At 49.0% G+C, this 142,887-nt stretch overlaps 2 protein-coding genes and 1 pseudogene across 4 annotated transcripts; 2 read left to right on the top strand and 1 right to left on the bottom strand.

Annotated features, from left to right (window-relative positions):
- The first annotated feature begins 30,669 nt into the window (after positions 1-30,669).
- On the top strand, positions 30,670-51,222 carry LOC137675652 (Fanconi anemia group G protein-like; annotated as a pseudogene).
- Positions 51,223-68,071: 16,849 nt separating this feature from the next.
- Positions 68,072-91,424, top strand: LOC137675733 (transitional endoplasmic reticulum ATPase). Its single transcript, XM_068421924.1, has 17 exons — positions 68,072-68,264; positions 73,818-73,929; positions 74,317-74,489; positions 76,676-76,818; positions 77,818-77,948; positions 79,705-79,836; positions 80,245-80,347; positions 82,731-82,864; positions 83,133-83,268; positions 84,297-84,409; positions 85,048-85,212; positions 85,323-85,445; positions 86,535-86,747; positions 88,077-88,385; positions 89,883-90,038; positions 90,404-90,558; positions 90,974-91,424. The coding sequence occupies exons 1-17, from the start codon at positions 68,248-68,250 to the stop codon at positions 91,077-91,079; spliced, it is 2,421 nt and encodes an 806-aa protein (XP_068278025.1). The 5' UTR covers positions 68,072-68,247; the 3' UTR covers positions 91,080-91,424.
- A 3,624-nt stretch (positions 91,425-95,048) lies between these two features.
- LOC137675737 (dnaJ homolog subfamily B member 5-like) lies at positions 95,049-105,099 on the bottom strand. 3 transcript variants are annotated; one of them, XM_068421932.1, is made up of 4 exons: positions 104,877-105,099; positions 104,528-104,772; positions 101,582-102,180; positions 95,049-97,059 (listed from the first exon to the last, which is right to left on the bottom strand). In XM_068421932.1, exons 2-4 carry the CDS (start codon positions 104,736-104,738, stop codon positions 96,826-96,828), a joined length of 1,044 nt encoding a protein of 347 aa, XP_068278033.1. In that variant the 5' UTR covers positions 104,739-104,772; positions 104,877-105,099; the 3' UTR covers positions 95,049-96,825. The 3 variants fall into 3 exon arrangements, 2 of the variants coding, with proteins under 2 accessions (XP_068278033.1, XP_068278034.1); XR_011049982.1 differs by adding an exon at positions 97,575-98,372 and having other exon boundaries at positions 96,976-97,059; positions 104,528-105,099; XM_068421933.1 differs by lacking the exons at positions 104,528-104,772; positions 104,877-105,099 and adding an exon at positions 102,441-102,581.
- Between the last annotated feature and the right edge of the window lie 37,788 nt (positions 105,100-142,887).

Genomic DNA, 142,887 nt, shown 5'->3' with positions numbered 1-142,887 from the left:
GAGTGGAACCAGAACATAAAGATCAGCGTACTGATGGAAAAGAACGGACTTTTGTGGACTCCTGACAATGGACTTTTGTGGACTCTTGACGAAGGAAGAAAGAGGAATTGAAATAGTTAGTGGACTATTAACAGAAGCTTGTGAAAAGTTTATGATGTAATTGATTATTAGTTTCTATATAAACCGATAGTGAATTTGAGTCAGGTACCATTCACTGCGGTGGTGGTCCAACTCTGAGTTGTTTAATAAAACCAGCAAACCTAGAGACCCGGACTCTGCCAATTTTCTTTAACACCAGCCTAGTACTGATAATCGGGGTGCCAGGAGAAGCTGTGCTTCAGTACCGATTACCTCTGAAGCAGCTTTAGCTCCTTCATGTGCTGTCAGTATCTCTTTTTCAGTTGGAGTGTAGTTGGCCTCTGAGCCCTTGTATCCTCAACTCCAAAATCCTAGGGGTCAACCTTGAGCTTCCTCTGGTGCTTTCTGCCAGAGGCTCCAGGTAGGACCATTGTCCCCAGCTGCGGTGTAGAGCACATTTTTAACATCTTGTCCTGTCTGGAGTGGCCCAAGGGCTACTGCGTGCACAATCTCTTGTTTAATCTGTTCAAAGGCCTATTGTTGTTCAGGGTCCCACTGAAAATCATTTTTCTTTGGGGTCACTTGATAAAGAGGGCGTACAATCTGGCTGTAATCTGGAATATGCATTCTCCAGAAACCCACAACGCCTAAGAAGGCTTGTGTTTCCTTTTTGTTAGTTGGTGGGGATATAGCTGTTATTTTGTTGATCACCTCTATTGGGATCTGGTAACGCCCATCTTGCCACTTAATTCCCAAAAACTGTACCTCTCGTGCAGGTTCCTTGACCTTGCCTCTCTTTATGGCAAAACTGGCTTTCAGAAGAGTTTGGATTATTTTCTCCCATTTCTCAAAGACTGCTGCTTCTGTGTCACCCTATGTAATATCATCAATGTATTGCAGGTGTTCCAGAGCTATACCCCTCTCCAGTGCAGTCTGAATCAGTTCATGGCAAATAGTAGGGCTGTGTTTCCACCCCTGGGGCAGTTGATTCCAGGTGTACTGGATGCCCCTCCAAGTAAAAGCAAACTGTGGCCTGCACTTTGGTGCCAAGGGAATAGAGAAAAACGCATTAGCGATGTCTATGGTGGTGTACCACTTGGCTGCCTTTGACTCCACTTCATAGTGAAGTTCTAGCATGTTTGGCATGGCAGCGCTTGGTGGTGACATAACTTCATTTAGGCCACAGTAGTCTACAGTTAGTCTCCATTCTCCATTAGACTTTCACTCTGGCCATATAGGACTATTAAAGGGTGAGTGAGTCTTGCTGATCACTCCTTGATTTTCTAGCTATCAAATCAGTGTGTGAATGGGGATCAGGGAGTCTCAGTTGGTGCAATACTGTCGTCAGTGCACCGTTGTGTTAGCAATTGTCACCTGCTGTTCCTCTACTTTCAGCAGCCCCACAACAGAAGGGTCCTCAGAGAGGCCAGGCAAGGTAGACAGCTGTTTAATGTCCTCAGTCTCTACAGCAGCTATACCAAAGGCCCATATATACCCTTTTGGGTCCTTAAAATACCCTCTCCAGAGTTAGTCCATGCCAAGGACGCACGGAGCATCTGGACCAGTCACAATGGGGTGCTTTTCCCACTCAGTACCAGTTAGGCTCACTTCAGCCTCCAGTACAGATAACTCTTGAGATCCCCCTGTCACTCCCGAAATACTGATGGATTCTGTTCCTGTATGATTATGGCATTAGGGTGCACTGTGCACCAGTGTCTACCAGGGCTTTATACCCTTGGGGTTTTGACGTGCCAGGCCAGTGAATCCACACAGTCCAGTAAACTCGGTTATCCCTCTCCTCCACCTGGCTGGAGGCAGGGCCCCTCTAATCCTGTTTACTCGTGCCTGGTAGGGAGAGATTAGAATCCCATCTACGCTGACTGGAGATCTGCCCACTAGAAACTGAAGCAGCCACCTTCCTGGAAAAACCCCTTTGTGTATTTGTTTTACCTCGCAAGTCACGTACTTGTGCCTGTAGGGCAGCAGTAGGTTTTCCATCCCATCTGCTCATGTCCTCTCCATAGTCACATAGGGCACGCCACAGGTCACCTCGTGGTGTGTTCCGTCTCTCTTGGCTGGTCTCATGGGAGGGCGTCTTCTCTTGATGGCTTCGATGTGAGTCCATGCAGGTGGTGAGTAGCATCTATTCTCCATCTCAGACAGTCTGTCAAAGAGTCTATCAAATAAATTCTCAGATTGCTTAGTCAGTTTTTCCACAGCCGAGATGCAGGCCTGTAGGAGAGGGGAGAGACTGTCTTCATACTGTTGTATTTGGTTAGCCACATCACCCACAGTTGGTATCTCTCCATCTCCTCCCCAGACCAACACTGACAATATGTGGGCCTATGTTGACGGGGCAGTCTGCACCAACTTTCGCAACATAGGTCTGTTGCATGACATTTCATCAGGGTCTACAATTGTTTGTGGGTCACTATAGATCATCTCCTGCACAGCCAGTTCTCTCAGGTACTTGATACCTTTTTCCATATCACAGAATCACAGAATCACAGAACGTTAGGGATTGGAAGGGACCTCGAAAGATCATCTAGTCCAATCCCCCTGCCGGAGCAGGATTGCCTAGACCATATCACACAGGAACGCGTCCAGGCGGGTTTTGAATGTCTCCAGAGAAGGAGACTCCACAACCTCTCTGGGCAGCCTGTTCCAGTGTTCAGTCACCCTCACCGTAAAGAAGTTTTTCCTCATATTTAAGTGGAACCTCCTGTGTTCCAGCTTGCACCCATTGCCCCTTGTCCTGTCAAGGGATGTCACTGAGAAGAGCCTGGCTCCATCCTCATGACACTTGCCCTTTACATATTTAAAAACATTAATGAGGTCACCCCTCAGTCTCCTCTTCTCTAAGCTAAAGAGACCCAGCTCCCTCAGCCTCTCCTCATAAGGGAGATGTTCCACTCCCTTAATCATCTTCATGGCTCTGCACTGGACTCTCTCTAGCAGTTCCCTGTCCTTCTTGAACTGAGGGGCCCAGAACTGGACACAATATTCCAGATGCGGCCTCACCAGGGCAGAGTAGAGGGGGAGGAGAACCTCTCTCGACCTGCTGACCACACCCCTTCTAATACACCCCAGGATGCCATTGGCCTTCTTGGCCACAAGGGCACACTGCTGGCTCATGGTCATCCTGCTGTCCACTAGGACCCCCAGGTCCCTTTCCCCTACGCTGCTCTCCAACAGGTCTGTCCCCAACTTGTACTGGTACATGGGCTTGTTCTTGCCCAGATGCAGGACTCTACACTTGCCCTTGTTATATTTCATTAAATTTCTCCCCGCCCAACTCTCCAGCCTGTCTATGTCCCTCTGAATGGCTGCGCAGCCTTCCCGTGTGTCAGCCATTCCTCCCAGTTTAGTGTCATCAGCGAACTTGCTGACAGTGCACTCTATTCCCTCATCCAAGTCATTAATGAATATATTGAATAGTACTGGTCCCAGTACTGACCCTTGAGGGACTCTGCTAGACACAGGCCTCCAACGGGACTCTGTCCCATTGACCACCACTCTCTGGCTTCTTTCCTTCAGCCAGTTCACAATCCACCTCACTACCCGATCATCCAGACCACACTTCCTCAGTTTAGCTGCGAGGATGCTGTGGGAGACCGTGTCAAACGCTTTACTGAAATCAAGCTAGACCACATCCACAGCTTTACCATCATCTATCCACTGGGTTACGTCCTCATAAAAGGCTATCAAGTTGGTTAAGCATGACTTCCCCTTGGTGAAGCCATGCTGAGTGCCCCTAATGATCCCCCTATCCTTGATGTGCCCAGAGACAGCACCAAGGACAAGTTGTTCCATCACCTTTCCGGGGATGGAGGTGAGGCTGACCATTCTATAGTTACCCGGGTCCTCCTTCTTGCCCTTTTTGAAGACTGGAGTGACATTCGCTTTCCTCCAGTCCTCAGGCACCTCTCCCGTTGCCCACGACTTAGCAAAGATGATGGAGAGTGGCCTAGCAATGACTTCCGCCAGCTCCCTCAGCACCCGCGGGTGCATCCCATCAGGGCCCATGGATTTATGGACGTCCAGATTGTTTAATTGGTCCCTGACCCAGCCCTCATCTACCAAGACAGATTCCTCCTCTATCCTGACTTCTTCTGGGGCCTCAGGGGTCCGGGGCTCCTCAGGACAGCCTCCAGCAGTATAGACAGAGGCAAAGAAGGCATTCAGTAACTCCGCCTTCTTTTTATCCTCTGTCTCCAGGGCCCCCACCTCATTCATCAGTGGGCCTACATTGCCTCTAGTGTTGGCTTTACCTGCAATGTATTTGAAGAAGCCCTTTCTGTTGTCCTTGACCTCTCTTGCAAGGTTTAATTTCAAGGAGGCCTTAGCTTTCCTAGTTGCCTCCCTACATCCTCTGACAACAGACTTATATTCCTCCCAAGTGGCCAGCCCCTCCTTCCATGATCTGTACACCCTCTTCTTCCACTTGAGTTTGCCCAGCAGTTCCCTGTTTAACCATGCAGGTCTCCTGGTACCCTTCCTTGACTTCCTACCTGCTGGGATGCTCTGATCTTGAGCTCGGAAGAAGCAGTCCTTGAATGCTAACCAACTATCTTGGGCCCCCTTACCTTCTAGTACCCTGTCCCATGGGATTTCCCCTAGCAATTGCTTGAAAAGGCCAAAGTTGGCCCTCCTGAAGTCCAGGGTTGTGATTCTGCTAGCTATTCTGTTCCTGCCACATGAGATCCTGAACTCTACCATTTCATGGTCGCTACAACCAAGGCTGCCCTCAACCTTCACCGCTTCAACCAGACCCTCCTTGTTAGTGAGGATAAGATCCAGCAGCGCTCCTCTCCTAGTTGGCTCATCCACCATTTGCATCAGAAAGTTATCATCAATGCACTGGAGGAACCTCCTGGACTGAGGATGGCTGGCTGAGTAGGCCTCCCAGCAAATATCAGGGTAGTTGAAATCCCCCATGACAACCAGGCCCTGTAATTGAGAGACTGCTCTCAGCTGCCTGTAGAAGGCCTCATCACCCTCCTCATCCTGATCTGGTGGCCTGTAATAGACACCCACAACAGTATCACCCCTGCCAGCCTGCCCCTTAATTCGCACCCACAAACTCTCAACTCGCTCCTGATCCACCCCTGGACAGAACTCAATACATTCTAGCTGCTCACTCACATAAAGAGCAACTCCACCACCTCTCCTTACTGGCCTGTCTTTCCTGAACAGGACATAGCCATCCAAGACCACATTCCAGTCATGCGAGGTGTCCCACCAAGTCTCAGTAATTGCCACTAAATCACAGCCCCCCGACCGAACACGGATTTCTAACTCCTCCTGCTTATTCCCCATGCTGCGTGCATTGGTGTACAGGCATTTCAGGGAGCAAGCTGAGCACACTGATTTCACCCCAGGGGGATGGGAGGCCTCCTGGTCTACCTCAACACTAGAGCGTTGCCCCAGTGGTGCAAGCCCAGCTACTACCCCATCCCCCTTCGAATCTAGTTTAAAGCTCTCCGAATGAGCCCTGCTAATTCCTGTCCCAGAACCCTTTTGCCCCTACGACATAAACCTTTCCCATGTATTACCGTCACGCCTGGTGTTTTATAAAACCAGCCATTATCAAAGAACCCAAAGCCCTGCCTGTAGCACCAGTCTCGTAGCCAGGCATTAATAGAGAGAATCCTACTATTCCATCCCACGTCATCACCTGAAAGTGGAAGGAGGGAGGAGAAAACAACTTGTGCCCCAGACTCTTTCACCAACCGTCCTAGGGCCTTGTAGTCTTTCTTCATCCCCCTCAGACAACGGGATGCAGCTTCTTCCCCACCTGTCTGGAAGATCAGCAGGGGGTAGTAGTCTGTGGCCTTCACCAGGTTGGGGAGTTGCCTGGTGATATCCCTGATTCGGGCTCCAGGCAGGCTGCAGACCTCCCTGTGATGGGGGTCAGCTCTGCATATTGGGCCCTCAGATCCCTTTAGGAAGGAGTCTCCAACCACTAAAACTCTTCTCTTCTTCCTTGTGGAGGAGGTAGCTATACGCCTGTCAGGTTTTTCTGACTGTGGTGGGACCACTGATATAGGTTGCCTCTCCACCACATCCCCATTGGACCGGCTGTATTCCACTAGGGCTTCATATCTATTTCTCAGAGGCACCTGTGGAGGCAAGGTAGGCAAGGAGGGCACTCGCCTTTTGCCACGGCCATAGACTTGCCTCCACTCACTCCTCTAGGTTATTGTTTTCCACCTGAGAGGGGCAGAGTACAGGGGTCCCTCGACCCTGGGAGCTCTCCGGCAGGTGCTCCCATTTTTATTGCAGGGAAGGCAGAGCCTGGCTCCACCAGTCTATCTCCATTTCAGCCGCCCGAATGCTCCTAAGCCTTTCTACTTCAGCTTGAAGCCTTTCAACCTGGCTTTGCAGCTGTGCCGCTCGGTCGAGCACATCATCTACCTGCTCACAGCGCACACAGCCCCCTGTCACCACAGAGATGCTGTAGCATTCCCTGCAGCCTGTGACCTGCACCATTGCCTCCTTCCGTGGAAGCTCTGTCTGGGTTCCCACATCCACATAGTGCTCCATTTACTTGGGCAGCACACAATATCATCTGTGGAAGACCCTCAGCCTGCAAAGAGCTGTGCTTTACTTGGGGAGCATAAGATTTGCTTGGGAACACTGCACTGAGAATAGTTTTTGCTTGCTTCTGAGATAAAGGAGCCGAGACCAGTTCACAGGGCTCTTTGAGGCATGTAACAAGTAAACATGTGTTGAAGGTCAGTTCTGAACACAGAGCTGAAAACAGGAATGGTTGTTGATGTTTTGAGCCCAGGACACTGTGGGCTCTTCCCAGGATGAGTGATGAGTGCTTAGCGTGTGAATGTTGATGTTATCTTGAACTGCCTAGTCTGGCTCCTGCATTGTAGCAGTTAAATAGAGTAGTAGCATAACAATAAAAAGCCTTAGGCCTTTCGGCTTCAGGCCTTTGCATCCTCGATCTCAGAGTCTGTGCCTTCCTTGCCGCCCGCCGCAATCATCCCTAAAGGGATATCTGGTCTTTACGGCTGACAGAAGTCGCCTCCGGAGGCTGTGTTTGCCTTTTTCCCAAGCGCCTTATCAATGCCCCCTTCTTTGGCCAGGGGTCCCAACTGCTTGTCTTCTTTACCTTCTTTACCCTCCAAATCCAAGCTATTGGCCCCATTATCCCAGCATCGGAGCAACCAGGTGATAAGCGGCTCACCTTCATGGCGGCTAAAATCTTTTCTCATATTCTGTAACTCCTTCAGGGATAGGGAGTGGACGGTTACCTCTTGTAGAGGGGTTTTTGGAGGAGAATGGTCATGTAATGAGCCAGAAGTATGAGAGCATGGAGTGAGGGCCTAGCTGCGTGACAAGAGTCATGTAGTTAGTGTCAACAAGCCGACCTTGTAGAGAAGAGATGAGGAAAAACAGCAGCTGAGCAAACAAGAATTGAGGGAGTAGCCAGTGGGAGCCGAACACAGAGGAGAAGAAACAAGAACTGATGGAGCCAATTAAGAAAGGACCAGTGGCAGAGCAGTGACCAATCAACACATCAAAGAAGAGTGTGTTTAGTAATATTAACCAGTAGCAATGCACATGCTTACAGCCAGGGAAAGTACAAAATGTATAAAAGGGACAGGTTATGCTTAATAAAGCCTCTTCACTTTGATTCACATTGGATTGTGTGGAGGCGTGTTTCTTCTCCTCAACCTCTGCTTCTGACTCTTTGTCCTGCGATGGCCCTGATTGATAAGGACCCTCTCTCTCACCTCCATCCTTGCTTTCCTCCGCTACATGAATGGATTTTCTTTTGTGCTTTCTTCTGGTTACAGGGGCCACTGATACTGACACGGGTTGAGTAGGGGTGGCCATGGCTGCTGTCGCCGAGGTTGGCGTAGCTGTGGTGCCCGTTGCTGGAGTTGGAGTAGCGGCAGTGCCCGTTGTTGGAGTTCGTGTGGCTGTGGTACATGTTGGCGAGGCAGCACACATTGTAGGAGTTGAGGTGGCTTCACAACACGTACACCTGCACCTGCACCAATTTTTAATTTTACACCACACCTGAAAAACATTTAGGAAAGCCAATAATAGGAGCATGCTACTCTGATGGTCCCAAGAAAATCCAAAATTCCCAAAATCTGGCACAGTCAGCTTGGCAGAAAAAGGAAAAGTATGATTTCCCAAGGTAAAATTGGAAGTGTATTGACTAACAATGGTCGACAGGAGGCGCCTGAAGTGCTCCGCTAAAGCTGCTGCTATCAATTCACATTCCACTCGAATTCTCTATGGAACAGTGATGCTGCCCGTCATTGTTCCATAGAGATAAGCATTGGGGGTGATAATTGCCCACTTTATCATGGAGTAGATCGACACTAAACCCCATAACAAAGCAATACCTTTCACCCAGCCCCCAGAACTGACAAACCCCACGTAAAGGCTACTAAACAACGCATATGGCAGGTAGAGCAATATTAAGACACTTAACTCAGAACAAAGCTCTACGAAAACATGATAAAAAACCGTGCCCAACAACAAAGACATCTGCACGTTGCAAGCTGTTTTAGTTTCCAACCCCTCCAGGCTCAAAGGAAGAAATCTGATATTCCCTCGACTGAGCTGTCCAGGTCTCCACCCACCGGAGCCGAAATGCAAACTTCAGGCAACCGGTCAGAGCCGGGCTCAAGCCCCACATTGGGCACCAATCAATCTGTTGCTGTTTAAGGCTGGGCGGGCTGTTAAGCAGATGACAGACGCTCTCTATTAACCCTTTGGATTACACGGCAACAAGCACGTGTAGTCAACTTCAGAAAGTACCGTCACTTAAAAGAAACTTAACTGAAAAGTCTGTCCTAGTCCAAACCAGGACAAGCATGTTGTTAAGGGCATTTTCCAAATGCCTCTTAAACACTGACAGGCATGGGGCATCAACCACCTCTCTAGGAAGCCTGTTCCAGCGTCTGACCATCCTCTCAGTAAAGAAATGCTTCCTCATGTCAAGTCTGATCCTCCCCGATGCAGCTTTGAACCATTCCCATGTGTCCTATCACTGCATCCCAGGGAAAAGAGATCAGCACTTCCCTTTCCACTTCCTCTCCTCAGGAAGCTGTAAAGAGCAATGAAGTCATCCCTCAGCCTCCTTTTCTCCGAACTAGACAAGCCCAAAGTCCTTAGCCGCTCCTCATAGGACATGCCTTCCGTCCCTTTCACCAGCTTTGTAACCCTCCTCTGGACGCATTCAAGGACCTTAACATCCTTCTTAAATTGTGGGGCCCAGAACTGCACACAATACTCAAGGTGAGGCCGCACCAACGCTAAATACAGCGGGATAATCACCTCTTTTGACCGGCTGGTTACATTGTGTTTGATGCACCCCAGAATGCAGTTTGCCCTCTTGGCTGCCAGGGCACATTGCTGACTCATGTTGAGCCTGCTGTGGACCAGCACCCCCAGATCCCTTTCTGCAGGGCTGCTCTCCAGCCACTCCTCTCCCAATTTATACTTGTGCCTGGTGTTACTCCATCCCAGGTGCAGAATCTGGCGTTTGGACTTGTTAAATTTCATCCCATTAATCATTGCCCAATGCTCCAATTTATCCAGATCCCTCTGCGAGGCCTCTTGTCCCTCGAGACAGTCAACAGCACCTCCCAGTTTGGTATCATCAGCAGATGTGTGTTCAACTTCTGCCTCCAGATCATTGATAAAAATATTGAACAGAACTGGCCCTAGAATTGAGCCCTGAGGAGCACCGCTGGTGACCGGTCACCAGCCAGATGTAGCCCCATTCACTACAACCCTTTGAGACCTGCCCTTCAGCCAGTTCTTCACCTAGTGCACCATGAACCTGCTCATCTCGCAGTTGGACAACTTGTCCAGAAGGATGCTGTGAGGGACAGTATCAAAAACCTTACTAAAATCCAGAAAAACTACATCCACCGCCTTCCCTTCATCCACTAGACAGGTGACCTTGTCATAGAAGGATATTAAGTTAGTTAAACAGGACTTTCCCTTTGTGAACCCATGTTGACTGTGCCTGATGATTGTATTGTCCTTTAAATGCCTTTCAATAACACCCAGTATGATCTTCTCCATAATTTTTCCAGGTACTGAGGTTAGGCTAACAGGTCTGTAGTTTACTGGGTCTTCCCTCACGCTCTTCTTGTAAACTGGAATAACATTGGCTAGCTTCCAGTCAGCAGGGACCTCCCCAGACTCCCAAGACCTTTGGTAGATGATCGAGAGGGTTCCTGCTGTAACATCTGCTAGCTCCTTCAGTACTCTGGGGTGAATCCCATCAGGCCACATGGACTTATGAACATTCAGCTGATACAGCTGGTCCCTTACAAATTCAGTGTCCATAAATGGAAAGTCACTGTTCCCACACTCTTAGTCCTCTGACTCAGAGAACCGGGCAGCCCAAGGTCTATCAGTATTATTAAAGACTGAGGAAAAAAAAAGCATTGAATGCCTCCGCTTTTTCTTCATCCCTATTAGTCAGATGACCATCCTCAACAAGTATCAGTCCAATGCTTTCTTTAGACCTCCTCTTGCTATTAACATACTTAAAAAAGCCTTTCTTCTTGTCTGACACAACACTGGCCAGTTTCAACTCTAATTGAGCTTTGGCCTTCCTGTCTTCTCCCTGCCCCTGGGGTGCACAGGGGCGGTTCCCTATAGCGTGCTCCTTGTAGCGTGCACCACGGGGAGGGGAACGACTGTGGCAATTAATTAATTAATTAAAGCAACGTCTCGCTTGAGCTGGGAGTGCTCAGGGTCTCCCCCACACACACTCCGAGGGAGGCAGGGGAGCCGGGCAGCACCCGGCCGCCGGAGGGCGCTGCCGCTCCCCGTGCCACAGCGCGTGGCGCTTCCGGGGAGATGGGCGGCGGGGCCGAGGGGGCGAGAGGAGCGGGGGGAGGGGGGGGGTGTCGGGACGGGGGTGCTGAGGGGGCACAAGGAGCGAGGGGTGTGAGGAGAGGGCGGGGGGAGCGCTGAGGGGCCACGAGGGTTGAGGGGCTATGAGGGAAGCTGAGGTGCTGAGGGGCAGGGGGGAAGTCAGGGTGCCAGGCGGTGTCTGTGGGGTACGAGGGATGCTGAGGGTACAAGGAGGGCTCAAGTGTAAGGTAGCGGCCCAGGAGCCAGGAATCAGGGTGCTACATGGTGGCTGGGGGTGCATGAGAGAGGCTGGGGTGCCAGAGAGCGGCTGGGCAGCGCTGGGAAGTAGGAGGGGGATCGGGGTGCAGCATGGTGGGGTGTACAAGGAGGTGCTGTGTGTAGGGTGGTTACCAGGGTACAGGGTGGTAATGGGTAAAGTCAAGTCACAGGGTAGTGGCTGGGGGGGACTGGGGAGTATCAGGGGACAGGTGTGTGTGAGGGGTGTTGGGGTGCAGGGCAATGGCCAGGGATGGGTACTGGGGGGGGGGGGCGAGTACTTGGCCCAGGTGGAGCCATAGGGGCCTGAGCTTACCTGTCCTTCCCCCTTGGATGCAGCAGTGGCCAGTGCTGCTCTTCCTAGCCTGGGTCTGCTTTCTCTTTTTTGCTGGTATCAGGCTCTTCATGAGTGGCTTTCTGCTCACCTGGATTGAGCTTGCCAATAGCAGTTCCTGCTTAGACCCACTCATGCCGCCACTGTGGGAGAGGCAGAGCCTCCCGCTGGGCTCCTGTTGGGCACACCAGTGCTTTTCCAAGGCCGTGCTTGTTATCATTGATGCCCTCCATTTTGAGTTTGCCTGGTTTAACCCAGCCAAGGTCAGCCCACTGCCCTATGAGAACAACCTGAGTTTCCTGCACCACCTCGCAATCTCCTAGCCCCGCCATGCCCACCTCTACCACTTCTGAGCTGATCCCCCCACTGCCACTATGCAGCGCATCACATTTTTGCCTTCTCTTTTCTGTGTATGAAAACAAACCAGTGTTGTGTTTAAAGTCAGAGTCCAGGACTCATGGTTTCTGCTCAGCCTCTGTCTTGTCAGCAGCCATCTACTGCCTTGTGTTTTACAGTGGGGTTGCGGGGCCTTTGGTGAGGGTTTGTCTGCTTTGTGCTGCACCTTCCTAAGTACTGCGGTAGTACGAATGGGTACCTGTCTGCTTTTTGGCCTATTCAACCAGGTCTTTCTGCTGGGGTGATGTGTCAGAGGTCAACGATAAGTAATAAGGTTGTGCTGGTGGATTTAATGCGGGGGGCACTTGTAGGCTTAGAAACAGGGCTGGCCGCTCCCTGTATTCAAACTCATTTACAACCAGATGGTGATTTTAATTTTAGGTCACTTTTGAGTGTGGGTTGGAGAGGAGCCAGTGCTCCAGACCATGACCTGGATCTGCCCAGACTCTTTACACTAGTGTGGGTAATGGCATGACTCGGGTGGGCTCCCTGCTCTCATTAATTCTTTTCTTGCTGCCTCAGGAAGGAGAGTGGTCTTCATGGGTGGTGACACTTGGGAAGGACTCTTCCCGAATGTGCTGGTTTTGGCTGGGATAGAGTTAATTTTCTTCACAGTAGCTGGTAAGGGGCTATGTTTTGGATTTGTGCTGAAAACAGTGTTGATTGATAACCCAGGGATGTTTTCATTATTACTGAGCAGTGCTTACACAGAGTCAAGGCCTTTTCTGCTTTTTTCAGGGGAGGTTCAGGTTGGACATTAGGAAGAATTTCTTCTCAGAAGGGGTCATTAGACATTGGAACGGGCTGCCCAGGGAGGTGGTGGAGTCACCATCTCTGGATGTGTTTAAGAAAAGACTGGACATGGCACTCAGTGCCATGGTCTAGTTGACATGGTGGTGTCAGGGCAATGGTTGGACTCGATGGTCCCAGAGGTCTCTTCCAACCTGATTGATTCTGTGATTCTGTGATTCTCACACCACCCCACCAGTGAGTAGGCTGGGGGTGCACAAGCAGTTGGGAGGGGACACAGCCAGGACAGCTGACCCCAACTGACCAAAGGGATATTCCATACCATATGACATCATGCTCAGCAATAAAACTAGGGGGGGGGGGTTGGCAGGGAGGCCACTGCTCGGGGACTGGCTGGGCATCGGTCATTTGGTGGTGAGCAATTGTTTTCATTTGCATCACTTGTCTTTCTTGGGTTTTATTTCTCTCTCTTTGTTATTTTCCTTTTCATTACAATTTTTTTATTATTATTATTATTTTATTTTATTTCAATTAGTAAACTGTTTTTATCTCAACCCACGAGTTTTCTCACTTTTACCCTTCCGATTCTCTTCCCTCATCCCACTGCGGGGGGGGGAGTGAGTGAACGGCTGTGTGGTGCTTAGTCGCCGGCTGGGGTTAAACGATGACACCGAAGAAGTTTTTCCACTTGTATTTCTTCCCTTCTTTTAACATGAAGCATCTTCACACTGTGGACGATGGGATCCTGCAGTATCTCTATCCAACTGGTAAGCAGCTCTTTCCCCAGGGCCTGGATAAGCCTTCACATGATGCGGAGGTCCTACTGCAAGTTTGAGGTAGGGCTGAAGAGATTTTTCTGTTATGGAGTGGCACTGGGCAGTCACACACTGCTGCCCGGGGATTACAGTGCTCTAGCTGGATTTCCACAGATAAGCCAGCTTTCGGGGCCTGTGAATTGCTTCTGTAAATACCTTTCCTTAATTTGGGAGAGAGTGCAGCTTGATGGGACGAGGCTACAGGTTAGATTTCTACATCTGTCCTAGAAATACACTGCCAGGATGAAGCAGGAGGAGCAGCTCTTTCTTCACACTTAACTTTAACTGTGTGACTGCCTGGGCAGATGGTAGGAGGGGAAGAAATGGCAGTTTCCAGAGGCAACCAGAAAGCTCTGGCAGGAGGATCCTGGAGCAGAACCCATGCCCGAATCCCAGACTAGTGTGTGACAAGGCTGCTCTTGTGCTGCAGTGTACAGCAATGAATGGGACGTGCTGATTGCTCACTTCCTTGGCGTGGACCACTGTGGGCACAAACACAGACCTGATCATCCCAAAATGGCTAAGCTCACCCAGATGAATCAGATACTCAGGTGATTGGGGGGGGGGGGGGGGGGTGTGCCAGCTGGCCTCTTCCTTCAGCCAGGCTGGTGGGGTCTTCCCAAGGCATTTACAGATGCAGAGGGCAACAAGGAACACTTACAGTGCCTGTTACCATGGAGAACAGCTTTGGCCAGCAGCAGCTGAAACTCCATCTATGGGGCAGTCTCAGTTGCATAGACATGTTCATGGGGGAATGGTAGAGAACAGGGTTTGGTTTCAGAGGTAAGGCTGTCTTCAGGTGCCTTGGTTCTCAACCAAACTGTCAGGTGATGGTGGAGCTAGAGTACAGCTGAGCCTCACTCTCACAATCTTTAAAATGGAGATTGTCACACTGAAGTTTGGCTAAAGTTTGAGAATCACTTAGATTCATAGAATCATAGAATCATTTAGGTTGGAAAAGACCTTTAAGATCATCAAGTCCAACCGTTAACCTAGCACTTGTTAAGGGAGAAGCCTCTGCCTGAGCATTCACACACCATTCAAGGAGTCCCACACACACCACCCGAGACTTTAACTGCTAGGACCGGGGTCCCTTCGCAGCGGGTGACTCCAGTGAGCCAATGGGTGCCCCTTTCGACTCCTTGCTCACACACACACTCTCAGGCACTTCCTCTTCCTTCAGGCTTGACCCTAGGTTTCCCATAGCAGTCTCAGGCATCGAATCTTATATATATAAAAAAATAATTTATTCAGATGGTACAGCTGATACCAGACGGTTTAGTAAAAGTAAGCCTCAAAGTAGGCCCTAAAAGGCCTACTCTGTGTAACCTTTAGACTGATAACACTTAGAGTTATAGTCATCACTGATTCTTGCTTGCGCTTAGTCTTAGAGAATCCAAGGTCTCTGTTAAATTCCTCACTAATTACAAAGAAGGGCCAGAGATAAACAAGGCTGTGAACAACATCTTTGTAGTGTCTTAACTGACTTGATTCACAGCTCTGGCGCCAGGAGTAGAGATAAATCCTGTAAGAACCAGAACAGTATCTTCTCCTTGGAGCCACCTGCATGTGTCAACAAAAAGGCCTTTACCATGCTTGCGCAGAAGCAGAGTTATACAGCGGACAGCATAACTAGGGGGAATTACGACCACTAGAGACCACCAGAGCTCACACAAGGCCCCTTCCCCAATTTAGTAAGCATGCGCAAAGACAATTACATAATATATTAGCATATGCATAAGGTTTCTTGGAATAGGTGGGCTTTACTCAGAATTGTATGAATATTCATTTTTCTATAATGTATATAATGAGTGTGCTTTTGTCCCTGGGTGTGCATGCTAGGAGGAGAGATTCCCCCATGCACCCAGTGTTGCAATAAACCAATGTCGGCTTTCTAAACTATCATTTGGGTTAGAGAGTTTTCTTGGTTACTATTTTCCGGTAACACAGCTGGGAAAAAAAAAAAAACAGCTTAAGCTGAGTGCCTCCAGAGAGGGACTCAGAACAAAGAAATACCTGGGCAATTATACCCCTACAATCTATGCACCCACCCCTCACACGCTCTTCACGTACCTTTTTAGTCCAATGGTGATTTCTGGTCTGGGGTCTTCTAACACCTTATTGGATTCTTTCTCTGTCTCCAGGCAAGCTGTTAACTGTTCTTATCTTATTGAGTTGCAGCTTTGTTATGACCTGGTCGCAACTGGTTCGTGGATCCCTTGGAGTAAATTAAGGTGAAATGACACCAAATAATTGGTATGGGACTAAGAACAATTTATTAATACAGGGAAAGTGGCATGGTCATAAGTGTCTTAGGTTTCTTAAGCAACGGAGAAAAGAGAGAAAGGGAAAAGAGAAAGAGGAATAGAGGATATGAGAGAGAGAAAGAGATATCACCACCCTCGGATCCAGTGATGTAAGTTGCTTGTAGAGTCAGTCCTCCAGTGGCAGGCGTGCACCAGCATCCCAAGCGCAGGAAGTTCTAAATACTTTAGTTCATTTGCATGTGAGGTAGAAGAGGGTGGTGACATTCTTCTTGTCTCCTCCCTCCGCTTGCTTCTCATGCTAATTGGGATGCCTGCACATTTGTAGTCTTGGATGGTTCCCGAAATAAGTCGGTGGTCCCCCAGGGGTCTCTGGTGGTCGTGATCCCCTATAGTCATTGTGTCTGCTGTATGACCTCGCTTCTGCGAAACTGTGGTTGATGCCTTTGTTGTTGCAAAGATGTTGCGCATGTAAGTTGGCCCCAAGGAAAAGATACCATTCTGCCTCCACAGGACTTATCTCTTCCTCCGGCCAGAGTTGTAAAACAAGTCGTTTACGGCATAACAAAGGCCACATACTCTGTCTGTCACAAGCTTCTGCTGATGGTTGTAGCCTCCTTATCTTCTGTTTTGTGCTTCTTGTGCACCTGCTCACTGGCAGAGCATGGGAAACTGAAAAGTCCTAGACTTAGGATAAACACTACTTAGCAACAACTAAAACATCACTGTGTTATCAACATTATTCTCATACTAAATCCAAAACACAGCACTGTACCAGCTACTAGGAAGAAAATTAATTCTGTCCCAGCCAAAAGCATATCTAGGTAAAAGTCCACAGCTTTTGGCCTAAGGCTTCAGCAAATTTAGCTACTAATGCTGAGCAAGGCTATTAATACTAACAAGTCTTAACACACTGCCAAGTCCACCACTAAACCATGTCCCTAAGCGCCACATCTACACGTCTTTTAAATACCTCCAGGGATGGTGACTCCACCACTTCCCTGGGCAGCCTGTTCCAACCCTTTCGGTGAAGAAATTTTTCTTGATATCCAACCTGAACCTCCCCTGGCACAACTTGAGGCCATTTCCTCTCATCCTATCATTTGTTACTTGGGAGAAGAGAACAACACCCACCTCGCTACAACCTCCTTTCAGGTAGTTGTAGAGAGCGATAAGGACTCCCCTTAGCCTCCTTTTCTCCAGACTAAATAACCCCAGTTCCCTCAGCTGCTCCTCATAGGACTTGTTCTCCAGACCCTTCACCAGCTTTGTTGCCCTTCTTTGGACTCGCTCCAGCACCTCAATGTCTTTCTTGTAGTGAAGGGCCCAAAACTGAACACAGTATTCAAGGTGCAGCCTCACCAGTGCTGAGTACAGGGGGACGATCACTTCCCTAGCCCTGCTGGCCACACTATTTCTGATACAAGCCAGGATGCCGTTGGCCTTCTTGGCCACCTGGGCACACTGCTGGCTCATATTCAGCCAGCTACCGACCAATATCCCCAGATCCTTTTCCGCCAGGCAGCTTTCCAGCCACTCTTCCCCAAACTGTAGCGTTGCACGGGATTGTTGTGACCCAAGTGCAGGACCTGACACTTAGCCTTGTCTCCCTGCCTCCCTGGGGCCGGGAGGGATACACGAGCCACCAGCAACGAGTGTCTGCCAACAGCAGTCAAGGATTATTCCCAGCTCCCTGCCTCAGCACTGAACAAAAGCACCAGAGTCAGCCGTTCCCTGCTCATTGCGATAGTGTTTTTCAGCAGTTGAGGTTAGAGCTCTTGCTGGGCATTTGTTGGCAGCGGGAGGAGTCTGCTGCAGGAGGCCAAGAAGCAAGAGTCCTGAAGTGCTCCTCAGGAGAAACACTAACCGGGGGTCTTGCTGCTACTTTCCTGGTCGGCTTCAGTGGCCAGCAAGGTGTCACCTTGCCTGTGCAGAGACAGTGACTTACAGGAAGGGACCTGCTGAGGAGGGGAGGGGAGGGGACAGGAGGGAGGGAAGGAGGAGAGGGAAGGTCCTGCAGCCACTTCTCTTTGCATGCTCAGTTTTCACACTGGAATCAAAGTGCACATGATTATGCATGCAGATGGTTCCTGGGGTCTCAGTGGCAGCTGCTCTGCTGTAAAGTCAGTTGATTGCTCTGTAGTGAGGCCCCTCCTGCCCTACTCTCGCTCCCATTTTCCTGGTCTTCCTCAGCCCTGCAAAGGGCAGGGAGGAGCAGGCTGGGCTGCCTTGTAAGCAGGCTTAGCTTGTTGGGGGGGTGTTAGCAGGGAGAACTATATCCATGACCGAGAAACTCTCTACTCATGGTCTCAGCCTGTTGGTGTCCCTGTGGGCTGGGCTGTAGCAGCCATATCTCCCAATCACTTCCTGAGAGTGTGCTGCCAGATGCCGGCTGTTGATTGGGAATGGTCGAGTTGCAGCACGATGTAGTGACAGAGCATTGACTCATCCCCATATTGGGTCTGGTCAGGAGGAAAGGGGAGTCTGGAGTAGCTGTCCCAATTGCAAGAGTGGATTTGGTGTGAGCTCTGGTGCCTGGGAACAGCTGCCTGAAAGCCCTGAGTGGGCGACAACTCTTCTTGGAGGTGGCTTAACCCACTGGTATCTGTGTATGTGCTGGAGGTTATGTCACCTTGAAGGGACCCCAGGCACTGCAGCTGATGGCATCTGTGATCCCATATTTGGTGCTTATCTCCCTCTTGACCTTGAGGCGACATGGACAGTGGGATTGAGTGCGCCCTCAGCAAGTTTGCCAACAACACCAAGCTGTGTGGTGCAGTCGACACGCTGGAGGGAAGGGATGCCATCCAGAGGGACCTTGACAGGCTTGAGAGCTGGGCCTGTGCAAACCGCATGAAATTCAACAAGGCCAAGTGCAAGGTCCTGCATGTGGACTGGGGCAATCCCAAGCACAAATACAGGCTGGGCGGAGAATGGATTGAGAGCAGCCCTGAGGAGAAGGACTTGGGGGTGATGGTTGATGAGAAGCTCAACATGAGCCGGCAATGTGTGCTTGCAGACCAGAAGGCCAACCATATCCTGGGCTGCATCAAAAGCAGCATGGCCAGCAGGTCGAGGGAGGTGATTCTGCCCCTCTACTCCGCTCTCGTGAGACCCCACCTGGAGTACTGCGTCCATCTCTGGGGCCCCCAACATAAGAATGACATGGAGCTGTTGGAATGAGTCCAGAGGAGGGCCATGAAGATGATCAGAGGGCTGGAGCACCTCTCCTATGAAGACAGGCTGAGAGAGTTGGGGCTGTTTAGCCTGGAGAAGAGAAGGCTCCAGGGAGACCTTATAGCAGCCTTCTAGTACCTGAAGGGGGCCTACAGGAAAGCAGGAGAGGGGCTTTTTACAAGGGCAAGTAGTGGCAGGACGAGGGGGAATGGTTTTAAACTGAAAGAGGGTAGATTTCAATTAGATATTAGGAAGAAATTCTTTCCTGTGAGGGTGGTGAGACACTGGAACAGGTTGCCCAGAGAAGTTGTGGATGTCCCCTCCCTGGCAGTGTTCAAGGCCAGGTTGGATGAGGCTTTGAGCAACCTGGTCTAGTGGAAAGGTGTCCCTGGCTGTGGCAGGGGGTTGGAACTAGATGATCTTTAAGGTCCCTTCCAACCCAAATCATTCTATGATTCTATGATTCTATGATTGACCTTGGTTTTCTGCATGGGACTTTGTGCTATAAGTGAGCTACCCCAAACCCACCCTTGACTGCTTGCAGTCAGGAGATGTCATATTTCTTTCTTTATGGGCAGAGGTAGAGGACAGTGACCATGGTGCCTGACCACATCCCAGCTGCATTACCCCTTCAGTTTTGATGGGAGCTGGGATTCCTTACTGCCCTGAACCACTGTGTGGCATTACTTGGTGCTATGAAACCTTTCGTCGCTTTCCCCTCTGGAAGGAGCTGAGGACTGCTTACCTGGGATTCCTGCTTTGATTTTTGTTCTGGTCCCATTTGGTTTTTAACTCATGCACCATGACTGCCCCTGTTTGAGTTCCTCACTGCAGACTACTAGCGTAACTCCAGGCTCTTCCTCTCCTCTGCCCTGGAGAGTCCCAGGGAAAGTGTTTCGTTACCTCGCTGATCATTTCAGTTCTTACTGTTATGCCCAAGTGCCCAGTAGCTGTGGAAAATGCCTCTTGAGGGCAGGTTTAGTTTTGTATTTTGCCCCTGCAGGAGGGTAATGCTTGCTCAGATGTTAGGGTGCAATTCCAGGGAGGATTGAACTGCTCTAATTTAGGGTTTCCATTGCGTGGCCACCTCCTGACCTGCCGGCTGTGCTCTCCCACCTCAGCCTTGCATATCCCGTGCCCTGTGGGCATGTCCTGCTTAATTTCACCTAACACTACCAGGGACTGGTTTGTAGCTGGCATGACTCCCTGGGCTGCCTCACTGCCTGGTTGCATGCACACCAGTGCTGGTGCAAGGCAAGTGGTAGCAGCATGCAGCAGGGAGCTGTGGGGGGCAGGAATGCGTCAGCCCACAATTTAGATGGGGTCCCTTGGGCCTGGTCTGGGCCTTCCCAAAGCCTGCCCTGCAGTGCCGGTGATGACATGACCGACATCAGGGGAGCTCGATCTTGGGTTTGTATATATTTGTATATATTTAATTATTTCCATTATTATTATTATTATACTCTTTTTCATTGTTATAGTTTATTAAAACTGTTTTAATTTTCCAACCCATAAGTCTCCCTTTTCTCTTTTCCTTCCCCTTCTCGGGGGTGAGGAGGGTTAATAGAGAGCGTCTGCCATCAGTTTAATAGCTGGCCCAGCTTTAAACCGCGACAGATTTATTGGCGCCCAAAGTGGGGCTCGAGAGAAGCTCCGGCAGGTTGCTCTGATAAGTCGAATCCCAGCTCTGACAGGAATGAATGAAAAAAGCACCCCATTGTGACTGTCCCAGATGCTCCGTGCATCCTTGTCATGGACTACCTCTGGAGAGGGTTTTTTAAGGACCCAAAAGGGTATAGATGGGCATTTGGTATAGCAGCTGTAGAGACTGAGGACATTAAACAGCTGTCTACCTTGCCTGGCCTCTCAGAGGATCCTTCTGTTGTGGGGTTGCTGAAGGTTGAAGAAAAATAGGAGCCAATTCCTACTACCACGGTGCACCGACGACAATATCGCAGCAATCGAGACTCCCTGATCCTCATTCACACGCTGATTAGACAACTAGAAAATCAAGGAGTGATTAGCAAGAGTCACTTACCCTTTAATAGTCCTATTTGGCCAGAGTCGGGCCACTGAGGAACATCAAAACAACCAACAAGTGGACCAGGCTGCTAAAGTATTCCAAATAGATTTGGACTGGGAACATAAAGGTGAACTATTTTTAGCTCGGTGGGCTCATGACACTTCAGGTCATCAAGGGAGAGACACAACATACAGATGGGCTCGTGACCGAGGGGTGGACTTAACCATGGACTCTATTGCACAGGTTATCCATGATTGTGAAACATGCGCCGCAATTAAGCAAGCCAAACGGTTAAAACCTTTGTGATATGGGGGGCGGTGGTTGAAATATAACTATGGGGAGGCCTGGCAGATTGACTATATCACACTCCCTCAAACCCGCCGAGGCAAACACTATGTGCTTACCATGGTGGAGGCAACCACCGTATGGCTGGAAACATACTCTGTGCCCCATGCGACTGCCCGGAATACTATTCTCGGCCTTGAAAAGCAGATCTTGTGGTGACATGGCACGCCAGAGAGAATTGAGTTGGACAATGGGACTCATTTCAAAAAACAGTCTCATAGACAACTGGGCCAAAGAGCATGGCATCGAGTGGGTATATCATATCCCCTATGTCCTGGTTTCATTGGGATTTGGTTTTACTCCCAATGTAAATAGATCGCCTGGGAGAACCATAGACTTTTGATCTCAGAGTCTCGGAGGGTTGAAGTTTTCACAGATATGACTGTTTTTGGTACAAGCATTCATTATGTTGGTGTCAGTAGCAGGGTCACTGGGTGGAATTCTCTGGGGTTTGGTTTTACAGTTGCTTTTGTGGTGGCTAATCAAATGTGTGGTTTTGCCACTGTTTGTTACTGCTTTTGTGCAGTTTATCACTTCTGGGGATGGACTTAAAGGTATCACTGCTATGTGGTTTGGCATTGGTTTATGGTATAAATTCTTTTGGAACTGTGCCCATTTCTGATTTCTATGGAATGGGAATGGGTGACATGTATGTTCTTTTTCCCTCGAAGCTGATCTCAACGGCTTTTGAGAATTTTGAATACCTGAGGGATGTTTTGACCACCATGCTCATATTGTCAGGCCTTTTGAATGTCTTTCAGTTCTTGCTCTCCTTTAAACATTGGTATAAGGGTGGATACAGCACAGCTGCTGCAACCACTGTAAAAGACACCACAGTTACCCCGGTCCCCACACTTGGAATCGCAGATACTCAGACCCTGCCAGTCCCTACAGCAGGCATCCTGGCTACCCCAGGCTATTCATATCTCTGCATTGGGAATTGCGATTACTCAACTCCAGGCAGCACTTGCTGCGATGACCCAGACCTTGGCAACAAGGGCTGCAGCTAATCAGCCACCAGCGATGGGTAATGCAGCTGACCTAGGGATTCAACCAGTGCCGGTATCAGTCGCCCCTGTACAGAAGACGAAAACCACAAAAAGAGCAGGTCGTGATGGCCTACCAGGGACATCACAGGAGGATGAGCCAGAGGTAACCACTTGATCCCTATCCCTGAGTGAGCTGAGAGATATGTGTAAAGATTACAGCCGTCATGAAGGCGAGCAACTTATTACTTGGCTGCTCTGCTGCTGGGATAACAGAGCCAGTGGTCTCAAGTTAGATGGTAAAGAAGCCAAGCAGCTGGGATCAGTGGCTAGAGAAGTGGGTATTGATAGGGGACTTGCCACCGTTGCAGAGCCCCTCACTCTCTGGCGGTGAATCCTGCGAAGCGTAAAGAACGGGCATCCCTTCAGGGATGATGTCATATACCACCCAGGCAAGTGGACAACCATTGAGAGAGGTGTAAAGAATCTCGGGGAAATAGCCGTGTGGGAGCTGATTTTTGCTGACCTGGATGACCTGCAGACACCAGTAGATCCAGATGCATTCAAAGTTACCGGACCCATGTGGCGCAAGTGGGTACAGACTGTGCCACCGTCGTATGGCAACTCATTAGCATTATTTAGCTGGGCAGATGCCGATGCACCAACAGTGGCTGACATAGATAATCAGATGTGGCAATATGCAGACAATCTCTTTTCCTCCCCATGGGGTAGCAACTCAGCTGTGGAAAAACCGTCTGATAAATCCACAGAAGTGCTTGGTAAGGTGTTGCAAAAATTGTCCCAGATGGAGGACAAACCCTGCTCCCCACCTGCACCGAAGAATGTCTCAGCCATCAGGAGACAGTGTTCCCCTTTCAAGACCTACTCGAGAGAGATGGTACACATGATGAGGTGCCGTGTGGTTTTTCCTGCATGACCATGGAGAAGACATGAGAAAATGGAATGGACAACCTACCTCGACTTTACAGACACTCGTACATAAGTTACAAGGTGAACCAATTAGGAGTGGGGCTTCTTCCAGGAGATTTGTTGCTCCAGTTTCCAATGGGAAGGTCTCCAGACAGCGTAGATGGGCTTCAGATCCCTATTTACCAGATGTGAATAATGGGGAATCTACGTGAGCTGCTCGAACCGAGATGTTGATGACGGACACTATGCTCAGGATTAGAGGGGCCCTGCCTCCAGCCAGGTGGAGGAGAGGGACAACCATGTTTTTTGGACTGTGTGGATTCAATGGCCTGGCACATCAGAACCACAGCAGTATAAGGCTCTAGTGGACACTGGTGCACAATGTACCATAATACCATCAAACTATAAAGGTACAGAATCGATTTCTGTCTCTGCTGTGACAGGGGGCTCCCAAGAGCTGACTGTATTGGAAGCTGAAGTGAGTCTGACTGGGACTGAGTGGCAGATGCCCCCTATTGTGACTGGCCCAGATGCCCCATGCATTCTTGGTATAGATTACCTGAGAAGAGGGTATTTCAAGGACCTGAGGAGGTACTGGTGGGTGTTTGGTGTAGCTGCTGTGGAGACAAAAGAAATTAGACAGCTGTCTACCCTGCCTGGTCTATCAGAGGACCCTTCTATGGTGGGGCTGCTGAGGGTCGAGGAGCAAAAGGTGCCCATTGCCATTACAACGGTCCACCGACGGCAATATTGTACTAACAGAGACTCACTGATCCCCATCCACAAGCTGATCCATCAACTGGAGAGCCAAGGAGTGATCACCAAAACGTACTCCCCCTTCAACAGTCCCATATGGCCAGTGCAAAAGTCCAGTGGGGAATGGAGACTAACTGTGGACTATCGTGGCCTGAATGAAGTCACACCACCACTGAGTGCTGCTGTACCAGACATATTAGAACTCCATTATGAACTGGAGTCCAAGGCAGCCAAGTGGTATGCCATGACTGACATCGCAAATGCGTTTTTCTCCATTCCTTTGGCAGTGGAGTGTAGGCAACAGTTTGCCTTCACCTGGAGGGGCATCCAATACACCTGGAATCGACTGCCCCAGGGGTGGAAATATAGCCCCACCATTTGCCATGGACTGGTCCAGACTGCACTGGAGAAGGGTGGAACTCTGGAACACCTGCAGTACATTGATGACATCATTGTATGGGGTGATACAGCAGAAGTTGTTTTTGAAAAAGGGGAAAAAGTCATTTGAATCCTTCTAGAAGCTGGTTTTGCCATCAAATGCGGAAAGGTCAAGGGACCTGCAAAAGAGATCCAGTTTTTGGGAATCAAGTGGCAAGATGGCTGTTGTCAGATCCCAATGGACGAGATTAACAAAATAACAGCCATGTCTTTGCCAACTAACAAAAAGGAGACACAAGCTTTCCTAGGCGTAGTAGGCTTCTGGAGGATGCACGTTCCCCATTACAGTCAGATTGTGAGCCCTCTGTACAAAGTAACTCAGAAGAAGAATGACTTTAAATGGGGCCCTGAGCAACAACAGGCTTTTGAGCAAATTAAACAAGACAAAGTCCATGCAGTGGCCCTTGGACCAGTCCGGATGGGTCCAGAAGTAAAGAACATCCTCTATACTGCAGCTGGGGAGAACAGCCCTACCTGTAGCCTCTGGCAAAAGGCACCAGGGGAGACTCGAGGTCGACCCCTAGGGTTTTGGAGCTGGGGATACAGAGGATCAGAGGACTGTTATACTCCAACAGAAAAAGAGATACTAGAAGCCTATGAAGGAGTTCAAGGTGCCTCAGAAGTAATTGGTACTGAGGCACAGCTCCTCCTGGCACCCATATTGCCAGTGTTGAACTGGATGTTTAAAGGACAGACCCCCTCTACACATCAAGCAACTGATGCTACATGGAGTAAGTGGGTTGCATTGATTACTCAGCGGGCCCGAATAGGGAACCTTAATCGCCCAGGAATTCTGGAAGTAATCATGGACTGGCTGGAAAGCAAAGATTTTGGAATGTTGCCAGAGGAGGAGTTCATGCGTGCTGAAGAGGCCCCATCATAGAATAAACTATCAGAGAATAAGAAGCATCATGCCTTGTTCACTGATTGGTCTTGTTGTATTGTAGGCAAGCAGCGAAGGTGCTGAGCGAGAAAAATGGCCAGTACTCTACCTGTATACTGACTCGTGGATGGTAGCAAATGCCCTGTGGGGATGGCTGAAGCACTGGAAGAAAAACAACTGGCAACACAGAGGCAAACCCATCTATGCAGCTGAATTGTGGCAGGATATTGCTACCCGATTGTTGGGGGATATTGTTGCAGCTAACGGAAAGAATCAAGAGCTGAAGTCAACAAGCTCTCCAAGCAAGGCCACAGGCCTATCTCCTGTGTGCTTCTCACAGAGCCTCTGCATACTTGACAGTAAACATCACTGTGAACAGTGCTGGACTTGGCACCTGCAGGATCATGTTACAGCACGGGGGATGGTGAAAGGACTGACCAATGGGAGGTTGCAGGGGGGAGCGTGGACAAAAAGACTTAACGTATCATAAGCGGGTTGCTACGGCATGATTGCTATTAAGTACCAATCATAATAAAGTAGGCGCATGATAAGGAAATAGAATTGCTATATTAATCCGGGTGTATCGGCTAATAAACGGCATTTGCTTGATCATATTGGTTGTGTAGCAGGGTCCTGTAACTTCCGCGTCAACAAGTGGCGCCCGAACAGGGACCCTCAGATCGGTGTTGAGAAGATCAACGAGACCGATGGAACTGAAGGGTATGGAAAAGCCGACCGACGGTGAGTCCCCAGGGCAAAATTTTAACTAAGAGTGTGGAATCTCGCCTTGGCCAGGCGAGTGGTCGGGGAGGAATGGGAAATACGCTGTCTAAAGAAGAAGAGGCAGTCGTGAAACTCCTCCAACATATTCTCTCTACGAGAGGCGTGAAATATGACCTGGCTACCTTGAAGGCTCTTTTGCTATGGGCAAAAGAAAGAGAACTGATCCCCTCAGTTAGTGCGAAGCTGTGGGATGAAATTACGTTGGGTTCCAAGGATGCAGGCAAAATCCCCACTGTGCGGGGACTAGTTACTGAAACCTTAAAGAGTATGAAAGCTGAGTGTTTGGCTGCTTCGTCAGCTTTTGCAGCCCTAACGCCCGAGAAACAAACTGAATCAAAATCAAGAGAGGCCACCTCGGCAACTGCTCTTCTTTTCTCGGGGCCCTCTGCTCCCTCCGCCCCGACAAAAGTGGTACCTGGGGGACGGGCGCTGCCATTGGGAGAAACAGTCGAGTGTTCCCCTCAGCCTACAGCATCCCCATTACCTCCACAAAAAGAAGAAGAGGAAGACTTCCCACCACCACCACCAGAAATAGAGAAGGTGCCGTCCCACTCGGCGTCGCCGACACCATGACCGTTCCCACCTCTGCCCCCGTCGACTCCCCCAACACCCTGCACCAAGGCTAGTGTGAATGGCTTGGGAGACTTACAGCTACAAGAGCTCCTGAATAAACTGGAAGTGCTCGAGGCAAAGATTGAGGCTCCGAGACCACTGGACACCGGACCACGAAATCTTTTTTTTTTTCCGGACTCCTTGCAGTCGGACCAACATCTGCGACCGCCTCTGACTGTGGTACCGGGGTCGGGGATGGGAGGGGGGTCGGTTGGGTTTGGTTCGCCTTCAGATCCAAAGCTACAGTGGTGGGGGGTGATACGGTGATATGTGGGAAGCTTTAGATTGGAAAATGATAAAAGAAGCGAAAATGGCAATAACACAATACGGTTTAAAATCACCATATACTCAGTCAATCTTACAGCACATTTTTTCCGCTCATTTGCTAACTCCTTACGATACAAAAATGTTGGTTACTGCACTGTTACCCCCCCACTCCGCGCCGCCAGAGCTTCCCCCCCCCAGCCCTCCGCGCCGCCAGACCCCCCCACCCACCGCCCAGGAAACAGCAGCGGAACATTGATCCTTCTACTGTCCCGTTACCCGAATCTGAGACTGAGCCACCCTTAATAGACCTTTCTGAAGAGATGGAAGCGGGACATAATTGCTGCAGAGCCCGAGGGTCGGGAAAGTCAGGCGGTAGCGTGGAGGAGTTATTCATGTTGCAGCCAGTCCAGGTTGATGTGCCTGGCTCGGACCCGGCCAGGTTCTGGAGAAAATTAAGAGAGCACGCACTTGCGGACGGTGATTTCAGGGCTGCGGCTGCTATGGGTGGCGGGGTATTGGCTTGCTCAGTATATCGAGGGGATGGAAGCAGCCCACCCAAATGGGAGCCATTTAATTGGGGAGTGATTTGCCTTAGACAAACAAATACAAAACGGGACTGCTAAAGAAGTGTTGTTGTTACAGTTAGCGAAGGACAACGCAAACGAGCACTGCAGGAAAGTTATTGCAGGGATGGCAAATCGTAACCCCACCTTAACCAAATTAATGGATGCTTGTGGGAAAGTAGGAACCACTACATTTCAGATGGAGCATTTAGCAAAAACTTTTGCGGCGGCAGTTAAGGTAGTTCATCGTTGTTATACATGCGGGCAAGAAGGTCACTTTAAGAAAAACTGCCTTAAGAAGTCGAAGCTGAGTGGGAGAGGTAACTCTGTTTTGATGTGTCATTGCTGTGGGAAGCTGGGGCATCTTGTGAAGCAGTGCAGGTCTAAGTATAATGCTCAAGGTCAGCTGATAACAACCAGCTGCAGAGTGCAGGGAAACTGGAGAAAGAACGCGGGGAGGAACTGCGTGCTGACACAAATGAATCTTCCCAACCATTTCCAGGCCTAAGCAGTCAACTCACAGCCCGAACCGCAGGGAGCGCCAGCCTGGATGTTACCACAGCAACCGCAATCACAATAGAGAATAGCAGAGTGTAAAAAAAAAAAAAAAAAAAAAAGGTGCTGGGTATGAATGCAATTGTAAAAACTGCACAACTGGCATCTCCAGTGCGCAGATATACTACTGTGAGACAGGGACCAAAAGAGCCGTTTTTACCTTTTGTCGAGAGATTACAAGAGGCGGTTGAGAAACAAGTTTTTGACGCGGATTTGCGAGAGACATTGACAACGCAGCTAGCTAGGGATAATGCTAATGCTGATTGACAAAAGATCATTGAAGCTTTACTCGGAGAACCAGATTTGAATGCTATGATAAAGGCACGTGCAAAAGTGGGTACTGTGGAACATAAGGCTCAAGTTATGGCTGCGGCCGTACTTGGGGCTTACGTCGTCACAATTGCAGCCTCTATTCCAATTGTTAGCAGGGGACACAAATTTAACAGCACCACGACAGACTACTGCAGAGGTACAGCAACTGATTACAGAAGTAGAAAGCAGGCTACATTCCAAATTTGTACATCGTATTGATTTGAATCAAGAAATACAAATTATCACTTTGTTTGATAGGCAAATTCCGTATGCAATAATTGGTCAATGGAATCCAGAATGGTCAGATCCGTTACGCATACTGGAATGGTTGTTTCTACCTTTAAGAACAAAGAAAACTGTCCCCATGATTGCAGAGCTATTGGCACAGATTATCATCAAAGGACGGATGCGCTGTCGGGAGCTTGTGGCCAGAGATCCCTGCATCACTAACCGTTCCTATTGCAGCTCAATACTTTGAGTGGTGTATGGCCAATAGCTTTGCTTTGCAAACAGCCATGGAGAATTTCTCGGGACAGGTTGTTTACCACTTGCCCTCCCATCCTGTTGTAAAATTGAGTGCGGAACTTCCAATTGCCACGAGAGTGTTGTGCGCAGACACTCCTGTGGAGGGAATTAACATTTTTATGAATGGATATGTGAAAACAGGCAAGGCGGGCCTTGTCTGGTATTCTGATGGCAAGTGGGAATCTATGGTAGTACAACAAGAGGGTTCACCTCAGGTGGTAGAATTACGAGCTGTATTAGAAGTATTTCAGAATTTTCCCATTCCCTTTAATTTGGTTACTGATTCAGCATATGTAGCTGGCATTATAAAGCAATTGGATAGATCTGTTATAGAGCATACACGTAATCAGTGTGGTTTTGAATTGCTGCGAGCTCTGTGGCAAGAAATTCAAATCCGAACTGCATTGTTTTATGTTTTACATGTAAGAAGTCATACTAATTTGCCTGGGTTTATTGCAGAAGGCAATACTCAAGTGGACTCTTTGGTTCCTGACCCCACAAATTCTACTGCAATGACTGTACAGGTGCCGGACATTAAACAGCAGGCACGTATGTCACATGAGTTTTTTCATCAAGGATATCGGGCATTACGACGACAATTTCATTTGTCACACAGTGATGCTCGGAATATTGTGGCTATGTGTCCTGATTGTCAGCAACTGCCGCAACCTACTCATATACAAGGAACCAATCCTCGAGGACTGCAGGCCTTGGACATTTGGCAAACAGATGTAACTCACATTGCTGAATTTGGCAGGTTAAAATATGTTCCTGTAACAATTGACACTTTTTCTTCTTTGATTATAGCTACAGCACAAACAGGTGAAACTGATGGTCACGTTATTCGACACTGGCGAAAAGCTTTTGCAACTGCAGGCATCCCTAAACAGATAAAAACTGATAATGGGCCTGCCTATCATTCTGCTAAGGTGCACGCTTTCTTACAGGTTTGGGGTGTTACTCACGTTACTGGCATCCCTCATTCTCCCACGGGACAAACAATCATCGAGCGAACACATCAGACTCTGAAACACATGCTTTTAAAACAAAAAGGGGGAATGAGTGGTGAGACACCTGAAGCTAGACTGGATAAAGCAGTATATGTACTGAACTTTCTCCAAATTCGAACTGATAAAACTGATCCTCCTGTTGTAATGCATTTTGGATCAATGAAAGGACGATCGCAGGTGGAACCTGGTGTAAAAGTTCTCATTCAAGACCTGCAAACAGGGCAATGGATGGGACCACATGATTTGTTAACCTGGGGACGGGGTTATGCTTGTGTTTCCACAGATGTAGGACCTCGTTGGATGCCAGCCAGGTGTGTGCGTCCCGCCGTGGGAAAGGAAAAAGAAGTAACTCAGAATCAGGAGACAGTCACTTGAAGATGGGAGGGTTGTATATAGCTGTTTTTCTATATACTCTCATAGTAAGCCTTACAGCATGGCTACCATCTCAACCGAAAACCAATGTCTGGGTTACATTAAAAATTTTTGCAGCTTCTTTACTAGTGCCTGGAGCAGCTGCTGCTAGAGCATTAAGTACCTTGAATAAGTTGGGATGCTGGCTTTCAAAACAGACCAATGCTACTTCTGCGGCCTTAAGTAATTTGCTGTTAGATGTAGACTCAGTTAGACACGCTACACTGCAAAATAGGACTGCTATTGATTTTCTTTCTATTAGCACATGGGCACGGGTAATATTTTTGATATTGTTGTTTGGATGTTGTTTGTTGCGGTGTGTCTCGGACATGATAGAATCAGCAGTGAAAAAGGTATGGATGGTTCAAGAACTTATGGGATCTGCTGATCCTATGATGCCTGAGGAAATGGTGGGAATGAAGGAAATATGGATGCATCCATGATCTCTTTAAAACAAAAAGGGGGAATTGTTGGGGGATATTGTTGCAGCTAACGGAAAGAATCAAGAGCTGAAGTCAACAAGCTCTCCAAGCAAGGCCACAGGCCTATCTCCTGTGTGCTTCCCACGGAGCCTCTGCATACTTGACAGTAAACATCACTGTGAACAGTGCTGGACTTGGCACCTGCAGGATCATGTTACAGCACAGGGGGATGGTGAAAGGACTGACCAATGGGAGGTTACAGGGGGGAGCGTGGACAAAAAGACTTAACGTATCATAAGCGGGTTGCTACGGCGTGATTGCTATTAAGCACCAATCATAATAAAGTAGGCGCATGATAAGGAAATAGAATTGCTATATTAATCCGGGTGTATCGGCTAATAAACGGCATTTGCTTGATCATATTGGTTGTGTAGCAGGGTCCTGTAACTTCCGCGTCAACACCCGATTAGAGAAGCTGGTTGTGAAGGTACATCACGTAGATGCCCATGTACCCAAGAGTCAGGACAGTGAAGAACATCAAAACAACCAGCAGTTGGATCAAACTGCTAAGACTGAAGTGTCCCAAGTAGACCTGGACTGGCAGCATAAAGGTGAATTATTCTTAGTTTGGTGGGCCCATAATACATTGGGCCATCAAGGCAGAGATGCCACATACAGATTGGCCTGTGACCGAGGGGTGGATTTGACCATGGACACTATCGCACAGGTCATCCATGAATGTGAAACTTGTGCTGCAATTAAACAAGCCAAAAGACTAAAACCGCTGTGGTATGGAGAATGATGGCTAAAATATAAGTATGGAGAGGCCTGGCAGATTGATTACATCTCGCTTCCAGGAACTCACCAAGGCAAGCGCTATGTGCTCACAATGGTGGAAGCAAGTACCAGCTGGTTAGAAACATGAGAAACATGCCTCATGCCACCGCCTGTAACACTATTATGGGCCTTGAAAAGCAGATTTTGTGGCAACATGGTACTCCAAAAGAACAGAGTCAGACAAGGGGACTCATTTCCAAAATAGCCTCACAGACACCTGGGCTAAAGAGCATGGTATTGAATGGATATATCACATCCCCTACCATGCACCAGCCGCCGGGAAAGTGGAACGATGTAATGGACTGTTGAAGATGACACTGAAAGCAATGGGTGATGGGACTTTCAAAAATTGGGATGAACACTTAGCAAAGGCCACCTGGTTAGTTAATACTAGGGGATCTGTCAGTTGGGCTGGTCCTGCTCAATCCGAGCTGTTGCGCACTGTAGAGGGGGATAAAGTCCCTGTGGTTCATGCAAGGAATATGTTGGGGAAACCAGTTTGGATTACTCCTGCCTCGAGCAAAGGCAAACCCATTTGTGGAATTGCTTTTGCTCAAGGACCTGGGTGCACCTGGTTAATGATGCAGGAGGATGGGGAAGTTAAATGTGTATCCCAAGAAGATTTGATTCTGTGCGAAAATAGCCAATAACTTGACTTGTATGATGCTAAGTGTCATTTATTATAGTAAGAATCACCCCAGACCTTGAACATGGGCTGCAGCAGATACATGCACTGCAAGATCAAGATGCAATACACCATCCTGCTGCACCCAAATTCAACAGTCCATGACACTGTATTGAGGCCTGGCCCTGAGCTGCTAACTGAGTGAATCTCACACCAATGTTTTTTCCTGCCCTGAGAAATACTGTGAGAAATGGAACCCACGGATTTGGACTGAATTGATTCAATGGACCTCTTGGAAAGATGGCCCATGGACTGGATAGAATATCTGTGTGCATATGTGGATGTGTATGTATGTTGAGGGATGGGGAAAACAGTAGTGACTTGATGTAAATGATATAGAATAATGGGTGGAATCCTGTCCTGGTTTCATTGGGATCTGGTTTCAGTTTGTGGCCAGCCATGGTGGTCAAGGCCCCTAGCAGTTAAATCCAGGGCAGCTGACCCAGGCTGGCCTACAGGTGTATTCTATATCATTAACATCAAATTCCCTATAAAAGGGAGGGCTTCCTAATGGGACAGACAGAGTTTGTATGCCTTAAACAACTTGTTTGGCAACTCTGGCTGGAGGAGGGTATGCATACTACAGAGGCCTGCAAGTCTAGCAAGAGATAAGGGTCCTGGGAACAGAACAATACCCCTGCTGTGCCTTAATTGTTGTGATTTACAACTCTGGCTGGAGGAAGAGATAAGTCCTGCTGAGGCGGGATGGTATCTTTTCCTTGGGACCAGCCTACATGTGCAACAACTTTGCAAGGCCTCAGCCACGCTTGTGCAGAAGCGGGGTCATACAGCGGACACCACAACTAGGGGATCACGACCACCAGACACCCCTTGGGGGACCACCGACTCATTTCAAGAACAATCTAAGACTATGAAGCACAGGTGTCCCAATTAGCATGGGAAGCAAGCAGAGGGGGGGAGACAAGAGGGATGTTACCACCCTCTCCTATCTCGCATGCAAATGACCTAAAGTATTGAGACCTTCTCACTTGGGATGCTGGTGCTTGCTCCTGCCCACCACCTGAGGACCGATCCTGCAAGCAATTTCCCGGAGGAGCAACTCTGCAAGCAACTTACCAACTCTACAGACAACTTACATCACTGGATCCAAGGGTGGTGATCTCTCTTTTCCTCTCTCTCATAGTCTCTATCCTCTTTCTCTTTTCCTTTTCCCTTTTCTCTCTTTTCTCAATGCCTTTAGAAACCCAAGACACTTACAGGGAAAGTTACATGGTTGTATTAATAAATTGTTCTTAATTTCATACCAGTTATTTGGTGTCGTTTCACCTTAATTTACTCCAAGGGATTTATGAACTAGTTGCGACCAGGTCGTAACACCTAGGAAGAGGTAAGGTTCTTTTTGCTTTCTTTTGTTTTCTGCTTTTTTTTTTTTTGACTGATTTGGAAGTGCTCTATAGATAAGTATAATTTTGTGTGTTTTGTGTTGTTTTTGGTTTATTTATTTTATTAAATCTGTTTAACTTCAAACCCACGATTCTCCCTCCTTTTCTGTATTTCCTTTCTTGGTTGGGGAAGGGACATTGGGTGATAGAAAAACTGTTTATTGTTTAGCCCTGGGTGCGGGTAAATGGAGATGCCCTATCATGCACCAGCCTCTGGGAAAATTGAACGGTACAATGGGCTGTTAAAAACTACCCTGGAAGCAATGGGGGGTGGATCCTCTAAAAATTGGGTTAAGCATTTGGCATAAGCCACCTGTTTAGTTAACACCAGGGGATCTATCAGTTGAGCTGGCCCTGCTCAGTCAGACCTTTTACATACAGTAGAAGGGGATAAGGTCCCTGTGATGAATGAAAGGAATTTATTGGGGAAAACTGTCTGGGTTCTTCCTGCTTCAGGCAAAGGCAAACCCATTTGTGGCATTGCTTTCACTCAAGGGCCTGGACGTACCTGGTGGGTGATGCTGCAGGATGGTGAAGTCTGATGTGTCCCTGAAAGTGATCTGATTCTGGGTGAGAATACTTAATTCTGAACTGTATGATGTTAATTGCTACATGATACTAACAGTGTTCAATAAGTGTCTTTCAGGTTGAGGCAGTGGTGATGAGACCAGAGCTAGCTTTGTCAAGTGGCATCCAGTAACCTCCTCGAGACTGACATCTTTAACGTGCAACCCATGGGCATGAGCCACAACACTATCCCTCTTCTCCTGCTAGTCTTGTAGCTTGATTCACTCCATAGCTGGCACTTGAAGGCTTTTCTGGGCAAGTCAGGTGTTTTGCACCCAGGCCCTGTGTGGGGTGAGTTGTTTGGGTGGGCATGAGCCAGCTTGTGTCCTCTGCCTTGAAGGGAGAGTGTCTGAATTACTTATTGGTGCCAGGAGCTCTGTTTAGCCTGTTGGCTGAGGGGGGCTTGTATTTTGCTTTCTTGCTGTCACTGGGAGTGTCCAAGTAGTCACAGTGTGTGCCCTATCTATATCTGTGCAGATATAAATACCCGTGGGTTTGCTAAAGGAGGCAGAGCTTGCATAAATACCATGCTTGCCATAAAACCCACCCTGCAAAATGTTGCTGTGGTGTTTGTAGAACTGAACCCATCAGTGCTTTCCAGTTAGCATGAGTAATCTTCTCCCTGGTGTCCCAGCATAGCCTAATGGCCCTGAGTGCGTTAATGGGTCCCAGATATCTCCTGCCTGCTAGGGCTCTGGACCTTAAGGTGCCAAATAGATGACTTGGGCAGGCTGGAAGGGAGCTGCAAGTGGACTTTTGCAGCCTCTGTAGGGAGTAAGCTGTGAGCAGTGGGACATAGAAGAACCTTCATGCTGATTGGGAGGGCCAGGTTGCGTGAAGGCTACTGAGGGGTCCCACCTTTCCGAATGCCCTCTGACAGCACTTGGATCTGCCTTGCCACTCCCCAGTGCAGCGAACACTGTCAAAGGGTTTGGTGGGACCTCTGTTTCTCTGTGTCCTGGGATTGGTGTTTCATGCTTCCCTTCAGCATTCCCTGCTCTCTTTCCTCTGTGTATTCACAGGACCTGGGGAGAGCTTGCTGCAGCAGTGGGGAGAATGAACTCCTCTCCCTGCTCAAGGCATGGTGAGTGCCTGCCAAGGGGGCCTCCATGCCCTTGTACAGAGCACCAAGGGCTTGAAGGAGATCCTGTGCATTGCAGCAGTCTTCCTGCAAAGTTTCCATGGAGGAGGAACTCATCTTGGCATGGCCTCCTACTGGTCTCCCCTCCCAGGGCCCCTTCTCCCTGCCCTGATCCTGATTGCTTTTCCCAAGCAAACCAGCCCTTGGGGTTCTCTGGGCTCTTCCTTTGGAAGAGGGCCTGGGGCTGACCCTCTGGGTCTCAACTTTTCTGTTCAGTATTCAAAGAGCTTCTCTGCTTTTTCCCCAGCTAAGCCTTTCTCTCCACTGTCACAGGGTTCCTCTGCCTGTCTGTGGCTTTAGGTAGGTATCTGGGCCCTGCAGTGATCTTCTGTAAAGTGGAAGGCTGGCAGGGGACTTATGAGGATTTTCCTTTCTTCTGTCTGTCTTCTGGCACCTGCCTTGTTGCAAGCATGTTGTTCCTGCTGGATTATGGTGCTGCGGGAGCCACGCAAAGCTGTTGTGCAGTCTTGTAGCCTGGTATTGCAGCAGATGATTGATCTCATCTGACTGCTACATTCTGTCCTGCTCATGGTTTTCCCTCACTCACTGTCTTGACAACCCCTGCAGCTCCAGGGGCAGCCAGTGCTGCCTTGCTGTGCTCAGGCTGATGCAGGGCCTTCCTGTGAGGAGGGAGATCAGGAGCTCCTGCCTACAGGCCTCTTGAAAGCCTCTAGGGTGGCAATAGTGCTTCCAGTGGGGAGGTGGCAAATGTGAACGTGATGTGGGCGTGTGAGGGTGTCCTTGGAAGGAAGCTTGAAATGAGGATTGAAAGAAAAGCAAATACCATTTACGATAAATATTCATGAATTAATATTCCAAAGCATCCTGCTGGGTAATGGCCCATATGTGCTGAAAAAAAGTCTTTCTGAGATTGTGTGTGTGCTTCCCCATCTGCACTGCCTTCACTGTGCATGAATGTGCAGGTGGATGTGCCCGGCACCTACCTCTGCACTTGTTCTGGGCGAAGGCAGGCATCTTGGTATCTGGGCTTGGAAGCTGCTATTATTTCTGCTAGAAGTTTCTATCAAGTGGCTTGTTCTCTTGCAACATCATCAAACCAAAGATGGCAGTTTGGCACCATCCTGCTGTGCATTGCTGGGTGCGGAAGGGATCAGGCAGGTCCCTATGGCACTGGGAAGAAAAGGGCACATATGCTTGTTTGGGGACCAGGTGGGATGGGAAGGGGAGCTGCAGAGCTGAGATGTTGAGTCTGTCCTAGGGCTGCAGGAGCTGGAGGCTGGGCATCTCCCCACTGCCCTCTCCCTCCTCCAGGAGGCCATGGGAGGATTCTGTTCCAAGAGAGTCCTGGCCCAGATCTACACCTGCCTTGGCCGCTGTGCTCAGTGAATGGTAATGGCTGGGCCTCTCCTCTGTGAGAGGGGAAATGCAGCCTAGGGTGGAATGGGGAGGCTCAGGCTGATGTCCATGCTGCCTCTGCATGGTCCTAGGCTGCTGCAGGAAGGTGAGGCCTTGAGCAGAAGTTGCCCTTGTGGCCCCAACCTCCTTGGGCAAGGAGGCTGCAAAATCCAGGCAGGGGTTTTGTCTGAGCGCAAAGGGTTGCTGCAGAGAGAGAAGCTCAAAAACCAGCCTGAGGAGGGCTGCCTTTGGCTAAAGTGCTGCCCTTGCTTAGTGGGGATCATTGGGGAAGCAAAGCAGGGATCTGGATCCCACCAAACAATAAAGATGTCAGCAAGATGTCCTTGCAATATGCACCTCTTCCCATCTATCCTGGGCAAGCCTCAGACAGCCCTTCAGCACCTGAAATGGGCCCTTCAGGTAGACTTCCAGTGCCTTCCTGCCCTGTCCCACGCAGCAGCAATGTATCATGAGCTGGGGGAGACTGATGCGGAGCTGCAGGCCCTGGCTCTGCTCTACAAGTTTTGTCTGCTTTCTGTAGTTCCGGGCTGATTTTTGCCCAGCAGAGCCTGCACAGAGCTTCAAGCAGGCCTCTGCCTTCTGGGGGCCTGTTTTACCCTGGAGGGGTCACAGAATCACAGAATGTTAGGGATTGGAAGGGACCTCGAAAGATCATCTAGTCCAATCCCCCTGCCAGAGCAGGATTACCTAGATCATATCACACAGGAACGCCTCCAGGTGGGTTTTGAATGTCTCTAGAGAAGACGACTCCACAACCTCTCTGGGCAGCCTGTTCCAGTGTTCAGTTACCCTCACTGGAAAGAAGTTTTTTCTCATATTTATGTGGAACCTCCTGTGTTCCAGCTTGCACCCATTGCCCCTTGTCCTGTCAAGGGATGTCACTGAGAAGAGCCTGGCTCCATCCTCATGACACTTGCCCTTTACATATTTATAAACATTAATGAGGTCACCCCTCAGTCTCCTCTTCTCCAAGCTAAAGAGACCCAGCTCCCTCAGCCTCTCCTCATAAGGGAGATGTTCCACCCCCTTAATCATCTTCGTGGCTCTGCGCTGGACTCTCTCTAGCAGTTCCCTGTCCTTCTTGAACTGAGGGGCCCAGAACTGGACACAATATTCCAGATGCGGCCTCACCAGGGCAGAGTAGAGGGGGAGGAGAACCTCTCTTGACCTGCTAACCACACCCCTTCTAATACACCCCAGGATGCCATTGGCCTTCTTGGCCACAAGGGCACATTGCTGGCTCATGGTCATCCTGCTGTCCACTAGGACCCCCAGGTCCCTTTCCCCTATGCTGCTCTCCAACAGGTCTGTCCCCAACTTGTACTCATACATGGGGTTGTTCTTGCCCAGATGCAGGACTCTACACTTGCCCTTGTTATATTTCATTAAATTTCTCCCCGCCCAACTCTCCAGCCTGTCCAGGTCCCTCTGAATGGCTGCGCAGCCTTCCGGTGTGTCAGCCACTCCTCCCAGTTTTGTGTCATCAGCGAACTTGCTGACAGCGCACTCTATTCCCTCATCCAAGTCATTAATGAATATATTGAATAGTACTGGTCCCAGTACCGACCCTTGAGGGACTCCGCTAGACACAGGCCTCCAACTGGACTCTGTCCCATTGACCACCATGTAGGTAGATTAGGGTACGGCGACCGGAAAATCTCGGGCTGTAACGGAAGGTAGGCGTGGCGAAAGGAGCAGGATGTGTCATTATCGTGCGAGTTCGTATGGGACAAGACGACTATATAAGGCTGTTGCGCAGTTAAATAAACGCCATTTGCAGCATCCTCATATTGGTGTCTGTGCTCTCTTGGCCCGGAGGCTGGGGATGCCTCCGTGTCACCTTTGCCGAACGGGTTGTTGTTGAGAACCTTGGGCAACAAGTGGTGACCCCGACGTGATACTCGAAGGTGGCGGACCGCAGGCGGTCGACGGATCCGGATCATGGACGCAATAATTAAGGTTGTACAAACGTGTGCTCGCGAATGGGGTGTTTCTGTGAAAACGGCAGCAGTAAAAAACTGCATCGAGCGGCTCCTGAAAGAAGGGGCGATTAGCTGCCCTGGGGATGTTCTATTCCCCGAGGGCTGGGGACAATGTACTTCCGCCTTAGCGGAATACGCTATGCAATCAAAAAATTCAAAAGATTTGAAAGTGTGGGGGGATATCACCCGGCTCCTGCGGAGAGCCCGGGAAGAACGGGACACGTGGCAAGCGGCGCGGGAGGACTGGGCGACATGGGATGCGGCTCGGACGTGTTTACATGGGGTCTACCCTGACCAAGACAGAAGTGGCAGTGGTGAAACTCCTCCAACATATACTCTCTGAGAGAGGAATTAAATATGACGAAGCTGCGTTAAAGCAGTTACTGTTTTGGGCAAAAGATAAAGGACATTTTACAACCTTTAATGATGTCTTTGAAGTGCCTTTATGGGAGAAGATTGGTGACTCTCTCTGGAATGCGGTGTCAAGTGGTGATAAGGAAGCCTTTAAATTGTCTGCTACATGGAGGCTGGGTAGCGAAGCGTTAAAAGGAATAAAAGCAGAGAGAGAAGTCACACATACAGCTTTTATGGCTTTAGGACCACAGGCGCCTACTACCCCCTCACTGTTTGCGGGACCAACACCTCCCATGGCCCCGGTGGCTGTACCGGTGGCAGCTCCTTTATCACCGTGGGTACGGACGGCTCCGAAAAAAGCTGAGGAGCGGGGAGTGAGAAAAATAGATACAGATCCATCAGAACCGGTAGTGCGCCCTAAAACACGAACTCGATTTGAACTAATTGATTCAGACGCTGAACAGGAGACTTGGCAGAAACCCCCTCTGAAACCCCCTCCCTCTCATTGATCTCTCTACGGATGAGGCTGAGCAGGAGGACAAGAAGGAGGGTAAACATGCTTTGTACCCACCTTTACCGGATTCGCCGTTTCCTGAGTCTGTTGAACAAAGTTTACATTCCGGTGCTAAACGACCACCCTTAAAGTCTCCAGTTACGGAGTCAGCAGTACCAGAGTCACAAGGACTTAAAGGACCGTTACCATCACGAAATGGACACGAACTTGACATGACAGAGCTTGGTAGACGACTGGAAGAATTAAAGACGGAATTGCAGCAGCATCGTTCAGCCAACGCCTCGGGACACGTGACTATGTCTCCCCAAAACCCCCCCTCTGTGTTCGAGACAAGTATTAGGGCCACCTCAACCTCCTTTACAACTCCCTACTCCACCTTTAGATCAGGGCGGGGGGGAGGTCTGCGTCCATCTGGTAATGTGGGAGGTGAGGGAGAGAATCAGCGTCCACCCGCGTATACGGGGAAAGGGGGGGGAAGAGTAAAATGGAAAGGGGTCATTCGAGATGTGTTATTAGGAGTTATAATTCCACAAGCATATCCGGTGATTGTGGGTGCGGGTCCTGAGGGAAGAAATATTTGGCAACCGTTACATTGGAAAATTGTAAAAGAAGCATTGTTACTACAGTTAGCGAGGGACAACACAGATGAGGACTGCAGAAAAGTTGTTGCAGGGATGGCAAATCGTAACCCCACCTTAACTGAACTAATGGATGCTTGTGAGAAAGTAGGAACCACCACATTTCAGATGGAGCATTTAGCAAAAACTTTTGCGGCGGCAATTAAGGTAGTTCATTGTTGTTATACATGCGAACAGGAAGGTCACTTTAAGAAAAACTGCCTTAAGAAGTTGAAGCTGAGTGGGAGAGATAACTCTGTTTTGATGTGTCATTGCTGTGGGAAGCTAGGGCATTTTGTGAAGCTGTGCAGGTCTCAGTATAATGCTCAAGGTCAGCTGATAACAACCAGCTGCAGAATACAGGGAAACTGGAGAAAGAACGCGGGGGGGGAATCGTAAATCGTATGCTGACACAACCAGTTCCAGGCCTATGCAGTTAACTCGCAGCCCAAACCGCAGGGAGCGCAGGACTGGTGTTTCCACACGGGGTTAACCTGTGCGGCTGCCAAGCCTTGGACCTGTGGCAAACAGGGATAATGCTAATGCTGATTGTCAAAAGATCATTGAAGCTTTACCTGGAAAAACAGATTTGAATGCTATGATAAAGGCATGTGCAAAAGTGGGTACTGTGGAACATAAGGCTCAAGTTATGGCTGCGGCCGTACTTGGGGCTTACGTCGTCACAATTGCAGTCTCTATTCCAATTGTTAGCAGGGGACACAACTTTAATAGCACCACGACACACTACTTCAGAGATACAGCAACTGATTACAGAAATAGAAAGCAGGCTACATTCCAAATTTGTACATTGTATTGATTTGAATCAGGAAATACAAATTATCACTTTGTTTGATAGGCAAATTCCGTATGCAATAATTGGTCAATGGAATTCAGAATGATCAGATTCGGTACAGAGCTATTGGCACAGATTATTCATCAAAGGACGGATGCGATGTCGGGAGCTTGTGGCCAGAGACCCCTGCATCACTAACCGTTCCTATTTTGCAGCTCAATATTTTGAGTGGTGTATGGCTAATAGCTTTGCTTTGCAAACAGCTATGGAGAATTTCTCGGGACAGGTTGTTTACCACTTGCCCTCCCATCCTGTTATAAAATTGAGTGTGGAACTTCCAATTGCCACAGGAGTGTGGTGCGCAGACACTCCTGTGGATGGAACTACCATTTTTACGGATGGATCTGGGAAGAGAGGCAAGGTGGGCCTTGTCTGGTATTCTGATGGCAAGTGGGAATCTATGGTAGTACAACAAAAGGGTTCACCTCAGGTGGTAGAATTACGAGCTGTATTGAAAATATTTCAGAATTTTCCCATTCCCTTTAATTTGGTTACTGATTCAGCATATGTAGCTGGCATTGTAAAACAATTGGATAGATCTGTTATAGACAATACATGTAACCAGTGTGTTTTTGAATTGCTGCGAGCTCTGTGGCAAGAAATTCAAATCTGAACTGCATTGTTTTATGTTTTACATGTAAGAAATCATACTAATTTGCCTGGGTTTATTGCAGAAGGCAATGCTCGACCAGACTAGACATTACCGGACTAGACATTACCGGGCTAGACTCAGATGCTATCTATTTACCTATCAGAAAGGAATATCTACAGTGGTTAACAAATCAGTCAGCTCTTTTTCAAATGGCCTTACAGGACTTTACTGGACAATTGTTAACACATTTGCCAAAAGATAAAAAGCTACAGTTTATTTGCAAACAGGATTGGGAAGAAAAACCTATCAGATCAGAGATACCTATGACTGGACTAACTGTTTTTACTGATGCAGGAAAGCGATCACATTCAGCAGTTATTACCTGGCAAGAGGATGGACAATAGAAACATTGTAAATTCTCAGGAATTTACTGAGGACTCATTGCAGACACTTGAATTTTTTGCGATATATCAGGTTTTTGTAAAATGGACCAATAAGAAATATGCGACTTTACACTATTTTGCTACAGTTGCATCAAGCAATAAACCTCAGAGAGATACCTTATTTTGTCACCCACATTCGTAGTCATCAATTTGATCAAGATTTGAGCATTGGAAATAATAAAGCAGACACACTTGTATCCTATACGCAAATATCACCAAATTTATTTGAACAAATACACCTATCCCATCAATTCTTTCATCAATCAGCGAAAATGTTAGCGAAACAATTTCACCTCACCATGGCACAAGCACGTGAATTAGTTAGTGTTTGTCCTAGTTGTCAGAAAATTGGCATGGGAATTGGAATAGGGGTAAATCCTCGAGAGTTGAGTGCGTTGCAACTGTGGCAAATGGACGTTACTCACATTGCAGAATTTGGAAGGCTCAAATATGTTCATGTATCTGTTGATACGTTTTCACATGTAATATGGGCAACAGCACAAACTGGGGAAACAGGTCGTCATGTCAAATGACATTTACTTGCTTGCTTTACAAGTCTTGGGGTTCCACAACAACTTAAGACTGATAATGGACCAGCATACTGTTCATAAATTTTTCGTCAATTTTGTCAACTATGGGGTATTACACATGTCACCGGGATTCCTCATTCGCCTACGGGTCAGGCGATTGTGGAACGTGCTCATAGTACATTGAAACAGCTTCTGCAAAAACAAAAAGGGGGAGAGGAAACTGAACCTTCTGAGAGACTTGCAAAAGCTGTTTATGTACTTAACCATTTAACTTTAGCAGGAGATAAGGAGCGACCCCCGATTGTAATACATTGGGAGGCAGTTCGACAGGGAGCAAGCTATGTGCAAAACAAAGGCAAAGTGTGGTATAGGGAACCAGGTACTAACGAGTGGTTGGGACCAGGGGAACTATTACTAATGGGTCGAGGTTATGTTTCTGTCTCTACAGGCGCAGGAGTACGGTGGATTGTTTCTAAAAGGATGGTTAGCCACATTATTAGAGGGAATAGTTTATATAGTTGTGATTATAATTATCATAGGGATCTGCGTGGGTTGTGTTGAGGCAATCATTGAGAATAGTATATGGAAGTAGTGAGATAATAAATCTAACTACTTCCAAAGGGGGAAATTGATACCGGATGGTTTAGCAACGGTTTAGCAAGAGTAGGCCTCAGAGTAGGCTCTAAAAGGCCTGATCTGTGTTACCTTTAAACAGAATCAGCTTTCCTGTCAGTAGTTTTCCTTTCAGCTAGAATAACAGAGAATAACAGTATGTTCTGAAGTAAACTGCATGTTTTGTAGATAGAGTCTGCTTATGGGAATGTTTATAATAGGCATTATCCTACTTGTGTTACCCTGTTTGTTTGCATGTTTGCAGAAAACTGTGCAACGAATGGTCAATACAACCTTTGTGGCTCAACAACAGAGAGCAGGACTTATGGGTAACCAAGGCTGGGATTCTCTGACTGGGCTCTGCGAGACACAGGGAACCAGGTTTAAGAATACCTGTGGGGGAAGCCGAAACAGCACCAGCCTCAACCTTCAGACGTGAGGAGTCATGACAGTACAGAGAGTCTGGTAAAGCGGCGGGGTGCCAAGAAAGATGAGGAACGGCGGCCGTTGCTGAGTGAAACAAAAGCTTTAAACAATGCGCTTATGATTAGCTTGCTTTTGCTTTGCATCTCAGGAGTTGCAGGGGAATCTTACTGGAGAACCTGGGCTCGGGATGTTGTATCCGCCAGCTACGCTTACGCTTTGATGCAAGGCTCCAGAATCAGCGATACGCTTTACTTTGCATGACTTGAAGCATGGGGAGGGGGAAATGTAGGTAGATTAGGGTACGGCGACCGGAAAATCTCGGGCTGTAACGGAAGGTAGGCGTGGCGAAAGGAGCAGGATGTGTCATTATCGTGCGAGTTCGTACGGGACAAGACAACTATATAAGGCTGTTGCGCAGTTAAATAAACGCCATTTGCAGCATCCTCATATTGGTGTCTGTGCTCTCTTGGCCTGGAGGCTGGGGATGCCTCCGTGTCACCTTCGCCGAACGGGTTGTTGTTGAGAACCTTGGGCAACACCACCACTCTCTGGCTTCTTTCCTTCAGCCAGTTCACAATCCACCTCACTACCCGATCATCCAGACCACACTTCCTCAGTTTAGCTGCGAGGATGCTGTGGGAGACCGTGTCAAACGCTTTTCTGAAATCAAGATAGACCACATCCACAGCTTTACCATCATCTATCCACCGGGTTATGTCCTCATAAAAGGCTATCAAGTTGGTTAAGCATGACTTCCCCTTGGTGAAGCCATGTTGACTGCCCCTAATGATCCCCCTATCCTTGATGTGCCTAGAGACAGCACCAAGGACAAGTTGTTCCATTAAGGGTCCTCAAAGTAGACTACAGCGATTCAGATGTGACGCTGCCTTCAGCAGCGGGCAGGAAGGAGCCCAGCTAGATCCAGAATTCCTGCTCAGCACCTGGCTGTTGGATGTGGCAAGACCTTTGGGTCCCAGTTCATGTTCTTGGTGGCTTGGGAGAAGAGGTTACACTTGTGTCAGAGAGTATCAGTCTCTTAAAGTATCTAGTAAAGAGGCCTTTAAAAGGCAGATTGTGGCTGTGAGGGGGTGTGCATTAGCCATAGCAACCTTGGCCTGCCTGGGAGGAGCAGGTTGCAGCAGTAGACATTGAGCTAGCTCTTCAGCTTTTCAAAATCCCTAAGATACAAACACAGCTGTGGAGAGTAATCTCTCTCATAGTGAATGGCCCAAGATCTGGTCTAACTAGGTCTGCAGCTGTGATGGGAGATGCTGTTCCAGGCAGCTCAGAGCATCTTGAACTGAAAACCTGAGGCACCATGTGCTCTGGGTGATCTTGCATATCTCCTGATGCTGTGTGGTGAGCAGAAGTCTGCCTGTCCCTCTGTGATCTTGGTTGCTCTTCCTCTTCCTGGAAGTGGCTGTGCTGTACCGAGTGAGAACAGCATAGCTGTGCTTCTGAAGTGTGTTGCTTTTGCTCATCTGGGTGTGTCTCCAGATACCAGAAATGGCAAGTGATTGCAGCTGCTTGGAACTTGACCAGAGTTGTGTTGACCATATTGTCTGTTCCTGTTTCACAGGTTCTGGGGGAAAAAACCCTCCAGCAGCTGCTTCCTCTAGTCCATATTTCCTAATCCAAACAGAGCTCCTTGTCCACACACCAATACTAGCTTCTCTCCTTTGCCGTTGCCACCCCTCTGAAGTGAAGTACCTGCTGTCACAGTGGTATCTTCAGGATAGGAGTAACAGTGCCTCTGGTCTGCTTGCAACATCCTGCTTGTTTGGGATCTGTGGTTTTCTCTGTGCTCCTGGAAATCTCCTGGTTCAGTACTGCTGTTGTAGGTCTGCTCAAGTCATGGGTATTGCAACCAGAGTGAGTGTGGTGCAAGCTGGTGATTCAGGTTCCACCTGGCTGCTGGTACTTCTTGGGGTCCACCTGCTTCTTCCACCACATGTCCCGTCCCTGTTGCAGGGTGGCTGGTGCAGTGGAACATTACCTGAATTTTCTGGCTCTGCTTCAGGAGAGGCTGCAGCAGCAGGTAGGTATCTTGATGAAGAGCTCCCTTGGTGACTTGGTAGATGAGGTTTGGATCTCCATCTCAAGGCCTGAGCCCAGACTTCACCTCTGGCTCCAGGTTTCAGTGTCTAGTTTGAGATGTGAAGGAAACGAGGTGGGGGCTGGCACCTCTGACCTGTGGCATGTCTACCTTCAGATTCATACCAGAGACTGCTTGCCACTACTGTCTGGAGAAACAGCTTCCCTTTCCCTGTGGGGAGCAGCTGTCAGCCTGGTTTTGGATGTCCTTCAAGAGTAGGGATTTGCCTTCTTGACTCTACTGAGCTGTTAGTGCTTCACAGCTTCTGCCTCTTCTGACAGGCTCCCGTGTCTATGGGAATGGGTCTGAGCTTTGCTGGGAAGCATCTCTGGGTTCCCAGTAAGCACACGGTCATTCTGCTTGGCTGGGTGCTCTGCAGTTCTGCATCTGAGCACTGCCATTGCTCTTGCTCCCCAGGTGCCCCTAGATGGTGGCTCAGCTTTGCCCAGGATCCCCGAGGTGTTCCTGGAAGCAGCATCTGCCTTGGAGCAGGCCGGGAGACATCAGGATGCCATAACCATGTGTGAGGAGGTCATCAGCCAGACAACTGACCTGATCCCACGGATGTTACAAGTAGAGGAGAGGCTGGAGCAGCCAGAGTGCCCATTGCCAGAGGCAGGGCTGGCAGGTGGACTCCTGTCCCAGAAGAAGGAGAGTCTGTGCTGCCTTGCATGTAGAGCAGCTGGATACCTGCAGCTGGATACCTGCACCAGGGCTGGGCATGGGCCAAGCTGGACAAGAGCAAGGAGGCCATAGAGCAATTCAGCTGGTGATGAAGCCTTCCTGGGAGAAGGGGCCTCCCCAGCAGGCAGCAATGGCTGGTGTGGACCAGAGCAGGGCACAGTGCTACAGCTGGCCTGACAACTTGCAGCTGACTTACCAGCCCAGGGGTGGTACCAAAGCTCCTCTGTCCTCCCACCTGCAGGTTTCTTGGCAATCTCTTGCAAGTCCAGCTTTATGGGTTTGGCATTGAACCGACAGGTAGGACACTGAGCAGCTGGGACCTGTGCAGGGCCTGGCTGCGTCAGGAGGCACTGAACCTGGTGAGTCTTAAATTCCTGCTTCAAAACTTTAAATTCTGGTAAAATAGTGCACTAAAGGAGGATTGCATGGCCTGATCAGCATAAGACAAAACTGGGAGAATTGCATGGCCTGATCAGCATAAGACGTAAAATTTTAGAATGAGAAATAAACCTGGCATAGAGATGGGTTGCCCTTAGCTGAGGTTTTAGAAAACTGGAAGAAAATAGATAGTATTAAAGGTCTATCTAAAAAAAAAAAAAAAAATCCCCTGTGAAGGATCCTTCAAGTTAAAGAAATTGGCTATGCTCCAGAAAATTTTGGAGGATGAAAAACCTCAGCAATTGGATTATTGGTATGTATGGGATAATTGACCACCCATATGACCACCATAAAGAGGATGGTCGAAAAGGAGTAAGAAAACCTCGAGGAGGAACTTTAGCTGCAGCAGTTGTGAGTAATTTAACTAAGGCGCCTGCAGAGCCAGTCTCTGCACCACCCTATACTCCTCCCTCTATATTGCTTGTTGATTCCCCACCAATTGCCTCTGCTGTCCTCACTGCTTCTGCTGGGCTTTAACCTATGGTTTCTAATGTTATCCCTAATCCTCTTGCAATGCAGCCAGGAGGTGGGGGGTGGGTGTGAAATGTTCCTCCCCCACCTCTAGTGTGGACAAGATACTATTTGTCTATGTACTGCTTTAGCAGAAAAAGGTCACTGTGCATCTTTTTCTAAGCTTCAGCTGTGTCAGCAGGAAGTAAAATATTTAGGATTCATATTAAAAGAAGGACAAAGATTAGTAGACCCAGAATGGGTCCAGGCTATTGTAGAGATACCCCGACCAGTAACAAAGAAAACAATTGCAAGGATTTTTAGGCACAGTAGGATACTGCAGACCCTGGATACTGGGGCTAGAGGAGTTAAGTACCCATTGACAGAAGCTACCAAGGCAGAGGAAGTGGAACCTATACGTTGGGGTCCAGAAAAAGAAAAGGCTTTCCAAGCTATAAAAGGAGCTTTAGCGTCTGCTCTGGCATGGGGATCATCGGGTTTACTCCAAGCCCTTTGAACTATTTGTGCGTGAGAACAAAGGAGCAGCCAGCAGAGTCCTTACTCAAAAGCTAGGTCCACATCGCCACCCTGAGGCTTATTACTCAACTCATCTGGATCCTGTAGTGGCAGGGAATAATTTCTGTGTTAAAGTGATAGCAGCAACAGTGACTATTATAGAAAGAAGCAGACCATTAGTCCTGGGTCACCCAACAACTGCATATGTCCCACATGAAGTAGAACTGATTCTTAAGCAACATGCTACACAAGCATTGTCCACACAAAGAGCGCATTGCTATGAATTAACAATTTTAAATGCAGATAATATTACTTTAAAAAGATGTAACATTTTGAATCCAGCAACTTTACTGCCTGTTCCCTCTGATGGTGAGCTGCATCATGATTGTGCTCAGGTAGTGTTTCACTCCAGCTGCCTATGGGAAGATCTGTGGGATCAGCCTCTAGACAACTCTGATCTAACCCTTTTCACTGATGGATCTTCATACTATGTGAATGGAAAATGACACACGGGCTACGCAGTGGTGAGAAACTTAGAGGTACTTGAAATAGAACCTCTACAACCGTCGGTGAGTGCCCAAGGGGCTGAATTAACTGCATTAGCAAGAGCAGCCTGGTGGGGGACATAACCAGTAGGTAACTATTTATACTGATTCTAAATATGCTTTTGGAGTGTGTCATGCAATGGCTGTGCTATGGAAAGAACAAGGGGCTGGTGGGCCAGCGAAATTGAAAGAAATAATGAATTGGCAGATAAAGCAGCTAAAGCTGCTGCCTGCCAACCTATATATGTGTACCACCGTAACAACTCCCTCTGCTGATGATTGGCCAGATATCAATAATCCAGCCCAAATATATGCAGAAGTTACTCAGGAAGCATGGACTCAATGGGAAAGTTGGGAGGCTGTGAAAGATGAAACTGCAATTTGGACTATTGTGGGGGAAAACCCATTTTACCAAGAAAATATTTAATGACTTTGGCTAGGTGGTTTCATGATAAAACATGTGGAGGGAAGACAGCAGTTGTTAACCAGATTGAGAAAATGTGGGCAGCCCCTGGAATACATATGGCAGTAAAAAGGATTGTGAGTTCTTGTCCCACCTGTTGGAAGTTTTCTGATGCAAAACCCAAACAGGAGGTTGGAGGACTACCATGGGCATACTTCCCATTCCAAAGACTGCAAATTGATTATGTTGACATACCTCCCATGAGTGGACTTAAGCACCTGCTGGTAATCATGGATTAACTCTCAGGATGGGTAGAAGCTTTTCCCACCAGGAAAGCTGATACTGCAGGAGTGGTCAAAGCACTCTTGTGGGAAATCATTCCCAGATACAGAATACCTGAAACCATAGAATCTGATAGGGGTTCTCATTTTTCAGCAGGAATACTAAACAATACCTATAAAAGTTCAGGAATACAGCGACAGCTACATGTTCCATATCATCCACAGTCCTCAGGACAGGTGGAAAGAATGAATAGGACTCTTAAAAATAAAATTTCTCGAACTTGTAGTCAGGTAGATTTGAAATGATCTGAAGTTTTAGGAATAGTACTATGGGATATTAGAAATACCCCTCACCAACCTCTAGGGTTGTTACCAGCAAAAATAGTGTTTGGCAGGCACTTAGCTGTACTTGGGACCTTTCTCCCTGCTAGGACCAGCCTCTTAGATGGAGATGAATGAGTTACCAAATTTGTATATGGGATACAAAAACATCTACAAGAAAATAGAGCATAAGCCGGATGGTTTCAACCAGTACCAGCCAGAATGCAAGTACATGATATCTGGTCTGGAGATGCAGTAATGATGAAAGTCCACTCTCACAAAACAAAGTTGGACCCTAAATGGGAGGGTCTGTATACTGTGTTATTAACATCTTACTTTGCTGTAAAGGTTGCAGAAAAAAATAACTGGATTCACCACTCATGTTAAATGACTGCCCAAAGAACATCAGTTAGGTGGACCACCGTCGACCCTGTGAGACTCCGTCAGTCCTACTTTGGAGATTGAAACTGGGACTGTTTGAGCTTACAAAGGCTGAAAGAATCCCAGAAACATGTCGGTTTTGTTTTCTTTCTAGAGCCACCTGGACCAGGGAGTCACCTGCTGCTTGGCCAAATGGACCATCAGAGACTGTAAACCAAGGACAGTGTCCTATTTAGTATATTCACCAAGCAAGGGGGTATGTCTTGCTAAATTCTCTGCCTGACACTTGTGTGGGTGAAGGGAACTAACTAAAAGACACCAAAACTGGAGGTGTTGAATTGGGCATCACTCAAAAGCTAAACTCAGCTGCCCCCAGCCCCTCTGACCTGCTGGAAAGCAAGGGGGTTTAGCATCTGCCAAATTATATAAACATTTATCTCCACCTGACATTTACGTCAGCGAGGTGGACTAACTTGGGTTCTGCATTTTTGCCTGACATTCATGTCGGTGAAGCGAATTATCAAAAATCATGTCCTTAAGCAACCTGTTGCAAAAGTTTAAGTGTAAACCCTCTGAGCAGGGGTTAGAATGGGCAAAGTTGAACTGGAAAAGTGAAGATGGTGTTGCCCAAATAATAAAATAACTCTGTAAGGAGGAAGAGCTAAAAAAAGGGAAAAGGAAAGATGTTTTTTGTGATATGTGCTGTTCTGGGTGCTTGCTTGACCTGTGCTCAGGGAAAACAGAAACAAACCTCTATCACAAATTTTGATTTGGTCTATACAATATTGACTGAGGACCTTGGGCAGGAAAAACAAATGCAAGGATTATCAGCAGGAAGCAGACACTCAGAGGAGATATGTAATAGGGCTAGAAGCCACAAACAAATCATAGATAAGGACACTGACACTGAGGGATGAACCCGGACCCCATGGGCCATACTGTCTGCCCCTGCCAAGACTCCAGGGGCAGAGACAAACCTTATTGATTTAAGGGGACCAGAGTCAAAAAACATGATGGCCCAGGGAGGACAATGAGCCGACCTGCTGCAGGGGTATTACAGACCTCATGGCTCTCTCGATCATCACACACACCCCCACCCACCCCTCAGTCAGGGGGCTTTGCGATTGGACTGTTAAGAATATCTATCCCACTTCCTCCCTCGAAAATAACTCAATAATCCTCTCCCAACCACTGCACTTAAAGGTATAGATGGGGTGGTTAAACACACCATCCCCTATATGGGAATCCCGAAAATGAAAGCATTGTTTGCTTCCACCCCCCAGTATAAACCCTGAACCTACTATTACACCCAGTGGATTTTCCCCTCCTTCTAACCATTAGCCGGTGCAAATCTCACCTCACTGAGCGAAGTTCTCTTTTTTTTCCCCTCAGCAGGTGATGAATGATGACTAACTGTACCTGGAGTGAAGGACTTGCTTGGATAAAACTGGATTGTTCACAGAGTATTATCATATGTTATAATTTCAAACTAATGACATTGTGTTTACTTGTTTGATATTTCTTTCACCTCTCCCTTTATTCTGGTGTGTGTGGGGGTGGTGTATTTTGGGAGTTGTACTTGGGGTTAAGGTTTGCACAGCATCACCCACAAAGGGAACCCCACAAGGGTGGTATTGGGCAAACTGCAGCCTTTGGAGCTGTTCTCTGCTTTGTTAATTGTTTTGTTCTATTTTTTTTTTTTTTTTTTTTTTTTTTTTACTCTAAGAAACTACATTTAAAAAATGTATCTTGGGAATTTCGATCATAGGGGAAAAATGAATGTTGTGGGTATGATCCTTGTGATAACATGTTTGTATCCATTATGGCAAATCTGTTGACAGACCCATGGACCCCCATTCCTCTTAAATAATACTAAACAAAAAAAGAGAAGGGGAAATACTAAAAATTCCCCAGGAAAATTTAGCATTTCAAATGATCAAAGGATTTTTATATACCCTTTGGAGCATTTGATGTAGACTTAACAATAGCCTATGAGTCTATATCCCATATTAATGGAACCCATCTCCTGTGGCAAATCAGAGGGTGGAATCCCTGGGGCTGCCACAAGATTTGCATGGAAAACCCGATATGATTGTTATTGTAAATAATTCAGGTCATGTGACATGCTCTCGACACACAATTGTGCAGTTGTATGAATTGAAAATCAGTACGGCCACACCTACCTCTATCTCAACCATCTGAAGTATTTAATTGATGGCTGGAAAATGAATGGGGAAATCCCCTTCAACACCCTTACACTGTACATACCAACCTATCCTGCTGTTTTGAATTTCCATATATCCCAGGATCTGACTGCCCTTGGCCTGGGCAATCATATATATATAAAAAAAATATAATGTCCCTGTACAATGTATATGGTCCCTATATGCATGAAACAGTATAAAGCATCAACAGAGCCACCATCTGTGTGAACCTTTAAATGTCAGAGTTGGTATCAAAAGGAAACCCGTCTCCCTTGTGGAAGTGTTCACAAGTTATAAATTGTACTAATTTTAAGAACTATACAATTCCTACACCATCCAAGTTACAGGACTTAAAGTTGTGCAATATCATGGTGGGACCAGCCAGCGTAGATGATCTAATTCCATGGGAAAATCTAACTTTATGGTGTAAGATGCCATGGACTCATCTGATCACTACACCTGACAGAATCATATTCTGGAAGAACACAGGAATGGATGACTCTTCCTGCACCACTGCTTGGTTTGTGAGTCCAAAGGACACTGTCTGGGTTTGTTCCAATGGACAATTATACACTAACACGACCCAAACGATGGGTACGGGTGGATGGGTAGAAAGCTGGCACACACTTGACTATTCAGAAGGTGGTCCTTGCTTTAGAAACTATCTTTTTACCAGGAGTTCTCATTAGAAGACATCAACATGCCCTAGAAACATTACCTGGCAAATTCACTTACTATCCAATTGGTCACGCACCACATTTGGGGCAATGAACGCTCAAATCAGTGTCAAAGATGTCTTTACAAAATTAATTAGCCTTAGATATGATTCTATTACGGGAAAATGGGGTTTGTGGATTATTAAACCAAACCGATGAGGAATGTTGTACTGTTATACCTAACACATATCTAACAATACAACAAACCATAGAGGAAATAAAAAAAATATCTACTGTGACATTTGATCTATTCCACAAGATACAACCCAACCCAGACCTTAGTCCCTTCAGATGGGTAGCTAAGGCTCTAAACTTGATAGGTAAAGTACTAAACGAAACCCTCTCACCGTTTCCCTTGTAGATTATACTCCTTTGGTTTAGCAGGATCACAACACTTACTGTGATATATCCCACGACGATCGGCAGTGATGGAGTCACGGGGTGGATAATGTGAGACCCAGATGTTGGGGGATATTATTGCAGCTAAGGGAAAGAATCAAGAGCTGAAGTCAACAAGCTCTCCAAGCAAGGCCACAGGCCAATCTCCTGTGTGCTTCCCACGGAGCCTCTGCATACTTGACAGTAAACATCACTGTGAACAGTGCTGGACTTGGCACCTGCAGGATCATGTTACAGCACAGGGGGATGGTGAAAGGACTGACCAATGGGAGGTTGCAGGGGGGCGAGTGGACAGCGTGTGGCAGAAGCGGGGCGACCAATCGGGTTTTGCATGGACAGTGCCTGTCTGCATGTACGGAAGCAGATATGTTATAAAAAGGGTCTTTTTTTTTGTAATAAACGGCTTCGGCTTAGGCTTATGCTTGATTCACATTGGATTGTGTACTGTTGTTACTGCCACACCCGGACCTCAAAGCTGTGGTCTGTACTTATGCTAAAGGCCTGCTGAAGACAGGGAATGCCATAATTGTGCAGGTGGAAAGTGGGACCGGGCATAGGCCGTGTAGCTTCTCCCTGCCTAGCACAACCACCCTTACTGTGCAGACCACAATAAGGATGCCTCCGCCACTCCTCCATCGCTTATCCATAACCAGAAGTTGTGGCCTAAACTCATGTCGAGAGCCTGTTGCATTTAAAATGGATACCAGAAAATAAGTGCTCTGATGAGGTCGAGCCACTGCTGTCTACTTGTAACTATACTACACAAATATGACAGTGTGGTTGCAAGTGGGTGGTAGTGTTTCTTGTCTCTCCTCCTCAGACTTTACTATGAATATAGCAGTGTGTGTGTGTATTTTTGCTGAACCACAAGGACTTTTCCTTCCCCTTTCACTACCCGTTTATCAGTAAGGACCAACCCTGTTTTACCACCCAGACCTTGGTGGGCGTTTGAAAAGTCTAAGGGATTATCACCACATCACATATGTAGTTATGTAACTCGAGGGTATAAAATCTGACCGAGGGAACCACTCTTTGGAGCTCCCTCTCAGCTGGTCTGAGACCCCGTTATGCCCAACCTCGCTTCTGCCGTATCAACAGCTGCATCGGACTACTGGACAGGTTGTATGGTCCCTTTCCCTGCTAGAGCTTTGTATTTTACCCCACTGTTATTTGTGTTATTGTGTGTTGCTATTATTTGCATTATTGTGTGTTGAGCTCGCGAGACTGTTTAAGGTTGTTTTGCTTAAGGACAATGACAAGTGTGATAATAAAGCTGTTTAAATGAATTAACTGCCTGGCATTGAGTCCGTGAAGCGGGGTATCTAGTAACAGTAAAGTTACTAAGTGGACTAATCACCTGACTCCGAGTCAGTGGAGCGAGGTGTCCATATTATTCTGCTGCGTCCCTGACCCAGTTGTGACAGTGGATTACCCTAGTTCTGGTATTAACCCTTCTTTGTATAGATGTTTTTTGGTTCTTTTATACATTTGGTTGAAAACAGTGGGCAAACCATCACCAAAATGGGCTCAACCATGCGTTGACAACCCCATTCTGTGAGAGTTATTCTCAAAACTGTGTTAGTACAATACCTTTCTTTACTGCTTTTACTAATACCCCCTGGTCTTAGTTATAAGGAACACAATTCCTTTGTGTTGTTGTCCCATCACGTGGCCAACCTAACTACCTGCAAAGGAGCCCAAAGTGCGTACAACCCTCCTGAAAGTGGTTAAACTTGTTTTCTGGATGGGGATTATCATCATGGTTTAGTAGTTTATTTAGTTCATTGCTAAAAATCTTTTACCTGTGGTTGTTATACTTTTGATAGCCTGCTGTGCTTTTACTTGTATTCAGGATTGTTTACAGAATATGCTTATGAAATCTATACAAGCGTATCGAAGAGTCCTCATACAAGACCAACTATAGATGGGCAGGGATGCCTAAAAAAAAAACAAAGGGAGGACTGTTATAGGAGTTTGATTAACTGTATTCTCTCTGAATAGTCTCATTTAGCATTAGTAGCTGTCCTGGTTTTCCTTAGTCAGTTTTTCCAGAGCCGAGACATGGGCCTGCAGTGGGGAAGAAATACTATCTTCATACTGTCGCATACAGTTAGCCATTTCACCCACACTAGGCCGTGCCATAGCATCTTCTCCCCATACTAATATTGACAATGTATGGGTATATGCCGGTGGAGCACTCTGCACAACCTTCCGGAACATGGATCGGTTGCATTCCACTTCTTCAGGATTTACAGGATCTACAATTTCCCGTGGGTCTCTATAAATGATCTCTTGCACAGCTAGTTCTCTAAGGTAGTTAATACCTTTTTCTATAGTGGTCCATTTGCTTAGGTGGCTCAGAACATCATCTTTATAGGGATACCTGCTCTTTACAGCTGACAAGAGTCGCCTCCAGAGGCTGATAGTGTTTGACCTTCTTGCAAGTGCCTTATCAATACCACCATCTCTGGACAGGGATCCCAACTGTCTGGCTTCTGTACCATCCAAGTCCATGCTATCCACCCCATTATCCCAGCATCGGAGCAACCAGGTAATAATTGGCTCACCTTCATGACGGCTGAAGTCTTTCCTTATATTTCGCAGGTCCTTCAGGGATAAGGAGTGGTAGGTTATCTCTACATCCGAGTCCTCCTCCTCCTGTGATAGTTCTGCTTTAGAAGGACCTTTCTTCTGTGATGGGTCTGCTTTAAAAAGATGATCAAGGAGACCCTCATCTGTGTCGGGCCCTGTCTCTGCCTGAGAAGGGCCCTCACCTGGGTCATGTGATGGCTCTGCCTTAGAAGGCTCTGAGTCATCATCCTTCTCTTCATGAGCTGATTTCTTTTGGTGTTTCTTCCTGGTTACAGGGGCGGTTGGTACAGATCGGGTAGATGCTGGGGTTTGAGTGGATTTAGTGGCTGTAGCGGCAGCATAACACCTACAGCTGTCCCTGCACCGACATTTAATCTCATACCACATCAGAAACTGAGACACATTCAGGACACCCGAAAATAAAAACATGCTCCATCCGAATTTCACAGAATCTAGTGGAATCAGCTTGGCAAAAAAGGGGAAGGTACTAACGGAATCAGCTAAAGGACGCACAGAGTGCGCAGATGAAGTCGCTGCTACCGATTCGCGATTAAAGCTGCCCATCATTGTGTCATAGAGATAAGAGATCGGAATAATAACTACCCAGTTTATCACGACATAAATCAGTATCAAAACCCATACCAAAACAATACATTTCGACCAGCGCCCACTGCTAAACTGCATGTAAACACTAACAAACAGCGCATACAGCAAGTAAGGTATTATTACACTTAACTCTGTAAAAAGCTCTATAAAGAGAGGAGATAACACAGCGTTCAAAAATGACATTACCATCTTAGCTATCTGTTTTAATTTCCAACCCCTCGTAAATCTCAAAGGAAGAAATCTGATGATACTCTCCCAGCTGAGCTCTCCGGGTCTCCTCCCATCGGAGCTGGGATTCGACTTATCAGAGCAACCTGTCGGAGCTTCTCTCGTGCCCCACGTTGGGCGCCAATAAATCTGTCACGGTTTAAAGCTGGGCTGGCTATTAAACCTGTTAACCCTCCCCCTCCTCCCAAAGGGAAAGGGAAAAGGGAAAGAGACTTCTCCCAAAGGGAAAGGGAAAAGGGAAAGAGACTTCCAGGTTGGAAAGTTAAAACAGTTTTAATAAACTATAATAATGAAAAAGAGTATAATAATAATAATAGAAATAATCAAATATATACAAATATATACAAATATATACAAAACCAAAATCGAGCTCCCCCGATGTCGGCCATGTCACCACCGGCACTGCAGGGCAGGCTCCGGGAAGGCCCAGGCTGGGCCCAGCGACGGTCGAGAGCTGGATTCAGGGATGCACGGATCGGGATCGGGGGCAGCAGGAAAATGGAGAGAGTCCTCTTTGGACACCAGCCATAGCAGAAAGAGCGCAAGACCCTCGTGATCCCCCTGCTTTATACTGAGAATGACGTGTATGGGATGGAATACCTTAGCTGGTCAATTTTGGGTCACCTGCCCTGTCCGCTCCTCCCTGCAGGTGCGACCCCCCCTTCGGCTCTTCACTCATAAGCAGTGAGGAATTTAGCAGTGACCTTGGTTTCTCTAGGAATAAGTACAGCAAGAGCCTTTCTGCACAACATCCCTACCGGTGCCTCAGCGATAACTACAAACTTTGAGCGTTATCAGTCCTAGAAGCAGACACTGTCTGCAAAACATGCAGTTACTTTCAGAAAGTGCAGTTACTTAGAAGAGACTTAGCTGAAAGGAAAAATCACTGAAAAGAAAATTGGCCTGGTTTAGGCCAAACCAGGACAGTAGCTTAGCACTAGTAGCTAAACTAGTTGAAGCCTTGGGCCGTAAGAGCTGACAAAGAGTAAATTTTTTTGATAAAACTAATGCTGCTAACACAGAACTAGCTGAATCTGGCAGATGCGAGCAGAATGAAGATGATAAGGACCAAGGAAACAATTCCAAGAGAATGAGGTAACTTCAGAAGAAGGCCAGCCCAGCGACAAAGAAAACCAATAAGAAATCAAGAGACCACCGACCAGAATTAAGTGATTGGACTTGGGGATCGGGTGCTGGGTGGTACGGGTATAATTGGGGGGTGTGATCTGGGGTAGGGGTCCCTCTCTGGAGGCACCCAGCTTGAGCTGTAACCTGAGAACTAATAAAAGAGGAATTGGAAACCTTCACTCAGACTTTACATTGCTCAGCAGGATCCTAGGGTCGGACCCTGTTACGGTGGCTGGTGTGCGTAAATCCATAACAGGAACAGAGAGGGTTTCCACAAATTTTTCCTGGGTTGCTTTGCTGTCTTCAGCAGAAAAGTCTCATGTTTTAGACTGCGCTTATTTGAATGCCAAGGACTACAGTAGGGCTACTAGCAATGTTACATACTTGAGATGCTCCTCTGGGGCCTGGTCAACTCACTGCCCTGGAGAAGCAGATCAAAACTATTGTCCGAGGAGTATATCAGAACCCCGCCTACAACCTGTGCCCTGAGTCAGCTTGGAGGTTTCTGCTATAGCCAGCTTTCTCCCAGAGAGAGTCTGCTTTCCCAGAACAGAGGTGCTGGAGAGATGGAGTCTCGCTGTTCGAGGAAATTGACCAGACGTGGGTGCGGTGGGCGGCAAGGAAGGCACAGACTCTGAGATCGAGGATGCAAGGGCCTGAAGCCGAAAGGCCTAAGGCTTTTTATTGTTATGCTACTACCCTATTTAACTGCTACAATGCAGGAGCCAGACTAGGCAGTTCAAGATAACATCAACATTCACACACTAAGCACTCATCACCCATTCTGGGAAGAGCCAGTGTTCTGGACTCAAAACATCAACAACCATTCCTTGTTTTCAGCTCTGTGTTCAGAACTGACCTTCCACACATGTTTACTTCTTTCATGCCTCAAAAAGCCCTGTGAACTGGTCTCGGCTCCTTTATCTTAGAAGCAAGCAAAAACTATTCTCAGTGCAGTGTTCCCAAGCAAATCTTATGCTCCCCAAGTAAAGCACAGCTGTTTGCAGACTGAGGGTCTTCCACATTTCCCCCTTTTTTGTTTATTTGATGATAAGGGTGGTCATGATGTGGGCTTCGGCTTTTCAGAGTCCTCTGATTGCAGACCAGGTCTCTGAAGCAGCACTTGGGGCAAAGGCACACAAGCAGGGACGCAGGCACCGCGGAGTTCAGTTCCTGCTAGAGAGAAAGTGAAAGAGATTCCGGGCCTGCTGCCTTCGCCTGTATATTAGGGATTTCTGCCAGGCGGCATTTTTCCACTGTGCTTTGATCTTTCTCATAGCAGGGCAGGAATCTCAGGCATAAACAATTAGGTGCCCTTGAGTCTTATCACAGGCCTATGTTATCTGAATGAAGATGCTCTACTTGTCCAGCACACAAGACTAAATAACAGTTAGTAGTATGATATATGTGTTTTTTGACACCCCAGGTGCAAGTCACTTGAGCGTGTTTACAATCCTCCTCGCCCATCTTCCGTTATATTCCCACATTCTACCCCCTCGCTCAAGAGACTGCTTCTCCTGGGGAGTGCAAAGCTGGACGTGCACATTTGGCTTGCGGGGTGTAGAGCAGAGCAATATACAGAGACATGCAATAAATACATATAGAAAAAGGAATAAACATAGATATCTATACAATAATGCTGTAGCATCACTAATTACAAAGAAGGGCCAAAGATAAACAAGACTGTGAACAACATCCCTGTAGTGTCCAAATTTACTTGATTCACACGCTCTAGAAGAGATAACTGCTGTGAGAATCAAAACAGTATCTTCTCCTCAGAGCCACCTGCATGTGTCAACAGAAAGGCCTTAACCACGCTTGCGTGGAAGCGAAGTCACACAGCAGACAGTACAACTATGGGGGGACCACGACCACCAGAGACCACCCAAGACCCCTCGCAGCATGCTACTTGCGTGCTCATCCAGTCATTTCAGCATTCCCCAAGTAATGCTGGGTGTCAGGTTGACTGTTCTACATCGCTTGCGTGGTCCCTGTGCTTTCAACATCTGCATTTCTGGTACCGGGTTCTGGTTGTGGTTTCTCCAGCTCATGGTATGGCTTCACGCATCTCGCAGGTAGCCAACGAGGACCTGTTGGGAGTAAAACACAAGCATATCCCCTCCCCCATGTCAACAATTCTACTGGTCCACGCCAATCAGTTGGGCCTGGCAGATCTTTATACCAAACCTTAGGATTTTGTGTAAAGGGAACTTTAGCCTGAAAATGTCGTTCCACTGCTGTGGTATCTAATCGAGAAGATGACCGATTTAGAAAATTTAAAGTGAACACAGCCATATCTAATTGTTCTTGAGGAGCTGTGGCTACACTCCCCCTTTTTTGTTTTTGCAACATGTGTTTCAAGTTTTGATGTGTCCGTTCAATTATGGCTTGTCCGGTGGGGGTGTGCGGGATACCTGTAACGTGAGACAAACCCCACTGTTGTAGGAATAAGGCCGCTGCTTGAGATACATAGGCAGGTCCATTGTCTGTTTTTATTTGTTTAGGGAGACCCATAAGTGCAAAGCACCTTGTCCAATGTTTCTTAACATCCTGAGTCCGTTCCCCTGTAGCTGCAGAAGCAACAACATAACCAGAAAAGGTATCCACAGTAACATGAACATACTTTTGCCTGCCAAAAGGTGCATAATGTGTAACATCTGTTTGCCAAATTTCATTAGCCTTCAGTCCCCTGACATTTACACCATCATGATAAGTTGCAGTATTATATAGTTGACAATCGTTACATGCCCGAATAATATCACGAGCCTGCGTTTTTGTGAGAGCAAATTCTTTCTGTAAACTGCGAGCATTTTGATGGAAAAAGGAGTGAGATAATTGTGCATGTTGAAATCGTTGAGTAAGGGAGGATGATGTTATGGGCAAAACAGTGTACTTATCAGCTACTGCATTCCCTTCTACCAGAGGTCCTGGCAAGCGAGTGTGAGACCTAATATGAACAATAAAGCAAGGATGCTGTCGTTGCTGAAGCAGAGTTGCAATAGCAAGGAAAAGTTTATACAGCTCTTTATTGCTAATTTCTTTGATAAATGCAGCTTCTAAGCGGTTAATAGCGCCAACAGCATATAGTGAATCTGATACAATATTAATAGGTTCGCTTGCAAACAATGTCAGAGCTAAATGTATTGCAGACAATTCAACAATCTGAGTGGACGCTTCCACAGTAACAGATGTGTGTTGCCATTGTGCCTTTTCTTTCCAGGCCACTACGGCCTTCTTTGTTTTACCTGAGCCGTCTGTAAAAACCGTTTTTGCATTTGGTATAGGGTGAGGCACCATCACTCTCTGTGGCTGTAAACAGAGGGAAGGTAAGGCTTGCAAGATTTTATTCCGTGGCAAAGTAAAATGGATATCATTCAAATAATCAGCCAGAGCAGCCTGAAATTCAAGGCTGTCCCTCATCAGAGTAATGTGCGTTTCCTTATGAAAGGGTAGGTAAATAATGTCAGGGTCTCGACCTGTCAGCTGCTGTATCCTGAACCGTCCTTTCTGAATCACCATAATGACCATCTCCAAAGGAGTCATAATTGTTTTTGTAAAGGTGTGTGATAAGAAAATCCATTCCAGGGTAACTAATTGCTGTGATTCTGTCAATTGAGCAAATAGCCCATAAGGCTGGAATTTCGTGTGAATCACAAAAAATAGAAGAGGCAAGTGTAAGATTATACGTCCTGCTTGGGAAGTTGTAAGTTTTTGAATTACCAATGCCAATTCCTGTTTTGCTTTGTCAGAAAGGATTCGAGGCGAAGTTAAATCTGAATCCCCCTTCAAGGTGTTAAACAGGGTACTTAACTGTTCAGTAGAAATACCCAGCACAGGACGAATCCAATTAATTGTCCCTAGTAGTTGCTGCAAATCATTTAATGTAGAGATATTATTTACCAAACGAAGTTGTTGTGGCCGTAAGGTTCTGGTAAACAGTACCCATCCCAAATACTTCCAGGGCGGTTCTGTTTGTATTTTTTCTGCGGAAATATGAAGCCCAAATTGTTGTAAGGAGTCTTTTAGATGATTTACAGTTTTCATCAGTTCTGTCTGTGTCAAAGCTGCAATGAGAATGTCATCCATATAATGGTAAATAAGAGACTGTTTAAAAATACTTCGAGTCGGCTCTATTGCAGCAGAGACCACTAACTGACAAATTGTGGGACTGTTCATCATGCCCTGTGGGAGAACCTTCCTTTCTGCTCATCTTTTTTCTTTACTGTCGGCTTTGGGCAGTTCTTTTTAATATGCCCCATTTGATTACACTCAATACATTTCATTTCTGCTCGTCCCACAACGAGTTGCTGAGCCAAGGCACTTGCAAGTAAAGTAGCTTTATGCTCTTCAGAACCCACATTCTGACAGGCTTTAATAAATTCTGCTATACTTTCGTAAGAGTTTTTTAGAGGGCCCAAAATTCTTTGACAATCTGCATTTGCATTTTCATAAGCCAATTGTAATAACAGCGTTTCTACTGTATTTTCATCATCAATCTGCCTGCTCAGTGCTGTTTGTAAACGATCAATAAATGTAACATAGGGTTCTTGAGCTCCTTGCCTGACTGCCGCAAAAGAGGGCTGGCGTTTCCCTGCCTCCGGAATGCGTTTCAGGCACTTTAAAGCCAATGCAGAGATCTGTTGTAAACGCTGCCGAGGTAACCCTGCCTGTACCTCTGGTATTGCATACTGATTAACTCCCAAATATTCTTGCCTATTTTCCAAAGTGTCTGCAGAAACAGCCTCCTGGTACTCTGCCAGCCACACTGAATACTGTGCAGGTGTTAAAATCATCCGTAAAAGTGACTTCCAATCATGTGGAGTCATAGTATAGGATTCCCCAATGACTGTTACTAAATTTGAAGTATAGTTACTGTGCAAACCATAGTCTCTCACCGCGGCCCGTACTTCCTTAATCATTTCATAACTAAGGTATTGATACTCAGGAGAATGATATGGACGATAGATTACCGGCATCGGATGAGACTCTGATGCCTTTTCAGCAAAGCCAATAGGTGGCTCGGCAGACGCAGGATACGGAGGAGCTGTTGGTGTTAACTGTGCTCTGCCCGTAGCCGCTGCCGCTGCTGCTGCCGGCTGCGAGACCCCCCGCACCGAAGGGACGGCTGCAGCCGTTTCTTTTACCGATGTTAATGCTGGGTATAAATTGGACTGTATGTCTGGATCTGTGAAATCAAGATCGTAAGGATCGTCTGATTCTCCAGAGACTGTTTCATATACAGGCTCCTGTTGCTCCGTCACATCCACTAAGGTGTTAATAGGAGTGGATGCCAGAGATTGCAAATACTCCTCTGCAGGCTGGAGTGCAGAGAGTGCTGTAAAAACAACCCTCCACGTTGCTTCTAAATCCTTTAGAATATCAGACTGCAACGCGTTCCGTTTTTGTATTTCTACTCCCACTTTCGCCCAAATCTTTGCATCGTAAGTCCCTGATACAGGGAACCAGGTACAGTTGTCTTTGATCCATACTAATAACTGCACCAATTTCGCTAATTGGACCTTATAGCCCTGTTCGCGTAATATACGCTGTAATACCTCAGTGTAGAGCTTATGCTCTTGGGAACTAGCCTGTCCCATGTTTATTGCGATCGCGGAACTCACTGATTCTGGGGACTCTCCGGTCCTGGGGACTCTCCGGTCCTGGGGATTCTCCGATCCTGGGGATTCTTCGATCCTGGGGACTCTCCGGTCCTGGGGACTCACTCTCCGGTCCTGGGGACTCTCCGGTCCTGGGGATTCTCTGATCCTGGGGACTCTCAGGTCCTGGGGACTCTCCGGTCCTGGGGACTCACTCTCCGGTCCTGGGGACGGACTCTCCAGTCCTGGGGATTCTCCGATCCTGGGGATTCTCCGATCCTGGGGACTCTCAGGTCCTGGGGACTCTCCGGTCCTGGCGCGCGCTAGCCCCTGACAATCCTTCGATCAGAGTCGCCGCCGCTTCTTCGTTAATCTTCAACCTTGTTCGGGCGCCATTTGCGGCGGGCGGCAAGGAAGGCACAGACTCTGAGATCGAGGATGCAAGGGCCTGAAGCCGAAAGGCCTAAGGCTTTTTATTGTTATGCTACTACCCTATTTAACTGCTACAATGCAGGAGCCAGACTAGGCAGTTCAAGATAACATCAACATTCACACACTAAGCACTCATCACCCATTCTGGGAAGAGCCAGTGTTCTGGACTCAAAACATCAACAACCATTCCTTGTTTTCAGCTCTGTGTTCAGAACTGACCTTCCACACATGTTTACTTCTTTCATGCCTCAAAAAGCCCTGTGAACTGGTCTCGGCTCCTTTATCTTAGAAGCAAGCAAAAACTATTCTCAGTGCAGTGTTCCCAAGCAAATCTTATGCTCCCCAAGTAAAGCACAGCTGTTTGCAGACTGAGGGTCTTCCACACGTGGGTACCTCTAGGTTTGCTTTATTGACAACTCAGAGTTGGGCCACCACCTCAGTGAATGGCAACTAACAGTAAAAACTCTATACCTTATATACTCTTTAAAATACATTACGTAAGATACAAAGTCTTCAGTACTTTTCCACGAATTCTCGGTTCCTGAATCTTCTCGTTTGTCAAAAGTCCATCACAATCCCTCTTTCTGGCCTTGAAGTCTTCAGGGTCATCTTGGTCACTTATCTCCTCGTCCATCTTCTTCTGTACACACAGGTGTGTTTACCTTACAATTCTAAGAAAACTTCAGGATGTTCTATTAACTATATACCACAATGTAGACCTAAGTTGAGCGGTTTTCTACCTCTGTAGTCTCATGCTCTTTTGATAAATGCTTATTTTCCAAACAATTAATTATCTTTTGATATATCTAAACTTCTAAGAAACTACTGATTAACTTGACTGGGTTTTAAGCCAGCCCTGGAGGGGGCTATACAAAGGCCCAATGAGCAGCATTATGGTTGCGTTGTGGTTCTCAGAATTTCTGAGCACCTGTGGCTATTGTTTCCTTAACTCTATCCACTATTCTTATAGTCCATCTATTTATTCTATCTTTATTAATTTTCCTATCTAGGTCTAAACTCTTTGATCTAAACATAAAGCAAAGCAAATCATTTATTTTCTTTTACACTTGCTTCATCCCAGGAAGTGGTGCGTCAGTACCTAGCAGTACAGAGGCCAAGTACGGAGGCCTGTCAGGGGAGAGGGGAGTGGAGTGGGGAGCTGTATGTATCCTGAGCACAGCCCAGGCAGGGCTAGTGCTGCTCCCAGGGGTGACCCCTGGGCACTTGGGCCAGCCTCCCCTGTTCAGTGCTTCAGCTGTGCTGACACAGTGTAGGGGCATGAGCTTTGCCAGGATCTGCCAAACCTGCTGGTCCCAGTCCTGACAGAGGCTTCCTCCCTTCCGGGGTGCAGACCTGCCTGCAAGGAAAACCCCAACCCGTGTCCAAACAGAGGCGTGGCTGGCTGTGACACAGGGCTGATGCCATCTGCCTTGGCTGCCAGCCCCAGGGTTAATTAGAGCCTGTGACACAGCTGGGATGATCTCCTCCCCATTACCTGTCCTCACACTCAGCTCCCTCATCTGGCTTCTAAGCTTCTTTTGCAACACCCTGCATTCCACAGTAGTGCTGGGGACCTGCTCCTTCCCTGCTAAGGACTGAATCCCCCTTCATGTCTTGCAGGTGACCCAGCTGCTGCCTCCTAACTGGTACAGGCCCTGTGGAAACTGAACTGAAAGCAGGAGGCAGCTGCTCACTGGCAGAAGTTCTCCCAGAGCTCCCCTGGGGAGGAAGGGCAGAGATGATGTGTAGAGGGATGGGTGGGATCTCAGCTGGCCACACGAGAGAGCTCCAGCAGCATAGCCCATGTTTCAAACTATGTGGACAGTTTAGTTCAGCTCCTGCTAGCCTGCACCCACAGCTCAAATGTATCTGAGGAGCTTCCCCCTCATGTCTGCTCTGAGAGACAATGGGCTGTGGCTCTGCAGGACTCCCCGGGGCACAAAAGAGCTGACATGGAGCCAAAGCCTGGTTCTGTGATGGTGAATGGGAGGGCAGAAGCTGGGGGCTCTGTGCAGCGCATGGAGAGTGAACTTCCTAGTCAGACTATGGCAAGGGAATGCTGCAGTCCTTAATGCTGCAACACTCTCTTCTCTTTCAGGCCCTTCCCTTTGTACCTGGTTTTGTGTCTGAAGCAGGCGACCTTCCCACACAGTGAATCTCTTGCCAGAAGCATACAAGATTACCTCAGGACTACAAGCCAGGACCCCTCAAGCTAACCCAGTCAGTCTCCCCATCCCCACCTGCTGAAGTCTCCCTGCACCAGGCTGGCATGAGGCCTTTGAGGACTCCTCCAAGACTCAAAATTATTCTTGGATAAAGCTAGATTCTCAAAGGACTGAAACAGAATAGATCCCCTTTTCTAATAGAGCTGAGGCTTTTTTTTTAGTTCATTTTACTGTATCCTTTTTCCAGAGCGAACCTTTGCAGTCATAGCCTTGACACTGCCTGGAGCTGCTATGAGCCTGTGGGAGATCAAGGACAGAGATATCCTCATTCCTTTGAAGTTGGCATCGGCTGTGCTGCTGTATGCAGTGGGGCCAGCTCTATGCTCCCTGCTCCAGGGAGCTGGTGTCAGAGCCAGACGGTCTCATAAGGTAAAGGGTTTGTCAGATCATCTGTCCTACCCGTGCTTTGTATACTGGCGCTTAACTACAGTGACCGAGTATGGAGCCGAGAGAAGTGGTTTTGGCTGAAGTACGCGGCTCTAGGTCTGACTTCTACTGCCCTGTGCTAGCCAGGGAAGTCGGCAGTGTTGAGACCCGTGCCTGTGTGTCTCCTGCGTCCCTGGGGGGGGTGTGTGGGTGTGTGTGTGTCTGTGCCAACTGCACTACATGGCTCTGGGCCCCTTTGTGTGACAGTGAGCAGGGGTGAAGGGGCTCCTGCCTGGTGTTTGGTGCAGTTAATTTTGGGTAAGGAAGGTCCCACAACCACATTAGCCAAGCTTTTGGCAAGCCTTGCCTCCCACAAGAAGGAAGAAATGGTTGGGAACTGCAAGGCAAAGGGTGAGTTGAGGGAGAGGAAACAAGACCCAACAAACCTCAGGAGAAGCATGAGGTAGGAGCTGCTGTGGCCTCCTCTGAATGCTGGAGGGCCTTGAGTGGGCTTTGCCCTGAAATTCCTTCAGAAAAAATATCCTGGAGACTGAGGGATGAACAGAGGGGACTGGAAACTCAGATGTTGAGGGACAATGCCTTGCTGGGAGAGGTTAAATTCAGCAGAGCCAGACTCCTCCGGATTGGGAGAGCCCCACAGCTGCTCTTCTTCAGTCCCACCTTACTGCCTGGGCTTTAAAAAAAGGAGGGCAGAAGAGAGGAAACAGGGATTAAGTACTAGTTGGCCCCTTGGAACAGAGCACCAGGTAATTAAATTATTCATAAGCACCTAAGAGAAAACAAGGGAGTGCCTGCTGGCACCAGATGGTTGACAACAGGCGTTCCCCCTGATGTGAGCAGGGCCAGGGCTGCAGGTACAATGCCACTTGGCTCCAGCAATGTTTCTGGCCCTAAGGAAACACCACCCAGGTGGGGATGTGGGGATGCGAAGCAGTGCTTGGAGGGCAGCAGGTCGTGGAGGGATGGCCAGCAGTGGTGGAAGAGCTGTTTCGGGTGGTTCAAGGGGAGCTAGAGCTTCAAACCCTTAATGAGGCACAGCCTGTGCTGGGACAAGTGGCTGGAAGCAGTCCAGCCCTGCCAAAAAATCAATTATGGAAAAGAAAACCTGCCAAAAAAAAAAAAAAAATCGGGGAAAGGAACCCTGTGGGTACCTTTGAGTGGAGACAATGGGTCGGGCCCCCGCACACACCCTTTCATCCGAGGGGAAACGAAGCCTCTGGAGCGCGTCCCCCCAAAGTCTCGCCGAGGCCGCCCCGGGACCGCCTCCGACGGGGCCAAACCTGCCCCGCTACGCGCGCCCACGCATGCAGCCCCGCCAGCCGAGGCCGAGCGCGTTTAGTGCACTCTGGCTGCTCCCCAAGCACCCACCTCCTGCCCCTCATGATTGGCTGCAACCCTCCCCGCGCGTTTCCCTTTCCTCGAGCGCTAGCCAATCGCGAGACGAGGCTAACCCGAATGGCCATCGTGGTGGGACTTTCCGCCTGGATTTTCCCATTGGTGGATTTTTGCCATTGGCTGCCCGACCCGTGTTGCCCTGTAGAACAGCCACGGCAGGGGCGGTGCTGCGATTGGCTGACGGGTGTTGCGCTTGGCTCGTGACGATTGGGAAGGGAAAGGAGAGGAGCGGGGCGGAGCGGAGGAGGGAGAGCGCTCGTTCTTTTTTTTCTTCGTTCCCCTCGCTTCCGCCTCCCCGATTGGCTGAGGCGCTGGCCGGGTGGAATTTCCGATTGGTCAGCGCACGCTGTTGCTGGGCAGGCGAGGCAGCGCGGGGCAGAGCTTCCCCTTCCGATGAGTCGGCTCTAAGGTTCAGTCAGCGCGAAGCGCTTCGACCTGCTGCTGCCGTGAGCCTGCCCGAGACTCGCCGTCGCCCGTCTCGAGGAGCCGCCGCTGGCTGCCTCCCCTTGCCCCTTTCCCCCCCAGCGCCATGGCCTCAGGATCCGAGTAAGTGTGGGCCGCCCACCGGCAGGCCGCGGCGATGCTGGGCCCGGCTCGGCCTACCTCTCCTTACTTCGCCCCCGCACGGCGCAGCGCTGCCCGGGCAGAGCCCAGCAGCGGACCCGATCCGACCACCGATCTCGCTGTGTCATGCAGGCTTTGAGGAGGTGGGGGCGGGGCCGGGAGGGGGATGGGCCGCTCCTCACGCGCGCCCAGCCAGGCGCGTGCCCGCAGGGGGGGGGGGGCCCGCGCGCCGTCGCCCCTTTTTCCCCCCCTCCCGGGCCTCCCTGGGAAGTGTCGAGTCATGAGGAGGGTGAGGCTGGGCTCTGGCCGTGCCCCCGCCCGGGGCCGTGCCGCCTGGGCTAGGCCTCAGCCAGGGAGGGCTTTGTCTTCCAGGCCCCGGAGCGCCGGGGAAAGCGGCGGAGCGGCTGGCGGGGCAGCGAGGAGGAAGAGGCACGTCCCGGTCTCCTGCCCGCAGCGGCCCTCGGATCGGGCTAGAAGTGACTTGGCATTAGAAGAGGCAGATATGTTGTGCTGGGCTGGCCTCTGTGGCAGCTGAGGCAACCGGCCATATTTTCATCTCTGGTGTTTTGACTCGCTCTGTTTTCATTTCCAGGCTGAGGGTCATCTTTTGTGCTCCTCAAAAATGAGTTGAGTAATACTGTTCTCTCAGCTTCCAGCCCACGTGCGCAAGCCATTTCATTGCCCCTTGAGAGGAGTAAAAATAGAACCTAAAGATAATTTCCTAAATCCAAGAATAATTTAAGTGACTTGTTAGCCTTGCCAGAGGCACTTTCAGTCCCTTTAGTGTCTGTGGTTTTTTTTTCTCCTTTTCTTTTGCAACTCCTGCAATTTAGACCTACTTGGTCCTACTAAGTCAGTTCCAGCAAGGTGTGCCAAGAATTTAGTGTCCGTGGTAGAGCTTGTGAGGGAAGCGATGGCCTATTTTGAGTCTGAGCGAGGTGAACAGTGTCTTTAAAAAGAAATTTATACTTTTGCAAAGTTGTTCTCACCAAATAGGAATCAACAAAAGTTACTCTACAACTGGAAAACAGTTACTTTTTTTGTTGCAATTTTTGGGTCAATGCTGTTGGCAGCCATCTTGCTGAATTGAGCTTTAGCACAGAGAGTAGCATTGCAAGAGCTAATAGAATGTGGTTTCTGAAGAGATTCTGACTGGAAACTCATTGAGGAGCTTTAAAAATTACCTAGGTTAGCTGTCTGTCCTGCCCTTCACTGAATCTTACCAGCACACATAGGAAAGTTGGCAGGAGAGAACCCCAACCCATGCCTTAGGCTTTCCTGCTTAGTATTTTCAGTTCAGGCTCTCCTTCCCTGATGCATAGATGTTGCTGATTGTCTGAGCATGGTTGAGGTGCACAGACATATTTTGCTCTGTCATCTCAGTTACAGCATGAGGAACCCCCAGGAGAGATGCAATGAGGGCAAATGGTGATAATAATATTCTAAATTGCTACTGGAAGATGGGTAGTGCTTGCCTATCAAAGTCCTTACCCTTGTCTGTAGGAGAAATAACATCACTCTCCTGTGTAGCTGTCATGTAATTTCTTAACACCTTTGTTTCTTTGTCTGCAGAACTGTCAGGTCAGATAGCTGGAGCTGACCCCACAAATTTAGATGTCTGCATGCTGTTTCTTGGAGACCTTTATTCCATTTTTAATGCCTCCAAGCTTTTCAGTTGCTTTAAGTGCAGTAATATACTGACAACATTGATCCAGCCCTCCCTTCTTACTTAGGAAACTGCAGATTCAGTTCTTCAGTACTAAAACTTTTTTCCTCACATTCAGCAGAACTAAGTGGACCTCTTGCTGTGCTGTTCAGCACTGCTGTGTGTCGGAAGGTATCTGAACTTTTTTCCAGATTTATACAGTTTTTGGTTTATTGAAAGTTTTGGTCCAAAAGCTTCCACTTGCTGTCCAGTTCCTTTTCCATTTACTTTTATCTCGTATCCCAGACTATTTTTTAGGCTGCACAGCAATCTCTGCATCCTGAGAGACAGACACTCAGTTTCAGTGACAGTTTATGTAGTCAAAGTCTGGCAGCAGTTTCTTATCAAAAGGCCTTTGGATCCACATCTCACGTGCAGAGGGGTATGATTTACATTCACACTTTGAACAGGCTAAATTGTTTCTTTCTGGTGTCCCTTAGCTCAAATTTTAAAATCTACCTGCTAAATTAACTTCCAGTGTCCAGGAACTAATGCTGAGGCAAGGTCCTTACAAGTAGGTTGTTGTTTTTATCCACTGTTTTAACCACAAGATCCTGTCTGGCCTGACGTTGTATTGGTTTCAGTTTTCTTATTGCACTCTCAGTTTTCCTGGAAATCCCAGACCTTTTAGGACTCTACCAAGACCACATTTTAGGTTGAAGATGAAATTCATGAGCTCCTTCCTGGATGTATGCAGCAGCCTTTCTTGTGTCTTTTTGGGTTTAGAGAATGGATCTGTAACATCTCACATGGTCATTGAAAGGGATGGATATCGATTTCTTACCTCTTGCACTCTTTAATGAAGAGAGGAAAAGGGAGACTTTCCCAGTGCTAGCAGTCCTAGAAAGATATGTTTTTCAACTCCTCCTTTTGTTCACTTAAAATAATATTACCTCTCATTTCCAACACGTTTCCTATGCTACCAGTGCTTATGCGAAGCTTGAAAACCTTTTGGAAACAAGTTGGGTGCCCTCATAGGCTTGCTTGGTGTTGTTCCCCCTTTTACATGTCAGAGAAAGGAGCCAATACCACATAGTCTGTCTTGGAAAAGCCTCTTGAGGGGTAGGGGGACCTCAGGTAACATAACACTGTAGGTATGTCACCCCTCTCTGATGTACTTCTAAAATGCAGTGAGCATGCCAAGTGATGCAGTGCTGCCACAGTCTGCGTTTGTGCTGTGTAGCTGCTTGCTTTCCCACTTCCACTCAAGGTTTGATTTCTTCTGGTGATTTTGTCCCTAAAACAGTGAAATGGAGCCAAAGTGTACAGCCAACACAGTTGTCCACAAAGCTTCCTACTCTTTGCTGGTGCTTGCTGCTTGCTTAGGACAAAGGAAGACTTTATTTTTTCTTTTTTTGGTCAGAATCACAGAATCACAGAATCAACCAGGTTGGAAGAGACCTCGGGGATCATCGAGTCCAACCGTTGCCCTGATACCACCCTGTCAACTAGACCATGGCACTAAGTGCCATGTCCAGTCTTTTTTTAAACACATCCAGAGATGGTGACTCCACCACCTCCCTGGGCAGCCCATTCCAATGTCTAATAACCCTTTCTGAAAAGAAATTCTTCCTAATGTCCAGCCTGAACCTCCCCTGGTGAAGCTTGAGGCTGTGTCCTCTTGTCCTATCTCTAGTTGCCCGGGAGAAGAGGCCAACTCCCACTTCACTACAACCTCCCTTCAGGTAGTTGTAGACTGCAATAAGGTCACCTCTGAGCCTCCTCTTCTCCAGGCTAAACAACCCCAGCTCCCTCAGCCGTTCCTCGTAGGGCAGACCCTCCAGACCCTTCACCAGCTTGGTCGCCCTCCTCTGGACTCGCTCCAACACCTCAACATCTTTCTTGAAGTGCGGGGCCCAGAACTGGACACAGTACTCAAGATGCGGCCTCACCAGTGCCGAGTACAGAGGGATGATCACTTCCCTAGACCGGCTGGCTACACTATTCCTAATAGAGGCCAGGATGCCATTGGCCTTCTTGGCCGCCTGGGCACACTGCTGGCTCATGTTTAGCCGGCTGTCGATCAGCTCCCCCAGGTCTCTTTCCGCCAGGCCGCTTTCTAACCACTCTTCCCCCAGCCTGTAGAGCTGCATGGGGTTGTTGTGGCCGAAGTGTAAGACCCGGCACTTGTTCTTGTTGAACCTCATGCCGTTGGTCTCGGCCCATCTATCTAACCTGTCCAGATCCCTCTGTAGGGCCTTCCTACCAAACCAAACTGTGCAAAGTTTTCTGTTCTGACTTTAGTCACTGGCACATCTGGACTACTTTGAGAGTAGTCAGACGCCCACCAAGGGAAGTTACAAAAGTCTGCTGCTCTTGTGCCTGGCTAATGTACAACTTCCAAGAGCTCCTCGGGAATCAGTTGGTTCAAGTTCATATTTCTTTTGTAAAGTGAATTATTTGCTATATTAGATTTTGAAGGAAATCACTTAATCTGCCTTTCTTCCATTTCCTTGCTGTTTGATGTGCTCCATTTTGTCAGGCAAACGAATTATCTGTCATATTTCTTGTGGCGTAGTGGGCTAGAGCTTCAGTGACTCCTGTGAAGGTATTCTAGAAAGGTGCTTATATCCTAAAAAAAAGAAAGAACCCCCCATTTTTCGTGAGTACTTGAATATTTCTCCTGGCTCGCTAGGTTTAACTAATAGGCCTTGACAGGTTAAACTCTTACAGCTCTTCCTGTCAGGGGAGCTGCAGCATTGTCCTTTAATTCCCCTATTTATCTGGGATTTGACACCAAATAGACTTGAACTTTTGTTTCGGTAGCAGTGGTTACATGTGATTTCAGATCAGTCTGACTAATTCTTTTAGGTGAAACATCTTACAGTCAGAAACATAGAATCACAGAATCATAGAATGGTTTGGGTTGGAAGGGGCCTTAAAGATCATCTATTTCCCACCCCTCTGCTACAGGTAGGAACACCTTTCTACTAGACCAGGTTGCTCAAAGCCCCATCCAACCTGGCCTTGAACACTGCCAGGGAGGGGGCATCCACAGCTTCTCTGGGCAACCTGTGCCAGTGTCTCACCACCCTCACAGTAAAGAATGTCTTCCTAATATCTAATCTAAATCTACCCTCTTTCAGTTTAAAACTGTTACCCCTCGTCCTATCACTACATGCCCTTGTAAAAAGTCCCTCCCCATCTTTCCTGTAGGCCCCCTTCAGGTACTGGAAGGCTGCCAGAAGGTCTCCCCGGAGCCTTCTCTTCTCCAGGCTGAACAGCCCCAACTCTCTCAGCCTGTCTTCATAGGAGAGGTGCTCCAGCCCTCTGATCATCTTCGTGGCCCTCCTCTGGACTCGTTCCAACAGCTCCACGTCCTTCTTCTGTTGGGGGCCCCAGAGCTGAACACAGTACTCCAGGTGGGGTCTCACGAGAGCGGAGTAAAGGGGCAGAATCACCTCCCTTGACCTGCTGGCCACGCTTCTTTTGATGCAGCCCAGGATAGGGTTGGCCTTCTGGGCTGCAAGCACACATTGCCGGCTCATGATTTCCATGTGCCTCAGTATAGTTTCCAGGAGGATCTGCTCCATGATCTTGCTGGGCACAGAGGTGAGACATCTCAATGATCTCTTCTTTTTATAGATAGCTTCATAGCTATTTCTATTTGAGGATAGTAAAGTAGTTATATTTAGTAACAGAAAACATTCTGCTTTGAACTCCTGAAACTGGTGCCTAGGAATAATATTCTCCTTTGTCTTACAAACAAATATATTTTCTAAACAAGACAACAAAGAAACCTGTAGAAAATGGAGACCAAAACAGGAGGGTGGCTGGAAAGGAGGGAGCAATATCACTTGGACTCATTTAACTTCTGTTTTCTTTGCCAGTTCTAAAGCAGATGACTTATCGACTGCTATTCTGAAGCAGAAGAACAGGCCCAATCGGTTAATTGTTGATGAAGCCATCAATGAAGACAACAGTGTTGTGTCACTGTCCCAGGTGCGTCATCTATAAAAGCAAAGCATTTAATCTGGTAATATGGAAGCTGTTGCTGTCTATTAACTTGAAATGTAACTTTGCAACATGAATCTAAGTATTTGTGTCAGAAGCTGCAGCAGTTACAAGTGAGGGAGGTGGGTTGTCTTGTTTTCTAACACTCTTCCATGATAAAATATATTTTGATTCTCAACTTCTAGGATTCAGTTGAGCTTGTGACCTTAGTCTGGCTTCAGGATTAGTTCTTGACTGGTGTAGTGGGAGCCTCTGTCTTTGTAGATCTAGTATATCACTTCCAAGATGTAATTCTCCAAAGTCAAGTAACTCTCCTTCAAATACTTGAATTCTTTTTTTGTCAAAAGCTTAGTCTAATGCTGTTATTGTTTACAGGCAAAAATGGACGAATTGCAGCTGTTCAGAGGAGACACTGTTCTGCTAAAAGGAAAGAAGAGGAGAGAAGCAGTCTGCATTGTTCTGTCAGATGATACCTGCTCAGATGAGAAGATTCGCATGAATAGGGTTGTCCGCAACAACCTGAGAGTGCGCCTGGGTGATGTGATCAGGTGAGGACTAGTTTGCTAACTGTTGGCGTATCCCTGGGTTGCCTAAATAATTTGTGTGCTGGCTCTGAATTGTTTCAGTCTGTAGCAGAGACAGGGTCTTCAGGAAGTATTATTATGTCTTCCAGAGGAGATCACAGAAATGTTTTCATCTGTGTGTCTTACATCAGAGATCTCAGTTTACTTTTGCATGTGTTTCTAGCTGTATGCATATTCAGATTAATACTAAAAAATGATGCTAAAGATTCTTGAAGTCTCTTCAGGACCTTCACGAGCCCAGGTCCTGTCATTAAATTTAGTTCAATTACCCCACTGTTGTCACAGTCGTCTTCCCAAATTTGCAGTCAGATGAATTCACAAGTTTTTCCTGTCTAAATTTTTAATGTCTACAAAGTTAACTGTAGAAAGCAGTAAGCAACATTGTAATTGATCTCATAGTATGGTTAGCTCAAGCACTGAGCTGCCCTATGACAAACAGAAGTTAAAACTTGCTGGAAATGAGTGACAAAAACATGAATCAGTCAAATAGCAAGATTAAAAATCCTTGAAGGTTGTTTATATTCCAATTTTTGTTATAAAATAATTTTAAAATAAGGAATGCTTTAACAGTGTTGCAGGAATTTTGTGCAATGCTTGCAGAAGGTAGTGGGAAAGCATTGAAGTATACATCTTGGCTTACAGGAGGCAGATTCCATTCTATGAGGGGAGTGGGGGGAAAAACGTGAGCATTTCTTAAACATAAAAATGCTAATCTGCAAGTTTAAATATGTGAGGGCTGACAGCTCTTTCTCCTGAGCATCTTCCTAATCTGGAATATTGTGCATGTTCTGGGAAAATTGGAGCCTGGTTTCTGACACTAGACTTCCTGGGGTGATATCTGGAATAATATTTAAATGTAAAATGTGTTTCATACAAACTCTGTAGAGGAGAGGAACGAGTCTGTTCCACCCATCTCTCTACCACTAGAAAATGCAAGTTTTGAACATGACTGTAGTTGGAACAGAACAGTGCTTTGAGCCAGTCTGGATTTAAAATAAAGGTGAATCCTTACTTTAACCTGATGTGAGGTTACTGTTGGAGTAATTTCTAGTGTGACAGCTCAGCCTGTGCTCTCCCCTCCTCTGCTGGGACTGCATCTGTAGTGGTTCTCAGCCTTCCAGATGTGTTACTGATTGTCTTAGCTTTGTTGCAAGGGTCAGAGAATTTTCACACCTCTTGCTCTCAAAGTTTTTCTTGATGATCTTTAAGTACTTATTGTGTTACTTTCTGTGGCCTGGTTTCTGCCAAAATCCAGATTCATGCGCTAATCTCTTCCTGCTTGTAGTCTGTCAACAGTTTTCCTTCTGGCGCAGTCTGTCTTTTCCTTTACCCTTCTGCTATATCCTCTCTGTAAAGCCTGTGGTAAAAGAATCTATTGAGAGTCTCAAAGTAGTGTATGAAAAGTCGCGTGCTCAGCTGCAGTTCCACATAGGCTTTTCTTAGCTGGCAAAGCCAGTTTGAACTTTCTGCCTCTCTGCCACAGCTTGATACTCTGAGCTGTTGCTACAGTAGGCTGTTGGCCTACACTGTAAAATAATAGCTGGAATGTTTATTTAAAAAGGGGGAAGGGGCCTTTGGACTTTAACCTAAATGTCAGTCTCCACAAAGGGGGATTGATAGACACCTGGCTACCCCTGGTTGGTACTGTGAGAGCCTTTTCTCAGAATCAGGGTTATCAGCAACAGGAGCTCTGTTCTCTGTAGTAAGTTATGAGAGAGAGAGGAAGGAACAAAGAGTTTCCCCCAGCTCCCTTTCTCTTACAGTTGGTTCAGCAGTAGCTCCTTGTTGAAACAAAAGTTAGTTCATGACTCTCACAGGTCTTTAGGCTGCATTAGTAATTTGTGAATGTGCCTTGGGGATGGTAAGGGGGACTACAGAAGAGCAGGGAGTAGGAAGAAAGTATGAAACTCCCCAGCAGTTTTGGGATAGGGCTGAGAGGAGTGAAGGAAAGTGTGTGTTGTGAAGATTAGCTCTCTGATGGGCATGATTTTTGCCTTGTCAGCATTCTTATGCAGGTGGGAAGTCTCACCAGGGCTTTAGAGGGTCCTTTCTGGCATTTGTACTGGCCTGGGAAGGGACATCGCTGCCTTTTCCAGACTCAAGTGTAAGTCCAGGATGATATGGCTAACTGGAGTTTTCTTCTGTTGCAGCATCCAGCCTTGCCCAGATGTGAAATATGGCAAACGTATCCATGTGCTGCCAATTGATGACACAGTAGAAGGGATCACAGGGAATCTGTTTGAGGTCTATCTCAAGCCGTACTTCCTGGAAGCATACAGACCCATTAGGAAAGGTAATAGTGCCTGTTATTGAAGTCTTGATGGCAGCGAGTGTGAGCTAGTCCTGAGACTGAATAAAGAGAATTTCTAGAAGCTTGCACAGATCTCCACGAAGCATTAGACTGACATCTGTAGAGTGAGATTTTGCTGGTGCTGATTTAATTTTTTCCTAATCTTCAGAAGAAAGGGTGATATCTGTTGCTGGCTGGCAGAGCAGCTTAATAGTTCTCCTGTGTTTTTTTGCTACATGGGATGGGAGAGCATCAGAAAAGGTTCAGGTAGAACTCAGTTTAATGAGATTTTCTCCTGAGTTGCTACCACTTGATGGGATTGGAGAGTTGCCCACATATTAATCAATTGGTTGGATATACTAGCTGGCACCCTGACTAAATTCACTTTTTCAAAGTAATTTAATTAATAACTGGGAGAGTGCATAAAAAAAACAAATGTACTTTTAGAGTTGTGCTAGTAGCACTTTTGTTGGAACAAATAGGTCCTAATACAGTATAAACAGAAGTTGAAGTTATCCAGCTTCTATAGCCCAGTTTAGCCAGGAGTCATAGTGCAGTATTATATATTATTCTGCTTCTGGAGACAACCAGTTATAGCTAGTAACAACTAGTTATAATAACTTCAAAATGAATTTTTATTAAGTTAGAGTTTTTTGCCTGTTTTAGAAATGTTGAATTGAAACTGAATGGAAAAAAAAAAGTGATTCCTTGCCTTTGTGTTTTGTATTTAGGCAGAGTATTCTTTTTCTGTTGTTTGCTGGTTTTGTTTGCTGTTTGTTTCTTGATGAAATTTGAGAACTTCAACTGCTACAGATCTAAATGGTGCTTGGGTAGTCACAGTACATGCAGCTCTTGAGTTTAAAATGCAGAGCAGTGTTAAAAATGCCAGCAGTGTATGCCTATGTAACCCACTTCATTGTCTTCTGGGGCTGCTGGTAGTACAAGGGTTGACATTTTGCAGACATCTGTTGCAGCAGGCTACTGAAGTGTGGGGTTTTACAGGTGACATTTTCTTGGTGCGTGGAGGGATGCGTGCAGTGGAGTTCAAAGTGGTGGAGACAGATCCAAGTCCTTACTGCATAGTGGCTCCGGACACAGTGATCCATTGTGAAGGAGAGCCTATCAAACGAGAGGTGAGCAGAATCCTGCCATGCGGTTCTACTGAATCCCCTCTGTCCAAAATCTGTTTTGGTGACAGTCCTTGAGAGCAGCAGTGTTTGCATTTCCCGTTTTGGCATTTTGTGTATTGAATGTAATGATTAAAACCGCTGGTTTCGGGAGATGAGCTGCTGCTGAAGGTAGTCAGAGAAATGTGTTTCCAGTATCCTTCCTCAGATGCTGAGATAGCACCAATGCTTAGGTTTGCTGATGAGGTGCCATACTTTGGCAGCAGCTGGTTTTGCATCTGTTTCCAGATATCTTATGCTGGACTTAGATGCATCTTTTAATTCCAAAGTTCCCTTGATCCATAGCAGGAAGGGCTTACAATGTTGCTAAATTTCATGCCACATGAAAAGAAAGCAATTAGTGCTTTTTCAGTGAGAAATTTGAAATCTCTAAATGGTTGATTTTTTTTTAAATTATTTTTTTTTCCCCAGTCCCTTAAGGTATCTAGCCTTGAGTGTCCCAAGTTTGAGGCAGCCTGAGTGGATTGTCTGTCAGGTCCTGGCCACCTTACTGTTACAGAGTAGGAAATCACAGAGAAATGAGCTAAGGTGGTTGTATACTTCATAAAGTGCGTGCCTTTTTACTACCTGCAAATCGGGGTGAGTGCTGGTTTGTAGTTAGCTGCCTTCTGAAAAATTCACCTCTATTTGACACTTGTGAGACTATGTCTGGGCACTGGATGAGTCCAGTTTGGGCTCTTCAGGACGCAGAAGAGACAGATAGGAGCAAGTTCAGCCAAGGCCACCAAAATGATGAGGAGCTGGAGGTCAGAATGAATGAGGAGCAGCTGGGAGAGTGGGTTGATGCAGCATGGAGAAGGGAAGGCAAAGAGGCAGGCTTACTGGCAGCTGCCTGATGGGAAGGGGTGGATAACTAGGCTCTTCCAAGAGCTGTGCCCAGGGACAGGACTAGGGACAATGGCACAAGCTGGATCAAGGGAAATTCCCAATAGATATTAGGAAAAAGGTTTCCCCAAACCCTGGAGCAAGGCCCAGAGAGGGCAAGAATCTCCAGACCTGGAGACCTTCAGCGCTTGATAGGGCCAGACCCTGAGCAACCTGCTTGAAGTAGTATAGTAGTTCCTGTTTGTGGGGCTTGGACTAAGCCCCTCTGAGATTCCAGGCTGTGTTATTTTATTATTTTAGTGTGACCTAATGTTACAGATAACTAAGGCCAGTAGAGATTTGGACAGCCAAATGAATGGATGCTGTAGAGCTATACTGAAAGAGTTGGTTACGGTTGGTCTTATCTGCACATCTGGATCTTAACATTCTCTGTTAATTTGAGTAAATCCCAAAAGAAAATGCTATGTTGGAGAACTGTATGGTAGCTAGGGTATATCAAGTAGTTAGAAATATCACATAAGTTTAAGGAATTCATTTGGCTTCATTGTCTATTGTTATCTTTGTTAGCCACATCAGAGAGTCACACACAACTTGTTTTGTGCTAGAGTCTGTAGGGGTCCTGGCAGCAGAGACTGTCATTCAAGAGAGTGGGCTTCAGTGAGGTCTAGGTATGCGCAGGCATTTCCCTATGCATGTCTGGGAAGAGAGAGCTAAGAAACAATTGTAAAAGACACCAGGAAGACTTGAAAGTGAGAATCTCAAGACAGCAAAAAAATGGTAATGAGCAAAAAACCTGGATTCCTGAGTTCTGTAGACCAGGAAGAATTGTTGAACTATTGTTTTCACTCAAATGTTTAACGTATTTCTTTCTGGGTAGGATGAAGAAGAGTCACTGAATGAAGTGGGCTATGATGACATTGGTGGCTGCCGGAAGCAGTTGGCTCAAATCAAAGAGATGGTGGAACTTCCCCTCCGACACCCTGCGCTCTTTAAGGCCATAGGGGTGAAGGTAAGTCCCTGTGTGCACCAGGTGGATGAGTGGGCTCGCCCTTGCGGATGACTCTTGATGTCAGAGGTTTATGAGGTATTGGGAGGGGAATAAGTAATTTGTGGGGTTTCTTTTAATGCTGGTGTTAGAAAAGTATTTCCTTACATATTTTGGACACAGATTAAAGTACTGGCAACTTGCAAAGCAGAGGAATGCTTTGAATCAGCACTGTCAGTTACTGGCAAGGTTTTTGTTTGTGTGTCATGCAAAGTAGTAAGGGTGTTGATAGCAATGCTGGGATGGCAGCTGTTGCGTGAGTTTGCATCACAATTTTGGACTGGCTTTATCAAATGCTTACAGCTTCACTGTAACGCTACTTAGGCATTCAGATACTAGCTCACCACCTAAGTCCCTTGCCTTTGTCCTTAGCCTCCACGTGGGATCCTGCTGTACGGTCCTCCTGGCACTGGTAAAACACTGATTGCCCGAGCAGTGGCCAATGAAACGGGGGCTTTCTTCTTCCTGATCAATGGTAAGTTTTGTGGCTGCTTTGGCCCCAGAACTGCTGTGTGCTCATTCATCCATCTCATGATAATGAATGGTATTAATAGGGCTTACAGAGTCTCCCTGACATCCTTCCTTACCTCTTTGAAGTGTGCCTCTGGGGACACTTAGAGGCCATTTGTGTGGAAGTGTCTGTAGTGGCACTTCCCTTAAGCTTGATTGTTTTGTAGCAGAGTGGTTGGAAAGACAGCTTTGTGATGCAGGGACTTGGAGTCTGGCTGAGTGTTCATTTATATTGGTGAGGGCAGAGCTGGGAGTGAAGTGGTGAGATTATTCTATGTATATGGGTGCAGGACACTTGTTTCTGTTGCTGCCAGCATGTTCCATTCAAAAAAGAAGCTGATCTGCTGTGGATTTCTTTTTTCCCCCAAGTAAAGCACAAGACCTGTTCTGTTTCACATAAAATTAATTGGGAGGAACTGTCCTGAAAGCTATAATGAATACCTTGGGACTTAGCTGCAAGTGACAGAACCTCCTAGTGATCACTCTTTACCTGTAGCAGTTGAGATGGATACTGGTTTATGTCCAGTAAGGACCAGATTCTGAATTTTCCTCACTGTTTTTCTGTCCCATTTTACAGTCAGTGCTGGAATTAACTGAACATTTGTACTTAAGGAGTGCTGCTTTTCTTTTCTGATTTCAATCACTTAGACCCATGAAGTTGAAAGCAAAAGAGTGTATAACACAGCATAGCAGTGAGCAGTGGTAGGGAAGTGACTTGCTTTGTATCTCGAGATATCAGATGTAAATGGACCGTTTTTAACCATATGTCGCCCCTGTCATATACTTCCTAAGTGTGTGGAAGGTGTCACTGCATGCTAATGAGCCAGATGTTTCTTTAGACACTTGTACTTCTATTGCGTAATAAAAATAACTGTCAGAATTAGTGATGCGTTCTCTGTCTGCTAGTCCCAAGCCTGGAGCTGCAGGCAGTGTTGTAGACAGAGCTGGTATGAATTGGTGAGTTACTTTACTCCGCTTTCGTGAGACCCCACCTGGAGTACTGCGTTCAGCTCTGGGGCCCCCAACATAAGAAGGACATGGAGCTGTTGGAGCGAGTCCAGAGGAGGGCCACGAAGATGATCAGAGGGCTGGAGCACCTCTCCTATGAAGACAGGCTGAGAGAGTTGGGGTTGTTCAGCCTGGAGAGGAGAAGGCTCCGGGGAGACCTTCTAGCAGCCTTCCAGTATCTGAAGGGGGCCTACAGGAAAGCTGGAGAGGGACTTTTTACAAGGGCATGTAGTGATAGGACGAGGGGTAACGGTTTTAAAATGAAAGAGGGTAGATTTAGATGAGATATTAGGAAGAAATTCTTTCCTGTGAGGGTAGTGAGACACTGGCACAGGTTTCCCAGAAAAGTTGTGGATGCCCCCTCCCTGGCAGTATTTAAGGCCAGGTTGGATGAGGCTTTGAGCAACCTGGTCTAGTGGAAAGGTGTCCCTGTCTGTGGCAGGGGGGTTGGAACTAGATGATCTTTAAGGTCCCTTCCAACCCAAACCATTCTATGATTCTACTTGTAATGAAACACTCTTGGTACCTGCCTGCACCAGTAGCTCTGCAGCTGGCACACTTCAGTCAGCTAGCAGCTTTGCACTCCTGAGGGTCGGGTTTCTTTTCCTTGGATCTCTTAGAAGCATACTTTTCTCTTCATTACTACTCCCATCAGCATGATGGAAAAATCTGTAAAACCAAAATAAATCTGTGAGCCTGCACTAGCATTCAGCAATTGTAGGAGATCTCAGGGCAATGCTGTCTGTCCTTCTGGGAATGATATGCTTACACATTTTTATTTTTTTTATTTATTCTTTGAGAGGAGATGGGTTTGGAGTTTTTGGGATTTTGGGGTGTTGTTTTTTTGGTGGTGGGTTTTTTTTTTTTTTTTGGAACTTATTTATAGGATCTTACAGAGGTAAATGTATACCTGTGTAATGCAAGCTAAAGACAGCTTCAATATCTTACAGCTTTTTCCTTCCCTACCCTGATAATTCATCACCATATAATTTGATTGCTTCTCTTGCAAGCTAGGACTGGCATTAACTGTGTGTGGTGGCACATTACAGAGAAGCTCACCAAGTGTGAAATAGGGTAAGGAAAGAGGCAGCTAAAAGTAGCTCATTGACTAGTGCTGCCTTCTGTTAGAGTAAACCGAAAACATCAGAATAATGATAGAAAGTAATTCTGCATGCTGTTCTTGCCTGTTCAGCTGCAAATTTAGTGAACTTGGTTGATAGTATTTGCTTTGGCTTGAAATATAGATACTCCCATGTGAATGTTGTACTAAAAAAATTCAGCTTCATGCCTTGGGACTAGCTGCCTCTCTTCTGGGTGCCACAGTGCCATTATTTTTTCAGGTCCTGAGATCATGAGCAAGCTGGCTGGTGAGTCTGAGAGCAACCTGAGGAAAGCCTTTGAAGAAGCAGAGAAGAACGCTCCTGCCATCATCTTCATTGATGAACTGGATGCCATTGCTCCTAAGAGAGAGAAGGTAACAAAAGCCTGTAGAAGGTAAAGGAGTACATATTTTTTGGTAGCAGCTGGTGTGAATCTCTGCATTTGACTACAGGATAAAGCAGTATTTAACTTAACACTTGAATTCAGTTGGACATCAGAAGTTGGATATCAGAAGAATCCGATATAGTTCACGATGTTTCTTAACAGCTTGCATCTGTTGTATCTGTCTGCTGTGGTGCAGTACTAGCTCCTGTGCTGTGTTGTAGAGCTTTTGGTCTAATCATTACTTTCTCTTTCCATAGACACATGGAGAGGTGGAACGTCGCATAGTGTCTCAGCTGTTGACTCTTATGGATGGACTGAAACAGAGAGCACACGTGATTGTTATGGCAGCTACCAACAGACCTAACAGCATTGACCCAGCACTCAGGCGATTTGGTAACCATGATTGACATCTTTTTTGTGTATCAGATACTTTGTTATGGGCTATGCTTCAGGGGCCTTGGAAAGATTGAGCAGAAATTAATATTAGACACCTGCGTGTTACATAAACTATTGACTTGTCTCCAGCTACTTGTTTGAGATTCATTTCTAGGCTTTCAGCCTTTGGTATAATTTTCTGTGCTTTATTAGGTTAGAACTTGTAGAAATAACAAAATACTTAGAGGGTAACATGCTTTTTCACCTCATCGATTAGGTGAGGCTATTTCAGGACTAAACACTTAAGGGGTTGTTCATGCCTCAGGTTGCAGAAGGCTCTGAATTGTCCAATTTCTTTTACTGATGAGAAGTCTGGTAGTTTCTGAGATTCAGGTTTTCAAAACTTTGCAGTGTGAATGAATGTCTGTTGTATGACCAGTTGGTAAAGTCTATAATAGCAAACCAGTCAAGTTTGCAGGAAAAAACGGCCTCTTAAATGTGTAGTGAGGCGTTTGAATGCACAGCTATGGCTAGAGGAAAATGATAGGTGTACGTACCTTAGTTAATACTGCAATAATACGTAGGTTTCCTGCCTCGCCAGATATTGGGGCAGTTCATGTTTTTCACCACTTGGGTACTGCTGTGAAAGTTCTGAAAAATTAAATCTCTCAGTACTTGTGGACTCCTGTGCTGAGGACACAAAGGTAGGAATAAACAAAAATGTCTCATGGTGTGTTGGAAGCATATTTTCCTATAAATGAGGCTCAGAAAAAAAAAAAACAAAAATCCTCTGTGTTTATATAATCTTGAACTCTATTTAATACAGTAGTCTCACTTTTCCTAAATGGCTAAAACCTTTCCTCCTTCTCTGATCTGACTCTGCTACTGTGCTGATAGATGCTGCAGAGAAACCCAAAGCTCTGGCATTTTCTGAAATTGTATGTGTTTGTGGTTCGTCATCATATTCCTCTGTCAGAGGAAGGCAGCAACTGCAGCTCCTTTAGTTCACAGAATCAGCAGCTCAGCATATGTTTTGTACTCCCCAGGTCGTTTTGACAGAGAGGTAGATATCGGTATCCCAGATGCCACCGGGCGCCTGGAGATCCTGCAGATCCACACAAAAAATATGAAACTGGCTGATGATGTGGATCTGGAACAGGTGAGTAGCATGCTGTTAGGAAAGCTTGTCTCTGCAGACAGATGTTCCTGATGCTCTGTTTTGTAGTGGAAGAGTTGTTATGGCTTGATCGTGTAAACGTAGCTGCTCATTTAGGACAGTGTGAAACTGGGTGAATGTGTGATCTCTGGGCTTCCTTCTAACTAGTTTACCAGTGACCAAAAATCCTCACTTGCTAGTTAAGAATGGCATGGCTAAGTGAAACAAATGTGTATCAGTCCAGTCTGGAAGTGCCTTGCCACTGTCCTCCTGGGTTTGTTTGTTGTGGCATTCTCTTTAAAAATAAAGCAAGCCTGAAACAGCGCTCACAGAGCTGGGTGAACATTATGGTGATACTGGATGGTTACTGTAATCTCTGTCCTGAATGAATTGCAGTCCTCAAGGTTATCTTTCTGCACACCATCTGAATTCTAGTTGCAGCTTTGATCTCAAGTAGAAGGTGGAACAGCAGTGTCTTTGTTAAATATGTGATAACACTTGTCTTGAATTTGCAGCAGAGCACTGATGTTCCTGTCCTCCAGAGTTTTGTTGCACCTCTGAGTGAGTGACCAGAGCATGCATTGCCCTTGCAGAGCGCTTGTTTGTATCCCTGTGAGTCATAGTTAGTGCTCTGCTTTCAGGTGGCAAACGAGACCCATGGCCATGTTGGTGCTGACTTGGCTGCTCTTTGCTCAGAAGCTGCTCTTCAGGCTATCAGAAAGAAAATGGATCTCATAGACCTAGAAGATGAAACCATTGATGCTGAAGTGATGAACTCGCTGGCTGTGACCATGGATGACTTCAGGGTAATGAAGGAGTGCCCCTCTTTCTTTTGGGTGCAATGTCTAATTGCTTATCTGAAGCATGTGAACATAATGTGTTAGAATTTATATAGTGCTGTTTCTTCTAACAATAGTGGGCTCTGAGCCAGAGCAACCCTTCTGCTCTTCGGGAGACTGTGGTGGAGGTGCCACAAGTTACCTGGGAAGATATTGGTGGTCTAGAAGATGTAAAGAGAGAACTCCAGGAACTTGTACAGGTAAGGGTTTCCAACAGACTTTTGCCTAGTCAGCTTGAAAAATAATAATAAAATACAGAACTTCTTCACATTCCTGTTTGGGCTATGAACAAGGTAAATGCAGAATTTTAATGGTATTTTCTTGTAATGGACTGAAAATACTATGCTGTTCCATCTTAGTGAACTTAGGGAGAGGAAGGTGCTGGAAAGCAGCATCAGGCTTTCCTTAGCTGAGTCTACAGTGACATCTTGGGTGGGTATTTTGCTACATACAGAAACAGCAGCAGTTCTGCTTCTCTTAAGTGGAGACCAGCAGTGGGACCACTGAGAATACTATTACATGGTGGCTTTATATGCCAGAAAATGGATGAAGATTCTCATACAGAGAGCCTCTGAAGGGCTTTCCATCAGCGTTAGCATAGGGACAGGTGAGAAGTAATTGTGAAGCCTTCTATGAAAGGAGAGGCTGCAACAAAGTCATGAATGGTCTGTGGAAACTTCTGGTGCCTGCCTGCGTTGGGGTGGTTTGGGTTTGATACATCCCTGCTTTCAGTTGGCACTGTAAAAACAGCCTGTATGTGAATAAAAGAATCTACTTTTCAGTCTAATTTTCTGATGTTAAGATCATCACCTATCTCTGACCTTGTTGCAGAGGATAAATGCTCACATCAGACACCTTGCCTGTCTCTGGAGGGCAGAGCAAATAGGTTAGATAAAGAGCTGTTCCCTTTTGCTTCTGCAGGACAGAGTGAAGCTGGGGTTAAGTGTGCTGGAAAACTACCTGAACTGGTACTTAGTTCGTAGGTGGAAATAGACTGTTTAAGGCAACTTTACAATTTAGCTGTGGGGCTTTTCAAACCAGTGCCCATTTAAAAACTCCAGTGACACCGAGCAGGCAGAATCTTGTGTTTAACCCACCAGAAATCTCAGGTAGTGTTTCTGGTAGGAGCAGAAACAAAACTGATCTAGCGAAAGATGTCCCTGCCCATGGCAGGGAGGTTGGACTAGCTGATCTTTGAAGGTCACTTCCAACCCAAACCATTCTGTGATTCTAAGGTACAGACCTGTTCTGGCTCATCACAAGAGGTTTTTGTTTGTTTTGTTCTCCAGTATCCTGTGGAGCACCCAGACAAGTTCCTCAAATTTGGCATGACCCCATCAAAAGGGGTTCTGTTCTATGGGCCACCCGGTTGTGGTAAGACACTGCTGGCCAAAGCCATTGCCAATGAATGCCAGGCAAACTTCATTTCCATCAAGGGGCCAGAATTGCTCACCATGTGGTTTGGCGAGTCTGAAGCTAACGTGCGTGAGATCTTTGACAAGGTAAGTGTATCTTGTACTCCTTGTGCTATGTTTGTGCTGATACCCCCAAAACATTCTTTACTGCACTTGTCTTACTGGCTTGGTTCTTGTTTGTGTGTTTTGTCTTTTCCCCGCTTGCACTGAGAGCAGAGGCTGCTTTCCTGATGTTAGGGAATTAATTCTCTTTGGCAACATAGCTATTTAAATGTTTTTCTCCTGCTGCAATTTGTATCTGTTGTTACACGATGATAAATGCCCCAGAGTCTTAGCAGTGAGGCTAGCATTAGGATGGCATAGATATTCTCTGCATCCATGAAAACTGACTTTGACACCTCATTAGCCATCACCTTCTACAGATTTTTCAAGACACGCTACGGGTTCTTCTTCTTCTGCAGTTGGACTAGATGATCACTGTAGGTTCCTTCCAACTGAAATATTCTGTTCTATTCTGTTCTATTCTGTTCTATTCTAGTCCTGCAATAGAGCTTAGAAAGGAGCTCACTCCTACTACCCAGTTCCCCTGTAGATAATGTGACCTCCTGTCCCAAGAGGTGTCTGCATGCATTATCTTGGGAATCCTCACTCCTGTGGTCAGGGAAGGTGCTGAAAGAGCAAAGTTGGAAGGAGAGCGAGAGAGAAAAAATTAGGTTGAGAGGGAACCTCAGAGGCCATCTGGTCCAGCTGTTTGTTCAGAGCAGGGAGATAACTTGGAAATTCAATCAGGTTGCTCAGGGCCTTGTGTTCTGAACATGTGCTAAGGATGGAAAATCCCTGACTTCTCTGGGCCTTGTGCTAGTGTTTGAGCTCTCTGTGTGAAGAATATTTTTTTTCCTTATTTGTAACTGGAATTTTCTTTGCAGCCATTTGTACCTGTGATCTTTCATCCTTTCACTGCACCTCGAAGAAGGATCTGGCTCCCTTTTCCCTATAACTACCCATTAGGTAGCTGAAGACAGTGATTGGATTTCCCCCTTCCATTTGATATATCTCACCTACTGATACTTGAGTACCTAAATAACCAATTGACATTCCCAGATCTTGCAGGGAGAGTTCTGGTCCAGGCAAATTGGCTACAGCTTTCCCTCTAGACATTGGAGTTACCATCCTTCTGCTTGGTTCACAATGCTCCTAGCTTTGGGGAAATACAGCTTGTTGTTCAGGAGAATTTAACTGAGGGTTTGTGTGGCAGGAGACTCTTCCGGAGCAGCTCCTCCAAGCTCTCCTTGTGGCAGCAGTGCTCTGGTACTCCTCTGAGCTGCTTTAATTGTAGGGTAGGCTTAGTGTGAAATCAGCGTGCTCCTCGCCTGTTGGTATTAACATGGAGTAATTGTTCCCATTTGCTTTTTTCAGGCCCGCCAAGCAGCCCCTTGTGTGCTTTTCTTTGATGAGCTGGACTCCATTGCAAAGGCTCGAGGTGGGAATATTGGCGATGGTGGTGGTGCTGCAGACCGCGTCATCAACCAGATCCTGACAGAGATGGATGGCATGTCCACCAAGAAAAACGTCTTCATCATCGGTGCCACCAACAGGCCAGACATCATTGACCCAGCCATCTTGCGCCCCGGCCGCCTGGATCAACTCATCTATATCCCCCTGCCCGATGAGAAGTCACGGGTTGCTATTCTTAAGGCCAACCTGAGAAAATCACCAGTTGCCAAGGTAGGATCTGCACCCTGACTGTGTCTGACTTGGGTTTGCTGTGTGCTGCACGTGTTCCTCACAAGCTGGGGATAGAGCAGAGGGCTGGTGACTGCTCCACGCAGTACAGAGCTAGGAAACCTTCAGTTCCTGAAGAATGGAAATTAAGAGGTAGGGGGAGGCTTGAGCTCAGAGACTAGATATCAACGAAGCTAGGGTTGGTGTGTAAGCACAGCAGGTCTTTATCACATAGTGGAGTTCTGCCCATGATGTGGGAACAGGAAAGCCTGGTATGGCAAGATGAAAAAGATTCTTGTGCTCTGAAAGAAAAGTAAATGTAGAAAACAGGGGTGGGAAATGGAAATTGAAGAGGAACCATTGCAGTTAACTGTTGCTGAACTCATCATCGGCAAGAGTTATGTCCCTTGCCTGGGGAGCAGGCAATAATGCAACTGATAGTTAATCAGAGAAAAGCAGATGTCAAGTGAGAGCTCAAGCTATTTTATGTCAAGCTTACCTTTTTAGGTGCTGTTGGGAAGGAAAGCTTCAAAGGAGGTTGCAGTACTACTCCCTCAGTTGAGGGGAAGAAGGAGGAGGTTGGTTGTCTTGGTCTGCCTGTGCCCCATCTCCATTTCCAGTCTAACAGTGTTTCATTTGACTCCTAATGCTGAGACCTGAGCAAATCATATCCTAAATCCACAAGTCAACCTGCCTCTTCTTGAGGGTGAACAGTGCAGAGGCATTCTGCCCCTCTACTCTGCTCTCGTGAGACCCCACCTGGAGTACTGTGTTCAGCTCTGGGGCCCCCAACATAAGAAGGACATGGAGCTGTTGGAACGAGTCCAGAGGAGGGCCATGAAGATGGTCAGAGGGCTGGAGCACCTTTCCAACGAAGACAGGCTGAGAGAGTTGGGGCTGTTCAGCCTGGAGAGGAGAAGGCTCCGGGGAGACCTTCTAGCAGCCTTCCAGTACCTGAAGGGGGCCTACAGGAAAGCGGGAGAGGGACTTTTTACAAGGGCATGTAGTGATAGGACGAGGGGTAACGGTTTTAAACTGAAAGAGGGTAGATTTAGATGAGATATTAGGAAGAAATTCTTTCCTGTGAGGGTGGTGAGACACTGGAACAGGTTTCCCAGAGAAGCTGTGGATGCCCCCTCCCTGGCAATGTTCAAGGCCAGGTTGGATGGGGCCTTGAGCAACCTGGTCTAGTGGAAGGTGTCCCTGTCTGTGGCAGGGGGGTTGTAGCTAGATGTTCTTTAAGGTCCCTTCCAACCCAAACCATTCTATGATTTACAGCTGCTTCACAGGGTCTTGCTGGGTGTGCGGGGAGTGTGGCCTGCCTTTGTATGTGGTTAACTTTTCCCCAAAACAAGAACCTTAACAGCTCATCTTTTCAAAATTGGCCAAAGTTAAGGCAGCACCTTGATACCATGGGATCTAAAGACACCTCTGTCACCTGAGGGCGTAAGGTGTAAAGGACAGGCCTCTCTTGGTTTGCCTTTTTTTTTTTTCCACTAGGATGTTGACCTGGATTTCCTAGCTAAGATGACCAATGGCTTTTCGGGGGCTGACCTGACAGAAATTTGCCAGCGTGCCTGCAAACTGGCCATCCGCGAGTCCATCGAGAGTGAGATCAGGCGAGAACGCGAGAGGCAGACCAACCCTTCCGCCATGGTGAGTGGGGCACTCTGAGTTCTCCCTGCTCATGAGACGGGCAGCCCACCTCTGCCCATTGGTGAGGTAGGATGTGTTCCTCTCCATGATCCTCGGATGGGGATGAGTGGGCTCTCGGCACAGAGCGTGGAGCTGGAGCACTTTGTTCTCATCTTGTGGGAGGGCAAGGCCCTCCTGGGGCGCCTCATTGTCAGCATTGCTCAGAAGGCCCCTGTTGCAGTCATGACTCAGTCTGCCACAGTGTCTCTCTCCAGCCCCTACTTTGGTGGGCATTGGAGCATCCTGGCCTAGAGGGAGGCTGTGGGCAGCTGTTGGGCCGTGGAGCTCAGGCACGCAGCTCACCTGGGCCCTCTGTCCCGATGCAGGAAGTGGAGGAGGACGACCCAGTTCCTGAGATACGCAGGGATCACTTTGAGGAGGCCATGCGCTTTGCTCGCCGCTCTGTCAGTGACAACGACATCAGGAAATATGAGATGTTTGCACAGACTCTACAGCAGAGCCGTGGCTTCGGCAGCTTCAGGTAACCGTGGGGGAGTGGAGGGAGGGCAGTGTGGCTCAGCCAGCCCCAGAACAGAGCACTGAGGCAACTTTCTGCTGGATTCTGGGTAACAAATTCCCTCTTCCACCATTTTTTCCCATTCTCCCCAGCATGTACAGCAGACAGCTGAGCATGTGGCAGGTGTAGTCTGTGCTGCAGGTCAGTTGTAGCTGCTCTGTTAGTGCTCCTGAAGTCCATCAACCCCTTTTTCCTTTAACACAAGCAACATCCAGCAGCTGTATAAGCCTTTTGTGTGACCTGCCGTAAGGCTTCATCCCATTTCTCCTGCCTGTCCTACTTGGCACCAGAGTGTTGGCGTGAAGGGAGGGGATCATGCTGAGCTGTGAGGAGGCTTTTGAACAGCATCTCTTCTCCCCTTCTGCACCATTGCACGCAGGTTCCCATCAGGTAACCAGGGTGGCGCCGGTCCGAGCCAAGGCACAGGAGGTGGCAGTGGAGGCAACGTGTACAGTGAAGACAATGACGATGATCTCTACGGTTAACTCGCTGTCCTCGGTGGACCAAACTCCAAATCAGGCCACGTTGTACAGGGAAAAATCCAATGTTCAATGGACTCTTGGCTTCTTCATTCCTCAGTCCGAACAGTGTAGCTGCACGTCAGACTTTGTACAGGGAATGTTTTCTGCAAACACAAATCTAGACCAGTGTTCAGTTGGGAGGCAGACAGTGAATTAACAAGGAGGGGAACCGACTTAAACTAGAACAGAAATTTCTCAGAAATTATGTGGCAGAATCAGCAGCTTTAGCAAAGAGTACAATGCTAGCCTGTATAAAAAATATCCCACAAAAATAATACAAAAAATTAATAAAAATCTAACAAAACTCTAGCCAGGCCCTGGCAATTCCTTTGTGTGGAACTGGTGCAGCGTAGCTTGTGCTGTCTCTGTAAACCCTGTGTCTCATGCTATCTGAGCACTCAGTCTGGTGGAGCCCATCTGTATGCACGCTTGCTTCCCTGGTGCATTCAAGGTTGCTCTTCATTCTTATGCCTCTTAGCTCAAGTTAACAGAAGAAATTTGTTTGGCAGCCTCTCTCCCCTGCCCTAATTTGGCCAGAAGCACCAAGTAAGTGAGTCTGGTAGCAGGTATTTCTTGCTTCTCCCATGCTGTCCCTGAGCTGTCGGGTCTCCTGCTGCTTTGGCTCCTTTGCAGCAAAGGACTTCTCCAGCAATCTCTGTTTCATCTGCCCTGCCTGAAGGCAGGCACAAGAGGGCTCTTGGGCTGTCTCTGGAGTTTGTGGTGCAGCGTGACCCCACTATGATTAGGGAAGAGGGGAGCTTCCTCTTCTGATGCTGCAGCAGCACTGTTCATTAGGCTCTGTGGAGAGATTTCCCCCTTCCCCTGCAATGTTTCGTGCATCCCTTTGGGCTTCTGATGACAAGCTTGGCTCTCTGCTGCCAGCCTGCCCCTTGTTGTGCCTCATACTCAGTAGTCAGGTTCTGATCATGGTTCTTATCCTTCCTTTCCACTTACAGGTTGCTGCCTTGCTCCTTGGTTTATTTTTCCTTCTCTGAACTGAAAAATGTGCTACTGCTGTACTTCAGTGTTTTATATGAGAGAAGCCCTGGGTCTGATCCCATCATGCACACAAGAGCGGTGTGGTAGGCTGGATACGGCCCAGCCCTGAACCGAAGGGGAGAGCCTGTTTGAGGCAATGGCCATAGGACACACAGAGTGGTTACGTGCTATTGGCTTTTAGTGGGGGTGCGGGAACTGAAGATTTCTGCAAAGAGGGTTAAATGCAGATTGTGTGGCAGAAGAATGTCCCAGGCCTTTGGGGCTGAGCCACGCTGGAGAGGACAATCTCCCCTGCGGCAGGAGTTGTGCAGGGCCTGGGTGGTGGAAATTTCAGCACCAAAGCCTGGTAGATAGAGGAGGGCTCCATCAACCTGTCTAGATTTAAGGGGAGAGGGGAGACAGGTGAGGCGAGTCTCATCTCAAAATGGCAGAAGGATGGGACTATCCATGAGAAGAGGGCTCGTGCATAGCAATGGGGAGAAAAACACTGAAATTGGGAACACTGTGTTTAAATAGCACAACTTCCTGCTGTGGTAGGAGGCTGTATAAGCCCCTGGAGAGGGTGAGTAGCCCCTGCTCAGGTGCTCTGTCCTACTTCAGAGCCATCTGCCTGCCAGCACTACTCTTTCCCTGTCCTTATGCCACCTCTGTTCTGCACTGCAGAGAAAATGCTGGCCATTGTATCCTCCTATGGCAGTAGGGTTGAGGACGGCCTGTCCCTCTCATAGGCAGACTCCCTGGGGGCCAAGCAGGGAAGGCTGCCACATCCCTTGCCTGACACCAGCCCTTTTTGGGGATAACTGGCACCTGAAAACCTTTATTCCAGGGTTGCTTCCCTGCCTGCACTTCTTCCTGCTGCTCTGTGCTCCTCTAAGCAGGGTGGATGCAGATGCTGGCTTTGCTTTCATTGTGTCCTAACCATTCACCAGTGCAATCTCGAGAGAGGCAGCTCCAGCCAGCAAGGAAACCAGGAACCAGCTGCTTTCAGCCACCTGGGAAGCTTCTGCACCCAGACTCTCCCAGGACTCTCCCAAAAGCCTGCCCCAGCTCCAGTAGTGGGTGGATTTCTTCCTCCCTGCCAGTTTGGTGCTGTGACCACTCAGCAAGCCTCCAGCAGATCCAACCTTGTGTCTCTGTGCTGTGGAGGCTGGGGCAAGCAGGGTATGGGATGGTAGCTCCCAGCAGCCCAAAGCCTTCCCTGCCATCTCTCCTAATTGCAAATGTTAATTAAATCCATCATCATGGCTGGAAACCCTCATCTTTTTTCCCTGCCACGTCTGGAACACATGGCTCCTGGTGGGGACAGTGCCCACGGGAGTGCTGAGAGCATCTGCCCTGCACTGGAGCTGTGTAAACCTGGGGGGGGGGGGGCTGAGGGTATCCCCCAAATCAGTACCTGCAGCAGCCAGGGAGCTTGGCTGGGCCTCTCCCACCCCCCCCATGAACCTCCACCCCAGCAGCCTCAGGAGAGCAGGCAGCGCCAGGGACTGGGTTTAGCCCCAGCCCGTGCCCTTTTCCAGGGGCCACCCCTGCAGCAGAGACACCTGGTAGCTGCATGGGCAAGAGCCTTCCTGTGGCACACTCCTCCCCTGCCCAACACCTTGCTGGGGGGGGAACTGTGTAGCCCCAAAAGTGCTGGTGGGCGAAAGGTGCTGTCAGCTGGGGCTTGCCCTGGATGGAGCAGGATTAGCGAGGTGGGCAGCTGAGGGCAGCCCTTTCATCAATGCTATCGTCAGGATCTCCTTGTGCCCCCCCCAGGGTTCCTCATGTGGCCCCAGAGCCATGTCCTCCCAGCCCTACAGCCAGGCCCTACAGAGGACCAGGCGCAGCCCAGCCATGGTGCGTGCAGGATGGGGGACCCCTGCCCCGGCCAAGGCATTGGTGTTAGAGGCTGGTCCCTGACCCAAGAGATTGGGACCCTGCAGCACCCTAAAACTCTCTGGGCTCAGCAGGGCGCTTCTGCCAGCAGAGGGCAGGCAGTGGCCGTGCTCAGCATGTCCCCTATCCCAGTCTAGGCCATCCTATGGGCCATCTCTATGGGCATCCCTGCCCCATGGGTATCCCTAGCCCCAGGAGCATCCCCTTCCCTTGGGCATCCCTGTCCCATGTGCATCCCCTCCCCATGGCTAACCCACACCGCAGGCATCCCTCCACTATGGGTATCCCCTGCCCCATGGGCATCCCTTCCCCATGGGTGTTCCTGCTCCAAGGGCATCCCCTCCCCGTGGCCATCCTCTGCCCTATGGGCATTCCTGGCAACATTGTCAGTCCCCATGTCTAGGAGGGGCTGTGCTGGCTCTGCCCCCCAGTCTGCCCAGCCCATTAGCTGCTCCCAGCCCTGTCTGCTGTGTGGGCTTCAGGGTTAACTTGTTGTGGGTTGATTTCATAGCCCTGAGCTCTCGCCTGGGAGGGGGACAGTGAGCCACGTCCCCCATTTGGGGTTTGGCAGCCTCTGCCCAGGCCCCTCCCAAGGCACAATGCCTGTGGGGTTTTCCTCACATTGCCTGGCCTTGTGGTTGCTCCTGCTTGGTGCCTTATGGGCAAACATTTTTCCTGGTATCAGTGGGAATGTCCTTGGGTGCAACGTCTGCCGCTGCCTCTTGCCCAGCCCCACACCCCCTCTGAGAAGAGCCAGGCACCAGCGTCTTGCCAGCCCCCTTGGGCAGCCTAGCCTCCACCAGCAAGGAGACCCTCTTCACTGTCCCATCCCTAGCTGCGCCACCCCACCACTCACAGACCCTCCTCGGCCAGCCCCTGCTCCTGCTGCCTGCGTCAGCCACATCCTGGGAGCCCCAAGGGGATGCAGAGCCCCAATAGGGTTCCTTCCCCTGGTGCCAGTGGAGGCCGAGCCCCTTTCCTGGCTCTGCTGTCTGTGCCCAGGCCAGGGCGAGCACAGCCCCAGCATCTCCCATCACAACACACTCCAAGGAGGTATATTTTTTTTAAATACTTTATTTTTTTCTCTCAATACTGACATTACAAAAAAAAATTACCAAAAAAAACACTATAAAACATTCAGGTCTCATTGAAACTGAGAAAAACAAAGCAGCTTGCATCTGCACGCTGACCTGTCGTCTCGCTCCAGCAGTGTTCACCAGGTTTCTCTGTGTCAAACTCCACAGGGACCAGTGGAGGGAACCAGCAGCATACCCTCGCCGGTCAAACTGGGTGATAAACTAAGCGCCTAACGGGTCTCCTTGCCCTGTGCAAGAGCTATATGGCACTGTCCAGCCTCCCTGCCATGTATGATACAACGTATAGCTGTACACCTAGCCCCAATGGATGCCCCATGCTCTCCCCGCCCCAAAGGACCCCGTTTCAAGTCAGTGATTCCTCTTTTAAAAAAAAAGATTCCTGGCGGGGGGGGAATATTTTGGCAGAGGTTTTTCTCAGCTGTGCTGTAGTGGAAGAGGAGCTGTACAAAGCCAGATCAAACGCACCGCCCACTCCATAGGAGCCCTTCCCAGGGAAAAAACTGGCACGAGGCAGAGCAGGTCAAGAAAGGTAAGAACTATAAAAATTCTCCCGATGGAAATCCAAAGGTTTTAGAAAAAATACAGCATTTAAAACCAAAGCCAGATTGCCTCATGTGCCTCCCTAACACCCAGAAATACTTCCTGAATGAATTGTCCCTGTAGAAAAATACATACATGTGCATTTCTCTTCCTAGTAAACTCCCGAAGGTTGAACACAAACACCAGTGAAAAATCACATGCTCATGCTTGGCTCTGCTTTTGCACTCAGGCTTGTGGTACGCGCGTGTACACACAGATGGCGTGCCACTCCAGGAACCCCAAAACAGGCAGAGAAAAACCCTTATGGAGTTTATCTAACGAGCTCTCTCTATATATGTATATTAAAAAAAAAAAAAAAAAGCAGCAATGCAAACTCAACACATTTGAACAAAAAAAGCTCCACCCTGGGCTTTCCCCCCTCCTCCTGCTGGCTGGGGCTCTTCAGGCAGCGGGTGCAGGCAGGTGGTGCCCAGCTGCCCACAGGCACCAGGGACAGCCTCAGCCCTGGGCAGGGTCAACAGGCTGGACAGGACCATCCCCAAGTGCTCTGCGCTCCATCATTTGGCACAGCTGAGGCTCTGTTGTAGGCTTGGCACAGGAGAGCAGACCATGGTTGGACTCGGTGCTGTGGTCCCGGGTTAGAAACAGTCCGGCTCCAGGGGGGCCACCACAGGCAGGAGCGATCCCTTTGCCCTACATGTGTGGGACAGTCTCCTCAGCACCACAATACAGCTGGGACCCTGCACAGCAGCCGGTATCAAAGAGAGGAAGAGAAAACTAACAGTGGGGATGTGAGATCCTGTGGAGTCCTATTTACACTGTGCTGAACCCCAACAAGTCCAGCCTCTCATGGGAAAAGTGGCCTGAAAAGCAGGTGACATAAAAACCCAGAACGTGATGCACCTCCTTGGGCAAAGGGCCCATGCTGCTTGCTTATGCAAGGTGGAAAAGCTGGACCTCTGGGGAAAAATAAAATGTTTGGCAGCCAGGAGAGCTGTGATGGGCAGGGCAGGAGCCTCCCCACTGCTGGAGTAGAAAATGGGCCAAGAGGGATGGGTGGGGGGTGGGTTGGATGGGAATTTTGGGAAAGTGGGGTGGTTGCATTTGAAAATGTTCTAGCACCTCTGCTCCATGCAGGCCAGATGCTGTGGAATGTGTGTTTAGAGTATTGCTGCTTGGAGGAGAGTCCCAGGGCTCTAGGAGCACGGGAGGTGCTGCTTGAGGATCTGTCTCGTCTGGGGAGCTATTCTGTCTGGGAAGCGGATTTTGAACTCCACGATCAAGTCTCCTCGCTGGCTGGGAGCCTTGGGGAAGGGCAGCCCCTCCCTGCGCAGTCTCTTCACTGTCCCTGGCTTGATGATGTCGTTGCAGGGCAGCGGGATCACCCGCCCATCGATGGTGGGAATGTTCACTGTGCAGCCGCATAAGGCCTGTGGGGAGAAGAGGAAGACACACTGTCAGATGGAGCTGCCACCCAAAAGCATGCTGCCAGCTGCGCCTCTGCAGCCTGACCCCCCATCGGCTGCTCCCCGGGTTAAACCGCCTGGCTCTGTTTGGATGATGCCCATGAGCAGCATGGTTGATGCTCACCAGTGCAAGCCCAGGTCTGTACCAGTGCTGGCGAAACTGGGCTGCAGGAGCCATGCAGGAGAGGAGTGCCCCAGGTGAGGGGTGCCCCAGCTTCATGGTGGGAAGGACTCCCTTCCCCATCTCCTAGGCTCCTCGGGAGGCACCGCCAGCAAGAGCCCGGCCACTCGCAGCAACAGGACAGGCTAAATTTAGCCCCGCCCCTTCCCTGGCCTCGCCGCTCAACCTCGGGCAGCCGAAAATACAGCTGAGATCATTGGATGCCGCCGCGGTTCATCAGCTGTCGCCCTCCGGAGCCCGGCAGCTCTGCCCGGCGCTCTATAGCACAGCCCGCGTCCGCCCACCCCCCCAACAGCACCTAAAAGGTTACGCCGGCGCGGGACAGCGGTGCGGCCGCAGCACAGCACCGAGCTTTCCTGGAAGCCGAGGTCTCGGAGGGGCTGGTTCCCATCGTCGGTCCCCGTTGCAAAGCCAAGAGCCGGTTTCGTGGGTGCCACCCCGTTGTACCCCAGCCCCCGGCAACACCCGGAGCAGCCGGGGCGGTGGGTGCCGCGGCAGCCGCAAGCCGGCCTGCATTGGCGAGCCACGTGACGTGGGAATGCAGCGAGAAAATCCTTGCGTCCTTAAATAACTCAGACATCTCGGGCGTACACGTGGGCAGGATCGTCTCCAGGCTTTCGGCAAGGGAGAAAGGCTGAGGGAGAGGACTGCGAAGCGATGCTTCTGGGGGGGAGGGGGCGGGGGTGTTACCAGGGGTACAGCCTCCAGCTTCCCAGGCGGGGGGGCTGGCCGTCCCTGCCCAGCATGCAAAGCGTTCAGCCCTTCGAGCTAGGTCCTGGGGGTCCCAGCCCTCCTATTCTCCCCTCCCCACCAAACACCCTGCAAAAGAAGGGGAAGAGGATGTGATTTACTGTTTCTGAGGTAGATGGGGGGGATGTTCTGCATCCCCCTCCCCAGGAAAAGCCTCTGGTGGCAGAGCAGCAACAGGCACCAGGAGAAACATCTCTTCTTCTCATGCTGGCCGCTGGCTCAGGGCCGATGGTTGTGGCTTCTGCGGCTGAGCCAGGGCTTTGCACCAGAGCGATCACAGTGGGACTTGTGCCGGAGCCAGCTCTTGGGCTCCAGTGAGCAGAGAACAGGAGAGCTGGGGCCATCCCTGGAGGTATTTAAAAGACAAGTAGATGTGGTGCTTAGGGATATGGTTTAGTGGTGGACTTGGCAGCGTTAGGTTAACAGTTGGACTCAATGATCCTAAAGGTCCCTTCCAACCAAAATGATTCTATCTCCTTGCACAGCTCTTCTGCATGGAGTCTCCTCACAGGAAGAGCTTTTCTGGCTGCAGGAGGATGCCCATTGCCAGCTCTGTGCGAGCAGCAAGTGCTTGATGGATCTCCAGCAGGTTAGGGGGGGGAAGTGAAGAACGATCTCCCCACATCAATTCATTTCTGCCCCGCGCTCACCCAAGGATGCTGGAGCCCTCCTGCTTGTTGGTGCTCACCGTCATGCACCATGGAGGGCTGCATGGATCCATGTGTGCCAGGGAAAGGACATCTCCAGCCATAAAATGGGAAGGAGAATGGGAACTCCCTATGGGAGCACGTGGACAGGGCAAGCAGAGGGATGTGAGCAGGAGCAGGGAATAACAGCGAAGGCAGACGGGATCTTAATGTTTCCTTCCTAAAGCCAAGATGCAAGAACCAGAGGCAATCGCTCCTCCGCTGTATGTTCCTGTTTTTCATTCTTCTTGCCCAACTTCATTGGCATTTGAGAAACTGGTTGCTGAAGTAACACCAGTAACCGCGGGAGCTGCCCTGCATCCTAGAAAGAAGCTTGGTTTATCCCTAGGTATTAAATCACCATGGGTTTGATAGCTGAGCTCTGCACTGCGCTGTGAGAACTGAGCTTTATCTAGGTCAGCGGCAGGTCCTCCTCCGCTTGCAGCGAAGCCAGGGGAGGGGGAAATGCCACCACCGGTTGCATCTCAGATGGGCGCTGATGCATGAATACTTTGAGGAAGGTGATGCCAGGTAAAGGATGCAAAGCTGGCGGCTGCCGAAGGCAGGCGTTAGACAGGCAGCCGGGCGGGTGCAAGCCCCTGCTGGCAGCGCTGCCTGAAGATCTGCGATCATTCTGTGATCTGCTTCTGCAGCAGCCGGCAGTGGCGCCCACCAGGCAGCAACCACCCCATACTGCCTCAGCTGGGGGGATGTGGCACCCAGCAGGGCCAGGATGCGAGCGCTGGGAGGGCATTGCCTCCCCAGGTTGCTCTGTGGAGGGGTCTGTGGGATGGAGGAGGAGGATGCTCTCCTGACTGCCCCCAGCCTGAGCACAGGGTGTGTTGCTCCCCATGGCAGCAGGGTGCTGGCAAGGAGTCTCCAGCATGGCCACGAGTCAGGTCACAGCACCCACTGCCTGACAGCTCTGCCTGCCGGTACCACGCTGTGCTGCTCTTGTGGCAGCGGAAAAGACTAAAGCTCAGGCTAAAAAAGGCAGACTTGCAAGGAGGAAGGGTGCAAGGAGAGTGCCCAAGGCTATGGCAGTAGGCTCAGGTGATGAAGTTGTACCGCGAGATGCTCCGTCACGTACTGAGATGGTGGCACATGGAGTTGGGGAGCTCCGGGCATCTGCTCATACTCCAGAGCACTTAAGCTACTTCTTCTCATGGAAGATAAAAGCAGCAAAGTATCACCCTGCCCTGGCAAGCAGCAGGCTGGCAATGGCAGCCAGGCCAGCAGCTCCCTGAGGACGCCCAGCATGTTAGGTTTGCGGTGGGGGAGGACAGAGACCAGACAGTCCAGCTCAAAGAGATGAGGAATTTGCCTGGACCAGCAATTTCCAGTGGTCTCTCTTTGTGACTGCATCATGCAAACCAAATGCCAGCAAGCACACCTTGCTCACAGGCAGCTGGACAGAGATCACAGGCACCCTGTTTGTGTGAGGCAGCTGGGGAACCACTCAGCACGGCAGAGCTGGTGCTCCCCTAGGCCCAGCACCAGCACTTCTGGTGCAATAGTGCGTGGGGCTGGAGCAGGTTTCTCTGCTTGCTGCTCAAAGGGCAACTTCGGGCGAGAGTCTCTCCAGCCTGAGCAGTGCGTGAACCTGGGCTAATATGGTCTGGACATCAGGACAGCCAGCTTGGGGTTAATTTTACAGATGGGAGAATGCATAGAAGGAAATATCTGAGACATGGCATGCATGACTCCATAAATAAGGCAGCCTCTCCTGAGTATTTCTGGAGTAGCCAGGGGATCCAGCCACCATAGGAACAAACCTCTGCACTTTGCACCATGAAGGAAGTTCAACTCCCGAGTCTGCAGGTTAACTTGAGATGCGTTTGCTCCAGGAGCACCCAGATCTGCCTGACCCATGTGGCTGCCCCTTGCCCCCAGTACACCCAGTCACAGCCCCTGCTGGGACACAGAGCCATCACAAAGCTCTCCTGACTTGCTGGCACACTAATGAGCTCATGTTTCCCTACCTCAGGTCTGGCCCATTGAGCTTATTTCTATTAAATGCATTTGAGAACATAAATCTATCCAGAAAAAAAAAATTAGCTCATTAAGAAGACAGTGTCTACAGTCTAAAAGGAACAGCAAATGGCAGCTGCCAAAAACATCAATGTTAAATGCAGCTGCCAGCTGGGATTTATTAAAAGGTAGTTATACAGCAGCAGCAGTTAATGGCACATCTTGTACTTGGGTAATCTCCCCTTCCTCTCCAACCTTCGTGCAGCTTGCTGGCTCTGATGCATCCAGCCCTGCTGTGACCTCCAGGACTGACAGCCTGGATGTGTTGGGTTTTGCTCACTGCCTGAATATTTCATTTATTTGGTTCTTTATCTAGCATTGCTCAGCAAGGGTGAGGTACCACCTTTCTCTGTGTGACCCTGCTCTCTGTTCATGGGGAGAGGTACCCAGTGCTATCCCAGACAGTAACTAAGCCACAGCAGGCTCGTCTACGAGAACAAGCAGGGACCAGACTCATGCCAGCAAACTTGGGTTTTCCCTTGTTCCTACAGAGGATCTGGGCTCTCTTCCACATGTGAATACACTAAAATAGAAGGACGAGATACATGTGGAAGGGAGAAAATGGGTAAATACCACCTGTATTGGCTCAAGAAGCAAGGCGCGTTCAGCAGGAACTGCAGCACCCACGTCCTACACCTGGCACAGAGGTTGAGCATCTCCAAAACCAAGCACAAGTTGGTCTCTGTGGCTCCTCTCTGCAGAGGTCTTTGCTCATGTCTCTCACAATCTACCTGGTCCTTCCTTATCAGTGCAGAACAAGGACTGACTCCCTTCTTGGCTCCACGTGCCACAACCCAGCACCACCTCCCACCCCACGGGATTTCCCACCAATACCTACCTCTTTAAGACTGACGTTTGCGATGTAGACCACGTTTGTCCCGTCCCTCTTGAAGTGCAAGTGAGGCTTGTCCTTGAGGATGAAGATGATGTCAGCAGGGATGTTGTCTGGGGTGGCGTCCCCTTCTTTGGGGAATGTGATTTTGGTTCCCTCCTTCCAACCCTGTTTGATGACAACGTTTAGGATCTTGTCCTCAGTCCGCATGGTCCGGCCATCAGCGTTGAGCCTTCTGCGGGTGATCTTCATCCTCTTGGTGGAGCCATGGTAGACCTCTTCCAGGGACACCTTGAGCTCATGGATGACGGGTGGGTCTTGGATCTTTCTCCGCATGTGTAGGGACTCCTGGTGCCGCCGGTGAACCCCGTTAATGCCATTGAAGCCAAATCGGCCAAAGGCACTGAAAGGGTCGTCATTGTCATCGATATCCATAGCTTCCTGGTCAAAGCCATTGAACACCCGGGAGCGGCTGCTAGCAAAGAAGATATCAAAAGGGTTGGAGCCTCCAAAGAAGGACGTGAAGGTGACATGGGGGTCTCCGTGGAAGGTGTAGTGGAAAGTGTTCCCTGAGCCACCTGAAGAGCCACCTCCAGTTTTGAGACCTGGAAGAGAAGGAGGAAGACGAGACATTAACGCTCCCTGCGGGCGGACGCTGTGCTGGGACCGTACTTTCCACACAGGAGCATGGTCTCTGCTGGCTCCAGGCAGCCCTTCCAGCAGCTCCTGGGGGTACAGGTCACCCCTTCCAGCCCAGCCACCTGCGGAGACCGTGGGCCAGGAAGGCACCACCCCAACCCACGACACACAGTCCTGCCCCTACACCCAGCAAGCTCAAAAGCCATTCAGGATTTGTCCCTGCTACCTCGACTGAGCACTTGCTTGGTTCTCTCCACCCAATTCATGGCCTTTTCATTTAAAACGTTTCCTGACCAGCCCATCTCCATTTTTCCCCATGGGCAGGCTCCCTTCTGCCCAAATAGCCCTGTCTTTTGGGCTGCACCGATGGCCGTGGTCCAGGAGCATCACATCCAGCACGTGAGAAAAGGCTTTGAGCTCAGCAAGCAACCATGACTCTTGGTGGCAGAGCAGGTGGAGGTCAGCAGACCTCTAGGTCGGCACACAGCGGGAGGGATATAGCTCTCTGTTTACAGACTGTATAAAATGTCAGGTAAGTTCAAGGTTTGGATCTTTTGGCAACCATTCCCATGGGAAACTTCCCTGCCAGACCTTGGGCAGGGCTTTACGTCACTGCAACTCCCTGCCAAGTCCCAAGTAGCCAAGGCACATGACAAGTGGCCTCCAAGGAGGTCACACATGCTCTGCAAGGCTATTTTTGACCAGGAGGGCCCAGGAAGGGTTAAGCCAAGCCTAGCTCAAGGACTATTTTCAGGGCACGTTGGTGACAGTGAAGGGCTATTTCTGACGGGCCAGCCCCCGCAGCAGGAGATAGGAGGGGGACAAGCACAGAGTGGGCAAGTTTGGGGATCTTTTCTGATTGATGGAGTTTTTATCCTGGGGTGAGGGACCTTTCACTTCATCTTGCCCACCCCAGCATGTGGGACCCAGAAGCCCCTTGAAATGATGATCCCCAGGCCATATTGCTCCAAAAAAGGCATCTGATGGGAAACGAAAGGTGTGTGGGGCCATGGACCATGACTGGTCTGGAAGTGACTGCCTGGGAGGTAGATGGCAGTCCCTGTCCCACGATGGGTACAGCCTGCTCAGCGGCATCTCCGTCCCCCTCTCTCCAGCCACAAACGTTTTTCACGTCTTTCATCTCATTTCTGCCCTGGCTTTCTGCATGTGACCAGCGCCAGTTCCCCAAAACGCTGATAGGTTTTGGTTTTGCCGGTACTCCCCATCCCGCTGCGAGGAGGGGGCTGCTCTTCCCTCCCTCCTTAACTTGCTCTTATTTCAGCTGCCTTTGGAGATAGGGATTTCACCAAATCCCCGGTGAGCCCCTGTCCCTAACAGACTGTACAGCCAGGAGGTTTCACATTTAATCCCATGATGCCAGCCCAAGCAGGGTCTGATTTCGGTGGCACCTCCAGGGAAAGGCTGTTTTTCCACTTGAGACAACCTCTTCTCATTTTACACCGCAGCAAATCACGTGGCTTGGGTGCATCCATCATAGCCCTGACATAACTAATGCATTGAGAATTAACCCACCACTAGTTAATTCTGCTGGTGGCTTGTTAGGGGATGCACCTGCCCGCTGGCCCCATGAGAAGGGCTGCATCTTCCACCCAGCAGCCTGTTCCTGCTAGACCTCCTGCTCTTTTAAGCACCCAAGCCCTGGGCTGATTAACACAGATGCTATTCGGCGCTCTCCTCAAATGGGGTTGTGCTCTTCCATCTTCGACTAATAAGGCCGCCTGCGGTGGAGCAGCTCTCCTCCTCTGTGTCAACTCCCAGACAACAGCAGCCACTTGGTTTCAAAACAAGGACCTATTACTTAAATTGGGAAAAGCTTTGAATCCTGTAGATCAGCCTGTACCGGGGAGGACAGCAGGACCAGCACCCAAATGCAGGGGGAAACGCAGGCAAAAGCAATACTTCTCCACTGGGAAATTTAGGTTAATTAAAAGGTTGCTAACGAATTACCCCAGCTATGACCCAGGAGGTGAGCTCCTTCCGTTTCCATTGTCTCAGCTGGCTGCTGGGCTTTGGGGCAGAGGGCAGGGAGAGCTCGGCCATCCTGGGAAGCAGGGTGGCGGGTTGGAAAAATGGAGCAGCCCGAGGAGAAGCGGGTTGAGAGGCAATTTCTGGCATCGGCAGAGCCTTTGCTCTCCCTGATTCTGCAGCTATCAATCAGCCCCATTTCAGAGGAAGGCATGAATCACAAAGACAACTCCGGCCGCGCCAAGGGTGTGAAGACACTCCCTCACCTATAAAAGCCTATTTGGACCAAGCATCCCTGCCTTTCAGTGGCAGCGCTCGTCCCCTTACCTTCCTCCCCATATTGGTCATAAACGGCTCGTTTCTTGGAGTCACTCAGGACATCATAAGCCTCCGCGATCTCCTTAAACTTCTCCTCGGCATTAGGGTCTTTATTCTTATCGGGGTGATACTTCAGGGCCATTTTCCGGTAGGCTTTCTTGATTTCATCCTCATTGGCATCGGACTGGATGCTCAAAATCTTGTAATAGTCCTTCCCCATGACGGCGACGCTGCTGGGAGCCAAATACTTATTCCTGAAAGCAGAAAGACAGCTCTTTGTAAGGCGAATATTGCACTCAGGCAGCAGGGATTGGACCAGCGTACACTTATCGCAGAGCCGCTGCTCCCTGTGTCCCACCAGCCAACAGCACCAGAGCCAGCTCAAGTCCACGCTTTCTGCCAGAGGTCAGTGCCCCAGTGCCAGGATGTGCCCCGGCTCCAGTTTTACCTCCCTGAGCCCCACAGCAGGGACAGGGAGACTCATTTCTGAGGCTGACGGGGAGAGCGCCTGAGCCAGGGCATGGCATTATTATATGGACCATGCCACCGCTAACGTCAGGCAAGGACCGCATCCCTGTCCTGTCCCCCCTCCCACCGAGCCAGAAGGACTGAGCCGTGTCTAAATGTAGCCGCCGGCCCGTCCCCCCCAGCTCTCTCCCAGCCTGGGACCTGGGACTCAAGACGGGGTGATGACAGCAGGCTTTTGGAGGCTGAAAGCGGCATCAGGGACCGTGCTGCTGCCTTCACCTTAAAGGAACTTCAAACATTTTGTTCCTGAAAGCAATTGGCATTCAGCTGGAGATAAGCACCTCTGGCATGTCAGAGCCATAATTTGTATTTAGTAAAGAGAGAACAAAGCCATCAGACAGAAACATCTTGTGATGGCGGGAGGCATTTTTTGTTTGTTTGTTTATTTTAAAAAAAAAACTACTTTCTAGCCTGACTTGCACTCCCTGAGAGCCTTCAACTACATCTTGCAGTAAGCCAGAAATATGAAGCGGGAAAAGAGGCGGTGAAGCACCGTAGCCTGGCACGAGGCTTGGAGGTTGGCACAGGTGACTGGCTCCCAAGGCTTGCTCTGTCCATCGCACAGGGGCCGAGGCCAGGGCCATGCCTATACTAAGGCATGGAAAACCTAGTGGCTGTAACCCAAGGAAGGAAAAGGACAGGCAATTAATTCATCCCCCAGGCACGCTGCTGGAGCAGCAAACACCAGCAGGGTCATGGAAACCCAGAGAGCAGCTGGAGGAGACAGGAGAGCAGCTCCTCTGAGCAGAGGCTGAGCAAGCCCCACACTTCTCCAGTGATGCTTCCTGCTGCTTCTTGCCCTTCGGTTTTCTGATGGCGAACTCCCGTCCCTCCTGAATCTGGCCTGCCGTGCCCTGCCTCACTCAGTGCATCTTGATGCTTGCTCCTGGCCCTGTTCTTCTCCAGGTGTTGCCTCCAGCAGACCCGCTGCTCTCTGCTAAGTCCTCATGTTCACATCCCGCTCCCCGCTATGGTCCAGGTTTCATCCTCTCACCCCATCCTTGCTCCAAACACCCCTGGGCAGTCCCAGCCGGTCGAGCACCTCCAGTAGATGGATTTCTGCATCAGGTGTGAGCCTTGGCTCTTTCCTTCACCATCATATAAGTTACCAGATGTTCCCCCCATCCTTACTCTATCCATAAGCTCCTGGCAGAGGTCACAGAGGGACCCCCCCCAATCATAGCAGCTCAGATGAGGGTGGCTGGGCACCCCTGGGGGTGCACATCCACAGTGCTGCACTGAGCCCCTGGCATCCATCCCAAGCATACGAGGCTTGCCTTAGGTCATGCGTTCGGCAATAACCCCTCTACAGCTGGGTAGATGCTACAGGGGCTTGGAAATTGGCCCTCTCAATCCGAACCACCAACTTCTATTCTTTTTTACCCCAGCTGCAGAGCGGGTACTTTGCTGTAGGTGGGGAGGAGGGCTAAGGCACCCAACGCAGAAGTGCTGATGGGCACAGGGACCTCTGAAGGACACAAGGGGAGATGGGGGCACCTGCAGACGTGCGAGGCAGCCCAGAGGGGGCACATAAGAGACAGGAGAAGGTCCCTGGGGGTGTAAAGAGCATCTGACAGCATCTCCTGTGGCAGCTCCTGAATGCCAGCATGTTTCCGTACCAGCTTCCTGGCAGGAGCCTGCCAGCTCCTGTGCACGGAGCCGCCATCACCACCCAGCCCACACAGGTGCTGGGGGATGCTCTACCCCCTGCCCGCCTCTGCCTCCCCATCTGCCCTCCTCGTGGGGCCAGGGGGGCTGCAGGAGACCCCGGGGTGAGTGACCGGGGGGGGGGTCTGAGAGGTAACCTGCCGATCCCCCTGCCAAAGGTCACCCCAGTGCCTCCCTACCCTGCAGCAGCCTCTGGTGTGGGGCAGGGGCTCTCCGAAACCAGGACCAGGACCTGGACCAGGATTTGTCCCCTGTCTGGATGATGCCAACCCTCCTGCAGTGAGGGCAAGGGAGGCAGCGCTGAAGACACCCTGTTGCACCCTGGCTCAAGAGATGCAGTCGCAAACCTTCAATTTTTTCTCTCCGGGGATCGCAGTGCCTGGCTCCAAACTTGCAGCCCAATCTGATGGCACCACCAGGACCACACTGCCCATCTGAAATGCCGTGGCACTTCCCACAAAAATATCTCTCACTCCAGCAAAACACTGTCACCCCCCTCAAGATCTCCGGTCTTGACTGTCAAGGGGTCTTTGGCTGGGGTGGGGATGCCCGCTGGGGGATGCTCTCCTGGCCGGGGAGCCCTTTGTCCAGCTGGGCTCAGGGAAGGGGGAATTTCTCTGTCGAAACACAGCCCCGTGCTGTGGTTTACCATGCTGGTGAGGACCAGACACTGGCGGGTGACCTGGTGGGTTAAGGCATGCTCCGGAGGTGATGCTCACATGTGCGGTGGTAAAACACGACTGTCCCAGAAGAGCCTCCTTCCATCCCTCCCACCTCCCGGGGATCAGCCGCACCTTGCTACCACTACCACTCTTCTCCCTCTTCTGCTCAGTCATCCTCTCCTGCCTTCCCATTTAACCCCCTTGGGAGCAGCAGGGAAGGTGCTACAGGGCGAGTTTCAGGCGGGCAAGTGATTTCTGCATTCATCCTCCCAACTGGGATGCCTTAGGACAAGTTGCAGCCACCCAGCTGTGGAGAAAACCACAAGCATCCCCCAGCTGGGGCCAGCCCTGCCGAGACAGCCCAGCCTCCATCCTCCTCTTGCAACCACAAGAATTAAATAAAAAATTAAATCTTTGTTCCAGCCCTGCACATGACATCAGCCCATGCAACCTCTGGATGAGCGTGCCAGCTGAATAGCGATCATTTGACATAATCCCTCTGCTCGGCAGTCATGTAAGGGAACAAACCCATGCAGGCAGCGGCACTGGGGAGCTTTTTTTCCATCTCGGGGTGCAAGATCACCATGGGACGCCAAATGCTGGAGATGGGCACTGACCAGCACCTCGAGCCATTGCGTGTCGCTCTTTGGTAACGAGGGCGCAAGGGCGAGAAGCAGAACCCCACTTACCGTAACTTTATGAACACATTCAGAGTCCAAGCTGTCATTTTTAAAGGCTCTAGTTTTATTTTAAACATCACGTTGTCCAGAGGCACTGGTAGGTGCTGTGTGCCCAGACGGGAGGCACCAGAGGGTGGCAGGGGGATGGAGAGGAAGGTGCCAGCTCGTGCCGAGGATGACACTGCTGCCAAGCGATGCTCTCCTGGCGAGCCTCCCCCTCTGGCTCCTCCAGCACACTGAAAAGGTAACTCCTCACCAGCCCAGTGGCTGCAGCTGGCTCCAACCTCCACTCCCAGGACAGCTCTGAAATGGCTTCGGCTGCGGGTGAGCAGGCATCAATGTGGTATGGGGAGCTGCCATCCTTTGTGTACTTCCCAGCGGCGCCTGGCCCTCCCCTCCCACCACGCGTGGGGGGATCCTTCAATGGAATCGCTTGTTGAGCTGTAATTTTCCTTCTAATGGGTTTCTCGTCACTTTCTGGGGTGGTGAGGTGCAGTGGGCTCGCTAAGCCGCCTGATTAAGACATTTCTGCTGTCATCTCCGGCTTCCTCTCTGCTGCAGCAAGGTGTCTGGGCCCCGGCTGCCCCATTATCATCACATCCCCCGTGCAGCCCCTGCTGCTGCCAAGTAGCAAGAGCGAGGAGCCTCTGGGGTCCCCAGAATTGACTTGCTCACGCCCATGGTTGTGCACCCGCAAGGCGAATCGGAGAGGAAGAAAAGTAGGGCGGCAGTGATGCGCCAGGCAGAAAAAGTCATGTTAACCAATTTGCACCTCCCCGGCTTTCCCCTTCGGATGTGCAGGGGTCCCTATGTCCCCCTCCCCAGGTTCTGGCACCAATCCCCCAGAAGAAGGGGTCTGACCGCTGCGCTCCCACCCAGCGACTGGAGCTGCCTGCTGGCTGTGGGCTCCTAGTTCTCCCCCTGCCACAGCAGGGCACCAGGATGGTGCCTCCTCCCTGCCCGGCATTGCAAAACCTACTTCAGAGAAGTCACCTTCAGGCACGCCAAGGAAATCCAATGCCACTGCGTCGCCCCCGTCTGTCACCATAACTCAGGGGCCACAGAGAGCATCCTCTCTGGATGCCCACTGCTGAAATGGGGCAGCCACAGCCAGGACACGACCGGGCAGCTCCTGCATCCCACCCTCAGCAAGCAAAACGTCAGGCAGGCGACAGCCCCCAACCTGCTGTGTCCCCAGGGGTTGGGGTCCGGTGGCTCGATGAGTGCCGAGCATCGGTGTTGGCAAGCTGGGATGGGTGCCTACGCATGGCTCCAGAAGAGCAGGATGGCCGGCGTGGCAGTGTATCCTGGGTTTGGTCAGGGAGCCAGAGGGGATCTCTGTGCACAGGGGCAGGAAGAGCCACCTGTGCCCGTGCTGGCTGGCAACTGCAGGGAACCAGGCTGCAATGTCATGACTACCCACAATGAATTATCCCCTCCCCAGGCCCCCACACATACCCCCCACCTCCCCCTCCCCATCGACAGCCCCACTGGGGTGCCGAAACCTGCGTGGGGAAGGGGTTAACCCTCCTCTCACTGCCTCTGCTGGCACTGCCCCTGCTGCCAGTCCGAGTGGGGATGGGGTCAATCCCCACTCAATGTCTTCCCATATAGGGTCTCCCACTTCCAGCCCCACTGGGGTGCTCACACTGGTGTGGGGATGGGGTCAAGCCCCCCCATAGCCCCCCCCCCCCCCCCCGTGCCTCATTTAAGGGTGCCCCATTTAGGGGCTCAGTGAGAAGCTGTCACCTTCGTGGAGGAGGGGTTCACCCCCCTCCTCCACTTCATCCATCCGGGTTCCAGCCCCACTGGGGTGCTGGCCCCTGCCTGGGGCCACCCCTCCCCAAGGGGAAACCGGGTTAACCCTTTCCTCCCCGCCACCAGCCCTCCTGGGGGACAGTGACACCTCGATTTGGGACAGGGGTTAACCCCCTCCTTGCTGGCCCCTCCAACCCCATTACTGTTACCTGTGGGGGGAAGTTGCTCATTTCCTCACCACCTGGTTCAGCCCCACTGGGATACACTGGTATCCCCAACTGGGGGGAGTTCAACCCCTTCCTGGCCTCACCACACAGCTCCAACAGGGTATATTACTCCCTCCAAATCGGGAGGGGAGAGAGGGGTTAATCCTCACTTCACCACCCTCTCCAGCCCCATAGGGATGTACTATAGCCCCATGGAGGGGGAGGTTTAACCCCTTCCTCCCAGCCCCACTTGGATGCACTGTTACTGTTATGGGGCAGGGGGATTAATCCCTTCCTCCCATCCCCTTCAGACCCGTGGGGACACTCTGTCACTAGGTAGGGCAGAGCAGTTAACCCTGACCCACAGCCCCACCAGGAAAATCTGTCATCCCCACGGGGGCAGAGGTGCCAACCCCTTCCTCCCCTGCCCTCAGCCCCATAGGGATGCCCTGTCACCCCATGGGGGTGACGGGGCTAGTCTTCGTTCCCCACGAAGGGGCAGAGGGGCTAATCTCCCCTTCCCAGCCCCACAGCGAAACCCTGTCACTCCATGGGCAGACCACCCCAGCCCCATAGGGACACCCTGTCACTCCATAAGACAGAGGTTTAACCCTCCCCATCGGGACACCCTGTCACCCCATGGGTACAGAAGGGCTAATCTCCCTTCTCAGCCCCATAGGGACACCCTGCCACATCGTAGGGCAGAGAGACTGCCCCCCTCCCGCCCCATAGCGACACCCTGTCACCCCATAGGGCAGAGGGACAGACCCCCCCCCAGCCCCACTGGGACACACTGTCACCGCAGGGGGCGGAGGGGCTGAGCCCCCAGCCCCACCGGGACGCCAGTGCTGGCGACAGGCTGTGGGGCAGCGGTGTGGGGCAGCGCAGTGGGGCAGAGACACTGCCCCCGGCACTCACTGCTCGCGCTGTCCCAGGGCGCCGCGCGCTCTCTGAGCTGAGCCAACCCCGCCCCCCGGCCGTCACGTCAAGGGGGTCCCGCCCGCACGAGCCGAGCCGGGCCGGGCCGAGCGGAGGGGAGGGGAGGGGAGGGGAGGGGAGGGGAGGGGAGGGGGAGGGGAGGGTGCCCTTCGTCGCGCTGCGCTCATTGTCTCACCCCACCTCCCTACCGCCACCGCCCATTGGGAAGTTCAAGCCGGTACCGCCCCCTCAGGGCGCTCTCATTGGTCGGGCGCCCGCCGCGCCGAGCTGGCTATTTATAGTGGCAGTATCGCCAAGGGAATCTTCTGGAAGGCTGTGATGTCACTGAAGTGATGTGCGTCAAACACTTCCACCTCACGCCAAGGTGTGGGGGGTGTGAGGCTAGGACTGGGGCCATGGGTGGGCATGCATGTGGCTGTCTCTGTGTGTGGGGCCTCATAGGCTCCAGAGGGTCAGGATGGGCTGGGGGCATGTCCCATCCTGTGTGGGGCAGGGTATGAGGTCTGTGGGAGCATCTTGGTGGAGCCTGGGGCTGTGTGAGGGCCAGGGGCCCCCAGACCCAGGGCAGCTCTGAGGCTGGAGTGTGCAGACCCTGGGGCCTGCTGGGGGAGAGTCCTGTGCAGGGCCTGGCAGCCTGGTGCTGCTTCCTGGTGTGGTGCTGGCTTTTCTGGAAGGTACTTGGCTGCAGGCAGGGCTTGGGTGATGCTGAAGCATGTTTCTTGCAGTTTTGGGGTTGGGAAGTGCTTGGCAGGCTTCTGGCCTCTCCCAGGGTGGAAAAGTCAGAAGGGAAGCTTGCTGGGAGCAGCTGTGCTGGAGGGTGAAGCCCTCCAGGGAGGTAGGGAGGCACTTGAGCTGTCTCTTCCCCTGGTGCAAGGTGTGCTCCTGCAGCCTGGCTGTGCTGGTGAACTTGAAGGACAGCATGGACTTCCTGAAAGCCCTGTCTGTGTTAAGGCAGTGTCCCGCTTCACATGGGGCTGGCTGGGATGGGAGGAAGAGTGAGCCCCGTGGAGTCACTGCACGGGGTGGTCTGAGGGTGTCTGATGGGGTGAATGTCTGGTCCCCAGGGACAGTGCTGTACCTGGATCAAACACCCAACATGCCAAGGCTTGCGGTCTTTCTGCAGTAGAGGCTTCCCTGTCTTTGTGTTGGCTGAGGCACTTTAGCCCTGGAATGGTGTGAGGATTTGCCTAAGGGTATCCTTTTTCATCAGGAAAAAGCCATTGGTACCACTAAAGCCTGGGTCCTGTGTGAGGCTTAGGGGCTGTGTTTAAAACAGCTTCTGATCTGTTTGCCTCTGTGCGATCCAGCTCTGCAGCAGCAGTGCCCACAGCTGTGACCAGCTAGCAGGGAAGCCGCATAGCCGAGCTAAACATGCTCCCAGCATTGTTCCTCTGCAAAGCCCTGTCATGTGTCCCCTTCTGAGGGGAAAGTGTGTTTGGGCTTTCGCCATGTGAGTCGCCCCCTTGATTTCTGTGGCATCCTAGTCAGGGTTAGACCTAGAGTGAGGTGGCTTCTGGCCGGTGGAGCTTTCTGGACCCAGTGTCCTTGCTCTTGTCCTAGGAAACCTGACTGTCTTGAGAAACAAGGCTGTCTCTTGCCCCTGTCAAGGTACCATGTTGATGCAGAGCAATGATCCCTCTTGGGACAACATCCTGCCTGCAGACCTGTCCTGGAGACCAAGGGGGGGAAGCAGCTGGTCCTGTGGGTGCTGCAGCTCATGGGTGAAGCTGAGAGGTGATGTGAACGGTTGAGGCTGTTGATATCACGTTTGTCATGATTAGAGGGTGCTTTTGTAATCTCTGTATGCTTCCCCTTACAGAGGAGGTGTTTGAATGGGGCATTTTAGAGTAATTTCTGAGTTCACGGCTTGTCCTTCCCCTGTAGTTTGGTCACACCATCGGTCTCCCTGTCCTGGGGTCTTAACCAAAACTGCTCCTCCTTCACAGCCCATCTGCTAGCACATCCAGCACCCTTTTAAAGATGTGCTGGGAAAGTGCAGGGAGGGGTGGCAGGAATAATTAAAGGTACAAAGCAGTTTCCATACAAGGAACAATTACATAAACTGTCTCTCTTCCATCTGGGGGAAGAGATGACTGAGGGAAGCATGATGGGGAATAATAAAATCATGTGTGGCTGGGGAAATGCGAGCAGGGGATGATTGCTTGAGCTCCCTTCATGTAAAGGGCATGTGGGAAGAGGCAGTGCCATCTCGGGGTGCGAGCGTGTTTCTTGAAGCAGTTTGGGATTAACCTGTGGAAATGGTGGCCTTGGGTGGGGATATGGTGGGAAGATGTGAAAAACTTGTCTGGGATCAAAAGGCAAATTCCTGAAAAGAAAAATCCACCAAGGGTTGGTGAGACCAGTGATGGTGCTTCTGGTATGGGAAATCCCCAGGCTACAGGAGTGAGGAGCATGTTGTGGGTACAGTGTGCTCCCCTGGAGCTTCAGCTCTTCCCGAGGCCTCGGCCGTGGGTCTCTGTCCCAGAGAGGATGGGGAGGTTGGGGACTGCAGCCAAGAGCGGTGGGGCTGCTTTTCTGTTAAAGCATTATTACTTGGTGTTTGAAGGTTGGAGCAGTGGATGAGGCCACTGAGCTCTGCAACTTCCTACCCAAGTGCTGTCTGCGAAGCACGTTCCTGGTGGGTGCCATACCACTGCAAAGGAGACTTTTCCCCAGTTGCTGCCACTGCCTCCAAGCTGGATCTCCCTGTGGCTGAGCAGATGGGGCAGGAGTGAGGGCATGATCCTGTGTGCAGGAGAGTGCTGGCTCCTTGCTGTGGTGCTCCCCCCATCCTGCTCAGGCTCCACTGCTCAACATGGCATGGGGAAGTCTCTGGCAACTATGGCTGGGTGAGCTCAGGAGATGCATCTGAGGACGCTGGGCTTGGCAGCAGCAGGGTTTGTACTGTTCTTCACAATGAGAGCAGCGCCCATGCATTCAGTGCTGTCTCTCCTTCCTGCCTGTTCCCATCCTCGGAGATGCTGCCTGCCTTTTCCAGCACTCTGAGCTGCAGGATGAGGAAAGGGCTGCAAGAAAAAAAAAAAAAAAAATCCATGCCCAAGGTTTTTTGTTGTGTTAATGCCCTATTCCCTGCCTGCTGCTGTCCTGGCTGTGGTCCGAGTTGATGCATCTCTGAGGAGATGCTGATGGGGGTTGCATTCCAGGTCAGGTCTGGGTTTTAGTTCCTGCTGTCTGTGCAGGCAAGCCCTGTCCTGAGGATATGGGGACCTTGTTCCTCGGGGTTCATCCAGCCCCTCGTGTGTTCCCTGAGGAAACCACTGAACCAGCATGGCTCTCGCCAGCTCCCAGTTATCCTGACTTTGTTGGTAACCCCAGCATGTGGCGGGCTTGGGCCTGCCCAGCTCTGAGCATGGGATAATCCAGATAGGAAGGGTCCCTAGGAGGTCTCTAGTCCTCATGCTCAAAGCAGGGTCAGCCATGAGCTCAGAGTAGGCTGCTTGGGGCTTTATCCAGGCTGGCCTTGAAAACCTCCAAGGACAGTGACAACACTGGAAGAGCTTGTTCCAGCAGCATTTCCCATGTCCTCGGGGTGCTGTGTCTCACCAGAGCCTGCCCAGCCTCCTGAGGGCATGTGGGAGGAAGGGGATAGAAGTTGCTATTAGCACTAATGATGGTGTTCGGTTTTTTTTTTCCTCCCTTGTTGGGGCTGAGGATGCTGGCTGCTGCTTCCACCTGCTAGTGTGCTGCCAGCAGCAGCTGAGCTGGCTGCTCTGCTTGGTGCTCTGCACTTGCAGGGATGGCATAATGAGCTGTGTCCTTGTCTCAACCTGCTGCTTCCTCTCCTGGCAGTGTCTGTGCTGCCAGCTGGGTTATTTTTTCTCTTTTTTTCTTCCTGTGTTTATTCTTGAGTGTTTCCCAGCTGGTGCTGGCATGTGGCCCTTGCTGGAGACCTCCTCCTGGGCTGACCTTTGCAAACCCCCTTGGATGAGTGTGCCAGGGCTCTCCCGCTGCCCACATTGGGTGTGCAGGGGAGATGCAAGCAGCTCTGCACGGCAGTGGGGTGTGGGAGGACTCAATCCTCTTCAGTCCCCACCTGTGCTTGGACTCTGCTGGAATAGCCAAAACCTGAGAGCAAGAGTGAGTGGGAAGGAAAGGGCAGTGTGAGGGATGTGGCAGTGCTTTTTAGGGGCAGAGCCTGGGGAAGAGCAAGACTGGGAAAGCCTCTCATGGGAGCAGTCTCTGCAAACCCCCTGTCTGAGCAGGTGAAAGAGGAGAGGTGGTGTCCCCACCCCGGCTTGCAGATGCTAGAGCCCAGCAAGTTGTCCCAGGTTGCCATGGGAATCAAGTGGCAGGCATGGGACTTGAATCCAGAGTGGCTGGGCTCTGGTTGAGATGCTTCCCAGTGACACAGGGTGATGGTAGCTGAGAGCCAGCAGCATCTCTGTGGCCCTGGCATCCTCCTTGCTACCCATCTGTGACCTCATGTGCCCCCCTGGAAGGGAGGCCAACTGTGCTGGGGACCCATCTGCATGTGGAGGACATGTGCTGAAGTTTGGCTTGGCTCTGTTTCAGCTTCCAGTCTTTGCTCTGCTTTCCTCAGCAAAGGAGTCCTGTAGTGCTTGATAGTTTTTCCTAGGGATGGTGCTCTCCTAGTTACATTTTAACCAAGTTATTTCTAGTTTGTATTTGGGTGCCAAGCACACTGAGCTCTTCTAGTCTCTCCAGCCACCTTGTCACTTGGGGAATTTTGGCCTTGAAACACATCCTGAGTCCCTGCTTTTCAGGGCAGCGGGCATCCATGGGTGTTCCCCACAGGGATGCTGACCCTGAGGGTTACAGCTGAAGGTGAATAGTGTCTGGGCTGGAGACAAACCCTGCTGCATCTATTGGGAGTGTGTCCATTTGATGCTTTTCCATTTGCAGATATGCCTAGCATCTAATCCTTAATTTGCTAAATGAACTGATGATGGCAAGATCCAATGAGTTCATCAGGATACAAAGTGGTACCCAGCTGACTGCTGTAGGAAGCTTAATATTTCTGTGATGCTACCAAATCTGTGACCTCTTAAAAAAAATGACCTGGGGTTGTCTGGCAAGGAGAGTTCTCTGAAAGAACAGGTTGGCTTACCTTTATTCTGATCTTGCCTCTTCCCAAAACCACCTTCCCTGTGACTGCCCTGGCCTGATGGCAGGTGGTGCTGAGGGATGCAGGTGATGTTATGCTGGGGACAGAAGACTCCACTGGTGCCGCAGCGGTGCCAGGTTGATTATCTCTATACCCGTAGCCCATAACTACTAATCCCTTTGATTTTGCTGCTTCCTGAGCATCCCATCTCCTTGGTTCAGGGGGATCATGGATGGTGGGTGGGTAAAGCCGTAAAGATCCCCTGTACAGGAGAAGGGAGGGAGATTTTTTCAAGCACCCCATCTGGAGTGCTGGAGGATGCTGAGATGCCCCAGTCTCATCTTTGTGAGCTGGGGCAATGCTTAGGGCTTTGCCAGGAGAACATGCAAAGAGGAGCCAGCAGCTGGCAGAGCTGTGACTTTCTGACCTGTGTTTCTGAAGGGCATCCCCTGCCCTCTGCAGCCTGTGGAGCTGGGTTTGAGCAGGAGAGATGTTTGGGGCTGCCTGGCCCTGGCTGTTTCAGCTCATTCTTGTGGGACTTTGTGCTTGCCAGCCCTTGGCCCTGCTGTATAGCACTGTGCCAGTCCTGTGGTGGCTCTGCAGATCTCCAAGTCACTGCTGGCTGCTGCCAGCATGAAACCTTGGCTGGCAGGGAACAGGCCTGGATGGAGCTTTTCATCAGGAATCTGAGACACCAGCAAGTGTTGAGGCTGAACTGGGAGGGGATGCTGGCAGGGACCAGCTGAGCATCTGGTTCCCTGGCTGGAGCAAGGATGCTTTTCCTCTGTGCCTGTTTCTTGCTCAGAGGCAGAGTGTGGGGAGAGGGGACATGATGGTGGGGGGTGTATCAAGTGGCCAGTGGTTCTCAGAGCAGTGTGTTATGGGTCACCATGTGCAAGTCAAGCAGCTTTCTCATGTCTCTGGCCCAGAGGGCAGTCCTTGGAGTTTCCATGTGTTGCAGAAGAAGTCAGAGATCACTCAGATCTGATCCAGTAGTTAGTTTATTGAGTTCTAATCAGTAAATTCGGTATGTAAAATATTTAATAAGTACAGATGGACTGGCAGTCAATACTATTTACTACACTTAAAGTTAGTATGGGATACAAAGATTATTGTGTAAGCTTGCTATAGGTATCTTGAATATTATATGCATGCAAAAAATGTCACTTACCAACCCATTGATGTCTGGTGTCAAGTAAGGGATCTCTCAGCCTCGAGGGGTAACCTTGAGAGTCCCTACTCAAGGGGAGATCATGGTGCAGCCAGCTGCTATGGAAGGAGAGCTCAATGGACCCTGATGGCTGGAGATATTTATAGCATAAAGTGGTTGATTCATAGTCAGATTTTCTGCTGTGTTCATGCAGTTTCAGCCACTTATCGGCCCACTCTCCAGCCAAATCGCTTTTGTGGTTTTGATGCTGGGTTCTCACTGATAGCCTCACACAATAGGATTAACTTTGGTTAGGCCTACTTGCTGAAAATCTGCCTGGACCAATGTTGGGGTCCGCGCGAGGAAGGAACTACAGCACGCCAATATGGTGCTCTAGTAGCCTCTTTATTTTGGTTAACACACACTTTTATAACCTACATACTCTCTTATGTAACGGTTACACACTAAGCTATTGGCTACAAGTATTGTCCATAATCTGGCTGTGTGCCACCTCTACTGTTCTAATTGGATACTTACTATAAACTTAAGCAAACCACATCCCTATGCTTTCTTGCTATCTCATGCTGTTACATAACAGTGTACTGGTATGTTCTCTCTATAACTTTCCCACGGTCCAGGCCCCTACATCTCCCCCTTTCTTTCTTAATATAAATGGCAATGGTTCTTGATATCATTCCCTGCAAAACCTTTTATAGTACAGAATACCAATACAAAATGAATAGCAATACTTGCGCCAAGCCTTTCACTAGGCTGGCTATCCACCCTCCAATTCCCAGACCACCCAACCAGTTCGTCCAAAAAGCCCATGATGTTCCCGCATCTTCTGTTCTGGATTCAGATTCTGGAGTCACGGCCAGATGATACGTGCAAGGCGGTGATCACACCTCCTCAAGGCCTCTGGTGTTAGAGTTGTCTGGTCCTGTAGCGTCGGCTGGTTCATCTAGCCACGGCTTCACCCATTTGGCCGGAACCCATTGGCAGTTATTTCCTGTGGAGACACAAGCATACCCTCTGCCCCAGGTTATTAATTGCTTTGGCCCTTCCCAAGTGCCTGATTCTGGGATGAATACCCTTACTGGTACATTTGTATTACTGAAGTCTTTTTGATTTCCCTGCCCGTGAGCTACGGCAGGTGGTGTTTGCGAGTTCTGCTTAGGGTTTAGCCAATTTAATACAAACAATGTTTTATGTAGCGCATCCTGTGGTCCCATCTCCCCCTGTTTTCGAATAATTTCTAAATGCTCTTTTAATGCGCGATGCGCACGTTCCACAATTGCCTGCCCTGTAGAGTTATATGGAATACCGCGTACATGTGTAATACCCCATTTCTGCATAAATTCTGCAAACGATTCAGATCGATAGGCAGGGCCATTATCAGTCTTAATTTGTTCTGGCTGGCCCATTACTGCAATAGCTTGCAACAGATGTTTTTTAACAGCCTTAGCTGTCATGGAGGTCAGGGCTGTAGCCCACATGTGACCGGAGCAGGTGTCAATGGATACATGGATATATTTGAGTCGGCCAAAGGCAGCATATTCGGTGATGTCTGTTTGCCAAATCTGTCTGGGTTGGAGTCCCCTGGGATTTGCTCCTGCAATCTGTAACACAGGTATTCTAGCACAATCGGGGCAAGAAGCTATAATCGCCCTTGCATCAGTCTTTGTCAATTGGAATTGCGATCGCAATGCTGCTGCAGATTGGTGAAAAAAATTGATGAGATTGTCGAGCCTCTGTTAATTTTGCCTGTGGGGATCTGTCCACCGGAAACGTGGATACCAACTGATCAGCTCGGGAGTTTCCTTCCACCAAACCTCCGGGTAAACTGGTATGGCTTCTAATGTGGGTGACAAATACTGGGTGTAGATGGTGTTGCATTTCATGCCATAGGTCGAGAAAGGCTTTGAACAACAGTTCATTGGTGATATGGCGAAGCAACGGTCGGTGTATGCGTTTCACAACCCTTACCACGTATAGGGAATCCACTACCAAATTTAAGGGTGCTTCGTGCCGCTTTTGTAAGGCCAGGAGTACAGCTTGTAATTCTAAAACCTGAACGGATCCTTCTGTTGTAAGGAGACCAACACTTTGTCCTCAGTCTTGTTAACATCAAAGACGTACTGGGGATTCTGAAGGAAGGTGTCTTTGTTATCAAAGCATCCACCAGAGTGATTTAGCAGGGGCTCTGAATTCTTTGTCCAAGCCCCGTGCATCATTTTCTTCTCCCAGGTCTTGTGGATACTGAAGTAGGAGGTATTCACAATCCGGCAGGTGTCCACTTCTGTTACTGCTTGGTTTTTAGAGAATGATGTTAGCAACTGCATCACATGTTTATTGTCCATTCCGTACTGCATCACTGCTTCTTGTAACTGCTTCACAGTTTTCCAATCAAACGGTGCCCATTGACGACGATCTTCTTGTGTGAAAACTGGCATTGCGGTGATATTAGGCGGTAACATTACTCCTTCGATGGTAACCTCTCGAATGACTCCCCGCCATCGTTGCCCTGGATCATAACCGGGTAATGCTTCAGGCCGTGTATTCTGTTCGTCACCAGGATCATCGGAATCTGGAGTCTGACATTGGCGTAGATGGAGCTCGAGCTCCCCCTGCTGGTATTTGAGTGCTATGCTCTTGCCGCGACGGGTCAGTCAGTCGGCGCATGCGCGAACGAGAAGACGACGTCCCGCCCCGGGGAGGTGACGTCCCGCCCCGGGGAGGCGACGGCCCGCCCCGGGGAGGAGACGGCCCGTCCAGGCCACTCCCAAATCTGCCGCGTAGGTACGCGTCAGCTTCTGCCTCCTCCCAGTCTCCGTTCTCCACACAAATTCGCGCCCACTTCCGGATTGTTTCCTCTTTGTGCTTTAGCTCTGCCGGAGTAAGTTCCGGTTCTGCTGGCGGAGCTGTCTGCTTCTCGATAGCCTGTCCGAGAGCCTCTAACCCACCAGATATCGCCTGCGAGGCTTTATTGTAAGCGAGTTGCCGCGATGTTTTACTAGCTCCTCCATCTAGCTTCTCCATTTTTTTTAATAGTTCCTGCATTTGCTGTTCTTGTCGCTGCAGCAACTCTCGCAAAGGCGCGTTACTGTCCGCTTCAGGAGCGGCGTCTGACTCATTTGTTTCTACTTCCATGGGGAGGGGTACAGTTTCAGGATTCACCGGTGGCTGTTTGCCCCCGTCAGCCTCCGGAGGGGGTACCGAGACCCCAGATGTCACCTCCGGTCCCACTGCATAAGGCATTAACGGGGCTAACGGGGCTGTTGATTCTCCACCCCAAAACTCTTCCTCAATCGCAGGGTAAACAGCTGGCACCGAGCCAGCGGGGGGGGAAGGGGGGGCGGTGGAGGGCGCCGAACCGGCGGGGGGAGTGGGGGGGGAAGTATCGGAAAGTTCTCGTAGGGAGGGGCTGCCTCTACAGGGTACAGTTCTTGCCCTAGCTCGTCCCAGCAAGCTACAGAAAACAACTGATCGGTGGTTTTTAGGAAACCTCTTTGCTGGCCCCATTCCAGCAAAGTTTCTACTTCTTTTCTTTTTATCTTAATCTCAGTTTGCGCTGCTCTCTGCAGAATACATTCCACCTCCGCCTTTTCCAGTGCAGATACTGCACCCTCCATCCTGCCGTTAATCACGTAGACCTACAATTCCCCGTCTCTCTCGAACGGATTCCCCGTCTCTCTCGGACGGATTCCCCGTCTCCCTCGGACAGCTCCCCCGCCTCTCTCGGACGGCTTCCCCGCCTCTCTCGGACAGCCTCCCGCCTCTCTCGGACGGCTCCCCCGTCTCTCTCGGATGGCTTCCCCGTCTCCCTCGGACGGCCTCCCCGTCTCCCTCGGACGGCCTCCCGTCTCCCTCGGACGGCCTCCCGTCTCCCTCGGACGGCTTCCCCGTCTCCCTCGGACGGCTTCCCCGTCTCTCTCTGACGGCTTCCCGTCTCTCTCGGACGGCTTCCCGCCTCTCTCGGACGGCTTCCCCGTCTCTTGGACGGCCTCCCGCCTCTCTCGGACGGCCCGGCTTACCTCCGCCGGCACAGCAGTCACCCTCGCGTCTTTCGTCTGGTCCCCCTTCTCCGATGCAACAATCACGTCGGGGTCACTATAATGTTGGGGTCCGCACGAGGAAGGAACTACAGCACGCCAATATGGTGCTCTAGTAGCCTCTTTATTTTGGTTAACACACACTTTTATAACCTACATACTCTCTTATGTAACGGTTACACACTAAGCTATTGGCTACAAGTATTGTCCATAATCTGGCTGCGTGCCACCTCTACTGTTCTAATTGGATACTTACTATAAACTTAAGCAAGCCACATCCCTATGCTTTCTTGCTATCTCATGCTGTTACATAACAGTGTACTGGTATGTTCTCTCTATAACTTTCCCACGGTCCAGGCCCCTACAGACCAAAGTTCGATTAGTTCAAACAGGAGGAGTGTATCCATTGCACTCTCCACCCGATGACTACAGTCAATCCACTTTACTTCACAGTGTGGTGGTACGGTCACCTCTTGCCTCTGTACCATAAATATAGAGCGGTAAAGACATAATCTTTTTGATAGACTGGTAAATAAGTTAATATATCAAATTTGCTGAATCTTTAATATTGACATGTTCACTCATAGCTATTATATGTTAAGTGCCATAATTTGATATATAAACAAAGGGTTAACAATAAACACAAAGCTACAAAGATTAACAAGACTATAGTTGAGTGTAACATCAAATTCAAAGCTCCAGTTGCTGTTGGTGACCATCAAGGAGGGTTTCCCACCAGTGATGTTCTCCATCTTTCTTCACTCTTTCTAGGATGTGGTGTATCTCCTCTGTATCATTATGGACCGCAACTAGGGTTCTTTGTCCATTGTTTTGAACTCGTTTTAGCAATTGACACAGGTCATCTTGTTGCAACAGTTTTCTTACCAATGTGAGATTCATTCCAATGGGGGTAGGTAATAAATCTTGATACAGTGTGTAGTTAGGTTGTAACAATTGGTGGCTTGTAACAGGAGATGAATATTAAAGTTGCATCCTATAATTTTAGTAAAATTATAAATACAGGTATTTGAGTGATTGTGTATATCTACTGTGGTGTTGTCTATAAATATAGAATCACAAAGGGTTCTTATGCAAACACATCTATTTCCAACATATGCAAATTTAGTTTCAGGGGTTTCATTGGGATGTATTTGAAAATGACAAACATTTTGTTCAGTGTCAAGACAGACTTCTTGAGCCTTAACGGTATTACTTTAACAAATAAATCCTTGTTGTTTCTGTACAACAGGTGCATCAACATCGACAGTTTGCCATTTGTTGCATCTCTTCCTTGATGACCTGAAGTGTCATGGGCCCATTGAGCTAGAAATAGTTCACCTCTATGTTCCCAGTCCAAATCTATTTGGAACACTTTAGCAGCCTGTTGCCGCTTGTCTGCAGCAAGCTCCGTTCGGTTGCTGGCTGGCCTGAGGCTATCCGCACCCCAGGGCCATTGAGCACTGACACCAATGTGAGGATGCAACAAATGGCGTTTATTTAACTGCGCAACAGCCTTATATAGTCGTCTTGTCCCGTACGAACTCGCACGATAATGACACATCCTGCTCCTTTCGCCACGCCTACCTTCCGTTACAGCCCGAGATTTTCCGGTCGCCGTACCCTAATCTACCTACATTTCCCCCTCCCCATGCTTCAAGTCATGCGAAGTAAAGCGTATCGCTGATTCTGGAGCCTTGCGTCAAAGCGTAAGCGTAGCTGGCGGATACAACATCCCGAGCCCAGGTTCTCCAGTAAGATTCCCCTGCAACTCCTGAGATGCAAAGCAAAAGCAAGCTAATCATAAGTGCATTGTTTAAAGCTTTTGTTTCACTCAGCAACGGCCGCCGTTCCTCATCTTTCTTGGCACCCCGCCGCTTTACCAGACTCTCTGTACTGTCATGACTCCTCACGTCTGAAGGTCGAGGCTGGTGCTGTTTCGGCTTCCCCCACAGGTACTCCTGCAAAACATAAAGCTCGGACAGCGTACATATTACTTCGGGTTAGGATTTTGTTTTAAATCAGGGCGCAAACAGCGTGTAGGGACCCACTGTATAACATCATCCCGTTTGATGGCGGCATATCCCCTCCCGTGATGTAGCAGCTCCCAACCTGTTTTCCACTCCGCTGTCCCAGGGAACCGAACCTTGACTGGGGGGCCCACTTCTGGCACCCCTGGACCCCAATGTCGCTCAATTGGGGCACGCTCTTGGTCTCCCCGGGCAAAATGATTTAAAGAATAAAGAGGGCGATGTAAAATGTGAGATTGGTAGTTGACAGGAATTACGTCTGGGAATCCTTCCCCCTCCCCAAGAATCTTAATTCTGTGTTTTTGTTTCTTACTCAAACCTGGTTCCCTGTGTCTCGCAGAGCCCAGTCAGAGAATCCCAGCCTTGGTTACCCATAAATCCTGCTCTCTGTTGTTGAGCCACAAAGGTTGTATTGACCATTCGTTGCACAGTTCTCTGCAAACATGCAAACAAACAGGGTAACACAAGTAGGATAATGCCTATTATAAACATTCCCATAAGCAGACTCTATCTACAAAACATGTAGTTTACTTCAGAACATACTGTTATTCTCTGTTATTCTAGCTGAAAGGAAAATTACTGACAGGAAAGCTGATTCTGTTTAAAGGTAACACAGATCAGGCCTTTTAGAGCCTACTCTGAGGTCTACTCTTGCTAAACCGTTGCTAAACCATCCGGTATCAATTTCCCCCTTTTGAAGTAGTTAGATTTATTATCTCACTACTTCCATATACTATTCTCAATGATTGCCTCAACACAACCCACGCAGATCCCTATGATAATTATAATCACAACTATATAAACTATTCCCTCTAATAATGTGGCTAACCATCCTTTTAGAAACAATCCACCGTACTCCTGCACCTGTAGAGACAGAAGCATAACCTCGACCCATTAGTAATAGTTCCCCTGGTCCCAACCACTCGTTAATACCTGGTTCCCTATACCACACTTTGCCTTTGTTTTGCACATAGCTTGCTCCCTGTCGAACTGCCTCCCAATGTATTACAATTGGGGGTCGCTCCTTATCTCCTGCTAAAGTTAAATGGTTAAGTACATAAACAGCTTTTGCAAGTCTCTCAGAAGGTTCAGTTTCCTCTCCCCCTTTTTGTTTTTGCAGAAGCTGTTTCAATGTACTATGAGCACGTTCCACAATCGCCTGACCCGTAGGCGAATGAGGAATCCCAGTGACATGTGTAATACCCCATAGTTGACAAAATTCAAATAAATTTGGTGATATTTGCGTATAGGACACAAGTGTGTCTGCTTTATTATTTCCAATGCTCAAATTTTGATCAAATTGATGACTACGAATGTGGGTGACAAAATAAGGTATCTCTCTGAGGTTTATTGCTTGATGCAACTGTAGCAAAATGGTGTAAAGTCGCATATTTCTTATTGGTCGTATAAAAGCTCTTTCAATTCAATTTACAATGCCTGCTATATAAAGAGAGTCTGTTACAATATTTACAGGTAAATCCTTCCATTTTACAAAAACCTGATATATCGCAAAAAATTCAAGTGTCTGCAATGAGTCCTCAGTAAATTCCTGAGAATTTACAATGTTTCTATTGTCCATCCTCTTGCCAGGTAATAACTGCTGAATGTGATCGCTTTCCTGCATCAGTAAAAACAGTTAGTCCAGTCATAGGTATCTCTGATCTGATAGGTTTTTCTTCCCAATCCTGTTTGCAAATAAACTGTAGCTTTTTATCTTTTGGCAAACGTGTTAACAATTGTCCAGTAAAGTCCTGTAAGGCCATTTGAAAAAGAGTTGACTGATTTGTTAACCACTGTAGATATTCCTTTGTGATAGGTAAATAGATAGCATCTGAGTCTAGTCCGGTAATGTCTGTAATCCTTTTATGCACTTTGACAAGCAATTGTGCTATTGCTTCCACTCTGGTACAAATTGTTGTTTTAGGATGAAAAACCAAAGAGTCCACTCGAGCATTGCATTCTGCAATAAACCCAGGCAAATTAGTATGATTTCTTACATGTAAAACATAAAACAATGCAGTTCGGATTTGAATTTCTTGCCACAGAGCTCGCAGCAATTCAAAAACACACTGATTACATATATGCTCTATAACAGATCTATCCAATTGCTTTATAATGCCAGCTACATATGCTGAATCAGCAATCAAATTAAAGGGAATGGGAAAATTCTGAAATATTTTTAATACAGCTCGTAATTCTACCACCTGAGGTGAACCCTTTTGTTGTATTACCATAGATTCCCACTTGCCATCAGAATACCAGACAAGGCCCGCCTTGCCTCTGTTCCCAGATCCATCCGTAAAAATGGTAGTTCCATCCACAGGAGTGTCTGCGCACCACACTCCTGTGGCAATTGGAAGTTCCACACTCAATTTTATAACAGGATGGGAGGGCAAGTGGTAAACAACCTGTCCCGAGAAATTCTCCATAGCTGTTTGCAAAGCAAAGCTATTAGCCATACACCACTCAAAATATTGAGCTGCAAAATAGGAACGGTTAGTGATGCAGGGATCTCTGGCCACAAGCTCCCGACATCGCATCCGTCCTTTGATGAATAATCTGTACCAATAGCTCTGTAACGAATCTGATCATTCTGAATTCCATTGACCAATTATTGCATACGGAATTTGCCTATCAAACAAAGTGATAATTTGTATTTCCTGATTCAAATCAATACAATGTACAAATTTGGAATGTAGCTTGCTTTCTATTTCTGTAATCAGTTGCTGTATCTCTGAAGTAGTGTGTCGTGGCGCTGTTAAAGTTGTGTCCCCTGCTAACAATTGGAATAGAGACTGCAATTGTGACAACGTAAGCCCCAAGTACGGCCGCAGCCATAACTTGAGCCTTATGTTCCACAGTACCCACTTTTGCACATGCCTTTATCATAGCATTCAAATCTGTTTTTCCAGGTAAAGCTTCAATGATCTTTTGACAATCAGCATTAGCATTATCCCTGTTTGCCACAGGTCCAAGGCTTGGCAGCCGCACAGGTTAACCCCGTGTGGAAACACCAGTCCTGCGCTCCCTGTGGTTTGGGCTGCGAGTTAACTGCATAGGCCTGGAACTGGTTGGGAAGATTCACTTGTGTCAGCATACGGTTCCCCCCCCGCGTTCTTTCTCCAGTTTCCCTGTATTCTGCAGCTGGTTGTTATCAGCTGACCTTGAGCATTATACTGAGACCTGCACAGCTTCACAAAATGCCCTAGCTTCCCACAGCAATGACACATCAAAACAGAGTTATCTCTCCCACTCAGCTTCAACTTCTTAAGGCAGTTTTTCTTAAAGTGACCTTCCTGTTCGCATGTATAACAACGATGAACTACCTTAATTGACGCCGCAAAAGTTTTTGCTAAATGCTCCATCTGAAATGTGGTGGTTCCTACTTTCTCACAAGCATCCATTAGCTCAGTTAAGGTGGCATTACTATTTGCCATCCCTGCAACAACTTTTCTGCAGTCCTCACCTGTGTTGTCTTTCGCTAACTATAGTGGTAATGCTTCTTTTACAATTTTCCAATCTAACAGTTGCCAAATATTTCTTCCCTCAGGACCCGCACCCACAATCACCGGATATGCCCGTGGAATTATAACTCCTTCTAATAACACATCTCGAATGACCCCTTTCCATTTCACTCCTCCCTCACCTCCCCCCCTTCCCCTGTATACGCGGGCGGAAGCTGACCCTCTCCCTCACCTCCCACATTACCAGATGGACGCAAACCTCCCCCCCCGCCCTGATCTAAAGGTGGAGTAGGGAGTTGTAAAGGAGGTTGAGGTGGCCCTAATACTTGTCTCGAACACAGAGGGGGGTTTTTGGGGGAGACATAGTCACGTGTCCCGAGGCGTTGGCTGAACGATGCTGCTGCAATTCCGTCTTTAATTCTTCCAGTCGTCTACCAAGCTCTGTCATGTCAAGTTCGTGTCCATTTCGTGATGGTAACAGTCCTTTAAGTCCTTGTGACTCTGGTACTGCTGACTCTGTAAATGGCGAATCCGGTAAAGGTGGGTACAAAGCATGTTTACCCTCCTTCTTGTCCTCCTGCTCAGCCTCATCCGTAGAGAGATCAATGAGAGGGAGGGGGTTTCTGCCAAGTCTCCTGTTCAGCGTCTGAATCAATTAGTTCAAATCGAGTCGTGTTTTAGGGCGCACTACCGGTTCTGATGGATCTGTATCTATTTTTCTCACTCCCCGCTCCTCAGCTTTTTTCGGAGCCGTCCGTACCCACGGTGATAAAGGAGCTGCCACCGGTACAGCCACCGGGGCCATGGGAGGTGTTGGTCCCGCAAACAGTGAGGGGATAGTAGGCGCCTGTGGTCCTAAAGCCATAAAAGCTGTATGTGTGACTTCTCTCTCTGCTTTTATTCCTTTTAACGCTTCACTAAGCAGCCTCCATATAGCAGACAATTTAAAGGCTTCCTTATCACCACTTGACACCGCATTCCAGAGAGAGTCACCAATCTTCTCCCATAAAGGCACTTCAAAGACATCATTAAAGGTTGTAAAATGTCCTTTATCTTTTGCCCAAAACAGTAACTGCTTTAACGCAGCTTCGTCATATTTAATTCCTCTCTCAGAGAGTATATGTTGGAGGAGTTTCACCACTGTCACTTCTGTCTTGGTCAGGGTAGACCCCATGTAAACACGTCCGAGCCGCATCCCATGTCGCCCAGTCCTCCCGCGCAGTCCGTAGCAGCCACAAGATAACTCCCCATGTTTTTAATTCTTTGGCAGAACCCGCTGCCATAGCTCGCTCAGCGAGCTGCATCGAGCACCGCTCCCAGGTATTCGGCTGTAAACAATCAGCCGGTCCTGCCACCGCCCCCCCCTTTAACGAGACGGTCCACACACTGGGCTACGTCTTTCGATTTCACAGAAATCTTAAATTCCCCGCCCAGTAACGAAATCACCTTTATCAAGGTTTCCATGGTTCGCGAACCCACTCCGACCGCCTGCGGTCCGCCAGCCCAGCAATCACGTCGGGGTCACCACTTGTTGCCGCTTGTCTGCAGCAAGCTCCGTTCGGTTGCTGGCTGGCCTGAGGCTATCCGCACCCCAGGGCCATTGAGCACTGACACCAATGTGAGGATGCAACAAATGGCGTTTATTTAACTGCGCAACAGCCTTATATAGTCGTCTTGTCCCGTACGAACTCGCACGATAATGACACATCCTGCTCCTTTCGCCACGCCTACCTTCCGTTACAGCCCGAGATTTTCCGGTCGCCGTACCCTAATCTACCTACAGCAGCCTGGTCCACTTGTTGGCTGTTTCGATGTTCCTCAGTGGCTCAACTTTTAGGTATGTGAGCATCTACATGATGTACCTTTATGACTAGTTTCTCTAGCCATGCAGCAATATCTTGACACAATTCAGCAGCCCAAGCAGGTTTGCCTCTGTGCTGCCAGTTGCTTCGCTTCCACTGCTTTAACCACCCCCACAAGGCATTTGCCACCATCCATGAATCAGTATAGAGATAAAGCCTTGGCCACTTTTCTCATTCAGCAATGTCCAAAGCCACCTAGATGGCTTTTACCTCTGCAAGTTGACTCGATTCACCTTGTCCTTCAGTGGCTTCTGTGACTTGTGTAGGACTCCATACAGCAGCTTTCTACTTCCGATGTTTTCCTACAAGACAGCAGGATCCATTGGTGAACAGGGCATACCACTTCTTATCGTCTGGTAGTTGGTTATATGGTGGGGCTTCTTTGGCACGTGTCACCTCCTCTTCTGGTGGCAGTCCAAAGTCTTTACCTTCTGGCCAGTCCATGATCACTTCCAGAGTTCCCGGGTGTTTGGGGTTTCTTATTCGAGCCTGCTGTGTGATTAATGCAATGCGTTTACTCCAGGTAGCATTGGTTGCGTGATGAGTACTAGGAACCTTACCCTTGAACATCCAGTTCAACACTGGCAATCTGGGTGCCAGGAGGAGCTGTGCTTCAGTACCAATTACTTCTGAAGCAGCTTTAGCTCCTTCATGTGCTGCCAGTATTTCCTTTTCAGTTGCAGTGTAGTTGGCCTCTGAGCCCTTGTATCCTCGACTCCAAAATCCTAGGGGTTGACCTTGAGCTTCCTCTGGTGCTTTCTGCCAGAGGCTCCAGGTAGGACCATTGTCCCTGGCTGCGGTGTAGAGCACATTTTTAACATCTTGTCCTGTCCGGAGTGGCCCAAGGGCTACTGCGTGCCAATCTCCTGCTTAATCTGTTCAAAAGCCTGTTGTTGTTCAGGGTCCCACTGAAAATCATTTTTCTTTGGGGTCACTTGATAAAGAGGGCGTACAATCTGGCTGTAATCTGGAATATGCATTCTCCAGAAACCCACAATGTCTAAGGCGGCTTGTGTTTCCTTTTTGTTAGTTGGTGGGGACATAGCTGTTATTTTGTTGATCACCTCTATTGGGATCTGGTGACACCCATCTTGCCACTTAATTCCCAAAATCTGAATCTCCTGTGCAGGTTCCTTGACCTTGCTTCTTTTTATGGCAAAACCGGCTTTCAGAAGATTTTGGATTATTTTCTCCCCTTTGTCAAAAACTTCTGCTGCTGTATCGCCCCATACAATGATGTCATCAATATATTGCAAGTGCTCTGGAGCTCCACCCTTCTCCAGTGCAGTCTGGATCAGTCCACGACAAATGGTAGGTCTGTGTTTCCACCCCGGGGCAGTTGATTCCAGGTGTACTGGATACCCCTCCAAGTAGAATCAAACTGTGGCCTGCACTTTGGTGCCAGGGGAATAGAGAAAAATGCATTAGCAATGTCTATGGTGGCGTACCACTTGGCTGCCTTTGACTCCAGTTCGTATTGAAGTTCTAGCATGTCTGGCACGGCAGCACTCAGTGAGGTCATAACTTCATTTAGGACACGATAGTCTACTGTTAATGTCCATTAGGCTTCCACACTGGCTATATAGGACTGTTAAAAGGTGAGTGAGTCTTGCTGATCACTCCTTGATTTTCTAGTTGTCTAATCAGTTTATGAATGGGGATCAGGGAGTCTTGATTGGTGTGATATTGTCATCAGTGCACTGTGGTAGTAGCAGTTGACACCTGTTGTTTTTCAACCCTCAGCAGCCCCACAACAGACGGATCCTCTGAGAGGCCAGGCAAGATAGACAGCTGTTTAATGTTCTCAGTCTCTACAGCTGCTGTACCAAAGGCCCATCTATACCCTTTTGGTACCCTCTCTTGAGGTAATCCATGCCAAGGATGCACAGAGCATCTGGGCCAGTCACAATGGGGTGCTTTTTCCTCTCATTACCAGTTAGGCTCATGTCACCGTTTAAGGCTGGGTGGGTGGTTAAACGGACGGCAGATGCTCTCTGTTAACCTTCTCCTTCCCCAGAGGAAAGGAAAAGAGAAAAGGGAGAGAGACTTATGGGTTGGAAAGTTAAAACAGTTTTAATAAATAATAACAAGGAAAAGAAAAAGTATAATAAATATTGAACTATATACAAAACCACTACTGAGCTCCCCCTGATGACGACCATGTCACCACTGATGCTGCAGGGCAGGCACCGGGCAGTCCCGAAGCGGCAGCAGTTGGGAACCAGATTGAGGAGGGAAGGCAGAGTCCTCCCAGGATGTTTGCCATAGAGGAAGAGAGCACAACCCTTGTGGTCCCTCAGCTTTAAACTGAGTATATCACGTGGGTGGGATGGAATATCCCGTTGGTCAGTTCGGGTCACCTGTCCTGTTCACCCCTCCCTGCAGGTGCGGCACTCTACAGCCCCTTCCTCTGTGGGACAAAGAGACACAACAGGGACCCTAGTTCCTGCAGCAACAGGCATCTGTAGTCAACTTCAGAAAAGTAGGCACTTAAAAGAAACTTGACTGAAAAGTCTCTCCTAGTCCAACCCAGGACAGCTCACTTTGGCCTCCAATACAGATAACTTCTGAGATTCCCCCTGTCACTCCAGAAATACTGATGAATTCTGTCCCTTTATGATTCGATGGCATTAGGGTGCACTGTGCACCAGTGTCTCCCAGGGCTCTATACTTTGTGGCTTTAATGTGCCAGGCCATTGAATTCACACAGTCCAATAAACTCGTTTGTCCCTCTTCTCCGTCTGGCTGGAGGCAGGGCCTCTCTAATCAAGGAATGGATTAGTGTGGCTCGTGTGGATAAGACTTTCATTCCCCTTATTCACATCTGGTACATAGGGATCTGAGGTCCATCTACCCTGACTGGAGAACTGCTCATTGGAAACTGGAGCAGCCATCTTCCTAGGAACACTCTCTGGTATTCCTTTTACCTTGCAACTCATGTACTTGTGCCGGCAGGGCAGCGGTAGGTTTTCCATCCCATCTCCTCATGTCGTCTCCATAATCACACAGGGAAAACCACAGGGTACCTCACAGCATGTTCTGTTTTCTGTGAGCTGATCTTATAGGAGGGTATCTTCTCTTAATGGCTGCGATGCGAGCCCATGCAGGTGGAGAGTCAAATCTATTCTCGATCCTGGACAGTTTGTCCAACAGTTTTTCAAATAAGCTCTCGTTTTTCTCAGTCAGTTGCTTCACAGCTGAGATGCAGGCCTGCATTGGGGAAGAAAGACTGTCTTCATACTGTCGCATTTTGTTAGCCACCTCACCCACAGTAGTTACTGTCTCTTCATGTCCTCCTCAGACCAATACTGACAATATGTGGGCATATGTCAATAGGGCACTCTGAACAAACTTCTGCAACATAGGTCGGTTGCATTGCACTTCATCAGATTCTCCAATTATCTGTGGGTCACTATAAATCATATCTCGCACAGCTAATTCTCTCAGGTACTGTCCTGGTTTCATTGGAAGTTTGTTTCAGTTTGTGGCCAGCCATGGTGATCAAGGCCCTTAGCAGTTAAATCCAGGGCAGCTGACCCAGGCTGGCCCACAGGTGTATTCTATATCATTGACATCAAGTTCACTACAAAAGGCAAAGCTTGCTGAGAAGAAAGGGCTTCTTTTTCACAGAATCACAGAATCAACCAGGTTGGAAGAGACCTCAGGGATCATCGAGTCCAACCGCTGCCCCTACACCACCATGTCAACTAGACCATGGCACTAAGTGCCATGTCCAGTCTTTTCTTAAACACATCCAGAGATGGTGACTCCACCACCTCCCTGGGCAGCCCATTCCAATGTCAATATGTAATGTCCAATGTTCAATAGCTGCACTCCAGTCATGGGAGTCATCCCACCACGTTTCTGTGATGGCAACCACATCATAACCTTCCTGCTGTACAGTGGCCTCTAGCTCTTCCTGTTTGTTGCCCATACTGCGTGCATTGGTGTAAACGCACTTCAGCTGGGCTAGCGGCCTTGCCCCCGATGCAGGCCTGTCACCCCTAGGTTCATTTGTGGCTGCCCTGGTCTTATCCCCCTCCCCCATCGAACCTAGTTTAAAGACCTCTTGATCAGCCCTGCCAACTTCTGGGCCATAACCCTTTTCCCCTTCTGATTCAGCTGTTCCCCATCCGGCATAAGCAGGCCCGGTGTCATGAAAGCCACCCCGTGGTCAACAAACCCAAAATCCCACCTATGGCACCAGTCTCTCAGCCACATATTAATCTGTTGTACTTTCATAGTCTTTTCCCTATTTTCACCCAATACCAAAGGAATTGAAGAGTATATCACCTGCGCACCTACCCCCTTTACCAAACACCCCAGGGCCCTGAAGTCCCTTTTGATTGCCCTGGGACTTCTCTCTTCAATCTCATCCCTACCCACCTGGAATACTAATAGTGGGTAGTAGTCAGAGGGCCTCACCAGTTGAGGAATCCTCCTGGCAACATCCCTTACCCGTGCCCCTGGGAGGCAGCAGACTTCCCTGTGAGTCGGGTCTGGCCTGCGTACGGGGCCCTCTGTTCCCCTTAGCAGGGAGTCGCCTATAACAATTACTTTTCTTTTCTCCTTTTTGGAGCTGGTTGCAACCCTCTTACTCGGTTGCTTCTGTTTACGTAGCCCCGTAGAGGGTCTTTCACCTAGATTTGTATCTTCCTGACACTCAGGAAGATGCTCAGGCTCCAGCACCTCATACCTATTCTGCAGGGGGACGTGGGGAGGGGAGGAAGGTCGGGATGGGATTCACCTGCCACCCCAAGCAGGGACCTGCCTCCATTCCCCCCCATCCCCTAGGTCTCCTCCTGCTCCTTGTGGAGGAGGAAGAGGATCCTCCACTACCCGGGGAGCATTAGGCCCGTCCGTTTTCCCCAGGACAGGCAGGGAACAGCACCGCCCGCCATCCTCTTCCTGGGATGCTCTTGCACTCCTTAACCCTTCCACCTCCTCCTTGAGTTGTGCCACCAAGGAGATCAGGTCGTCGACCTGTTCGCACCTCACACAGGTGAGGTCTCCATTACCCTCGAGTGCCAGGGCCAGGCTCTGGCACTCCCTGCAGCCTGCCACCTGCACCTCCGCATGCTTCCGCAGCAGGTCCGTTTGGGTTGCCATGTCTTTTCTGGCACCTGCAAGGGACTTAGGGCCCCGCCGAGTGGAAACCATATCTGCCTGCCCGCTTACCCTGCTCGCCGCCCTGCCTGCGAGAACTGCTGGGCAAACTGCCACGCCCCTGGGGATGTGCCCTCCCCCGCCCCGGGACACACCCACAGTCACTGCTGACTCCCCCTCTCCCCTCTGGGCAGGGACTCGTCCCTGTCCTCCCAGAGGCTCTTTATCACCCGATCACAGGGGGTGGTGCTACGCCCCCTCCTCTCCTGATTCATTGCCGGGAACTTCCGGGTCCAGGCGGGTCTCGGGCTGCTGCTCCGGGCCCCCCTGAGCACGGAAACCACACGGAAACCGCCCGCCCACCACGGCCCTATCTCTCCCCACACCAACCTCAGCTGCTGCTGCCGCCGCCGCTGCCGCCGTTGCCGTTGCCGACTGGCAACGTTCTCTTCTGTCTTCCTTATTTGTGAAGATTGCTGTTCCTGGAGCAACTTGCTAGTGCTCTATAGATAAGTATAATTCTGTGTGTTTTGTGTTGTTATTGATATTGGTTTCTTTATTTTATTAAATCTGTTTAACTTCAAACCCATGAGTCTCCCTCCTTTTTGCAATTCCCTTCCTCGGTTGGGGAAGGGACATTGGGTGAGAGAAAAACTGTTTAATGTTTAGCCCTGGGTGTAGGCTAAATAAAGACAGTTTATTTGGTGCCCAACATAAATATCTCACCTGGGAGAACCGTAGACCATTGCTCTAAGAGTCTCGGAGAGTTGAAGTTTTCACAGATTTGACTGTTTTTGTTATGAGCATTCATTATGTTGGTGTCAGTAGTAGGGTCACTGGATGGAATTCTCTGGTGTTTGGTTTTATAGTTGCTTCTGTGGTGGCTCATCAAATGTGTGGCTTTGCTGCTGTTTGTCACTGCTTTTGTGTGGTTTATCACTTCTGGGCATGGACTTAGAGGCATCACCTTGCTATGCTGTTTAGTATTGGTTTATGGTATTATAAATTCTTTTGGAACTGTGTCCATTTCTGATTTCTATGGAATGGCAGTGGGTGACATGTACTTTCCTTTTCCCTTGAGGCTGATCTCAATGGCTTTTGAGAATTGGGAATACCCTAGGGATGTTTCGATCACCATGCTCATATTGTCAGGCCTTTTGAATGTCTTTCAGTTCTTGCTCTTGCTTAAACATGGGTATAAAGGTGGATACAGCACAGCTGCTGCAACCACACTGTAAGGGGCCCCATAGCAGCCCTGGCCCCTGCACCAGGTCACCATAGCAGCTCCAGCCCCTATGACAGACACTGCAGCTGCCCCAGCACCCACACCTGGAATTGCAGAGACTCAGACCCTGACAACCCCTATGACAGGCATCCCAGCTACCCCAGAGGCTATTCAGATTTCTGCACTGGGTACTGTGATTACTCAACTCCAGGCAGCACTTGCTGTGATTACCCAGACTTTGGCAACAAGGACTGCAGCTAATCAGCTCCCAGTGATGGGTGATGCAGCTAACCTAGGGACTCAACCAGTGCCAGTGTGAGTCACCCCTGTACAGAAGACAAAAACCACAAAAAGAGCAGGTCATGATGGCCTACCAGGGACATCACAGGAGGCTGAGCCAGAGGTAACCACTAGATCTCTATCCCTGAGTGAGCTGCAAGATAGACGTAGAGATAACAGCTGTCATGAAGGTGAGCAACTTGTTACTTGGCTGCTCTGATGCTGGGATAATGGAGCTGATGGTTTCGAGTTAGATGGTAGAGAAGCCAAGCAGGTGGGACCAATGGCTAGAGAAGTGGGTATTGATAGGGGTCTTGCAAGTGGTGCACAGCCCTTCACCCTCTGGTGGTGACTCCTGTGATGTGTAAGGAACAGGTATCCCTTTAGGGATGATGTCATATACCACCCAGGCAAGTGGACAACCATTGAGAGAGGTGTTAAGAATCTGAGGGAAATAGCTGTGTGGGAGCTGATTTTTGCTGACCTGGATGACCCACAGACACCAGTAGATCCAGATGGACTCAAAGTTACTGGACCTATGTGGTGCAAGTGGGTACAGACCGCGCCACCGTCGTATGGCAACACATTAGGATTATTTAGCTGGGGAGATGTCGAGGCATCAACTGTGGGTGACATAGATAATCAGATGCAGCAATATGCAGACAATCTATCTTCCTACCCATGGGCCAGCATCTCAGCTGTGGAAAAACTGTCTGACAAATACACAGAACTGCTTGGTGAGGTGTTGGAAAAATTGTCCCAGATGGAGGACAGAACCTGCTCCCCACCTGCTCCGAAGAATGTCTCAGCCATCAGGAGACAGCGTTCCCCTGCAAGACCTGCTCAGGAGAGAGAGTGCACATGATGAGGCGCCCTGTGTTTTTTTCTGTGTAATCATGGAGAAGACTTGAGAAAATGGGATGGAAGACCTACCTTGGCTTTATGGACACGTGTATGTGAGTTGCAAGGTGAACTGATTAGGAATGGGTATTCTTCCAGGAGATTTGTTGCTCCAGTTTCCAATGGGAAGCTCTCCAGACAGCATAGATGGGCTTCGGATCCCTATTTACCAGATGTGAATAATGGGGATCAAATCTATGTGAGCTGCTCGAACCAAGATGTGGATAACAAACACTATGTTCAGGATTAGAGGGGCCCTGCCTCCAGCCAGGTGGAGGAGAGGGACAACTGTAGTTTTTGGACTGTGTGGATTTGAAGGCCTGGCACGTCAGAAACACAGCAGTATAAGGCTCTAGTGGACACTGGTGCACAATGCACACTAATACCGTCAAACTATAAAGGGACAGAATCAATTTGTCTCTCTGGTGTGACAGGGGGCTCCCAAGAGCTGACTGTATTGGAAGCTGAAGTGAGTCTGACTGGGACTGGGTGGCAGATGCACTCTATTGTGACTGGCTCAGACACCCCATGCATTCTTCGTATAGATTACCTGAGAAAGAGGGTATTTCAAGGATGTGAGGGGTACCGGTGGGTGTTTGGTGTAGTGGTTGTGGAGACGGAAGAAATTAGACAGCTGTCTACCCTGCCCGGTCTATCAGAGGACCCTTCTATGGTGGGGCTGCTGAGGGTCGAGGAGCAAAAGGTGCCCATTGCCATTACAACGGTCCACCGGTGGCCATATTGTACTAACAGAGACTCACTGATCCCCATCCACAAGCTGATCCATCAACTGGAGAGCCAAGGAGTGATCACCAAAACGTACTCCCCCTTCAACAGTCCCATATGGCCAGTGCAAAAGTCCAGTGGGGAATGGAGACTAACTGTGGACTATCGTGGCCTGAATGAAGTCACACCACCACTGAGTGCTGCTGTACCAGACATATTAGAACTCTATTATGAACTGGAGTCCATGGCAGCCAAGTGGTATGCCACGATTGACATTGCATATGCATTTTTCTCCATTCCTTTGGCAGTGGAGTGTAGGCAACAGTTTGCTTTTGCCTGGAGGGGCATCCAGTATATGTGAAATCGACTGCCCCAGGGGTGGAAATATAGCCCCACCATTTGCCATGGACTGGTCCAGACTGCACTGGAGAAGGGTGGAGCTCCGGAACACCTGCAGTGTTGCCGCTTGTCTGCGGCAAGCTCCGTTCGGTTGCTGGCTGGCCTGAGGCTATCCGCACCCCAGGGCCATTGAGCACTGACACCAATGTGAGGATGCAACAAATGGCGTTTATTTAACTGCGCAACAGCCTTATATAGTCGTCTTGTCCCGTACGAACTCGCACGATAATGACACATCCTGCTCCTTTCGCCACGCCTACCTTCCGTTACAGCCCGAGATTTTCTGGTCGCCGTACCCTAATCTACCTACATTTCCCCCTCCCCATGCTTCAAGTCATGCAAAGTAAAGCGTATCGCTGATTCTGGAGCCTTGCATCAAAGCGTAAGCGTAGCTGGCGGATACAGCATCCCGAGCCCAGGTTCTCCAGTAAGATTCCCCTGCAACTCCTGAGATGCAAAGCAAAAGCAAGCTAATCATAAGTGCATTGCTTAAAGCTTTTGTTTCACTCAGCAGCGGCCACTGTTCCTCATCTTTCTTGGCACCCCGCCACTTTACCAGGCTCTCTGTACTGTCATGACTCCTCACGTCTGAAGGTCGAGGCTGGTGCTGTTTCGGCTTCCCCCACAGGTACTCCTGCAAAACATAAAGCTCGGACAGCGTACATATTACTTCGGGTTAGGATTTTGTTTTAAATCAGGGCGCAAACAGCATGTAGGGACCCACTGTATAACATCATCCCGTTTGATGGCGGCATACCCCCTCCCGTGATGTAGCAGCTCCCAACCTGTTTTCCACTCCGCTGTCCCAGGGAACCGAACCTTGACTGGGGGGCCCACTTCTGGCACCCCTGGACCCCAATGTCGCTCAATTGGGGCACGCTCTTGGTCTCCCCAGGCAAAATGATTTCACGAATAAAGAGCGTGATGTAAAGTGTGAGATTGGTAGTTGACAGGAATTACGTCTGGGAATCCTTCCCCCTCCCCAAGAATCTTAATTCTGTGTTTTTGTTTCTTACTCAAACCTGGTTCCCTGTGTCTCGCAGAGCCCAGTCAGAGAATCCCAGCCTTGGTTACCCATAAATCCTGCTCTCTGTTGTTGAGCCACAAAGGTTGTATTGACCATTCGTTGCACAGTTCTCTGCAAACATGCAAACAAACAGGGTAACACAAGTAGGATAATGCCTATTATAAACATTCCCATAAGCAGACTCTATCTACAAAACATGTAGTTTACTTCAGAACATACTGTTATTCTCTGTTATTCTAGCTGAAAGGAAAATTACTGACAGGAAAGCTGATTCTGTTTAAAGGTAACACAGATCAGGCCTTTTAGAGCCTACTCTGAGGTCTACTCTTGCTAAACCGTTGCTAAACCATCCGGTATCAATTTCCCCCTTTTGAAGTAGTTAGATTTATTATCTCACTACTTCCATATACTATTCTCAATGATTGCCTCAACACAACCCACGCAGATCCCTATGATAATTATAATCACAACTATATAAACTATTCCCTCTAATAATGTGGCTAACCATCCTTTTAGAAACAATCCACCGTACTCCTGCGCCTGTAGAGACAGAAACATAACCTCGACCCATTAGTAATAGTTCCCCTGGTCCCAACCACTCGTTAATACCTGGTTCCCTATACCACACTTTGCCTTTGTTTTGCACATAGCTTGCTCCCTGTCGAACTGCCTCCCAATGTATTACAATTGGGGGTCGCTCCTTATCTCCTGCTAAAGTTAAATGGTTAAGTACATAAACAGCTTTTGCAAGTCTCTCAGAAGGTTCAGTTTCCTCTCCCCCTTTTTGTTTTTGCAGAAGCTGTTTCAATGTACTATGAGCACGTTCCACAATCGCCTGACCCGTAGGCGAATGAGGAATCCCAGTGACATGTGTAATACCCCATAGTTGACAAAATTCAAATAAATTTGGTGATATTTGCGTATAGGACACAAGTGTGTCTGCTTTATTATTTCCAATGCTCAAATTTTGATCAAATTGATGACTACGAATGTGGGTGACAAAATAAGGTATCTCTCTGAGGTTTATTGCTTGATGCAACTGTAGCAAAATGGTGTAAAGTCGCATATTTCTTATTGGTCGTATAAAAGCTCTTTCAATTCAATTTACAATGCCTGCTGCATAAAGAGAGTCTGTTACAATATTTACAGGTAAATCCTTCCATTTTACAAAAACCTGATATATCGCAAAAAATTCAAGTGTCTGCAATGAGTCCTCAGTAAATTCCTGAGAATTTACAATGTTTCTATTGTCCATCCTCTTGCCAGGTAATAACTGCTGAATGTGATCACTGCCATAGCTCGCTCAGCGAGCTGCATCGAGCACCGCTCCCAGGTATTCGGCTGTAAACAATCAGCCGGTCCTGCCACCGCCCCCCCTTTAACGAGACGGTCCACACACTGGGCTACGTCTTTCGATTTCACAGAAATCTTAAATTCCCCGCCCAGTAACGAAATCACCTTTATCAAGGTTTCCATGGTTCGCGAACCCACTCCGACCGCCTGCGGTCCGCCAGCCCAGCAATCACGTCGGGGTCACCACTTGTTGCCGCTTGTCTGCGGCAAGCTCCGTTCGGTTGCTGGCTGGCCTGAGGCTATCCGCACCCCAGGGCCATTGAGCACTGACACCAATGTGAGGATGCAACAAATGGCGTTTATTTAACTGCGCAACAGCCTTATATAGTCGTCTTGTCCCGTACGAACTCGCACGATAATGACACATCCTGCTCCTTTCGCCACGCCTACCTTCCGTTACAGCCCGAGATTTTCCGGTCGCCGTACCCTAATCTACCTACAGTGCAGTACATTGATGACATCATTGTACGGGGTAATACATCAGGAGAAGTTTTTGAAAAAGGGGAAGAAGTCATTCGAATCCTTCCAGAAGCTGGTTTTGCCATCAAATGCGGAAAGGTCAAGGGACCTGCAAAAGAGATCCAGTTTTTGGGAATCAAGTGGCAAGATGGCCACCGTCAGATCCCAATGGATGTGATCAACAAAATAACAGCCATGTCTCTGCCAACTAACAAAAAGGAGACACAAGCTTTCCTAGGCGTAGTAAGCTTCTGGAAGACACACATTCCCCAGTACAGTCAGATTGTGAGCCCTCTGTATGAAGTGACTCGGAAGAAGAATGACTTTAAATGGGGCCCTGAGCAGCAACAGGCTTTTGAGCAAATTAAACAAGAAATAGTCCATGCAGTGGCCCTTGGACCAGTCTGGATGGGACCAGAAGTAAAGAATGTGCTTTACACTGCAGCTGGGCAGAATGGTCCTACGTGGAGCCTCTGGCAAAAGGCACCAGGGGGACTCAAGGCCAACCCCTACGGTTTTGGAGCTGGGGATACAGAGGATCAGAGGACTGTTATACTCCAACTGAAGAAGAGATACTGTCAGCCTATGAAGGAGTTGGAGCTGCCTCAGAAGTAATTGGCACTGAGGCACAGCTCCTCCTGGCGCCCTGATTGCCAGCGTTGAACTGGATGTTTAAAGGACAGACCCCCTCTACACACCATGTAACTGATGCTACATGGAGTAAGTGGGTTGCATTGATTACTCAGTGGGCTTGAATAGGGAACCTCAATCACCCAGGAATTCTGGAAGTAATCATGGACTGGCCGTAAGGCAAAGACTTTGGAATGTTGCCAGAGGAGGAGGTGATGCACGCTGAAGAGGCCCCATCATAGAATAAACTATCAGAGAATGAGAAGCATCATGCCTTGTTCACTGATGGATCTTGTCGTATTGTAGGTAAACAGCAATGGTGGAAAGCTGCTGTGTGGAGTCCTATACAACAAGTCACAGAAGCCACTGAGGGAGAAGGTGAGTGGAGTCGGATAGCTTTTACTTCTGTATACTAGCTGGCTCTAGATATTGCTGAGTGAGAAAAATGGCCAGTACTCCACCTGTACACTGACTCATGGATGGTAGCAAATGCCCTGTGGGGATGGCTGAAGCACTGGAAGAAAACCAACTGGGAGTGCAGAGGCAAACCCATTTGGGCAGCTGAATTGTGGCAGGATATTGCTACCCACTTGGAGAAGCTGGTTGTGAAGGTACATCACATAGATGCCCACGTACCTAAGAGTCGAGCCCCCGAGGAACATCAAAACAACTAGCAGGTGGATCAAGCTGCTAAGATCAAAGTGTCCCAAGTAGACGTGGACTGGCAGCATAAAGGTGAATTATTTTGAGCTTGGTGGGCCCATAATACATCGGAGATGCCACATATAGATGGGCCCGTGACCGAGGCGTGGATTTGACCATGGACATCATCACACAGGTCATCCATGATTGTGAAACTTGTGCTGCAATTAAACAAGCCAAACAACTATAACTCCTGTGGTATGGAGGATGATGGCTGAAATATAAGTATGGAGAGGCCTGGCAGATTGATTACATCTCACTTCCACGAACCCTACAAGGAAGCGCTATGTGCTCACAATGGTGGAAGCAAGTACTGGCTGGTTGGAAACCTATCCTGTGCCTAATGCCACTGCCCGTAACACCATTATGGGCCTTGAAAAGCAGATTTTGTGGTGACATGGCACTCTGGAAAGCATCAAGTCAGACAAGGGGACTCATTTCTGAAATAGCCTCATAGACACCTGGGCTAAAGAGCATGGTATTGAATGGATATATCACATCCCCTACCGTGCAGCAGCTGCAAGGGAAGTGGAAGGATGTAATGAACTGTGGAAGACTACATTGAAAGCGATGGGTGCTGGGACATTCAAAAATTGGGATGACCACTTAGCAAAGGCTGCCTGGTTAGTTAATACCAGGGGATTTGTTAATCGGGCTAGTCCTGCTCAATCAGAACCTTTGCGCACTGTAGGGGGGAATAAACCTGATAGCCTTTTATGAGGATATAACCCGGTGGATAGATGATGGTAAAGCTGTGGATGTGGTCTAGCTTGATTTCAGTAAAGCGTTTGACAAAGTCTCCCACAACATCCTCGCAGCTACACTGAGGAAGTGTGGTCTGGATGATCGGGTAGTGAGGTGGATTGTGAACTGGCTGAAGGAAAGAAGCCAGAGAGTGGTGGTCAATGGGACAGAGTCCAGTTGGAGGCCTGTGTCTAGTGGAGTCCCTCAAGGGTCGGTACTGGGACCAGTACTAGTCAATATATTCATTAATGACTTGGATGAGGGAATAGAGTGCACTGTCAGCAAGTTCGCTGATGACACAAAACTGGGAGGAGTGGCTGACACACCGGAAGGCTGCGCAGCCATTCAGAGGGACCTGGACAGGCTGGAGAGTTGGGCGGGGAGAAAGTTAATGAAATATAACAAGGGCAAGTGTAGAGTCCTGCATCTGGGCAAGAACAACCCCATGTACCAGTACAAGTTGGGGACAGACCTGTTGGAGACCAGCATAGGGGAAAGGGACCTGGGGGTCCTAGTGGACAGCAGGATGACCATGAGCCAGCAGTGTGCCCTTGTGGCCAAGAAGGCCAATGGCATCCTGGGGTGTATTAGAAGGGGTGTGGTTAGCAGGTCAAGAGAGGTTCTCCTCCCCCTCTACTCTGCCCTGGTGAGGCCGCATCTGGAATATTGTGTCCAGTTCTGTGCCCCTCAGTTCAAGAAGGACAGGGAACTGCTAGAGAGAGTCCAGCGCAGAGCCA

This window comes from Nyctibius grandis, chromosome W (genome assembly GCF_013368605.1).
Source record: "Nyctibius grandis isolate bNycGra1 chromosome W, bNycGra1.pri, whole genome shotgun sequence".
NCBI lineage: Eukaryota > Metazoa > Chordata > Aves > Nyctibiiformes > Nyctibiidae > Nyctibius > Nyctibius grandis.
The sequence above is the reverse complement of the archived record's forward strand: the minus strand, read 5'-3'. Positions and strand labels throughout refer to the sequence as shown.

Coding starts and splice junctions, on each gene's coding strand:
- LOC137675733 (XM_068421924.1), top strand. Junction 80,348..82,730: donor TTTCTTCTTCCTGATCAATG/GTAAGTTTTGTG, acceptor TTATTTTTTCAG/GTCCTGAGATCATGAGCAAG. Junction 83,269..84,296: donor CCCAGCACTCAGGCGATTTG/GTAACCATGATT, acceptor TGTACTCCCCAG/GTCGTTTTGACAGAGAGGTA.
- LOC137675737 (XM_068421932.1), bottom strand. CDS start 104,738: ATGGGGAAGGACTATTACAAGATTTTGAGCATCCAGTCCGATGCCAAT. Junction 102,181..104,527: donor TGACCAATATGGGGAGGAAG/GTAAGGGGACGA, acceptor CTTCTCTTCCAG/GTCTCAAAACTGGAGGTGGC. Junction 97,060..101,581: donor CAAACGTCAGTCTTAAAGAG/GTAGGTATTGGT, acceptor TTCTCCCCACAG/GCCTTATGCGGCTGCACAGT.